The 143582-nt window shown below is 43.0% G+C and overlaps 6 protein-coding genes across 11 annotated transcripts; 4 read left to right on the plus strand and 2 right to left on the minus strand.

Annotated features, from left to right (window-relative positions):
• Positions 1-9048: 9048 nt before the first annotated feature.
• LOC120030150 (dnaJ homolog subfamily C member 3-like) lies at positions 9049-20301 on the plus strand. 2 transcript variants are annotated; one of them, XM_038975478.1, is made up of 12 exons: positions 9049-9529; positions 9860-9997; positions 10335-10459; positions 10715-10789; positions 11780-11923; positions 12188-12369; positions 12627-12746; positions 15799-15904; positions 16176-16296; positions 17288-17420; positions 17654-17802; positions 18037-20301. In XM_038975478.1, the coding sequence occupies exons 1-12, from the start codon at positions 9445-9447 to the stop codon at positions 18183-18185; spliced, it is 1527 nt and encodes a 508-aa protein (XP_038831406.1). In that variant the 5' UTR covers positions 9049-9444; the 3' UTR covers positions 18186-20301. The 2 variants fall into 2 exon arrangements, with proteins under 2 accessions (XP_038831406.1, XP_038831407.1); XM_038975479.1 differs by having other exon boundaries at positions 9050-9529; positions 9887-9997.
• Positions 20302-32431: 12130 nt separating this feature from the next.
• On the minus strand, positions 32432-35141 carry LOC120030440 (N-alpha-acetyltransferase 38, NatC auxiliary subunit-like). The gene is made up of 3 exons (XM_038975842.1): positions 35103-35141; positions 33461-33638; positions 32432-33153 (listed from the first exon to the last, which is right to left on the minus strand). Exons 1-3 carry the CDS (start codon positions 35139-35141, stop codon positions 33029-33031), a joined length of 342 nt encoding a protein of 113 aa, XP_038831770.1. The 3' UTR covers positions 32432-33028.
• A 316-nt stretch (positions 35142-35457) lies between these two features.
• LOC120030680 (cytochrome b5 domain-containing protein 1) lies at positions 35458-37700 on the plus strand. The gene is made up of 4 exons (XM_038976123.1): positions 35458-35756; positions 35824-35900; positions 36005-36223; positions 37359-37700. The coding sequence occupies exons 1-4, from the start codon at positions 35636-35638 to the stop codon at positions 37587-37589; spliced, it is 648 nt and encodes a 215-aa protein (XP_038832051.1). The 5' UTR covers positions 35458-35635; the 3' UTR covers positions 37590-37700.
• A 1159-nt stretch (positions 37701-38859) lies between these two features.
• On the plus strand, positions 38860-88698 carry LOC120030170 (chromodomain-helicase-DNA-binding protein 3-like). Of its 5 annotated transcripts, none has more exons than XM_038975503.1 (39): positions 38860-39266; positions 41307-41440; positions 41641-41820; positions 41940-42064; positions 42320-42600; positions 42904-43067; positions 47383-47515; positions 47695-47876; positions 51448-51720; positions 51892-52095; positions 52336-52553; positions 52772-52903; positions 53130-53226; positions 53408-53599; positions 53748-53948; positions 54712-54849; positions 56516-56637; positions 57169-57342; positions 57581-57722; positions 60296-60427; positions 60550-60667; positions 60854-60978; positions 63772-64003; positions 64303-64520; positions 64894-65071; positions 65422-65508; positions 66037-66125; positions 67577-67710; positions 67948-68092; positions 68443-68641; positions 71237-71400; positions 71498-71882; positions 72061-72198; positions 72909-73017; positions 73415-73547; positions 75256-75451; positions 76091-76254; positions 76390-76516; positions 87532-88698. In XM_038975503.1, exons 1-39 carry the CDS (start codon positions 39101-39103, stop codon positions 87630-87632), a joined length of 6432 nt encoding a protein of 2143 aa, XP_038831431.1. In that variant the 5' UTR covers positions 38860-39100; the 3' UTR covers positions 87633-88698. The 5 variants fall into 5 exon arrangements, with proteins under 5 accessions (XP_038831431.1, XP_038831433.1, XP_038831434.1 ...); XM_038975505.1 differs by having other exon boundaries at positions 65443-65508; XM_038975506.1 differs by having other exon boundaries at positions 64351-64520.
• A 4246-nt stretch (positions 88699-92944) lies between these two features.
• On the minus strand, positions 92945-100479 carry LOC120030612 (tumor necrosis factor ligand superfamily member 12-like). The gene is made up of 6 exons (XM_038976036.1): positions 99863-100479; positions 98100-98181; positions 94849-94905; positions 94610-94633; positions 93608-93738; positions 92945-93456 (listed from the first exon to the last, which is right to left on the minus strand). Exons 1-6 carry the CDS (start codon positions 100061-100063, stop codon positions 93190-93192), a joined length of 762 nt encoding a protein of 253 aa, XP_038831964.1. The 5' UTR covers positions 100064-100479; the 3' UTR covers positions 92945-93189.
• A 31530-nt stretch (positions 100480-132009) lies between these two features.
• Positions 132010-137727, plus strand: LOC120030418. The gene is made up of 3 exons (XM_038975816.1): positions 132010-132390; positions 134517-135282; positions 135520-137727. Exons 2-3 carry the CDS (start codon positions 134664-134666, stop codon positions 135603-135605), a joined length of 705 nt encoding a protein of 234 aa, XP_038831744.1. The 5' UTR covers positions 132010-132390; positions 134517-134663; the 3' UTR covers positions 135606-137727.
• The last annotated feature ends 5855 nt before the right edge of the window (positions 137728-143582 follow it).

Consider the following 143582-nt stretch of genomic DNA (forward strand, 5'->3'; position numbering starts at 1 on the left):
AAATCTGTGGTATTGTGTAGGCTACAGCAATGTTGCATCAGTTAGCTGGGGTTTGAGGTAGGTGTATTGAGCTGTCTTATTAGTATTTGTTCAATGCCTCAATTGATTTCATAAACTATATTGGATATATGCTGTAGGTTTGAAATCAACCCAAGATGATGAACCCTGAAGATGGGACAAAGAGCAAGACAAGGTGGCCCAGAGGAAGCCATGCTGTTTTCAACCCCTACATTTCCCCAGTCTCCCAAGAGCTCACGGAGTTTGAATCAAGACATCTAGTGAGGTAAACACATATAATCATTATTTCCTTTGTCACCTGTCATTTCACCCACAGAGTAACACCCCTGGTGCGCTCTGTTTCTCATTATATTCTTTCCTTTTCTATGCTTGTCCTAGGGGTGAGAAGAGCTGACAAATCAGAAGTAAGGAGGATTTCTATGGAGCACCATGAGGCACACCTGATGCTGTGCTGACTTCTCTCTCCTAGATGCTCATGCCCAAACTGTCCCATTGTGTTTCACTGCCTATGAACCTCCTTACCCCGAATAAAGTTGCCCCTGGTCATAGATCTAGGATTGTAACCAATCCCAATTTTAAAATCTCTCACTGTCTCGCTCTCCCCCATACAATATAAAATGGCGGATTTTGTAAATACGGGCATAAATGGTCTCTGGGTTAGATTAAGATCATGTTAATTTCGATGTTTTATTTCACATCCAATAAGTAGAGACTAAAATAACCTTAAACCTTTTTTTTCAGCTTTCAATGTTTTTTTTCTTTTTTCTAAAGCATTTAAGTGTCTGGATTTCACTGTTTTTGTCACACCCTGATCCGTTTCACCTGTCTTGTGCTTGTCTCCACCCCCTGCAGGTGTCATCCATTTCCCCCTGTGCTTTTATACCTGTGTTTTCTGTTGCCAGTTCGTCTCGTCAAGCCTACCAGCTTGTTTTTCCTGTACTCCTGTTTCTCTCTTGCCCGTTTTTTCATTTTTGACCACCGTCTGCCCTGACCCTGCCTGCCGTTCTGTACCTGTCTAACACTGCCCTGGATTACTGACCTCTGCCTCCACTTGACCGGTCATCTGACTGCCCCGTTTCATTAATAAACATCTGATTAAAACTGTCTGCATCTGGGTCTTATCCTGAGTTCTGATAGGACAAAATCAGTGCAAAACTGTCTTACACCCAGACTTTTTACATTTTGCTAAGTAGTACAAAAGTCTTGATAATTAGAACATATTTAATGGACCGGTTTAAATATATATATATATATATATATATAGTCAAATAAATGGTTAACTAAAACATATTAGAAACTAAAACATGTTCATAAGCCATTTGTAACTTTATATTTATTTATTTTACACAAAATACAGTCCTCTTATTAAGTATTGTGTCATTACCACCATGACAAGCAAATTACAACGTTATTTCAAAAGTTTGTGTCACGATCGTCTTCTGGTGAAAGAGAGGACCAAGGCGCAGCGTGATATAAATACATATTTGTATTTATTTAAGAAAGACGAAGAACACTAAAACAAACTAAACAAAAACCGTGAAGCTATATAAAACAAATAAGTGCAGACACTGGCAACTTACACATAGACAATTACCCACTACCTACCTAATGACTATGGCTGCCTAAATATGGCTCCCAATCAGAGACAACGATAGACAGCTGTCTCTAATTGAGAACCAATCTAGGCAACCATAGACTTACATAAACACCTACACTGAACACAACCCCATGAACTCTACAAAAAAAACCTAGACAATACAAACACCCTAAACGAGACAAACACACACAAACATCCCCCATGTCACACCCTGACCTAACTAAAATAATAAAGAAAACAAAGATAACTAAGGCCAGGGCGTGACAGTTTGTGTACTTGGTTATCATGGATATGAATAGTAACAGCGCAACACATGGATGTCATGGAGAGAGATTCAAATTTTGATGCCGGAAAATTATAGGGGGAAAAAAGGTAAATATGACTTGAGAAGATATATTGAAAGTCATTAGCAAATAGGCTATAATTTCATTTTTAAAATGTATTTAGGATACATTGTATGCTAGCTGTTCAACTGGAGTTAGCATGCTAGAATCCCTGCTATTTATGCCCAAATACTGTAAAATCGTCATTCCCACCACATAATGATCTGTGATGGTGAGGACAGAATGTGGTGGTAATGACAAAATGTAATAGTGCATACATTTTTACTAACCTTTAAGACCTGAAAAGACACAAATGACATATACAGTATGATCATGGTTAAGTTGAAACTGAACACTTATTTGCTAAATAAGACCATTATATGTTGTATTATGTTAGGATGATTGAGTGATTTTGATGTCTATTTATGTGACATACTTCGGACTTTAAATTACTTATTTTTCTATAAGATGCTCAGCCAACTGGTAGGCCACAAAAGCTCACAGAACAGGACCGCCGAAATTACAGCATTAAGCTGGCAACTCTAGTGCCAGTATAATGCTGTAGATTTACAAGGGAACGTTTTACAGTGCAGAACTGGGTTATTTTGACCCAGCACTCTTGGGTTATGTGAATGACCCAACACATTGGTTACTTGGTTTACCCAAAAATGTGGTATTTTGATCCAGCAGTGGGTTGCTTTTTACTCTTTTGCTGGGTTATGGTTATTCATGTATTTCGGACCCGGTAGTGGGTTCTCGTTTACTTTATTGCTGAATAATCATTATTTAGAATTTTATTTACCCAGTGAGTGATTTCTTATTTGGTTATTTTTTTCTACATTCTCTATATTACAGAATCTGTTCATTTTCTAAAGGTGCAAATACTTCTAACAATAACAATTAATGTTACAACATTACTACAGTCTAAACAGTTATTAAAATGACAAATTGTAGATATACTGTAATACAATTTTTTTAAGCAAAATATTAACAAATAAGGAACACACAAATCAACAACTTTAGAAGCACAATCTATAATTTGAAACTCTACCAAAGCTGAGGACACAAAAATTGTGAACTTTCCTATTGCTCAGAACATGCTGTACTCCTATACAGTCTATTGCTGTGTGCAGGACATTAATCTGCATTGAGTTGAGTCCAGCCACTTTGTGCATGGTTTACAGCAGGGGTGGGAAAAGTACTAAAATATCCTAGTCAAGTAGAAGTACTGTTACTTCAATGACATTTTACTCAAGTAAAGTAAAACTACTCATTTAAAAAACAACTAAAATGAAAGTAAAAAGTAGCTAATTTAAAAAGTACTCAGAGTAAAAGTAATTGAGTTACTTTTAAAATAAAATTAGCAAATGTCACTAAGGTTACCCGAACTTTACACAATTTTGGGGGAAAATATTTGTAATAATTTTGGCAAGATTATTTTGGTTAATTTTGGTTAAATTATTTAAATTTACCAGCACCCCTACTTCCCGCAGCTATGGTAATAATTACCAAAATGAAAGCTAGACAGTCAGGGAGCATGGAAAATTCCCCAAAACAATGGATAATGTTTTGCAAATTTTGACAGCGAGGAAATATAACCAATTTTCACTGGGACCCTCCGGACCTCGTTGAAGACCGAATGCAGCCCAAAATGAGTTTGACACCCCTGCTGTAGCCTATATGATCATGTCTTTGAGTTGGAATCATCTCATAATGAAGAAGTGTCAGTTAGTTATGTTGTTGTGCGCTGTGCAAACATATTGCCTGTAAAAAAAGGAGCATAAGATGGATTGCCTTATAATTGAAACATTCATTACAGTATATGTACATTTCACACATTTATTTTCATAATGATATAGGCTCATTCCATATTGACAATCAGGTAGTTTGTTTCAATGGAAAAGGAATCACTTGATGATCTGTTGACGTACAAACTTCTAGATCTAGGGGGAGGTCATAACCAGAAGATTCAAACTTTATTGATTCTCATATATTGATTTGTATTTCTGTTATAGAGATGTTTTGTATTGTTTGTGTAACAGATGTGAAATGGCTAGCTAGTTAGCGATGGTGCGCGCTAATAGCGTTTCAATCGGTTACGTCACTCGCTTTGAGACCTTGAAGTAGTGGTTCCCCTTGCTCTGCAAGGGCCGTGGCTTTTGTGGAGCGATGGGTAACGATGCTTCGTGGGTGACTGTTGTTGATGTGTGCAGAGGGTCCCTGGTTTGCGCCCGGGTCGGGGCGAGGGGACGGACTAAAGTTAAACTGTTACATTTGTAATGTTTTATAATGTCTGAGATGTGTGTGTGCAGGGGCGTAGCCAGATTTTGGGGGGGGAATAGGCCTAGAAAAAAAATTAAACAAATTGAAATTTACTTATTTAATTTATTTTGCGATGTGCACCGTATATTATTTCGTAATACAATCGTTTTATACTAGTGCATAGTACTTGGAGCAACCTCGTTACATATACAAATAATTACCCATCCCAGCATATTAAAATAAGGCAGTAATTCTAGACCAGTTGCCAACTTGCCAACAACATAAACTCATCTTTAGACACACTTTAATCTCGATGGGCAAACAAGCCTATATTTGATGTTACAATTTATACCACGGCGGGCAGTAGTACTATAAAATGGTACCTTACCTTTAGTAGACGCATCATAAGGCGTGACCTACATCACAAGGCGCAGACAGCGAGGCTTTGAGTTGAATATGGTGATGATTTCATCATAATCCAATGCATCTGTCAGTTCACGCTCAAAAGACAGCAAACTGAAGGGGTTCAGCCGGGCGCTTGTCATTGATGTGCGAAGAAGATTTTTTATCCTAGTTGTTGTTGGGAAAAGTCTCTCCACACTGCATGATGTCATTGGAAGTGTGACAATGATCCTTAACAGAAAGTTTATATTAGGGAAAATATCATCAGGGCAGCTGTCAAGTACACTCATTATGGAGGACACGTCACTCTTTCCCATGTTCATTTTGCAACTCAACTGCTGAATAAAAACAGTGAATTCAGCATCCTCAATTGATATTGCATAATGGTCGCATGTGGTCTTCAGCTGTTCTTTAAGGCCGCAGGTTTGGGATTCTTTGGAAAAGGAGGCTGCCGCTTGCACGATCCTGTATGTGTCTTCTTGAAATCTTGAGTTTAACTCAGTAATCTGTTTGTCTAGAATATTGTTCCAAAGTTGCCTCAGGTCACAATCACTCTTGATGCTGGATGTTTTCCCTAATGAAGTTGTGACTACACTGCCAATTTTACAGGCAGTTTTCGCTGCCGTGATGCACTCACATCCCAATTACTAATATCATGCTTAATCATCATCTCTTCAGTTAGCTTGAGATCTTTATCAAAGTCTCCCCCTGAGTTATCTCTGAACGTAGAAAAGCTGCTTTTGAGGATTTCAATTAAACCAATACAGTCCGTCACAGATAATGTAGAGCTTTGTAATCCCTTTGTAGCAAAATCACTAGTGTCAAACAATTTACTAAACGGGACTAACAGGAATAAAAACTTCTTGTTGTGGATTTGTTGTAAGAGGGCATCGGCTTCTAATTTGGTTTGTCCACAAGCCTCTGAAAACTCTGCAAGAACCTATAAAATGACATCTAGCAGTAACAGCACTTTACTCACAGACCCTGATTTTGAACTCCACCGTACATTCGTGGATCTTTCTAGCTCGATACGTGGTCTATCGGGATGTAACTCTTTCTGTACTTCTATGAATCGAGCATGTCTGTGGGATCCACTTCATGAATGTGTGTAGCTGGTTTACTGTGTCAAAAAAAGGAATGACAAGTCCCGACACTTTTGCCGCGGTGCACAAAACCAAATTCAGACGGTGGGAGTTGCAATGCACATATACTGCTTGCTTTAATGTTTGCTTTAGTAAGACATGTACCCCTCTGTTCCCTGACATGACTGAAGTGCCATCGAAACAAAAATTCACACAGAGTGGGATCCAACTCCAGGGGTTGCAACACTTCAAGTACTTTCCGAGAAACTCCTTGTACAGACAAGTCAGCGGTTTCCATAAACCCAACAGCTCTTTCTTTAATCATTCCAGCATAAACGCATCGGATGCACACAGCAATAAGTTCTCGTTTAGATTGATCTTTATATTAATCTGCTAGTATGGCAAAATACATGGAAGGTGCAGAATGAACTTCATCTTTTATCCTCCACAGTAACAATGATGCTGCATGCTCCAGCAACTCGTTCTGAATTTCGGGGCTCATAAGCGTGGCATTGTGAGGTAGCTCATTAAGCCTGTTTTGTATTTCTGAGTCATACTTTGAGATGAAATTGAATATTTCTTAAAACGTTACCTTTGTTGATTCCCTCTTCAGTTTCTCTATGACCTCCGAGTAGAATATCCTGCTTTGCACACATTAGAACAATATCTATGACCACTTTAACATGTGCACAGTTTCTTTCTATAAAATCCATGTTTGCATCACCATGTATTTGGTTCAACACAGTCCCACGACTTCTAGGCCCATGGGTCACCTTGTAGGATTCACATTTTGCAAGGGCACTAGCATGTCATTTGCTATTCTCGTGTTTGCAACAAGCATTTCTTGTGAGTTTCCAGTTTTTAAATCCATCTTGTATAAATATGAATTCGACATTTGCCCCAGGAAAGTGCCTACAATACGTACAATAAATTGCATCTTTTGCTTTACTGTACTCAATCCACACGAACTAGTCATACCACCTTGAAGAGAAGCAGCGTGATTTGCCATTTATCATACTTGAAGGGAACTTTGCTGGTTCATCAACGGCAGACAAATCTATCGGTGGACCTACTGCAGGTTCACCCCCGCCCGCAGCATCAAGAACGAGAGGAGACGGTGGGGTAGGCAAGCATGCCTGGCTCAACGTGGCATTGGCGGTTGTGATGGCGATTGCGGTTGTTTCTATCCTGTCGCCACCTGTTAATGTCTCATTCTGGAAGCTATCAGTAGATTGATCTAAATTATTTAATGGCACACACTCCTTTTCCTCCAGACATCTTTTTTTGAAAAACCTAGCGATCGACATTTGGTTTGTCATTGCTAGAACTACTAAATTACCTTAGCTGGTAAGTCAATTCAAGTAAGCTAGCATGGTAGAGCTTGCTAGCTTATGCGCTACAAAGTTTAGCCACGTGACGTTGCCAGATTGTTGAGGTAAACTACGGTATGATTTTTTTTTTTATGTAACTAATAGTCGGAAGCCAATTACATTATAATAAAATTACCAATAGAAAATAAATCTCACATGCGTTAATTTAAAAAATGTAATTAGATAAAACACAATTTATATTAAATCATTTCTGGGAAATGTTTTGGGTAGGCCTGAGATCAAACTGAGTAGGGCCAAGGCCTACACGTGGCTACACTGCTGGTGTGGTGGTCATATGCCATTCTGAATGTTTGTTTTAGTTTTTTATAATTCCAACCAATAAAATTCCTCTTTAAATACTAAAATTCATTTTTTTTGTATCTAATAAGGAATGAACATCGTCAAACATATGTTTATTATTACCACAGAAAATTAGACATAGGGTAGGCCTATCAATGAATTTCCTTGTGTGCTTATTTCTGGTGTTTCCACTGTATGTGCAGTGACGGCATTCTGTACCATACAAGGACATGGGAGTTTCGTGTACGAGCTAAAATAGTTCAACCAATGAGACCGCCCCACGTTTGTAGGCAACAAGGATGTGTGCTGCTAGGACTGGCCAGTGGCCACTCACCGCACATAAATTAGTAATGGTTTCGGCTCTTATTACTGACTCGGATATTTTCGACTCGTTCAGTCCAGAGAACGAATCTTTCGACTCATTTCTTTCATTTATGACCAGAGCACACAGGACCCCCTACTGCCCTACTGGCGAATAATGAACTGAAAACTCGAAAGAGTCACGATTCTACAAGCCTCTCGTTCACATCTCATTCTCCATGGGGGGTGTCTTTAAACTTACTCTTGAAAGTCTTAACAGTAGAATGTAATTTTGCTCTCTCGTTCACATCTCAAGGTGCAATTTCATAACTGGGTAGTGCATCATCAGCTCCTCTTGTCATGTTAGTCATTGCATATCTTAGAGAGCTATTTGTAACTTGTCAGAAATGTCCAGATGAACTTGCCCATTTTTATTGAGGTTTTTTAGCTTCTCATATATTACATGAATACACATTAGACATGGCACAATGTATAGAATTGCAAGAAAATTTGCTTTAAAACGGCAACATTTTATTTGCACCCCATGACAAAATGTGAAGAATTGCAGGAAATAAGCTTTAAACCAGCAAAGTTCTCTCCACCAACAAGAGGGGTGTGAACAGTTTGTGTTATGAACAGTGCTTGTGCCCATAGAAATAGACGTGGCGCGCGCAGAGGGGTGCGTGATGTTCCCGAATGCTGGAAGGGGGGCCCGAGTGAAAAAGTTTTGGAGCCCCTGCCATAAGGGGGCTTATGGAGCTGTAATTTGTGACTGAGACTTTTAAACGTGTGCTTTAAACAATGTACATTTGTTGATTTCTAGGCATACAATAAATATTATTTATTGAATGATACATTTGAAACGAGGTCTAGTTATGGTCGCAACCGAACTAGATTATGAACGACTCTTGGCGGAATGTATTGCGTGACTGCCGTGAGGGTGATAAGCACAATATCGTTCGCGAACTGCAGCCCCCCAAAATATTCGTTCTCGAGTTCGGGTTTGTTGAGCAGATGTCTCTGAGGCTGTGTAGGTTTTGGTTCTACAACGCTGTGTCCGTCATAACGTTCAATAATATATTATTTATATTATTTTTTGCACCATGAGATCAATGATCATTTCTTAACATGTATTTGTCTTCTCTATGCTCATGATCTATTTCTTTGCGCGTATATGACAGACAGTTGGTGGTTTGATCATGTCTCTGGAGCTTCTGTGCCGGAGGAGCGTGTAGCCAGCCTACGCTGTAGGACTCATCGATGCCAGCACTAGCAAGTTAAACTAACGACTAAAATGAACAAATCACTCAGAAAATGAATCATGACTCTCGAGTCGGTAAAAAGAATCGTTCAAAAAGAATGAACCGTTCGCGAACTGCACTTCACTAAAGAAATGTAGGGCAGCTTGAATCAGTGAAGGAGGTGGCCAGTAACGGGACCGGTTGAAGTTTCACTTAAGAAACCACCTATTGTTGACATTTGCCGAAGTTATTCAATGGCATGCCACGTAGAGAAAACGGGAACAATATATTAGATTCATGCTATATTTTTGCTCACTCTTCGTTGTCTAAACAACTTGTGTTGTCCTTCGCAAGAAAATTGTAGGAACCTTCCAGTGGCGTTCCACTGTGTCACTCGGAACTATTTCTTAACCGGACTATGGGAACACTTGTTATCCTCAAAGGTTCAGGAAGAAACACGATGAAGGAAATTACAGTTTAAATGATAGCGTACAATATAATTAGAGACGTGAAATATACAGCTCCGGGAGAAGTTTGAATTATTCAAGTATGGAGTCGGGTCGACGGAAAGGTCTCAACGGGTTCCTGTCTTCCTTGTCACTGCTCTGTGTCATTCTGGACATCCAGTTGAACGGTAAGACAAGACAGACAAGGTAGTTAGCTTGTGTTTTGTGCTATAAAAGTTCTGCCTGCATTGTGCATAGAAAATACCGGTAACTAAAGTATTCAGTCATTTCCTTAACTACGACCGGTTGTATAGGGTTCAGCATGATCAGGTGTGCCCCCCATTGCTTGCTACTAGCTGTAGGCTAACTAGGCTACCCAAACCCTTTGGCTGGTTTTCCACTCGTCTTTTGAAAATCCCCTTTCCCAACAAAACATACTCTGTTTCCTGCATTAAAGTCAGTTCCTATGTGGTTAGCTGAACTAGCTATATGTATTGCTTTGGGGCCTTCTTTTAGAGGCTCACGCACACAAAGTGTTGTTTCAGGTGTCTTGGGGGCAACTCATGTGGAGATTGAGCAGCACTTGGAGATGGGCCGTAAGCTGTTGGCCGCCGGTCAACTGGCGGAGGCTTTGTCCCACTACCACTATGCAGTGGGTAAGGTTACCAACCAGACACTCGTTATCATAACTCAAACATCCTTAGATCTCAGCCTGTAGCTTTTGTGTCTGTTTGTCTCTCCCTCCGTTAGTAGCCTCTCTTAAAAGTAAGTCAGGCTGCTGCATTGCATAACACAGTCCTTCCAAAGGATGAATCGTTGTATGCCAACTTTGTCATACATCCTTTCACTTAGATAAACACATTGACCATTTACACCTACACACTTTCAGTCAATGTATGGCCATGTAATCAATGTAGCCACATGACAATAGCTAGATCTAAAGTATGTGATCACCTACTAACGTAATGTATTCAACCCTATGCCTCCCCTCAGAGGGAGACTCTAAGAACTACCTCACCTACTACAAGCGGGCAGCTGTGTTTCTGGCCATGGGGAAGTCCAAATCAGCCCTTCCAGATCTGACCAGAGCCATCCAGCTCAAACCAGACTTCCTGGCTGTAAGTGGTCACAGACAGTCATCAACAATAATATCATCTCTGTTGTCATGATAAATCACAGTTATGGACACAATGTTGTGATATTGTTATTAACTCTTTCTCTATTTATCTCTGCCTGTTTACCTGTATCTTTCTCTGTCTTTGTGTCCTATGTCACCCTCTCTGGCTCCCTCCCTCATTGTTTCTCTCTCCTCCTACTTTCAACATTCATCCCTCTCTCTCTCTCTCCCCCTCCAACTTCCTCCATGTTTCCAGGCCAGACTGCAGAGAGGGAATATCCTCCTGAAGCAGGGCAACACCCAGGATGCTCGGGAGGACTTTGAGACTGTGGTAAGTCTAGATGCTTAGAAATATAACTACTAAACTCAGCAAAAAAAGAAGGTCCCTTTTTCAGGACCCTGTCAAAGATCATTTGTGAAAATACAAAACTTCACAGATCTTCATTGTAAAGGGTTTAAACACTGTTTCCCATGCTTGTCCAATGAACCATAACAATTAATGAACATGCACCTGTGGAACGGTCGTTAAGACACTAACAGCTTACAGACAGTAGGCAATTAAGGTCACATTTATGAAAACTTAGGACACTAAAGAGGCCTTTCTACTGACTCTGAAAAACACCAAAAGAAAGATGCCCAGGGTCCCTGCTCATCTGTGTGAACGTACCTTAGGCATGCTGCAAGGAGGCATGAGGACTGCAGATGTGGCCAGGGCAATAAATTGCAATGTCCGTACTGTGAGATGCCTAAGATGCTGCAGTTGACAGTGAGAGGACGTTTCTTTTTTTGCTGACTTTAGAATGCTACTACTACCATACTATTAATTATGTTTCTATATATTTCTACCTTATCCTTCTTTCAATAAAAATCTCACTGCTGTATTTTCCGAATGCTCATACCATCATCGTATCGTTTCACTGTCTCATGTTGCGCTTCAAAAAAAATCTCATTCATTATCATTTTGCTACTGCAATTATGTGATGTAGGCAAGGTAAAGGGAATCTGAAGGATTAGATTAGACGTGAAGGGTTGTGTGGTGAAAAGGTTTTTTTAGACCTGAAATGAGTGATCTCTTATTTACATTTACATTTAAGTCATTTAGCTGACGCTCTTATCCAGAGCGACTTACAAATTGGAAAGTTCATACATATTCATCCTGGTCCCCCCGTGGGGAATGAACCCACAACCCTGGCGTTGCAAGCGCCATGCTCTACCAACTGAGCCACACGGGACCAATAATAATAATAATTATAAGCTTGTAATAAATGTCAGTTTCTTCAGAAACTTGACCTTTCTATTTGATTTACTTCCTCCTCCTCAGCTGCAGCGCTCCCCTGACCAGGAGGAGGCGCGGGACCAGTTGATGAGGGCCAACGAGCTGGAGGAGCTGGGGGAGGAGGCCCACGCGGCCCACCACAGAGGAGACTACAGCACCACCATCACTGTGCTGGACCGCGTCGTAGAGGTAGGGGCTAGCTCCACCACAGGGCCAGATATTGGGCCTGGTCATGGAGGTAGGGGTTAGCTCTGCTGCAGGGCCTAGAAATTGGGCCTTGTCATGGAGGTAGGGGCTCTGTCACAGGGCCTAGTCTGAGGATGGAAAGAAATGCATTTTCACCTAAGCAATACCTTCATCATCAAACAGTGCTGTACTATACTTCAACAGTCTTGTATCAAATCATAAAAAGGGAAAATTCACACCACTGACCTTACCTCTCTTTCTCCTCAGCTCTCCCCCTGGGACCCTGAGTCTCGGGAGCTCCGGGCTGAATGCTACATCCGCCTGGGAGATCCCAGGAAGGCCATCCAGGACCTGACTCCCACCACCCAGCTGAGGAATGACAACCGAGCTGCCTTCCTCAAGCTCAGCACCCTGCATTATAACCTGGGAGAGCACCAGGAGTCACTAGGGTACGCTCACTAGGAATTTATTAGTAATGGGGAGGTGTGATTTAAGCAAACAATCAACCATGTTTATCAAGCAAATGCATGTAAATGAAGAGATTTTGGGCTTCAGAGCAACATTGGTTTGAGTTTTTGTATTTGTGGTTGATTATGGCACTTGAGGTTTGTCAGTTGGTAAAGAATACTCACTCAAAATTCATGGGGAAAAAATGAAAAAGAATCTCAATCCGCTTTACATTATATGTAAATCTCTCTCTGTGCAGTCACGTCCGAGAGTGTCTGAAGCTGGACCAGGATGACAAGGACTGTTTCTCGCACTACAAACAGGTGAAGAAGCTCAGCAAGCAGCTGGACTCTGCCGAGGAGCACATCGAGGAGGCGAGGTCAGTACCACTGTATGCAAGTTGAGCCTGCTCTGAAGGGGGGAAAAAATATATATATATATACACTGCTCAAAAAAATAAAGGGAACACTTAAACAACACAATGTAACTCCAAGTCAATCACACTTCTGTGAAATCAAACTGTCCACTTAGGAAGCAACACTGATTGACAATAAATATCACATGCTGTTGTGCAAATGGAATAGACAAAAGGTGGAAATTATAGGCAATTAGCAAGACACCCCCAATAAAGGAGTGGTTCTGCAGGTGGTGACCACAGACCACTTCTCAGTTCCTATGCTTCCTGGCTGATGTTTTGGTCACTTTTGAATGCTGGCGGTGCTTTCACTCTAGTGGTAGCATGAGACGGAGTCTACAACCCACACAAGTGGCTCAGGTAGTGCAGCTCATCCAGGATGGCACATCAATGCGAGCTGTGGCAGGAAGGTTTGCTGTGTCTGTCAGCGTAGTGTCCAGAGCATGGAGGCGCTACCAGGAGACAGGCCAGTACATCAGGAGACGTGGAGGAGGCCGTAGGAGGGCAACAACCCAGCAGCAGGACCGCTACCTCCGCCTTTGTGCAAGGAGGAGCACTGCCAGAGCCCTGCAAAATGACCTCAATAGGGTTGAGATCTGGAGACTGTGCTGGCCACGCCATTATAGACAGAATACTAGCTGACTGCTTCTTCCCTAAATAGTTCTTGCATAGTTTGGAGCTGTGCTTTGGGTCATTGTCCTGTTGTAGAAGGAAATTGGTACCAATTAAGCGCTGTCCACAGGGTATGGCATGGCATTGCAAAATGGAGTGATAGCCTTCCTTCTTCAAGATCCCTTTTACCCGTTACAAATATCCCACTTACCATCACCAAATCACCCCCAGACCATCACATTGCCTCCACCATGCTTGACAGATCTCACTAATGTTCTTCTTTGTGATCCGAACACATTAAACTTAGATTCGTCTGTCCATAACACTTTTCCGGTCTTCCTCTGTCCAGTCTCTGTGTTCTTTTGCCCATCTTAATCTTTTATTTTTATTGTCCAGTCTGAGATATGGCTTTTGCTTTGCAACTCTGCCTAGAAGGCCAGCATCCCAGAGTCGCCTCTTCACTGGTGTTTTGCGGGTACTACTTAATGAAGCTGCCAGTTGAGGACTTGTGAGGCGTCTGTTTCTCAAACTAGACACTCAAATGTACTTGTCCTCCTGCTCAGTTGTGCACAGGGGCCTCCCACTCCTCTTTCTATTCTGGTTAGAGCCAGTTTGAGCTGTTCTGTGAAGGGAGTAGTACACAGCGTTGTATGAGATCTTCAGTTTCTTGGCAATTTCTTGCATGGAATAGCCTTCATTTCTAAGAACAAGAATAGACTGATGAGTTTCAGAAGAAAGTCCTTTGTTTCTGGCCATTTTGAGCCTGTAATCAAACCCACAAATGCTGATGCTCCAGATACTCAACTAGTCTAAAGAAGTTTTATTGCTTCTTTAATCAGAACAGAGTTTTCAGCTGTGCTAACATAATTGCAAAAGGGTTTTCTAGTGATCAATTAGCCTTTTAAAATGATAAACTTGGATTAGCTAACACAACGTGCCATTGGAACACAGGAGTGATGGTTGCTGATAATGGGCCTCTGTACGCCTATGTAGATATTCCATAAAAAATCTGCCGTTTCCAGCAACACTAGTCATTTACAACATGAACAATGTCTACACTGTATTTCTGATCAATTTTATGTCATTGTAATGGAAAAAACGTTTTGCTTTCAAAAACAAGGATATTTCTAAGTTACCCCAAACTTTTGAACGGTAGTGTATATGTTTTTACTGAGGTAGAGTTCATATAAGGAAATCAGTCCATTTTAAATGAATGTATTCGTCCCTAATCTGTGGATTTCACATGACTGGGAAGGGGTGCAGCCACCAACTGGAGAGCCAGGCCCAGCCAATCAGAATGAGGTTTTTACTCTACAAAAGGGCTTTATTACAGACAGAAATACTCCTAAATTCTCTGCCAACAGCTCTGGTGGACATTCCTGCAGTCAGCATGCCAATTGTACACTTCTTCAACTTGAGACCTCTGTGGCATTGTGTTGTGTAACAACTGCATATTTTAAATTCACCTTTTATTGTCCCCAGCACAAAGTGCACCTGTGTAATGATCATGCTGTTTAATCAGCTTCTTGCCCGAAAATGTAAATAAGCTATTTACATGCAGAAGTGGCATATATTGTCTGCCTTTTGCCTACACATAGTGGAGGAATCAGAAAGATCAGTCCTGGAATTCTTTGTATTTTGTTCAGTAAAAAGAATCTGAGCAGGGTCAACTTGCCCAACTTTCATAAATTTTTGGCATTTCACTTAACTTCTTATGGCTGTGATCCCGTTAACTGGATCGATATGACAACAGCCAGTGAAAGTGCAAGGCGCCAAATTCAAACAACAGAAATCTCATAATTAAAATTCCTCAAACATACAGTATCTCATACCATTTTAAAGGTAATCTTGTTGTTAATCCCACCACAGTGTCCGATTTCAAAAAGACTTTACAGCGAAAGCACCACAAACGATTATGTTAGGTCACCGCCAAGTCACAAAAAAACACAGCCATTTTTCCAGCCAAAGACAAGAGTCACAAAAAGCAGAAATAGTGAAAATGAATTACTAACCTTTGATCTTCATCAGATGACACACTAATAATATGCATATATAGCAACTGGGACTGAGTAGCAGGCCATTTACTCTGGCCACTTGTACGACTGCTCAGCCCCAGACAATAGGTCAACCCTTAATGTCAATCCCTGCCTTTCCTATGTGGTCTTAAATGGTAGTCCCTCCATGTGGGCTTATGTTTCAGTTCCCATGCTTTGTGTTTTATCATTTCACTCCTTGTGTTCCTTTGACAGTTTTATATTTTAGGTTTCTTCTCAGCTTTCTATTACGGTTTTAGCACCAAACCTATTTGTATCCACTTTGGTTGATTTTAGTTATAACTATTGTATGGTGGTTGTATTTATGTCTTGTTGCTCTAAAATGTATATTATTAAATGTTTGTTCTCAGGTATCAGGAGGCCATAGACAAGTATGAGTCAGTGATGAGAACAGAGCCTAATGTGCCATACTACACCAACAAGGCCAATGAGAGGATCTGCTTCTGCCTGGTCAAGGTGGGTCCCATCACATACTGTAGAAAGATTTAACCTATGGAGTGGACCTTTACCATGGCCTCAGCCATAGTCATTTGATAGTAATAGCTTGGCCTGTTCTACTAAAGTCAGAAATTCAATGGTAGTGTGTTCAAATTCTCATAATTACTTTAACTACCGCTGACTTCACATAATCATTAAGTAATATACTTTAAAAAAAGTTAAGTAATTACTAATGGACTGGGAACCAATAATAATGCTTAATATACGTTGTTCCATTTTTCTCCACCAGAACAAGATGGCTGCTAAGGCAATAGACATCTGTTCTGAAGCCCACCAGAGAGACCCACGCAACATCAACATCCTCCGAGACAGAGCTGAGGCTTTCATCCTCAACCAGGACTACGAGAAAGGTACTTTCACCCAGTGGTGAAAAAGTGCCCAATGTTTCATACTTGAGTAAAAGTAAAGATACCTTAAAAAGAAAATGACTCAAGTACAAGTGAGTCACCCAGTAAAATACTACTTGAGTAAAAGTCTAAAAGTATTTGGTTTGAAATGTACTTAAGTATAAATCATTACACATTTCTTATATTAAGCAAACCAGACTACACAATTGTATTTTTTATTTACGGATAGCCAGAGGCACAGTTCAACACTCAGACATCATTTACAAACAAAGTATTTGTTTAGTGAGTCTGCAGTAGGGATGACCAGGGATGTTCTCTTGATGAGTGTGTGAATTTAGAAAATGTTCCTGTCCTGCTAAGCATTCAAAATGTACCAAGTACCTTTGTGTGTCAGGGAAAATGTAAGGAGTAAAAAGTACATCATTTTCTTTAGGAATGTAGTGGAGTAAAAGTTGTCAAAAATATAAATAGTAAATTACTTAAGTAGTACTTTAAAGTATTTTTACTTGAGTACTTTAAACTACTGCTTTCTCCATGCTATTACTGTAGCAGAGAGAATGATGGCATGGAATGATAACACTTTATTTTGCATTGTTTTTCACTCCCTCAAGTACACAAACAGTGCCTTTGTTTACTTGTGGGCTTTTTGTAGCTCAGGGGAACCCAAACTTTCCATGTAACCCGGTGTTTGTAGCCAGGAGCCAGTCTAAAGTCTGAACTAACACTTTTTCCCCTCTTACTAGCTTTGACTTTGCTGATATCTTCTTTATTGAGAAAGAATGTACTTACTGTTATTTATGGTTCTCAGCTAGCTATCTTAAGATGAGTTGCTCTGGATAAGAGTGTCTGCTAAATGACTAACATGTAAAATATGTAAATGTCCTGATTACTGAGGTCAAATCCCAGTGGGATCGTAGACCAGCTTTGTCAAGTATCCATTTTGATCTTTCTTTCTGTCTCTGCCTTCTTTCTTTACCTCTCCCTCCGGCTCTAGCGGTGGAAGACTACCAGGAAGCGAGGGAGTTTGACAAGGAGAGCAATGAGATCAGGGAAGGTCTAGAGCGAGCCCAGAAACTGCTCAAGCTCTCTCGGAAGAGAGACTATTACAAGATCCTGGGTGTCAATAGGTATGGCTGACCTAGAGAATGGAGCCCTGTTCAAATATTTCTTAAAAACATAATTCCTTCCTTCCTTGACATAATCTACTGTCTATATGATCTTTAAGCAATTGTACAAGTGAGAAGTTCATGATGTTGAACTAATTTTCACCAACCAGTGTGATAACCTCAGGGAAATTGGAATGCATTTGCTCCTTGTATTCAAACAGTTTTTTACCTTAGCTCATGTTATTTTTCTCCAGGAGTGCCAACAAACAGGAAATCATCAAGGCGTACAGGAAGCTGGCCCAACAGTGGCATCCTGATAACTTCAGAGAGGAGGCAGAGAAGAAGGAGGCGGAGAAAAGGTTCATCGACATCGCCTCGGCTAAAGAGGTGCTCACCGACCCAGGTACTGTACTTTACTGTATATGCACCTGATAGTGTTCGTCAAGCTTGTAGATAAGAGTACTATTAACCCCTCCCATATTGGAAAATGTATACCTGGTATGATTGTATTTAGGAAGCTGTAACCTATTTGCAGTATGATGACATCCTGTTTTCAGGAATCAAAATTTCTGTTGAAAACCTAGCCGGAAACAAGATTAACTTGTTGCTTATTCGCACGTCTCTCCATCCCCTGTAGAAATGCGTCAGAAATTTGACTCGGGCGAGGACCCCCTGGACCCAGAGAGCCAGCAGGGTGGTGGAGGGGGTCAGGGTGGCCAAGGATGGCCCTTCCACTTCAACCCCTACGAGTCCGGCGGCAACTACCACTTCAAGTTCAACCACTAGTTAGGACGAGAAACATGGGGGGCTGACGGAACCGGAAAGGACCTACGATTGGGGGATTTAAGGCCTATGACAACCCGCGGAGTAATTTATGGATGTACCCAGGTGTCGTCGGGTTTGGGGGATTGTGGGTAATGTAATGAGACTACGGGGACGTGAATGACTGTCAAAGGCGGTGGACTACTACTGTCCCGCGAGGGGTTGAGTTGTACGGAGTTAAACTTCCTACCACAGATTCTACATGGATGAAACTGGGTGACAATGTTGTCGGCAGTTGACTCTGAAAAGTATTTAAGTATTTTATTAGGATCCCCAATTAGCCGCTTCCAAGGCAGTGGCTACTCTTCCGGGGGTCGAAATAAAAAACAAATAATATACATAATACAATACATATAAAAATGTCTGTCTCTCCACAGTCTGCATCGTGAGGTGTTTTTTATTTTTTATCTGGTTTTAAGGCTGGCTGATAATGTTATCTGGGGTGGCAGAGTTCCATGTAGTCATGGCTCTAATTTAATACTGTGCATTTCCCAGCCTCAGTTCTGGACCTGGGGACTATGAAGAGTCCTCTGGCTGCATGTCTTGAGTGGTACTGAACTGTGTACCAACTGCTTGAATGGACAGTTCAGTACCTTTTTAGCCCATCATCACCTCACACAAAGACCAATAGTGATGCAGTCAATCAATCCTCAACTTTGAGCCAAAAGAGATTGACATGCATACCACTGATATTCACCCTCTGTGTACATCTAAGTGCAATACGTGCTGCTCTGTTCTGGAGCAATTGCAATTTTCCACTCGTGGTCGAAGATGCGAGAATGAAGACTGGTATAGGTGCGCTGTTCAGACCTCCCATCTAGGCCCAGGCTGTTGATGACATCAGTGCATCCCTCCTCCAGTATCCATGTTCTTTTTCTTTGGGATGTCTGTCTGCAGTGTTTTTCTTTGTTTGCAGTTTTTTTCCGCCTCATTCTTCCTCAAAGGGCTCGTTTTGGTAACAACGTAGCTCTTTTGGTTTTTGCTCTGCTACAATAACCTGGGTGCCGGACTCTATCCATTTATTTATAATGCTAAGACGAGCTCAAGTCTGATAAAATCAGATTCAGACTGACACCCAAGCTACTCAGACAGATTATATTCAGAAAAGTACAACATTTAGAGTTTTCAGAATGTTTTCTAAGAGATTGATGTCGTTCTCTTCACCACACAAACTGTGTCTGTTCTGTTTTTTTATATTTCTATCTGCAAAAAGCTCTGAACGTTGTTCTCCACTAAATTGGCTTTCACTCCTTCCTGGTTGCGTACCCAATCACCATAGAAAATTATAGAGGCCTCTAGTGGCCAAAAGGCAGTTTTGGCATGAGCAGTGCTATTGAGGGCTTCCACCATTTTAATGTAGTCAACTGGGAGGGACTTCCAACTTCATTGGCTGATGACCAACCAGGATCAGCCAATCGTGAAGAAAATTGACTATGTAAAAATTGAGCTTGCTATAATGGCACAGATATAAAGATGAGTCCTTTCTCAATGCCAATCACACGACACCTTCCTAGTTGTGTACCCAATCAAAAGTGTGAGCATGAAGCTTGTCTGTCTACTTCCTGAAAGAGCCTGCGTTGTTGCATTCTCTCTCCTTTTTCATTGATTTCAAAGCATGTCTGAATGAAAACTTGCACTTTTTGTATTTTGTCTATTTTCTTTTTAATAACCACTCCTGATGTTACTGAAAATGTGTCCCATGGTTCAAAGCAACTGAAGGGACTCACTGCAACCACGAACAAACTATTGAGTCATTTTAATGTGTCAAACAAATTATGGACAAAAAAATGTATGGACTGTCAATATCATCCCGTCAACTATTAACATACATTGAATTCTAAGGATACAGTATAGCTGTAACTGAAAGCTTTGAATGTCACTGACACTACAGTGCCTTCAGAAATTATTCATAGCCCTTGACTTTCTCCACATGTTGTTGTGTTAGAGCCTGAATTTAAAATGGATTACACTGAGATGTTTTTATGACAGGACTACACATGTCAAAGTGGAATTATGTTTTCATAAATTAACAAATTAATGAAATTAAAAGCTGAAATGTCTTCAGTCAATAAGTATTCAACCACTTTGTTATGGCAAGCCTAAATAAGTTCAGGAGTAAAAATGTGCTTCACAAGTTGCATGGAATATTATGTGTCCAATAGTGTTTAATATACTTTTTGAATGAGTACCTCATCTCTGTACCCCACACAGGAAATTATCTGTAAGGTCCCTCAGTCGAGCAGTGAATTTCAAACACCGATTCAACCACAAAGACCGGGGAGGTTTTCCAATGCCTCGTAGGGAAGGGCACCTATTGATTGATGGGTTGAATACATATATATTTTTTTAGAGCAGACATTGAATTGAGCATGGTGAAGTTATTAATTACACTTTGAGTGAATTGATACACCATCTAGTCACTACAAAGATACAGGCGTGCTTCCTAACTCCATTGCAGGAGAGGAAGGAAACTGCTCAGGGATTTCACCATGGGGTCAATGGTGACTTTGAAGCAGTTAGAGTTTAATGGCTGTGATAGGAAGCTGAGGATGGATCAACAACATTGTAGTTACTCCACAATACTAACCTAATTGACAGTGAAAAGGAAGCCTGTACAGAATAAAAATATTCTAGAACATGCATCCTGTTTGTAACAAGGCACTTAAGAAATGTGGCAAAGCAATTCCCTCTTTGTCCTGAATATAAAAGTCTTATGTTTGGGGAAAAATGCAATACAGTACACATTACTGAGTACCACTTGCCATATTTTCAAGCATAGTGGTGGCTGCATCATGTTATGGGTATGCTTGTAATCGTTAAGGACTGGTGAGTTTATCAGGATGAAAAATAAACAATGGAGCTAAGCACAGGCAAAATCCTAGAAGAACCTGGTTCAGTCTGCTTTCCACCGGACACTGGGAGATTAATTCAACTTTCAGCAGGACAATAATCTAGAATACAAGGCCAAATCTACACTGAAGTTGCTTACCAAGACGTTTTGACTTAAATATACTTAAATCTATGGCAAGAGCTGCAAATGGTTGTCTAGCAATGACCAACAATCAATTTAACAGAGCTTGAATAATACAATCCAGGTGTGGCAAGCTCTTAGAGACTTACCCAGAAAGACTCACAGCTGTAATCGCTGTCAATGGTGTTTCTACAAAGTATTGACTCAGACATGTGAATATGTATGTAAATGAGATATTTGTTTCATTTTCAAAAAATGTACTTTCACTTGGTGGGAGAAGTGGTGAGACTTTAATCAATTTTGAATTCCGGCTGTAACAACAAAATGTGGAATAAGTCAAGGGGTCTGAATACTTTCTGAAGGCACTGTACGTCATTTTAATGTGATAGCCTTGCGTTAAATTAAATGCCTGGGATAGGTTATTTTCTTGGGTTTGTTTCTATGGGGTTTTCTCCTGGTTTTAGTTGCTATGGATAGTTTTTACATTGCCAAACAGAATCAACTGAAATGTTCAAAAACTGTATTAAAATATGTCAACAAACCCTGTTTTTATGTGGATGGTGTGATCTTATTTTGAAGAAAGTTTAAAAATTGTTTGTACATTACTGATAACGAACCATCTCTAGCTCTTGTTTGAGTTGTCTTTTCATTGTTGTGCAAATATGAGAATCCTCTTCCAGCAATCTGTGGCAGGTGGTGGGTCTGTCTAGTTCCATGAAAATGAATGTTTGTGTACTTTAATTATTTGTTTGACACACCTACAATTTAGTTTCCTACTACCCTGTAATCACAACCAATAACTAGATGTTAACTTTACAAGTAAAGTTGTGGGGCTTGGTAAGGCTCTTTTAAAAGTAGTTTGTGGTAGTGGAAGAAGTTTAAAAAGTGTTACTTTAATGATATTATTCGAAAGTGATCATTTCAAATGCCAAACCCTAGCCAGTAGTAGTGGTCAGTAGTTGTGGTAAGTAGGTATGTGTGTAGTTCAGTAGTTGTGGTCAGTAGGTAAGTAGGTGTGTGCGTCCATAGTTGTGGTTTAGTAGTTGTGGTCAGGGGTCTGTGGTTGTGGTCAGTAGTTGATTGGTTGTGGTCAGTAGTTGTGTGGTCAGTAGTTTTGTTAAATAGGTGTGTGGTTCAGAAGTTGTGGTCAGTCGTTCTGTGGTTGTGGGCTAGCTGTGGTCATTAGTTGAGTGGGTTAGTAGTTGTGTGGTTGTGGTCAGATGTGTCATTATTTTCAGTGGTTATGGTCTGTAGTTGTGGTCAGTATTCATGTGGTTGTGGTCAGGGTCAGTAGTTTTGTTAAGCAGGTGTGTGGTTCAGTAGTTGTGGTTCAGTAGTTCTGTGGTTGTGGTCTGGAGTTGTGGTCTCATTGTGTGGTTGTGGTCAGTAGTTTTGGTGAGTAGGTGTGTGGTTGTGGTCAGTAGTTTTGTGGTAAGTTGTGTGATTGTGGCCAGTAGTTATTTTCAGTAGCTATGGTCTGTAGTTCAAATCAAGTTTATTTTATATAGCCCTTCGTACATCAGCTAATATCTCGAAGTGCTGTACAGAAACCCAGCCTAAAACCCCAAACAGCAAGCAATGCAGGTGTAGAAGCACGGTGGCTAGGAAAAACTCCCTAGAAAGGCCAAAACCTAGGAAGAAACCTAGAGAGGAACCAGGCTATGAGGGGTGGCCAGTCCTCTTCTGGCTGTGCCGGGTGGAGATTATAACAGAACATGGCCAAGATGTTCAAAATGTTCATAAGTGACAAGCATGGTCAAATAATAATCAGGAATAAATGTCAGTTGGCTTTTCATAGCCGATCATTAAGAGTTGAAAGCAGCAGGTCTGGGACAGGTAGGGGTTCCATAACCGCAGGCAGAACAGTTGAAACTGGAACAGCAGCAAGGCCAGGTGGACTGGGGACAGCAAGGAGTCATCATGCCCGGTAGTCCTGACGTATTGTTCTAGGGCTCAGGTTCTCCGAGAGAGAGAAAGAAAGAGAGAAGGAGAGAATTAGAGAGAGCATACTTAAATTCACACAGGACACTGGATAAGACAGGAGAAGTACTCCAGATATAACCAACTGACCCTAGCCCCCCGACACAAACTACTGCAGCATAAATACTGGAGGCTGAGACAGGAGGGGTCGGGAGACACTGTGGCCCCATCCGATGATAGGACAGGGCCAAACAGGAAGGATATAACCCCACCCACTTTGCCAAAGCACAGCCCCCGCACCACTAGAGGGATATCTTCAACCACCAACTTACAATCCTGAGACAAGGCCGAGTATAGCCCACAAAGATCTCCACCACAGCACAAACCAAGGGGGGGCGCCAACCCAGACAGGAAGATCTCGTCAGTAACTCAACCCACTCAAGTGACGCACCCCTCCTAGGGACGGCATGAAAGAGCACCAGTAAGCCAGTGACTCAGCCCCTGTAATAGGGTTAGAGGCAGAGAATCCCAGTGGAGAGAGGGGAACCGGCCAGGCAGAGACAGCAAGGGCGGTTCGTTGCTCCAGAGCCTTTCCGTTCACCTTCACACTCCTGGGCCAGACTACACTCAATCATATGACCTACTGAAGAGATAAGTCTTCAGTAAAGACTTAAAGGTTGAGACCGAGTCTGCGTCTCTCACATGGGTAGGCAGACCGTTCCATAAAAATGGAGATCTATAGGAGAAAGCCCTGCCTCCAGCTGTTTGCTTAGAAATTCTAGGGACAATTAGGAGGCCTGCGTCTTGTGACCGTAGCGTACGTGTAGGTATGTACGGCAGGACCAACTCGGAAAGATAGGTAGGAGCAAGCCCATGTAACGCTTTATAGGTTAACAGTAAAACCTTGAAATCAGCCCTTGCCTTAACAGGAAGCCAGTGTAGGGAAGCTAGCACTGGAGTAATATGATCAAATTTCTTGGTTCTAGTCAGGATTCTAGCAGCCGTATTTAGCACTAACTGAAGTTTATTTAGTGCTTTATCCGGGTAGCCGGAAAGTAGAGCATTGCAGTAGTCTAACCTAGAAGTAACAAATGCATGGATTAATTTTTCTGCATCATTTTTGGACAGAAAATTTCTGATTTTTGCAATGTTATGTAGATGGAAAAAAGCTGTCCTTGAAACAGTCTTGATATGTTCGTCAAAAGAGAGATCAGGGTCAAGAGTAACGCCGAGGTCCTTCACAGTTTTATTTGAGACGACTTTACAACCATCAAGATTAATTGTCAGATTTAACAGAAGATCTCTTTGTTTCTTGGGACCTAGAACAAGCATCTCTGTTTTGTCCGAGTTTAAAAGTAGAACGTTTTCAGCCATCCACTTCCTTATGTCTGAAACACAGGCTTCTAGCGAGGGCAATTTTGGGGCTTCACCATGTTTCATTGAAATGTACAGCTGTGTGTCATCCGCATAGCAGTGAAAGTTAACATTATGTTTTCGAATAACATCCCCAAGAGGTAAAATATATAGTGAAAACAATAGTGGTCCTAAAACGGAACCTTGAGGAACACCGAAATGTACAGTTGATTTGTCAGAGGACAAACCATTCACAGAGACAAACTGATATCTTTCCGACAGATAAGATCTAAACCAGGCCAGAACTTGTCCGTGTAGACCAATTTGGGTTTCCAGTCTCTCCAAAAGAATGTGGTGATCGATGGTGTCAAAGGCAGCACTAAGGTCTAGTAGCACGAGGACAGATGCAGAGCCTCGGTCTGACGCCATTAAAAGGTCATTTACCACCTTCACAAGTGCAGTCTCAGTGCTATGATGGGGTCTAAAACCAGACTGAAGCATTTCGTATACATTGTTTGTCTTCAGGAAGGCAGTGAGTTGCTGCGCAACAGCTTTTTCAAAAAATTTTGAGAGGAATGGAAGATTCGATATAGGCCGATAGTTTTTTATATTTTCCGGGTCAAGGTTTGGCTTTTTCAAGAGAGGCTTTATTACTGCCACTTTTAGTGAGTTTGGTACACATCCGGTGGATAGAGAGGCGTTTATTATGTTCAACATAGGAGGGCCAAGCACATGAAGCAGGTCTTTCAGTAGTTTAGTTGGAATAGGATCCAGTATGCAGCTTGAAGGTTTAGAGGCCATGATTATTTTCATCATTGTGTCAAGAGATATAGTACTAAAACACTTAAGTGTCTCTCCCGATCCCAGGCCCTGGCAGAGCTGTGCAGATCCAGGACAGCTAAGCCCTGGAGGAATACGCAGATTTAAAGAGGAGTCCGTAATTTGCTTTCTAATGATCATGATCTTTTCCTCAAAGAAGTTCATGAATTTATTACTGCTGAAGTGAAAGCCATCCTCTCTTGGGGAATGCTGCTTTTTAGTTAGCTTTGCAACAGTATCAAAAATAAATTTTGGATTGTTCTTATTTTCCTCAATTAAGTTGGAAAAGTAGGATGATCGAGCAGCAGTGAGGGCTCTTCGATACTGCACGGTACTGTCTTTCCAAGCTAGTCGGAAGACTTCCAGTTTGGTGTGGCGCCATTTCCGTTCCAATTTTCTGGAAGCTTGCTTCAGAGCTCGGGTATTTTCTGTATACCAGGGACCTAGTTTCTTATGACAAATGTTTTTCGTTTTTAGGGGTGCAACTGCATCTAGGGTATTGCACAAGGTTAAATTGAGTTCCTCAATTTAATTGCATGCTTGTGGTCAGTATTTGTTTTGTGATCATTAGTTGTGGCCAGTAGTTGTGTGGTCAGTAGTTGTGTGGTGTTGTGGTTAGTAATTGTGGTAGTAGTGTGGTTCAGTAGTTGTGTGGTTAGTAGTTGTAGTCTTGGTCAGAGGTTGTCAGTAGTTATGGTCTCTAGTTGTGCTGTTCAGGTCAGTAATTGGTTGTGGTCAGTAGTTATGGTCTCTAGTTGTGTTGTGGTCAGTAGATGTGTGCTTGAAGTTATGGGCAGTTGTGGTCTGTAGTTCTGGTGCTGTGGTCAGTAGTTGTGTGGTGCAATAGTGTGGTTGTGGTCAGTTGTGTGGTTAGTAATTGTTGTCAGTAGTTGTGTGGTTGTGGTCAGTAATTTTGGTAAGTAGGTATGTGGTTCAGTAGTTGTGGTCAGTAGCAGTTGTGTGGTTGTGGTCTCATTGTGTGATTTGTAATTGTGATCAGTAGTTGTGTGGTTCAGTAGTTGTGGTTGTGGTCAGTAGTTTTGTTAAGTAGGTGTGTGGTTCAGTAGTTGTATGGTTATGGTTAGTAGTTTTGTGGTCAGTAGCAGCTGTGTGGTTGTGGTCAGTAGTTGTGTGGTTGTGTGGTCAGTCGTTTTAGTAAGTAGGTGTGTGGTTCAGTAGTTGTATGGTTGTGGTCAGTTTTGTGGTCAGTAGTTGTGTGGTTGTGGTCTCATTGTGTAGTTGTGTGGTTCAGGAGTTGTGGTCAGTAGGTTTGTTAAGTAGGTGTGGTTCAGTAGTTGTATGGTTATGGTTAGTAGTTTTGTGGTTAGTTGTGGTCAGTAGCAGCTGTGTGGTTGTGGTCAGTAGCTATGGTCAGTTGTTGTCTGTAGTTCTGGTGTTGTGGTCTGTAGTTCTGGTATTGTGGTCAGTAGTTGTGTGGTTGTGGTCAGTAGCTGTGTGGTTAGTAATTGTGGTCAGTAACAGCTGTGTGGTTGTGGTCAGTAGTCATGTGGTTGTCGTCTGGAGTTGCCGTCATGAGTTGTGGTCTCATTATGTGGTTGTGGTCAGTAGTTGGTTGGTTGTGATCAGTTGTGGTAAGTCGTTTTGTGGTTGTGGTCAGAAGTTTTGTTAAGCAGGTGTGTGGCTCAGTAGTAGTGGTTGTGGTCAGGAGTTGGTTGGATGTGGTCAGTAGTCATGTGGCTGTGGTCTGGAGTTGTGGTCTCTGTGTGGTTGTGGTCAGTAGTTGTGTAGTAAGTAGATGTTTAATTGTGGTCAGTTTTGTTGTTGTGGTCAGTAATTTTGTTAAGCGGGTGTGTGGTTCAATAGTTGTGGTTGTGGTCAGTAGTCATGTGGTTGTGGTCTGGAGTTGTGATCTCATTGTGTGGTTCAGTAGATGTCTGCTTGTGGTCAGTAGTTGTGTGGTTCAGTAGTTGTGTGGTTTAGTGGTTGTGTGGTTTAGTAGTTGTGGTCTGGAGTTTTGGTCTGGAGTTGTGGTCTCATTGTGTGGCTATGTGGTAAGTAGTTGGTTGGTTGTGGTCAGTCATTTTGGTCAGTAGTTTTGTGGTTGTGGTCAGTAGTTTTTCTTAAGCAAGTGTGTGGTTCAGTAGTAGTGGTCAGTAGTTGTGGTCAGGAGTCATGTGGTTGTGGTTAGTAGTTTTGGTGAGTAGGTGCGTGGTTGTGTTCAGTAGTTTTGTGGTAAATTGTGGTTCAGTAGTTGTTTTCAGTAGTTATGGTTGGTAGTTCTGTTGTTGTGGCCAGTAGTTGTATGGTCAGTAGTTGTATGGTGTGTCAGTAGTGTTGTGCTTAGTAATTGTGTTCAGTAGTGTTGTGGTTGTGGTAGTAGTGTGGTTCAGTAGTTGTGTGGTCAGTAGTTGTGGTGTTATGGTCAGTAGTCTTGGTCAGAGGTTGTCAGTAGTTGTGTGGTTGTGGTCAGAAGTTGTGGTCAGTAGTTTTGTGGTAAGTTGTGGTTCAGTAGTTGTTTTCAGTAGTTATGGTCTGTAGTTGTGTTGTTGTGGCCAGTAGTTGTATGGTCAGTAGTTGTCTGCTTAGTAATTGTGGTCAGCGGTTGTGGTAGTAGTGTGGTTCAGTAGTTGTGTTGTCAGTAGTTGTGGTGTTATGGTCAGTAGTCTTGGTCAGAAGTTGTCAGAAGTTGTGTTGTTGCAGCCAGTAGTTGTGTGGTCAGTGGTTGTGGTCAGTAGTTTTGTTGTTCAGTAGTTGCATGGTTGTGGTCAGTAGTTGTGGTCAGTTATGATCTGTAGTTGTGTTATTGTGATCGGTAGTTGTGGTCAGTAGTTGTGTGTTGTGTCAGTAGTGTTGTGCTTCGTAATTGTGGTCAGTGGTGTTGTGGTAGTAGTGTGGTTCAGTAGTTGTGTGGTCAGTAGTCGTCAGTAGTTGTGTGGTTGTGGTCAGGAGTTATGGTCTCTAGTTGTGTTGTTCAGGTTAGTAGTTGGTTGTGGTCAGTAGTTATGGTCTTTAGTTGTGTTGTGGTCAGTCGTTTTGTGGTTGTGGTCAGTAGCTATGGTCAGTTGTTGTCTGTAGTTCTGGTGTTGTGGTCTGTAGTTCTGGTATTGTGGTCAGTAGTTGTGTGGTGCAATAGTTGTGTGGTTGTGGTCAGTAGTTGTGTGGTTAGTAATTGTGGTCAGTAGTTGTGTGGTTAGTAATTGTGGTCAGTAGTTGTGTGGTTCGGTAGTTGTGGTCAGTAGCGTGGTTGTGGTCATTAGTTGTGTGGTTGTGGTCAGTAGTTTTGGTAAGTAGGTGTGTGGTTCAGTAGTTGTATGTTTGTGGTCAGTAGTTGTGCAGTTGTGGTCAGTAGTTGTGTGGTTGTGGTCAGTAGTTTTGGTAAGTAGGTGTGTGGTTCATTAGTTGTAGTCAGTAGTTGTATGATTGGGGTCAGTAGTTTTGTTGTCAGTAGCAGCTGTGTGGTTGTGGTCAGTAGTCATAAGGTTGTGTTCTGGAATTGTGGTCTCATTGTGTGGTTGTGGTCAGTAGTTGTGTGGTAAGTAGTTGGTTGGTTGTGATCAGTAATTGTGGTCAGTAGTCTTGTGGTTATGGTCAGTAGTTTTGTTAAGCAGGTGTGTGGTTCAGTAGTAGTGGACTGTGGTTGTGGTCTGGAGTTGTGGTCAGGGTCAGTAGTTTTGTTAAGCAGGTGTGTGGTTCAGTAGTAGTGGTCAGTAGTTGTGGTTCAGTAGTTCTGTGGTTCTGGTCTGGAGTTGGTTGGTTATGGTCATTAGTCATGTGGTTGTGGTCTGGAGATGTGGTCTCTGTGTGGTTCTGGTCAATAGTTGTGTGGTCAGTAGTTGTGGTCAGTCGTGTTCAGTAGTTTTGGTGAGGAGGTGTGTGGTTGTTCAGTAGTGGTCAGTAATTTTGTGGTAAATTGAGGTTCTGTAGTTGTGGTCAGTAGATGTGTGCTTGTGGTCAGTAGATGCGTGATCAGTAGTTGTGTGCTTGTAGTTGTGGTCAGTTATGGTCTGTAGTTGTGTTAATGTGATCAGTAGTTGTGTGGTCAGTAGTTGAGTGGTGTGTCAGTAGTGTTGTGGTCAGTAGTTGTGTGGTTGTGGTAGTAGTGTGGTTCAGTAGTTGTGTGTTCAGTAGTAGTGGTGTTATGGTCAGTAATCTTGGTCAGAAGTTGTCAGTAGTTGTGGTCTCTAGTTGTGTTGTGGTCAGTAGTTTTGTGGTTGTGGTCAGTAGATATGGTCAGTTGTGGTCTGTAGTTGTGCTGCTGTGGTCGGTAGTTGTGGTCAGTAGTTGTGTGGGTGTGGTCAGTAGTTGTGTGGTAAGTAGTTGTGGTCAGTAGTTGTGTGGTTCAGTAGTTGTGGTCAGTAGTTTTCATAAGTAGGTGTATGGTTCAGTAGTCGTGGTCAGTAGTTGTATGGTTGTGGTCAGTAGTTGTGGTTTAGTAGTTGTGGTCAGTAGCAGCTGTGTGGTTGTGGTCTGGAGTTGTGGTCAAAAGTTGTGATCTCATTGTGTGGTTGTGATCAGTAGTTGTGTGGTAAGTAGTTGGTTGTGGTCAGTAGTTGTGTGGTCAGTAATTTTGTGGTTGTGGTCGGTAGTTTTGTTAAGCAGGTGTGTGGTTTAGTAGTAGTGGTCAGTAGTTGTGGTCAGTAGTTCTGTGGTTATGGTCAGGAGTTGTTTCTAGTTGTGTTCAGTAGTTGGTTGGATGTGGTCAGTAGTTGTGTGGTTGTGGTCATTAGTTGTGTGGTTAAGTAGTTGTGTGTTCAGTAGTTGTGGCGAGTAGGTGTGTGATTTTGTTCCGTAGTTGTGGTCAGTCTGTGTGCTTGTGGTCAGTAGTTATGGTCTGTAGTTATGTTGTGGTCAGTAGTTGTTTTTGGGGTCAGTAGTTTTGTGGTTCAGTAGTTGTTTTCAGTAGTTGTGGTCAGTTATGGTCTGTAGTTGTGATCAGTTGTTGTGTGGTTGTGGTCAGTAGTTATGGTCTCTAGTTGTGTTGTGGTCTGTATTTTTGTGGTTGTGGTCAGTAATTGTGGTGATGAGTGGTGTTCAGTAGTTGTGGTCAGTAGTTATAGTCTGTAGTTGTGTTGTTGTGGTCAGTAGTTGTGTGGTGCAATAGTTGTGTTGTAAATAGTTGCGTGGTTGTGGTCAGACGTTGTGTGCACTTTTAGGGAAAAAAGGTTCTGGAAAGAATCAAAAAGGGTAATCTGCTTGCTTCATATATGGCACCCCTTAATTCTATATAGCACCAATTTTGGTTCAGTGAAGAAGAACCAAATGGGTTCTGATCAAAGAACCCTACAACCATTTTTGGTTCTATCCAGAACCTTTTTTTCTAAGATTCTGGTGGTGGTCAGTCTAAACTACAGTTGTTGCGTGTGAAAACTAAACGAAGTGCGATGAGAAGTTATCAGGTGAAATATAAAGTGAGTGAACAGAGACAGCTTCGCTCTATCCAATCAGCGCAACAGGATCAACGTACAGCCCGCCCTTCTCTTTACAGACAGGCAAACTAGCCAGTTGAGTTATTTAGAGGGCGGAGCACAATCCTGGGGAGGACGAAGCTAGTGAGCATGACAAATATTCTCTATCATGCCAGGTAGTTCAGACCTGAGAATTATTCAAAATATTAGTGCTAGCTGTTTGGTCCGAAACAGATTCTGAATCATGGGAATTTATTATAAAGACATTGTCTCCTCCCGAGGCACGTGTTGCTAAAGCCAGTGTGATAAACATGCTAACAAACGTTTGTGCTTTGAAACTAAATAAATGCTGCACTCTGACCCACAATTTATTTAATAGATTCATGATAATATTAGACAAAGCAAGGAGAGTGAACGTCAAAATGTGATTTAGTTGTATTGGAATTTACTGCTGTTGGTAAGTAATGAATCTGCTAGCTTCTGACATGAATAATTGCATCTATAATGAAAGCAGTTTATGTTAATAAAACAGCTCAATCTATTAATTTGAAGAAACTATTCCTAATCCGTTTTCAGATTTTAAAAGCAGTGAAGTAGAGGAAGATTTCCTACTCTCTAACTTTTTGTCTAAATTGTTGGCAAAGTATTCAAAGTAGCAGATTTTTGTCAATAGTTGTTGCATTTAAAGTGAATGGAATGTTGAAGTGAAGATGTCACAATGGGGAGATAGTTGAAAAAAGTCCCACTCTAGTGAATGAAGATAGATAAAAAGTTGAATATTTTAAAAAGTATAAAAGATATCAAAAGTTGAATATGAGCAACTCAACCCAGACCAGTCTACACATTTGAAGTTTGAATGGCATTTGTAGCTTAAACGGTGTAAGAGGAGTTGTGCGCTAAAGAATAAGAAAAATGTTGAAGATGTAAAAGTGGGGGCATTTGCTTCGCAAACCCCACAAGGGCAAAAATTGATACGACAAATACACATTACCAGAAAATAATGGCAAACTTTTGCAATCATGCATCATCATGTAACTCTCGTACTGGGGCCTCCTGAGTAGCCTATGTGGTCTAAGGCCCTGCATCACAGTGCTAGCTGTGCCACTAGAGATCCTGGTTTGAGTTCAGGCTCTGTCGCAGCTGGCCGCGACCGGGAGACCCCTGGGGCGGCACACAATTGGCCCAGCGTCATCAGGGTTAGGGGAGGGATTGGCTGGCAGAGGTGTTCTTGTCCCATCGCACTCTAGCGACTCCTGTGGCGGGCCGGGCGCAATGCACGCTGACACGGTTGCCAGGTGTACCATCCGAAACACATTGGTGCGGCTGGCTTCCGGGTTAAGCGGGCATTGTGTCAAGAAGCAGTGTGGCTTGGCTGGATTGTGTTTCGGAGGACGCGCGGCTCTCGGCCTTCGCATCTCCTGAGTCCGTACGGGAGTTGCAGCGATGAGACAAGACTGTAACTACCAATTGGATACCACGAAAAAGGGGTAATTAAAAAATAATAATAATAATAATAATCCCTCGTACTGAACATCTTTTCCTAGTAACACGTGCACTTTAACTGATGGCCTGAACTGGTGTGACCTGGAAAGACGTGTCCCGAAACGAGTGAGATGGAGGACGTTTGTCAACGGCCTATGCTGCTAATAGGAGACAAGGGTTTAATCAAATCAAACTTTATTTTCCACATGCACCGAATACAACAAGTGTAGACTTTACTGTGAAATGCTTACAAGCCCTTAACCAACAGTGCAGTTCAAGAATAAGAAAATATTTACCAAGTAGGCTAAAATAAAAAGTAACACAATAAGAATACTGAGGCTATATACAGGGGGCACCGGTACTGAGTCAGTGTGCAGGGGTACAGGCTAGTTGAGGTGTTTAAGTCAAGTAAGTCATGAACTTTAGCTAGTCCTGCTCTGGACCATCTGTAACTGCTGCACTACCAGTATATAAGGACAGTCTGCATCATTCTTCATTAACAGATCAGACAGGTTTAGATACTGAAATGTATTGGAAAACATTTATCCATATTCCATACAATTAAACAGCGGTTCCATACAAACACATATACTGTACAGCCTGGCTCAGTCCATGCCTCTCATTGAATAAACATCTGTTGTACTCAGTATATTAACTTAACACACACACACACTGTAATGTCACTGGGAGTGCCTGGTTAGATCTCACACACACCATGGCTGCCTGCTAAACCAAATACACTGGCACCAGAGATTAGCTGCATCTGGAATTCTCCTTTGATTGAATTCTCAATTTCAAGTCTCTACTGTAACGTCTTCTAGGCTGCTGAGACATAGACCTGGCTAGCCAGGATGTTAGCTAGTCTCCTCCAGCTTTGGGCGAGCTGATCTTGTTCCTCAGTGGCTGGACCCGAAACCCTGTGTGCCGACCAGGCTGTCTGATTCCACCTCGATAGAGACCACGTGGTGGCCGGGAATCATGGCTAACCCCAGCACTCTGGGCTCACCCTGGGAGAAGGAGTCTGATGCAGATGCAAGTAAGACACACACAAAATACATTTTAAAAATGAACATGTACACAGTACACAGTCTATTAACGGCAATGTTACACTGTTACAAAGCAGAATATGGACATCGTGTTCACGCCGGTCCCAGAGAGCTATAAGGTTTTTACAGCAAATAAACTAAGCAATACATTTGCTAGCTGAATCGGGTTTGTTAGTGCTGGGTTTGGACAAAACCCTGCACCCACTGCTCTGCAGGAACAGGGGTGAGTAGCAGTGAACTTACTAGAGTATGTGGGCTGAGCCTAATAAGTACTGTAGTTACCTGAGGATTTGAGGAACTCCTGAGCGGACCCCAGGATGACGTTGCAGTCTCTGTCCGTGCACAGGAACAGTCCCACCAGTGTCCGTCCGTCTGTCATTCTGATTCTCATGTTTTTGTTTAGCAGGCTCTCCAGCTTCTGACGTGCTCTGGAGGAGTAAGATGACAGTTCGCCCCGCCCCTAGAAATAGGGAGAAATTACATGATCGGCCTATACTTGTAACGGAAGCATAATGGTGATACTGGGTGCATCTCAACCATCTAAAGTGGCTTGCTCTCTTTGTAGCCTATACTTGTTAAACTTCCCCTTGGCAAGGTTGACAAGGAGACACGACTTTTGAACACTTTATTTTCCTAGCTCTGGTCCATGTGCATACATTGGATGTGCAAGCAGATCGTAGTGACGTATGCGCTTGGACCAGAGCTAGTTTGACGGTAAACAAAATGCTCAACATGTGTTGATTTGTATTTTGAAGAGACGACAGCTTGTACATACAGAGAAAAGTTTATCGGCACTATAGCAACATCTTTACTTTGGTAACGAAAGTATATTGAAGCCAGTCACTAGACAAAATCTGAGAAATCCTCTATGAAGGAAATGGAACGATGCCAGGGTGTTGAAGCAGGCGTATTTACCTGTACATATGAATAGCGACTGTTCAGGCTAGATTAGAACTAACGTCGTTGAAAAAGCTACTTTAGACTATTGAAATAATGCTAGCTAGCTACGTTAACGTTAGCCCTTGATCATGACTCTCAGTTCCATTACATATAAGGCATCTTCTGTATGGGGGAGTTTTGTTAAGAGCCCCAACACTCCGTCTGAACATTAACACGCATAGCTTGCGGTACGGTTTTGGAAGCATAAGGACTTTATCTTTCATATCAGTAACAAAGAAATACATTGATACACACCTTTTATAGGGTTCCCACACGGCCATACATCCATGTTACAGCAGGTGTTTACGGAAGACAGAAGACCCACAAGTGTTAAAGAGCTATATAGCATGTTCTGAACACCTGTGTTTAATGAAGGCTGCCAGAAACGTATTGACACTGAAAAATACTGTTGCCTGCTACTTTGATAAAGCCGGTTAAAACAGTGTACAGCACGGGATGTTGGTGGCACTTTAATTGGGGAGGGCAGGCTCGTGGTAATGGCTGGAGCGGTATTAGTGGAATAGTATCAACTACATCAAACACAGTTTTCATGTGTTTGATGCCATTCCATTTGCTCCGTTACGGACATTATTATGAGCCGTCCTCCCCTCAGCAACCTCCTGTGGTGTACAGTAATAGTACATTTTGCGTTTGTGAAATTATTTTGATGTGATATGAAAGTAAAGGGCTTTATGTTTCTAGAACCGTATCGCAAATGAGAATCGATTTACGTTAAGATTAAGTATTTGGCTGTCAGAGCAAGTCTATCTTTGGAAAAAAAACACAAGGTCCTTAAGGAGTAATGTTAACGGTATGCTCCTTAAGAGTACATCTTGGGCTACTTTAGCTTAGCTAGCTAGTGGATCCAACTTGCCCACGAAATGTATGGATCAGCTATGCACGCTCTCCTTTCAGTTTGGCAAAGTGAATATTATGTATTAGAAGTGTGTCAAATACGACAATATTAAATATATATCACCCCTACATGAGTTGATGGACCATTTTCTTCAATCATTGTTGCCATTCCACCCTTTCTTGATCGTATTTTTCTTGAGAAATTATTTCACTGTTGTACAGCCGGAAATTCGTTAGGGGATACGGTGCATTGTGGGTATTGTAGTATGCAATGTAGGTAGGTAAAACTTTGCACCTATTTGGTTTTGGAGCATTTAATGGATCCTTCAGTTTGATCCTATTAAATTACAAAGTATTGTAATGCTTAATTCTATAATAAAATATGTCAAATGTGTGTCATGATTTATTGACTGTGCAACCACTCGTGTGAGATGCCGCAAAGCTGATTTCAGTGTCGTGCTCTCTTTACCAGACGCTTCCGTGGTTCCCACAGTAACGGAGCTCCAGCTGTTCGTGTGTACACTTGTTGATACAATAGCGAGTGAGCTTGCACATAAACAAGATACGTTACTTTTTATATCTCTTGACATATGCTCAGTTGTTACATTTTACATTACCTTTTATAGCTCTACATAATTGGGTAAATTTGCGGAAGTAATACAAATGCGGCCAACAAAGTATTTCACTCCAACAGAGGTGTCCCTTCATAACACCCTTGGCGACCTGTGGGTGTCATACCTGGGCAAGGTGTACGACTTGACACCATTGGTGAATGAATTTAAAGGTAAGTTGTCGAATACAAATAGGCTGTTAGGTTACAACAGTTTAATAAACAACACACTCTTTTTCAGGGGATGTACTTCTGAAGCCTATCATTGAGTGTGCAGGAAAGGACATCAGTCACTGGTTTGACCCAAAGACAAAAGATGTGAGTGAAAAAATAATCAGACGTCTATCAAGAATGTAACATATTTGTCTTTCTTTTTCATTATATTGATGATGAGTAGGCTAATTCCCCATTTGTATGTTCAGATTCTGACCCACATTGACCCACTATCTGGGTGTGTGAAATACTACACCCCTAGGGGGCGCTTTGTGCACGTGCCGCCTCCCTGCCCTCGTACTGACTGGACCAATGACTTTGGGCGACCCTGGTGGAGAGATACGCAATATGAGGTGGGACTACTTTCTGTCAAGACCAGGTGGATCCGCATCATCAACACCCTCACATCCCAGGAGCAGGGTCTGGAGGTAAGTTATCCTTATTCTGATCAGGGAGAATGTCATGCATAGATCATAAGAGGCTGCATGTGTACATGTGATATTATACTAATCTCACATAGCAAGACACCATCCCCTGGCAAGCGGGCTAGTGCCATAGATAAATGCTGCATGCATGTATTATACATATGCTATAGATATGCACACATCATACTGACATCATTCTGCACACATACATGTCACCTTCATGCATACATGCACAATTTATACATAACAATCATGCATACTATTGTAGCTGTTCAAGCCTTATCCTCCCACCTCCCCCTCAACCGCCTTATCAGCAAAGCATTTTCAGCATATCACAGTAGCAGTCTATTAGGAGTGTATCCATTCAGCTGGCACTGTTTCACACACACTGCGTAATATCACTGACTGGAACACAGGTGCTGTGTCTCCCTTACTCTGTGTGTCACTGGCTGAATAAAATATGGGTCACCACACTGCACTCTAGGGAGCCCTGGCCTGTATGTGACTAGCTTCCAAAGGGACCAAAGGGACACTGGGAGGGGGAGTGAGTAGCACAGTAGTGCAGTGTGTCACTGTCAAGCCCTGGGGGGTTTGTGAGCAAGTCCTGGCTTGGTTCGCTCATTCCCCCCGCAGCCTACACAAACAAACACACAACACAACACACTCGCACCCACAGCAGAGCACGCCTCTCCTCTCCACTCCAGCGCGGTGGGAGAGCAGGCTTTCCCGCCAACCTGCCCCAGCTGGCACTAGTAGTCTTCTACTGGGCCAGAAGCTTAGTGTGGGTGCTCCACGCTCCACACAGTCAGACACATGCACTGCATAAACAAATTATTTTCTTATTTTTTTTGTTGGTTCCTGGAAGCCAAGCTAGAGTGGTTTAACCGCAAGACATGCCCATAGACCACAGAATGAGTTTCAGGGGAAAAAACAATGGAAAATATATATATATTTTTACTATTAAAATACAATGGCTGATGACAATGACTGATCATACCTATAGGTTCTAGATCTGAAACAGCTGCAACAGATTTCAGCTGCAGTCAATATATCCCCTGGGAAGTCAGGAACTACTGTACATGGAAAAGTAAAAGAAGAAAAAAACTGCAACTTCTCCCTCCTCTCTCTCTTTCCCCAGGTGTGTTCCGAGGAGACCTTGAATGAGATTCTCCAGCGGTACCTCCGCTACAACTCTCACGCCGCCAGCTACACTTGGAAGCACAACTGTGTCAACCTGGACATGAGTAAAACGCTGGAGGAGAACGGCATCCCCGACGAGGACGAGGACTTCTACAACACACGCATGGACCGCGACCTCTTCTCCCAGTCCATCTGCCTATACTTCAACGACGACCTCACTGAACTTTGACCCTATATGTAAGAATGTTAGAAAATGGTGGTGAGCAATACGAGCAGACAATCTATTAAAATGTTGACTCACAAAATACATTTTCTGTATGTGTTATTTGTTAGCGTTATATTATTGTTGTAGCAATTTTATTATAGCCAATTTAACCCAAAAAGGACTTGAACTGGTAACCTGTTCCTTTACTTGTCATTCTATCCCAGTGTCATCCTTTTGTCATTCCTTCAAAGCTTCTTGCATCTTTACAGTAGGCCTACATAAATTCATGCCAACATTTGACATAAAATAGCATGGTAACCATGGTAATTGTTTATGTGATATTCAACAGTACCTTTGTGGCTCTGCTGGGTTAAGATTTCCAGTTGTACAGAATGTGCAGGAAACCAAATCTACTATAACAGTAGCAATATCAGGTTTAGTCAGTCTGATATATAATATCAAATCTAATTTTATTGGTCACATACACATGGTTAGCAGATGTTATTGCGAGTTTAGCGAAATGTTATCCATAGTTCTATTAATCAGTGACCTGTCATTGTTATCAATATCTAGGCTATTTATCATTATTCACAATTATACACACATTTTTTACTCTAAAATGTGCATACTGTATGTATGTCTGACCATAGACTCCTTTGTAAAAGCTGAGCTGTCTGAAGGGAGACCAACCATTGTTTGACTATTAGAGGTTCCCATGGCCTTACTGCCACCCATATCAAAGGGACTCTAGTGAAAGTGTGCAAGATGATTTTAAAATGTATCCTCTTTCATTGTAATGCTTTCAGAATGTTGAAAAAAATATTATTCTATTATTATTATTCTATTATTCTATATATTCTATTATTATTATCAAATAATCTCCATTTGAAAAAAATGCCAGTTTGCACATTGCATAGATTTTTCTCCCTACCACAAGTGGTTAATTTTTAAGCAATCCAATCTGCTGTAAATCTGGGCATGGCTGCGGCAGATTTTCCCAACCCCCCACTCTCAAACTCCCTCCCCGACGTATCATTTTATACCACGGTGGGGGCCTTTAAGAATATTAAGGTGGCCATATTTGATAGATTTGTATCGCGTTTTTCAGTGCAGAAAGGGAGTTTTGTTGCGTGTGATCTTAAAACAGTTAGCTGGCATGGCTGATCATTGGTGGGGGGGAGGGGGCAGTAACATTACAAGCAGTCAAACACCCCCTTTCTTGTTTCTTGTAACAATGTAAATGTTTTTTGATGAGGGAGGGGTGCGCGGAGAGAGGCAGAGAGAGAGAAAAAAGAAGAGGGGGGGGGGCGTTCTGCAATAATATAGTCAGCCATTTTTTATGCAAGGGGATTTTTCTTATTGGGGGGGTTGTTAAAAAATAAATATAAGAGCGGCCATCTTTGTTTCCCTGCCTTGTAGTGTAAAATATTCCAAAACGGCCCCCACTTTTTTCTGGTGTCGATTTGAATATTAAATAAATATCATAATTCCGGAGGGTTTCTGATTTCGAGGACGGAGCCGATGACAGGAATATAATGTCCTCTCCTCTCCGGTCCTGTGAGGAAGACCAGGGCATGTTGGTTCATTCCGAGGGAGTGGATTTTGATGAAGAAGACGAGGACGACGGAGATCTAGACGGGAACGCAAGCGACATAAACTCGCCGGCGGCGCCTCGAGAAACTGCAACACTAGCCGCGCCAGGTAGGCTATATTAACTACAGTCGAAAGAGACACTGGCGAAAGACTCGGGAGCGCGCACACAAAATAGAAACAACATACGCCACATTTTTTTAAAGTACGCCAGGACACCCTGTGCCGCTCATCTCAATAGTTATCTGTTGCTGCAATATAATTAGTTGCGCGCCCGTTGCTCCAAAGGATAGCGCAGCTTTGAAATAGAAAGAGTTGAAGATTCCAAACAATTCCACAAAGTTGATCCTCCTCAACGTTGCTTTTCATCCTGACAATGCTGCCATATTCATAGATGTAAATAATATCTCAATGTTAATAGGTCGATGTGAAGTGTACAGCTCACGACATCACTGGTAGAAAACATGGACTCCTCAGCAATAAGCTTTCTGATTGTGATCTTTAGAACAGTGCTGTGATGTCTGTTCCCGAGGCGTGAGCGTTAAAACCGGATGATAGAGTAAGTGCTGGCATGACAGTGTAAATAAACTTGCCTCCTACCCCATGACGGTCTCCACTGTCATACTGACAGGGACGGTTCATGATAGGACACTGACACTACTCCCAAGTTCTGAATATAACCGTTATGTGTAGCCTACAGGGCTATTGTTCCCACTCTCTTTTCGATGTCATAGCATACTAACACATGTAACACGTAGGCCTATAATACACCAAGCCTAGAAACTATTACTGTGAAGCCTAATTAAAGAAAGGACTTGCCTACAACAATTGCATGTGAAAAATACGATCAACAGAAATCTTATTTTACTCCAAAGAAGTTTATTTTTGAGGGATTACAGATTTGGCCTACCTGGTTCCACGCCATAGAACATGTTTACATTATTTTACAGTTCGTTTTAATTAATACAATTACATTCATTTGCATGTATTCAATAGTGACATCAGATATTGCAGATCATGATTTTGGGATATTCAACAAGGGACATTTTAGCATCACTCTGAACTACTAGCCTAAACTATGTCGCCTGTCTCGAGACAAGAGCCGCGTATCAATTAGTGCGCTTCCCGCAGCAGCTCTAACCCCCCAGCGACCTGCGTTGGCGGTTGTTGCTGTTGTGGTCGGGACCCAGGTGTTGGAATTAATTGCGGGGAAGTAGGGTAGGGAGTCGTTTCAGTTCATCCGATAGAGACAGACTGGCTTGCGGCCTCAGAATCACCGGGCCCCGCGTGATGCTAATGCCGCCCCTGGCTGCAGTCTGCAGCAGAAATATGCGGAGACCTTGTCTGGGCGCGCGCTGCGTGTTGTAGCCCTACCAACAAAGACAGACCATTAAATCGAACTAATTTCTACCAAGTGCAATGGCGGCCGCAAGGGATAGTTTTTTGGTGATGTTTTTTCCCCTTCTCTTCATCCCCCTGACAAAGCACAGGCTTCACTCTCTCTCACTCTCCAATAGGGTGCTGTCTCACTTTTTGCCAGGGGTAAAACTTGAATACAGGGATGAACGGTTCATTATCACTTACTGACCCTCAAAACGTGGGATGTCGTGTCTTCGAAATAAATCTATTACATGTTTGATTTTATTTTATTTTCCCAATTCATTATTGCGGAAAAATATATTGCCATGGACATAATGTTTTAGAAGCCCTTAAGCACTGTGTAACATGTAGCCTACATAAGGCCTTACTTTCATATGTCTCAGCCTCACATTTTCAATGCCACCATGAACAACATTATTGTGTGTTGTGAGGCGTTCATTAACAGATTAGCCAGATATGGATTTGGTTTTCACTGAACTGATACCAAGCAGCTGTCATTTCCACTTATCAGTCAAACTCACTGACTGGAGCTAATTCAGCATGTCACAATTCAGTCAATCTCGAAGGTTGTGTTAAGATACTATACTCTCCCATATTACACATTTGGTGTCAACGCACACATGACAGTGTGTTGGTGAGAGGCTTTTGTTGTGTTTAATTGTGTTCAGAAGAGATTAGATTGACAATTCAAAGCCTTCAAAGATGATTATAGTCAATATGATTTAGTCACATTTCTCTCTTCCATCCCCCTCTCCTCTCTTCAATCCCCAGTAGAGGAAGAAAGGGAAGCATCAGACAGGGCCAGTCTAGGGAGGAAGAAACGAGGGCCCAAGAAGAAGGAGACAAAGAAGAAGGAGAAAGAGAAAGAAGGAAAACCGGTTAAAGCCAAAAAACGGAAAAAGATTGTAAGCTTCTCGATCATTACGGTCCATCAACCGCCATACATTCTGATGACACGTCATTCTATTTCATTTGCTTAATTGAAGTCATAGTTTTTTTTCTATCTGTGACATTACATATTGATTTAGCATCCCCACCCTCTCTTCTGTTCTTTCTCTCTTCCTCACTTTCCCTCTCTCCCCTTCTTTTCTCCTCTCCCCCTCAGGAAAGTGATGTAGAGAGAGACTCGGAGCGAGAGAGAGATTATGGTGAGAACTCCGACAGCGCAGCGAGTGACTTCTCTGGCGAGAAAAAGAAGAAGAAGAAACACAAGGAAAAGAAGGAGAAGAAAACCAAGAAGAAGAAAAAAGATGATGGGGACAGCACGCACGAGGAGACAACAAAGGTAAGAAGAACACAACAAGAAAGTGCTATTGTTGCAGTTGTTGTTGTTTTGCTTCATTTTTTACACATTCTGATGGCTCAAGTCTTCAAGCTCTCTGACTGGTTGTTTCTCTCCTGCAGCCAATAGAACAGAAGACGTCGGCCCAGCTGGCTATGGACTGGGGTCTGGAGGATGTGGATCATACATTCACTGAAGATGATTACCGCACACTCACCAACTACAAAGCCTTCAGCCAGTCCATGAGGTACAGTTGGCCTGCTATAGTGATTGACTGTCAGCGAGATGACTCAAGGAGTTATTGTTTATTTCAGTTGTCTAGTTCACTACCAACCATGGAACAATTCCCTCCATTCATAATCCCTCAGAAACAACAATTTCTAGTTCAAATGTATTTTCAAGTTCAAGATTATTTGCCACACTGTTCAAAATCAATTGTCATTACTGTTCTGTACATCAAACACTCAGCTCTTCTTCCTCACCTTCCTCTTCGTCTTCCCAGGCCCATGATCGCCAAGAAGAACCCTAAGATCCCCATGTCTAAGATGATGACCATCCTGGGGGTTAAGTGGAGGGAGTTCAGCTCCAACAACCCCTTCAAGGGCTCCGGTGCTGCAGCCGTGGCAGCTGCAGCCGCCGCCGCCGCCATCGCCGTCGCCGAGCAGGTCTCCGCGGCAACCCCATCCCCGGAGCCGCCTCCACCCCGGAAGCAGCCCCAACCCCCACGGCCGCCCCCCCAGCCGCCACCCCCGCTCCGCAAGGCCAAGACCAAAGAGGGCAAAGGTCAGAGGATGAGAGAGAATGGTGGAGTGGTGGAGTGTGTCATGTATAGCAAGGACTGATTGAATTGAAATAGAATTGGTCCCAAATTGTAGTCTGGACCCTCAGACATGTTGTAGCCCTGATCTGGCACACCTGATGCAATTCGTCAAGGGTTTGGGTGATAGTCGACTAATTTAATCTGGTGTGCCAGTTTAGGGCTAGAACAAATATGTGAAACGTCTGAGGACCCCAAGGAGAGGTTTGGGAAATCCCACGCTAGAGCACTAGTAGAAATCTTGACTTCATTCTGTCCCTGTTTCTCAGGCCCTGGGTATAAGAAGAGTCGCAGTAAGAGTCCTCGTGTTCTGGCTGAGAGGAAGAAGGCGGTGGCAGCAGCAGTAGCGGCTTCAGTAGCTAAAGCCAAGAAGATGTCCCCCATACGCATAAAATTGGGGGCCTTAGGCAACAAGAGGAAGAAGAGCAGCTCTGTAAGTACTATAATGTGAATTTGGGTCTATAGATGTGCGGTGTAGGCCAATGTATGTGGGAGCATGCTGGTGTATGAGAGTCGACCGATCGGTGTTTCTCTCTCTCTCTCTCTCTCAATTCAATTCAATTAAATTCCTTTCAGTTCAGTTCAATTTAAAGGGTTTCATTGGCATGGGAAACATATGTTTACATTGCCAAGGCAAGTGAAATAGATAATAAACAAAAGTGAAACAAACAATAAAAAATGTACAGTAAACGTTACACTCACAAAAGTTCCAAAAGAATAAAGACATTTCATATTTCATATTATGTGCAAATAGTTAAAGTACAAAAGGGAAAATAAATAAACATAAATATGGGTTGTATTTACAATGGTGTTTGTTTTTCACTGGTTGCCATTTTCTTGTGGCAACAGGTCACAAATCTTGCTGCTGTGATGGCACACTGTGTTATTTCACCAAATAGATATGGGAGTTTATCAAAATTGGGTTTGTTTTCAAATTCTTTGTTGGTCTGTGTAATCTGAGGGACATATGTGTCTCTAATATGGTCACACATTTGGCAGGAGGTTAGGAAGTGCAGCTCAGTTTCCATCTCATTTTGTGGGCAGTGTGCACATAGCCTGTTTTCTCTTGAGAGCCAGGTCTGCCTATGGCGGCCTTTCTCAATAGCAAGGCTTTGCTCACTGAGTGTGTACATAGTCAAAGCTTTCCTTTTATTTTGGGTCAGTCACAGTGGTCAGGTATTCTGCCACTGTGTACTCTCTATTTAGGGACAAATAGCATTCTAGGTTGCTCTGTTTTTGTTGGTTAATTCTTTACAATGTGTCAAGTAATTATCCTTTTGTTTTCTCATGATTTGGTTGGGTCTAATTTTGTTGCTGTCCTGGGGATCTGCAGGGTCTGTTTTTGTTTGTGAACAGAGCCCCATGACCAGCTTGCTTAGGGGACTCTTCTCCAGGTTCATCTCTCTGTAGGAGATGGTTTTGTTATGGAAAGTTAGAGAATCGCTTCCTATTAGGTTGTTGTAGATGGCTCTTTTCTGGATTTTGATAATTAGAAGGTATGGGTCTACTTCTGCTCTGCATGCATTATTTGGTGTTTTACGTTGTACACAGAGGATATTTTTGGAGAATTCTCTCTCTCTCTCTCTCTCTCTCTCTCTCTCTCTCTCTCTCTCTCTCTCTCTCTCTCTCTCTCTCTATATATATATATATATATATATATATATATACAGTTGAAGTCGGAAGTTTACATACACTTAGGTTGGAGTCATTAAAACTCATTTTTCACCCACTCCACAAATTTCTTGTTAACAAACTATAGTTTTGGCAAGTCGGTTAGGACACCTACTGTGTGCATGATACAAGTAATTTTTCCAACACTTGTTTACAGTCAGATTATTTCAGTTATAATTCACTGTATCACAAATCCTGTGGGACAGAAGTTTACTGTGCCTTTAAACAGCTTGGAATATTCCAGAAAATTATGTAATGTCTTTTGAAGCTTCTGATAGGCTAATTCACATCATTTGAGTCAATTGGAGGTGTACCTGTGGATGTATTTCAAGGCCTACCTTCAAACTCAGTGCCTCTTTGCTTGACATCATGGGAAAATCAAAAGAAATCAGCCAAGACCTCAGAAAAAAAATTGTAGACCTCCACAAGCCTGGTTCATCCTTCGGAGCAATTTCCAAACGCCTGAAGGTACCACGTTCATCTGTACAAACAATAGTACGCAAGTATAAACACCATGGGACCACACAGCCGTCATACCGCTCAGGAAGGAGACACGTTCTGTCTCCTAGAGAGGAACGTACTTTGGTGCGAAAAGTGCAAATCAATCCCAGAACAACAGCAAAGAACCTTGTGAAGATGCTGGAGGAAACAAGTACAAAAGTATCTATATCCACAGTAAAACGAGTCCTATATCGACATAACCTGAAAGGCCGCTCAGCAAGGAACAAGCCACTGCTCCAAAACCGCCATAAAAATGCCAGACTACGGTTTGCAACTGCACATGGGGACAAAGATCGTACTTTTTGGAGAAATGTCCTCTGGTCTGATGAAACAAAAATAGAACTGTTTGGCCATAATGACCATCGTTATTTGGAGGAAAAAGGGGGATGCTTGCAAGCCGAAGAACACCATCCCAACCGTGTTGCACAGGGATGGCAGCATCATGTAGTGGGGGTGCTTTGCTGCAGGAGGGACTGGTGCACTTCACAATATAGGTGGCATCATGAGGATGGAACACTATGTGGATATATTGAAGCAACGTCTCAAGTCATCAGTCAGGAAGTTAAAGCTTGGTCACAAATGGGTCTTCCAAATGGACAATGACCCCAAGCATACTTCCAAACTTGTGGCAAAATGGCTTAAGGACAACAAAGTCAAGATATTAGAGTGGCCATCACAAAGCCCTGACCTCAATCCCATAGAAAATTTGTGGGCAGAAGTGAAAAAGCGTGTGCGAGCAAGGAGGCCTGCAAACCTGATTCAGTTACACCAGCTCTGTCAGGAGGAATGGGCCAAAATTCACCCAACTTATTGTGGGAAGCTTGTGGAAGGCTACCTGAAACGTTTGACCCAAGTTAAACAATTTAAAGGCAATGCTACCAAATACTAATTGAGTGTATGTAAAATTCTGACCCACTGGGAATGTGATGAAAGAAATAAAAGCTGAAATAAATCATTCTCTCTACTATTATTCTGACATTTCACATTCTTAAAATTAAGTGGTGATCCTAACTGACCTAAGACAGGGAATTTGTACTTGGAATAAATGTCAGGAATTGTGAAAAACTGAGTTTAAATGTATTTGGCTAAGGTGTATGTAAACATCCGACTTCAACCTTATATTATAAATAAACTCAGCAAACTTAACGTGTAAATATTTGTATGAACATAACAAGATTTAACAACTGAGACATAAACTGAACAAGTTCCACAGACATGTGACTAACAGAAATGGAATAATGTGTCCCTGAACAAAGGGGGGGTCAAAATCAAAAGTAACTGTCAGTATATGGTGTGGCCACCAGCTGCATTAAGTACTGCAGTGCTTCTCCTCCTCATGGACTGCACCAGATTTGCCAGTTTTTGCTGTGAAATGTTACCCCACTATTCCACCAAGGCAACTGCAATTTCGCAGGCATTTCTGGGGGGAATGGGCATAGCCCTCACCCTCCGATCCAACAGGTTCCAGACATGCTCAATTGGATTGAGATCCGGGCTCTTCACTGGCCACGCCAGAACACTGACATTCCTGTCTTGCAGGAAATCACGCACAGAACGAGCAGTATGGCTGGTGGCATTGTCATGCTGGAGGGTCATGTCAGGATGAGCCTGCAGGAAGGGTACCACATGAGGGAGGAGGATGTCTTCCCTGTAACGCACAGCGTTGAGATTGCCTGTAATGACGCCAAGCTCAGTGCGATGATGCTGTGACACACCGTTCCAGACCATGACGGACCCTCCACCTCCAAATCGATCCCGCTCCAGAGTACAGTCCTCGGTGTAACGCTCATTCCTTCGACGGTAAACACGAATCCGACCATCACCCCTGGCGAGACAAAACCGCAACTCGTCAGTGAAGAGCACTTTTTTCCAGTCCTGTCTTGTCCAGCGACGATGTCTGGTGAGGACCTGCCTTACAACAGGCCTACAAGCCCTCAGTCCAGCCTTTCTCAGCCTATTGCGTACAGTCTGAGTACTGATGGAGGGATTGTGCGTTCCTGGTGTAACTCGGGCAGTTGTTGTTGCCATCCTGTACCTGTCCCGCAGGTGTGATGTTCAGATGTACCGATTCTGTGCAGGTGTTGTTACTCGTGGTCTGCCACTGCGAGGACGATCAGCTGTCCGTCCTGTCTCCCTGTAGCACTGTCTTAGGCGTCTCACAGTACGGACATTGCAATTTATTGCCCTGGCCACATCTGCAGTCCTCATGCCTCCTTGCAGCATGCATAAGGCATGTTCACGCAGATGAGTAGGGACCCTGGGCATCTTTGTTTTGGTGTTTTTCAGAGTCAGTAGAAAGGCCTCTTTAGTGTCCTAAGTTTTCATAACTGTGACCTTAATTGCCTACCGTCTGTAAGCTGTTAGTGTCTTAACGACCGTTCCACAGGTGCATGTTGATTAATTGTTTATGGTTCATTGAACAAGCATGGGAAACAGTGTTTAAACCCTTTACAATGAATATCTGTGAAGTTATTTGGATTTTTACAAATTATCTTTGAAAGACAGTGTCCTGAAAAAGGGACGTTTCTTTTTTTGCTGAGTTCATGTATATATCTAACTCCATCCCTTCCTCTCAGAGTGGTGATGATGTTGATGAGGAGGACTCGCTGCAGGAGGACTCCAGTGTCCACAGCTCCTCGGTCCGCTCTGACAGCTCCTCCCGGGTCAAGAAGAACAAGAGAGGACGTCCGGCCAAGAAGAATAAGAAAAGTAAACAAAATGTACCATAAAAAAAGGTTATAAACTCTGAATCTGTCTGACTTATGCTCAGCATGTGATGTCTCTCTGTCTTTTCTCCTTCTCCCTCTCTCCCACCCCCTCTCTTATCCCCCTTCCCTTTTCCCTCCTCATTTTTCCCTCCCCAATTTCTCTCTCTCTCTCTCTCGCAGTGCTGGATGAGGGTGAGGTGGAGGGGGATGGTTATGAGACAGACCACCAGGACTACTGTGAGGTGTGCCAGCAGGGAGGGGAGATCATTCTGTGTGACACCTGTCCTAGGGCCTACCACCTGGTCTGTCTGGAGCCTGAGCTGGAGAAGGCCCCCGAGGGCAAGTGGAGTTGCCCCCACTGTGTGAGTACCATACCGTAATCCTCAAAGTTGGTGTTAATAATCCTCAAGTCTGTCTATTTGACTGATTGTTTATGTCAGCATTACAGACAGAGCTGCGTGTAATGCTACTGTTAGTGTGTACTCTATTCACAGTGAGCTTTCAGAAAGTATTCAGACCCCTTGACTTTTTACACATTTTGTTACGTTACAGCCTTATTCTAAAATGGATTAAATTGTTTTTTTCCCCCTCCTCAATCTACACACAATAGCCCATAATGACAAAGAAAAACTGTTTTTTAGACATTTTTGCTATAAAAATTATTTTAAAAACCCGTAAATATCACATTTACAGTTGAAGTCGGAAGTTTACATACACCTTAGCCAAAGACATTTAAACTCAGTTTTTCGCAATTCCTGACATTTAATCCAAGTAAAAAATCCCTGTTTTAGGTCAGTTAGGATCACCACTTTATTTTAAGAACGTGAAATTTCAGAATAATAGTAGAGAGAATGATTTATTTCAGCTTTTATTTCTTTCATCACATTCACAGTGGGTCAGAAGTTTACATACACAATTAGTATTTGGTAGCATTGCCTTTAAATTGTTTCGCTTGGGTCAAACATTTCAGGTAGCCTTCCACAAGCTTCCCACAATAAGTTGGGTGAATTTTGGCCCATTCCTCCTGACAGAGCTGGTGTAACTGAGTCAGGTTTGTAGGCCTCCTTGCTCGCACACACTTTTTCAGTTTTGCCCACAAATTTTCTATGGGATTGAGGTCAGGGCTTTGTGATGGCCACTCCAATACCTTGACTTTGTTGTCCTTAAGCCATTTTGCCACAACTTTGGAAGTATGCTTGGGGTAATTGTCCATTTGGAAGACCCATTTGCGACCAAGCTTTAACTTCCTGACTGATGTCTTGAGATGTTGCTTCAATATATCCACATATTTTTTTTGCCTCATGATGCCATCTATTTTGTGAAGTGCACCAGTCCCTCCTGCAGCAAAGCACCCCCACAACATGATGCTGCCACCCCCGTGCTTCACGGTTGGGATGGTGTTCTTTGGCTTGCAAGCCTCCCCCTTTTTCCTCCAAACATAACGATGGTCATTATGGCCAAACAGTTCTATTTTGTTTCATCAGACCAGAGGACATTTCTCCAAAAAGTATGATCTTTGTCCCCATGTGCAGTTGCAAACCATAGTCTGGCTTTTTAATGGCGGTTTTGGAGCAGTGGCTTCTTCCTTGCTGAGCAGCCTTTCAGGTTATGTCGATATAGAACTCGTTTTACTGTGGATATAGATACTTTTGTACCTGTTTCCTCCAGCATCTTCACAAGGTCCTTTGCTGTTGTTCTGGGATTGATTTGCACTTTTCACACCAAAGTACGTTAATCTCTAGGAGACAGAACGCGTCTCCTTCCGGAGCGGTATGACGGCTGTGTGGTCCCATGGTGTTTATACTTGCGTACTATTGTTTGTACAGATGAACGTGGTACCTTCAGGCGTTTGGAAATTGCTCCGAAGGATGAACCAGACTTGTGGAGGTTTCCAATTTTTTTTCTGAGGTCTTGGCTGATTTCTTTTGATTTTCCCATGATGTCAAGCAAAGAGGCACTGCGTTTGAAGGTAGGCCTTGAAATACATCCACAGGTACACCTTCAATTGACTCAAATTATGTCAATTAGCCTATCAGAAGCTTCTAAAGCTATGATATAATTGTCTGGAATTTTCCAAACTGTTTAAAGGCACAGTCAACTTATTGTATGTAAACTTCTGACCCGCTGGAATTGTGATACAGTGAATGATAAATGAAATAATCTGTCTGTAAACAATTATTGGAAAAATTACTTGTGTCATGCACAAAGTAGATGTACTAACTGACTTGCCAAAACTATAGTTTGTTAACATGAAATTTGTGGAGTGGTTGAAAAATGAGTTTTAATGACTCCAACCTAAGTGTATGTAAACTTCCGACTTCAACTGTACGTAAGTATTCAGACCCTTTACTCAGTACTTTGTTGAAGCACTTTCGGGAGCGATTACAGCCTCGAGTCTTCTTGGGTATGACGCTAAAAGCTTTGCACAGCTGTATTTGGGAAGTTTCTCCCATTCTTCTCTGCAGATTCTCTCAAGCTCTGTCAGGTTGGATGGGGAGCGTTGCTGCACAGCTATTTTCAGGTCTCTCCAGAGATGTTCGATCGGGTTTAAGTCCGGGCTCTGGGCCACTCAAGGACATTCAGAAACTTTTCCCGAAGACACTCCTGCGTTGTCTTGGCTGTGTGCTTAGGGTCGTTGTCCTGTTGGAAGGTGAACCTTCTCCCCATTCTGAGGTCCTGAGCGCTTTGGAGCAGGTTATCATCAAGGATCTCTCTGTACTTTGCTCTGTTCATCTTTCCCATGATCCTGACTCGAGTGGCTTTCAGTTTGCCACTCTACCATAAAGGCCTGATTGGTGGCGTGCTGCTGAGATGGTTGTCCTTCTGGAAGGTTATTCCATCTCCACAGAGGAACTCTGGAGCTCCGTCAGAGTGAACATCGAGTGCTTGGTCACCTCCCTGACCAAGGCCCTTCTCCCCCGATTGCTCAGTTTTGCCCGGCGGAGTCTTGGGTTCCAAACTTCTTCCTTTTAAGAATTCTGGAGGCCACTGTGTTCTTGGGGACCTTCAATGCTGCAGAAATGTCTTGGTACCCTTCCCCATATCTGTGCCTCAACACAATCCTGTGTGAGCTCTATGGACAATTTCTTCGACCTCATGGCTTGTTTTTTGCTCTGACATGCTCTGTCAACTGTGGGACCTTATATAGACAGGTGTGTGCCTTTCCAAATCATGTCCAATCAATTGAATTTACCACAGGTAGACTCCAATCAAGTTGTAGAAAAATCTCAAGGATGTTTCATGGAAACAGGATGCACCTGAGCTCAATTTCGAGTCTCATACCAAAGGGTCTGAATACCTATGTAAGTAAGGTATTTCTGATTTATAAAAACCTGTTTTTGCCTTGTCATTTTAGGGTATTGTGTGTTTATTGATGAGATAGTTTTACATTTTTTAATACATTTTAGAATAAGGCTGTAACGTAACAAAATGCGTATGGAAAAAGTCAAGGGGTCTGAGTACTTTCTGAATGCACTGTAAGGTATCATCAGACATATAAACCCTATCAAATTATTTTATTTACCTATTAATTCCTAATGGACTCTTCTCCTCTTCTCCTGTCCTTCTCCTCTCCTCTTCTCCTGTCCTCCTCCTCTCCCCTTCTCCTCTCCTGTCCTCTTCCTCTTCTCCTCTCCTGTCCTCTTCCTATTCTCCTCTCCTGTCCTCCTCCCCTCCTCTTCTCCTCTCCTGTCCTCTTTCTCTCCTCTTCTCCTCTCCTGTCCTCCTCTTCTCCTCTCCTGTCCTCCTCCTCTCCTCTTCTCCTCTCCTGTCCTCCTCTTCTCCTCTCCTGTCCTCCTCCTCTCCTCTTCTCCTCTCCTGTCCTCCTCCCCTCCTCTTCTCCTCTCCTGTCCTCTTTCTCTCCTCTTCTCCTCTCCTGTCCTCCTCCTCTCCTCTTCTCCTCTCCTGTCCTCTTCCTCTCCTCTTCTCCTGCAGGAGAAAGAGGGGATCCAGTGGGAAGCGAAGGATGAGGACTTTGAGGAGTTTGAGGAGGAGAGTGAGGACATGGTGGTACCAGAGGTACCTGGGGTTGGACTGCTGGTAGGACTGGAGGAAGAGGAGGATGACCACATTGAGTTCTGCAGGGTCTGTAAAGATGGGGGGGAACTATTATGCTGTGACACCTGCACTTCCTCCTACCACATCCACTGTCTCAACCCGCCCCTGCCTGAGATCCCCAACGGAGAGTGGCTGTGTCCACGCTGCACTGTAAGTCTTGTTTGTTTGTTATCATTATGTGCACAATGCCACTATGAGGCCAAATTCAAAATGTCCACATTGTGTGGACAATAAAGCTTTCCTATTGTATTCTATTCAGTCTACTCTACTTTACCTTACTCTAATCTATTCTGATTCTTCATTTTCGTCTTCTACCCCCAGTGTCCTGCTATCAAGGGCAGGGTGCAGAGGATCCTCCACTGGCGATGGGGCGAGCCCCCCGATCCTGTACCCGCGCCCCCTGCCCCCGATACCCCTCCTGATGCTCCCCCACCACCCCCCATGAAGGGCAGGGCTGAGAGGGAGTTCTTTGTCAAGCTGACCGGACAGTCCTACTGGCACTGTACCTGGATCACTGAACTACAGGTGAGAGGGAAAGAGAGGGAGAGGAAAGGGAGAGAGAAGTTGGCAGGGAGAGAGGGAGAGAGAGAGAGAGAGAGAGAGTGAAACAGTTGGAGGAGAGGCTGATGTAATGATATGAAAAACGACAAGACGCTTAGCATGCAGGTATCCTACACACTTCCCTTCCTTGTTTTCATTCAACACATTCTCTCTTTCCTCCATCTATTCCTCTCTTCTTTTTTCTCTTCTTTTCCATCCCTCCAGCTGGAGATCTTCCACTCGGTGATGTTCCGTAACTACCAGAGGAAGACAGATATGGATGAGCCTCCCAGTCTGGACTATGGGTCGGGGGGAGAGGAGGAGAGTGTTAAGAGTGAGAAGAGGAGGCTGAAAGACCCAGACTATGCTGCCCTGGATGACAAGTTCTATAAATACGGCATCAAGCCTGAATGGATGATGGTCCACCGCATCATCAACCACAGGTACGTGTGCATGTGGGGTGTGCTGGGGAGAGGGGGGGGGGGGGGGGGGGGGGGGGGGGGTTTGTGTTTGTGTTTGTGTATGAGATGGGGGGTGGGCGGGCAGGTTGGGGTGTGTGTGTGTATGTGTGAAGCGGGGGGGGGGTGTATGTATGTGTGTGTGTGCTAGTTTATTGATTGTGTGCAGTTCTGTCCATAATATGTGTGTGTGTGTTTCCCAGTATGGACAAGAAAGGGATATACCACTACCTGGTCAAGTGGAGAGACCTGACCTATGACCAGTGCACATGGGAGAGAGACGATCTGGAGATGCCAGAGTTTGTCATTCACAAGGCCAACTACTGGGCACACAGGTACTGGACTAGTGTACTGGCCAAATGGCATCCATGTTGGCACTTAACACTACTACAGTGAATCTGTCTTAATGTCAGTGTCAACATGCTGAACGTCACAGTTCTACATCACAAACCAAGTTTGGCAAACTTTGTATGCTGTTGTAAATAGCTCAGGGACACTGGATTGATGATTGATAGATTGATTGATGGATCGATTGATTGATTGATTGATTGATTGATTCAGGGATGAGGTGATGAAGGAGGCCCCAGACATGCCGAGGAGGATGAGGAGGATGAGGATGGAAGAGAGCGAAGACCCCCACAGATCACCTGTCAACGACGTGAGTTCTGATTGGCTCACTCACTCTGTAACAGCCACATCTATTGGTCGTCATTCCGGTAGCCGATCAAGTCTCACTACCAAGTCAAAACACTAGTGTCATTCTGTACAATGATGTCAATGATGTTTATCTCCTTTTTTCCCCCCTTACATCACCATCCATCTTTCTCTTTATCTTCCAGCCTACAATAAAGTACGAGGAGCAGCCAGACTTTGTGACGGCGACGAGGGGCACTCTGCACCTGTACCAGCTGGAGGGGCTCAACTGGCTGCGTTTCAGCTGGGCACAGGGCACTGACACCATCCTGGCAGACGAGATGGGGCTGGGCAAGACTATCCAGACCATCGTGTTCCTCTACTCACTCTTCAAAGAGGTAGGACGGCACCTTTAGGAGCCCTGTGTTCTGTGTGCTGTGCAAATTCCCTCTTGAGTATCATGTTGTCATTTTAATAGAATAATAAAGTATTCTATTCATCTTTGTAAAAAAAAAAAATCTCTCCTCCCCTCTTCCCCCCACCAAGGGCCACACTAGGGGCCCGTTTCTGGTGAGTGCCCCCCTCTCCACCATCATTAACTGGGAGAGAGAGTTTGAGATGTGGGCCCCTGACTTCTACGTGGTGACCTACACAGGTGACAAGGACAGCAGAGCCATCATCAGAGAGAACGAGCTGACCTTCGACGACACGGCCGTACGGGGAGGGAAGAAAACCTTCAAACTGAGGGTGAGGACGTTGGGGAGGGAGGGGAGGGGAGGAGGGGGCAGAGGAACGACATGAGAGAAAGCTCAGATCTGTTCATCCCATCTTCTAAAAAAGAAAAAACATCTAATATCTGCTTTTGTTTCTCTCTGTCCCTCTCTCTCTCTCCCCTCTCTCTCCTCCCTCCTCCTCCTCTCTCTCTCTCCCCTCTCTCTCCCCTCTCTCTCCCCTCTCTATCCCCTCTCCGTCTCTCCCCTCTCTCTCCTCCCTCCTCCTCTCTCTCTCTCTCCCCTCTCTCTCTCTCTCTCCCCTCTCTATCCCCTCTCCGTCTCTCCCCTCTCTCTCCTCCCTCCTCCTCTCTCTCTCTCTCTCCCCTCTCTCTCCTCCCTCCTCCTCCTCTCTCTCTCTCCCCTCTCTATCCCCTCTCCCTCTCTCCCCTCTCTCTCCCACCTCCTCCTCTCTCTCTCTCCCTCTCTCCCCTCTCTCTCTCTCTCTCTCTCTCTCTCTCTCCCCCTCTCTCTCTCTCTCCCCTCTCTATCCCCTCTCCGTCTCTCCCCTCTCTCTCCCCTCTCTCTCCCCTCTCTCTCCTCCCTCCTCCTCCTCTCTCTCTCCCCTCTCTATCCCCTCTCCCACCTCCTCCTCTCTCCCACCTCCTCTCTCTCCCACCTCCTCCTCACTCCCACCTCCTCTCTCTCCCACCTCCTCCTCTCTCTCTCTCTCTCTCCCCTCTCTATCCCCTCTCTGTCTCTCCCCTCTCTCTCCCCCCTCCTCTTTCTCTCCTCTCCAGAGAGAAGCCCCTATAAAGTTCCATGTCCTGCTGACGTCCTATGAGCTGGTGACGATAGACCAGACCTCCCTGAAGTCTATAGACTGGGCCTGTCTAGTGGTGGACGAAGCCCACCGCCTCAAGAACAACCAGAGCAAGGTAGGCTGCACCTGTTTGGTTTTGTTTTGTGTGTGTGCGTTTGTACTGTATTTAACTTTGGCCAATCAGATCACGTCTCTCTGTTCCTACTCCCCGCCTACACGCAGCAACTCAAGAAGGAGACACCAACACAGAGAATAGTGAGGCGCTGGGCAGAGGAGAGAGGCTCAATGCTGCAGGAGTTTTTTGACAATACTGATTGGAATACGGTCAAAGATTCATCCACCCAGGACTCATCCATCAACATTGAGGAATGTACATTGTCAGTCACAGGCTTCATTAGGAAATGTGTTGATGATGTTGTATCCACAATAAGAATCCAGACATACCCCGACCCAGTTTTGCACGACACCCTCCATCATCAAGTTTGCTGATGGCACCACGGTTGTAGGTCTGATAACCAACAACGACGAGTCAGCCTATAGGGAGGAGGTAAGTGAACTGGCATTGTGGTGCCAGGACAACAATCTCTCCCTCAACACCAGCAAAACAAAGGAGGTGATTGTTGACTTCAGGAAGCAGAGGAGGAAACATTCCCTGATCCACATCACCAGGACTACAGTACAGAGAGTCAAGAGTTTTAAGTTCCTCGGCGTCCACGTCACCGTGGACTTGTCATGGACCAACACCACCACCACCATTGTCAAGAGTGCGCAACAGAGTTTCTACTTCTTAAGGCGGCTGAGGAAATCCTCTCCAAATACTACCGCTGCACCATTGAGAGCGTCCTGACCGGTTGCTTCACGGCCTGGTATGGGAATTGTTCCGTCCACGACCACAAGGCCCTCCAGCAGATGATGAAGCTGGCCCAGTACATCACTGGGACCGTGCGTCCACCCATCCAGGATATCTACTTGAAACAGTCGTTTGAGGAAGGCCCACAGCATAATCAAGGACCCCATACACCCCAGCCACAAGCTGTTCTCTCCCGTACCATCGTGAAGATAGTATCGGAGCGTGAGGTCTGATACCAACAGACTCAGAGACCGTTTGTATCTACAAGCCATCAGACTGCCGAACAGTTGAACTGGACTGACCACCTGCTCTGATTCTCCACACCTTAGCACACATTGCCCCCCCAATCCCCCTTTCCCCAATACACGTGTAAATATTGGACTATAAATTGTGCCTTCCTGTATTATACTTATGCCTGTATTATACTTATGCTAAAATGTTTATTCTATTCTACTGAGTTATTTACTTTATGCTCGTAATCTTATCTTTTATTATTTCTTATTGTTGTTGCATTGTCGAGAAGGAACCTGCAAGTAAGCATTTAATTTCATTGGCCTTGTGTGCGATGTATACGAGTACAAGGCAAGCTGGTACGAGCTATCCGTTAGGGACGCAAAAAGACGATACAGACTCAAACTTGAATTGATGTTCAACAACTCAGACTCACTTTGCATGTGGCAAGGACTCCAGACTATCAAAGACTACAAAGGCACATCCAGCTGTGCGGTGACCACTGAACCCTCCCTCCCAGACGAGCTCAACACATTCTATGCTCACTTCGAGGAAGACAATACCGAGCCATCCAGGAAGACTCTCGCTAATCATAAAACTTGAAATCTTACAGAATTTCCTCTAGAAAGACAATGAACGTCAACAATCAATCAATCGTTTAATCAATCAATTAATTATTGCCTGTGTTTTCTCTCCTCAGTTCTTCAGACGTCTGAATGACTATACGATTGACCACAAGCTGCTGCTGACTGGTACTCCTCTACAGAACAACCTGGAGGAGCTGTTTCACCTGCTCAACTTCCTCACTCCCAACCGTTTCAAGTAGGGGAACACACACACACATATTCACATAATGGCTGCGTTTACACAGACAGACTAATTCTGATCTTTTGCCACTAATTGGTATTTTGACCTATCAGATCAATAATTAGGCCAAATATAAGAATTGGGCTCTCTGTATAAACACAGCCATATAAACACATACACATAACATGTACATATAGACTGACACCGACTTGGACGTATGTGGATGTATAGATGCACACACTCATAGGCTGCGTTTAGACAGGCAGCCCAATTCTGATATTTTTTCCCCATTAATTGGTCTTTTGACCAATCAGATCAGCTCTGAAAAAGAGCTGACGTGAAAAGATCTGATGTGATTGGCCGAAAGACCAATTAGTGGAATCGAGCTGCTTGTCTAAACGCAGCCATATATGCAAGCAAACCACTCACACACAACACAGTCATGCATCTCTACTTCTATTTGCATGTTTTCAACCTAAATATCCTCCATTCACCAGACATCCTTTCACTCTCTCCCTCCCCTCCATCTCCCTCCTTCCTCTGTAGTAATCTGGAGGGGTTCCTGGAGGAGTTTGCAGACATCTCCAAGGAGGACCAGATCCAGAAGCTCCATGACCTGCTGGGTCCCCACATGTTGAGGAGGCTGAAGGCTGACGTCTTCAAGAACATGCCGGCAAAGACTGAGCTCATCGTACGAGTGGAACTAAGCCCCATGCAGAAGTAAGGAGGAGCGGGGTGGAGAGAGAGTGGGGGAGGGGTGGGGGAGGATGCATGGAGGGAGAAAGGAGAGGAGAGGAACGAAAGGAAAGGAATAGTGAAAGAGTGAGGGAAGAGAGGAGGGAAAGGCGTATGGTAGATAAAGATACTGAAAAAGAGAGAGTGAGGGAGTAGTTAACAAGTTAATCATAAAAATAATCACACACTAACTGTGTCTTTCTACATTGATGTATTATAACAGGAAATACTACAAGTTGATTCTGACGAGGAACTTTGAGGCTCTGAACTCTAAAGGAGGAGGTAACCAGGTGTCTCTACTCAACATCATGATGGACCTGAAGAAGTGTGCCAACCACCCCTACCTCTTCCCCGTCGCCTCCATGGTAACTATGATCATAATGATACACTGAGTGTACAAAACATTAGGAACACCTGCTCCTTCCATGACGGACTGACCAGGTGAATCAAATCATATGAAATCAAATTTGTTGGGGCGGTATGGGAATTGGAGTGGGTCTACGGTTTCCGGGATGATAGTGTTGATGTGAGCCATGTCCAGCCTTTCAAAGCACTTCATGGCTACCAACGTGAGTGCTACGGGTCGGTAGTCATTTATGCAGGTTACCTTCACTTTCTTGGGCACAGGGACTATGGTGGTCTGCTTGAAACATGTAGGTATTACAGACTCGGTGAGGGAGAGGTTGAAAATGTCAGTGAAGACACTTGCCAGTTGGTCTGCACATGTTCTGAGTACATGTCCTGGTAATCCGTCTGGCCCCGTGGCCTTGTGAATGTTGACCTGTTTAAAGGTCTTGCTCACATCGGCTACGGAGAGCGTGATCACACAGACGTCTGAAACAGCTGGTGCTCTCATGCATGTTTCAGTGTTGCTTGCCTCGAAGCGAGCATAAAAGGTATTTAGCCCGTCTGGTAGGCTTGCGTCACTGGGCAGCTCACGGCTGAGTTTACCTTTGTGGTCCGTAACACTTTGCAAGCTCCGCCACATCCGACGAGCGTCGGAGCCGGTGGAGTAGGATTCGATCTTGGTCCTGTATTGACGCTTTGCCTGTTTGATGGTTCATCTGAGGGCATGGCAGGATTTCTTATAAATTTCCCGGATTAATGTCCCGCTCCTTGAAAGCGGCAGGTCTAGCCTTGAGCTCGGTGCAGATGTTGCCTGTAATCCATGGCTTCTGGTTGGGATATGTACGTACAGTCACTGTGGGGACAGTGTCGTCGATGCACTTATTGATGAAGCCAGTGACTGAGGTGGTATACTCCTCAATGCCATTGGATGAATGCCGGAACATATTCCAGTCTGTGCTAGAAAAACAATCCTTCAGCGTAGCATTCACGTCATCTGACCACTTCCGTATTGAGCGAGTCACTGGTACTTCCTGCTTTAGATTTTGCTTGTAAGCAGGAATCAGGAGGATAGAATTATGGTCAGATTTGCCAAATGGAGGGCGAGGGAGAGCTTTGCATGTGTCTCTGTGTGTGGAGTAAAGGTGGTCTAGAGTTTTTTTTCCTCTGGTTGCACATGTGACATGCTGGTAGAAAGGAGATAAAACTAATTTAAGTTTGCCTGTATTAAAGTCCCCGAACACTAGGAGCGCCGCTTCTGGATGAGCATTTTCTTGTTTACTTATGGCCTTATACAGCTCATTGAATGCGGCCTTAGTGCCAGTTTCGGTTTGTGGTGGTAAATAGACGGCTATGAAAAATATGGTAGATAGAGTGGTCTACAGCTTATCTTGGTAGATAGTGTGGTCTACAGCTTATTATGTTGTACTCTACCTCAGACGAGCAATACCTCGAGCCTACCTTAATATTAGACATCGCGCACCAGCTGTTATTTACAAATAGACACAAACCCCCAACCCTACCAGACATAGCTGTTCTGTCCTGCCGATGTACGGAAAACACAGCCAACTGTATATTATCCGTGTCGTCGTTCAGCCACGACTTGGTGAAACATAAGATATTACAGTTTTTAATGTCGCATTGGTAGGATAGTCTCGAACAGAGCCCATCCAGTGTTTTCTCCAGTGTTTGCACGCCAATAGAACAGATGGTAGAGGTGAGTTACCCTCTTGCCGACGAATTCTCACAAGGCACCCTGATCTGCGCCCCCTGTATTTCCTTATTTTCTTCATGTGAATGACAGGGATTTGGGCCTTGTCTGGGAGCAACATTATATCCTTCCTGTCAGACTCATTAATTAAGGTGAAAGCTATGGTCCCTTGTTGATGTCACCTGTTAAATCCACTTTAATCAGTGTAGATGAAGGGGAAGAGACAGGTTAAAGAAGGATTTTTAAGCCTTGAGACAATTGAGACATGGATTGTGTATGTGTGCCATTCAGACGGTGACTGTGCAAGACAAAATATTTAAGTGGCCTTTGAACGGGTTATGGTAGGAGGTGCCAGGCGCATCGGTTTCAGTGTGTCAAGAACTGCAATGCTGCTGGGCTTTTCACTCCTAACAGTTTCACGTGTGTATCAGTAATGGTCCACCACCCAAAGGACATCCAGCCAATTTGACACAACTGTGGGAAGCATTGGAGTCAACATGGGCCAGCATCCCTGTGGAACGCTTTCGACACCTATTACTCCATGCCCCGAAGAATTGAGCAACTCAATATTAGTGTATATTATCTTAAGTCACATTTTCAACAGTAAGGACACTGTAATTCACCTCTAAATTGCAGAACAGTGATACATTCTGGTAGGTTTGAGTAGTATAGCTACAAATGTATTCAGCCTATTATTACAGTCTAAGGGGGAAAAAAACCTAGGAATATGCAGTAATGTAAACATGACCACAAATGTTCATGGAAATGAAAGAGTATACGTTCTTTCAGTTATTCAAGTTCAATAAAGAAGTTATATCTGTATAATGTATGAGTTATATGTCATCACATGGCCATGGTGTGATGTCTTTACCGTGGTATTAGGAAGCCCGCAAGACGGCGAGCGGAGCGTACGAGGGCACGGACCTCACAAAGGCTTCTGGGAAACTGACTCTGTTGCAGAAGATGATGAGGAAACTGAAGGACCAGGGACACCGGGTGCTAGTCTTCTCACAGGTTGGTACACACACACACACACGTACACACGCACACACACACACGCAAATACAAAAATGCGCACTGTTAGCACTTCTGTAACCATTTCTCTTCTCTCTCCTGCTCTTCTTTCTCCCTGGTAGATGACTAAGATGTTGGACCTATTGGAGGACTTCTTGGACTTTGAGGGTTATAAGTACGAGAGGATCGACGGAGGAGTCACAGGAGCTCTGAGACAGGAGGCCATAGACAGGTTCAATGGTGAGGCAGACACTCAGTCTACTGCAGGTTCTAGAAACAAATACAAGCCATTTAGATGAAAGGGAACATTGCGATTTTTTTTCCCCTTCTCATTATCAGTGTCTAATGCAATTTATTTCTCTCCCCCATCTCACTTTCTCTATCTCCCTCTCTCTCTCTCTCTCTCTCTCTGTCTCACTCTCTCAGCTCCTGGTGCTCCTCAATTCTGTTTCCTGCTGTCCACCAGGGCAGGGGGTCTGGGTATTAACCTGGCTACAGCAGACACTGTTGTCATCTTCGACTCAGACTGGAACCCCCACAATGACATCCAGGTAGACTGTCACTTGAATGTTGAAATAATGTCCATTATCGAAAAAACAAGTCTTAAGGACATTCATGTAGAATTTATATCAATTTCCATGCACTTAATTTTTGATCTTTAAACATCATACAAACAGTAAATAAGTGGCTAATCTGCCTTTGCCTTCCGTCTTGCTAGCTAACGTTTAATCGCTGGAAAATAAATGGGACGAACTGAAAGCACGTATATACCTACCAACGGGACATTAAAAACTGTAATATCTTATGTTTCACTGAGTCGTGGCTGAACGACGATATTAAGAACATACAGCTGGCGGGTTATACACTCTATCGACAGGATAGAACAGGAGCCTCTGGTAAGACACGGGGCGGGGGCCTATGCATATATGTAAACAACAGCTGGTGCATGATATCTAAGGAAGTCTCTAGGTTTTGCTCGCCTGAGGTAGAGTATCTCATGATAAGCTGTAGACCACACTATCTACCTAAAGAGTTTTCATCTGTATTTTTTGTAGTTGTCTACATACCACCACAGACCAATGCTGGCACTAAAACCGCACTCAATAAGCTGTATACCGCCATAAGCAAACAGGAAAACACTCATCCAGAGGCGGCGCTCCTAGTGGCCGGGGAATTTAATGCAGGGAAACTTAAATCAGTTTTACCTAATTTCTATCAGCATGTTAAATGTGCAACCAGAGGGAAAAATAATTCTAGACCACCTTTACTCCACACCCAAAGACGTGTACAAAGCTCTCCTTCCCCATCCATTTGGCAAATCTGACCATAATTATATCCTCCTGATTCCTGCTTACAAGCAAAAATGAAAGCAGGAAGCACCAGTGACTCGGTCTATAAAAAAGTGGTGAGATGAAGCAGATGCTAAACTACAGGACTGTTTTGCTAGCACAGACTAGAATATGTTCCGGGATTCTTCCGATGGCATTGAGGAGTAACCCGGAAGCTTATAAGAAATCCCGCTATGCCCTCCGATGAACCATCAAACAGGCAAAGCGTCAATACAGGACTAAGATCAAATCGTACTACACCGGCTCCGATGCTCGTCGGATGTGGCAGGGCTTACAAACTATTACAGACTACAAAGGGAAGCACAGCCGAGAGCTGCCCAGTGACACGAGCCGACCAGACGAGCTAAATAACTTTGATGCTCGTTTCGAGGCAAGTAACACTGAAACATGCATGAGCGCATCAGCTGTTCCGGACGAGTGTGTGATCACGCTCTCCGCAGACAATGTGAGTAAGACCTTTAAACAGGTCAACATTCACAAGGCTGCAGGGCCAGACGGATTACCAGGACGTGTACTCTGAGCATGCGCTGACCAACTAGCAAGTGTCTTCACTGACATTTTCAACCTCTCCCTGTCTGAGTCTGTAATACCAACATGTTTCAAGCAGACCCCCATAGTGCCTGTGCCCAAGAACACTAAGGTAACCTGACTAAATGACTACCGACCCGTAGCACTCACGTCTGTAGCCATGAAGTGCTTTGAAAGGCTTGTCATGGCTCACATCAACACCATTATCCCAGCAACCCTAGACCCACTCCAATTTGCATACCGCACCAACAGATCCACAGATTATGCAATCTCTATTGCACTCCACACTGCCTTTTCATACGTGGACAAAAGTAACACCTATGTGAGAATGCTATTCATTGACTACAGCTCAGCGTTCAACACGATAGCGCCCTCAAAGCTCATCACTAAGCTAAGGACCCTGGGACTAAACACCTCCCTCTGCAACTGGATCCTGGACTTCCTGACGGGCCACCCTCAGGTGGTAAAGGTAGGTAACAACACATCCGCCACGCTGATCCTCAACACAATGGCCCCTCAGGGGTGCATGATCAGTCCCCTCCTGTACTCCCTGTTCACTCATGACTGCACGGCCAGGCACGACTCCAACAACATCATTAAGTTTGCAGATGACAACAGTGGTAGGCCTGATGACGGACAACGATGAGACAGCCTATAGGGAGGAGGTCAGAGACCTGACAGTGTGGTGCAAGGACAGCAATTTCTCCCCCAACGTGATCAAGACAAAGGAGATGATTGTGGACTACAGGAAAAGGAGGACCGAGCACGCCCCCATTCTCATTGATGGGGCTGTAGTGGAGCAGGTTGAGAGCTTCAAGTTCCTTGGCGTCCACATCACTAACACACTAACATGGTCGAAGCACACCAAGACAGTCGTGAAGAGGACACGACAAAACCTATTTCTCCTCAGACTGAAAAGATTTGGCATGGGTCCTCAGATCCTCAAAAGGTTTTACAGCTGCACCCTCGAGAGCTTCCTGAGTGGTTGCATCACTGCCTGTTATGGCAACTTCTCTGCCTCCGACCGCAAGGCACTATTCCCCCCTATTCTACGCTGCTGCTACTCTCTGTTATTATCTATGCATAGTCACTTTAATAACTCTACCTACATGTACATATTACCTCAGTTACCTCGACACCGGTGCCCCCACACATTGACTCTGTACCGGTACCCCATTTATATAGCCCTGCTGTTGTTATTTACTGCTGCTCTTTAATGATTTGTTATTCTTATCTCTTACTTTTTTTAGGTGTTTTCTTAAAACTGCATTGTTGGTTAAGGGCTTGTAAGTAAGCATTTCACTGTAAGGTCTACACCTGTTGTATTCGGCGCATGTGACATATACAATTTGATTTGATTTAATGGTTAATTCCTTTAATCCCTTTTCTCTCTCCCTCATTCTGTGTCCATTCCCTACCTATCTCACTCTTTCCTCCCTCCTCTTCTCCCTCCTTCTCCCTCACAAGGCATTCAGTCGCGCCCACCGCATCGGGCAGGCCAACAAGGTGATGATCTACCGTTTCGTGACCCGTGCCAGTGTGGAGGAGCGCATCACCCAGGTGGCAAAGAGGAAGATGATGCTGACCCACCTGGTGGTGAGGCCCGGCCTGGGCTCCAAGGCTGGATCCATGTCCAAACAGGAACTGGACGACATCCTCAAGTTCGGCACCGAGGAACTCTTCAAGGACGAGATCGAATGTAAGTGACATTTGTTGATTGGTTTGATTTGATTGATGATCGATTGTGGGGGATGGGAGGAGGATAGGAGAAAGGGGGAGGTGGAAGGATAGAGGAGGAGCAGGAGGAGGATGGAGGGATTTCAGAGGAAGAAATGCGAGGATAGGACATTTATTTTGGGTATATGTTTAGATGTCAGAGATTTAGGAGAATTCTGTAATATACATTGCATTTTGGGGGTTGTTACAAACATCTTTATACAGATCGATTTTAGTCACATCCTAATCTGTGTTTCACCACCGTTTTCTATTCCCCCAAAGTCCTCTCACCACCACGTATGTCCACTCTCTCTCCCCTACGCTGTCCAGCGGGGGACAACAGGGATGATGAGGGCAGTGTGATCCACTACGACAGCTCAGCCATCGAGAGACTGCTGGATCGGAGCCAGGACGCTACAGACGACACAGACATGCAGAACATGAACGAATACCTCAGCTCCTTCAAAGTGGCCCGCTACATGGTTCGAGAGGAGGATAAGGTGAGAAAGGGAAGGAGAGAGAGGGGGAAGGAGAGAGAGGGGGAAGGGAGAGGTGAGGTTTTGGGGGGGCAGTTGGGGAATACCTCAGCTCCTTCAAAGTACCTGGCTACATGGTTCGAGAGGATAAGGTGATGTACAGAGAGAGCGATGGAGAGAAGCTGTTGGAGAGAGAAGTGATAGATAACTTTACTGTTTTTGTATGCTTTAATGTATACAAAAATGTGTATGGCACTTTAGTGTACTTTTTAAAATATTTATCTATGTGTAAACTGTTAACACTGTCCATTGAGCTATTATACGGGTTTATAAGTAGATTATATCACACTGGTTATATGTAAACTGTTCTTCCATGTTCTTGCATGTGTGTATCCAGGTTGAGGAGGTGGAGCGTGAGATCATTAAGCAGGAGGAGTGTGTGGACCCAGAATACTGGGAGAAGCTGCTGAGACATCACTATGAGCAACAACAGGAGGACCTGGCTAGTAAACTGGGCAAGGGCAAGAGGAACCGCAAGCCTGTCAACTACAACGACGCAGCACAGGAGGACCAAGGTAGGTAGTTGGTAACCATCAGTCCTGGTTGTCATGGAGATGGATGGAGGTGTCGTTTATGTTATTAGCATGCATCACTATGACAACATGGGCCATTTTGTACTGTCACACCTTAGGCATTCTGAATAACTTCTTCTTCTTTTTTATAATTAAAGAAGGGTTGGACTCCTCCTACTTTGTATTGGCCCATATATTGGTTCATCCATGATTGTTTTTAATAAAAGTTGTGCTCTCTGCTAGAATTAGATCATGTAATATGGTCTCTGTGCTATACGTTAGGTATTGCTAAATGGTAGCCGCATGGGGCCAGTGGGCCTAGCCTATTGACGGTACACCATGTGCTGTTTCAGAGTGGCATGCTGGTATTTCAGATAACCAGTCCGAGTACTCTGTGGGCTCTGAGGAGGAGGATGAAGACTTCGATGAGAGGCCAGAAGGTATGCCTAAGTACACAAGGCACAAACACATTTGGAATGAAGCCTCTTCTGTTGAATGTGTTGGGATGGATCACGTGTTAAACTCCTGTCCTCGACGGCCGAAGGTCTGCTGGTTTTAGCTCCTCCCTTGTACTTGATTGATTAGTAAGGAACTCCCCTCACCAGGTAGTCTAGGGCTAATTGGACAGAAATTGAAAGGAAATAATGAAAACCAGCAGACACACAGCCCTCCAGGTATTGAGTTTGACACCCCTGTAACAGATGGATGATTAGATTTCAGATGTTATGGCTGCTTCACTCAAGTACCATAATAACTATGCTGCTTACTCTCCTGATTTCTCCTCTCTTTCTTTCTCTCTCTCTCTCTCTCTCTCTCTCTCTCTCTCTCTCTCTCTCTCTCTCTGCCTCTGTCTCTCTCTCTCTCTCTCTCTCTCTCTGCCTCTCTGTCTCTGTCTCTCTCTCTCTCTATCTCTCTCTCTCTCTCTCTCTCTCTCACCCCCCCTTCATATTCTCTCTATCTTCGTCCAGGTTCTCGCCGACAGTCCCGTCGGCAGATGAGGAACGAGAGAGACAAGCCACTTCCCCCCCTGTTGGCCAGAGTAGGAGGAAACTTGGAGGTTAGAGACAACAACTTATCTGCTATTCTTGTTGAAATAAGAATTTATACATTCTGTATAGGGGTTATGAATATTATACAGTTGAAGTCGGATGTTTACATACACCTTAGCCAAATACATTTAAACTCAGTTTTTCACAATTCCTGACATTTAATCCTAGTAAAAATTCCCTGTCTTAGGTCAGTTAGGATCACCTCTTTATTTTAAGAATGTGAAATGTCAGAATAATAGTAGAGAGAATGATTTATTTCAGCTTTTATTTATTCATCACATTCCCAGTAGGTCAGAAGTTTACATACACTCAATTAGTATTTGGTAGCATTGCCTTTAAAATGTTTAGCTTGGGTCAAACGTTTCGGGTGGCCTTCCACAAGCTTCCCACAATAAGTTGGGTGAATTTTGGCCCATTCCTCCTGACAGAGCTGGTGTAACTGAGTAAGGTTTGTAGGCCTCCTTGCTCGCACATGCTTTTTCAGTTCTGCCCACACATTTTCTATAGGTGTGAGGTCAGGGCTTTGTGATGGCCTCTCCAATACCTTGACTTTGTTATTGACAGAGTTCATCTGTCCAGTGTCTGTGTTATTTTGCACATCTTAATATTTTATTTTTATTGTCCAGTCTGAGATATGGCTTTTTCTTGCAACTCTGCCTAGAAGGCCAGCATCCCGGAGTCGCCTCTTCACTGTTGATGTTGAGTTTGGTGTTTTGCGGGTACTATTTAATGAAGATGCCAGTTGAGGACTAGTGAGGCGTCTGTTTCTTAAACTAGACACCGTAATGTACTTGTCCTCTTGCTCAGTTGTGCACCGGGGCCTCCCACTCCTCTTTCTATTCTGCTTAGAGCCAGTTTGTGCTGTTCTGTGAAGGGAGTAGTACACAGCATTGTACAAGATCTTCAGTTTCTTGGCAATTTCTCGCATGGAATAGCCTTAATTTCTCAGAACAATAATAGACTGACGAGTTTCAGAAGAAAGTTATTTGTTTCTGGTAATTTTGAACCTGTAATCGAAGCCACAAATGCTGATGCTCCAGATACTCAACTAGTCGAAAGAAGGACAGTTTTATTGCTTCTTTAATCAGAACAGTTTTCAGCTGTGCTAACATAATTGCAAAAGGGGTTTCTAATGATCAATTAGCCTTTTAAAATGATAAACTTGGATTAGCTAACACAACATGCCATTGGAACACAGGAGTGATGGTTGCTGATAATGGGCCTCTGTACGCCTATGTAGATATTCCATTAACAAATCAGTCGTTTCCAGCTACAATAGTCATTTACAACATTAACAATGTCTACACTGTCTTTCTGATCAATTTGATGTTATTTTAATGGACAAAAAATATGCTTTTCTTTCAAAAACAAGGACATTTCTAAGTGACCCCAAACTTTTGAACGGTAGGGTATGGTTATGAATGTGTAATGAAGTCCTTATGTCCTCTCTCCCCTCAAGGTATTGGGCTTCAACACGCGCCAGAGGAAAGCCTTCCTAAACGCGGTGATGCGTTGGGGCATGCCCGCACAGGACGCCTTCTCCTGCCAGTGGCTGGTCAGAGACCTGAGGGGCAAGAGTGAGAAGGAGTTCAAGTGAGTGGAGTGGGACTGATATGGCATGGCGTCCTTATTGTTTGAGTCATAGGCAGGCTAAAGTATGAGCTTACACTGAGCTCTTCATGCTACAATGTTGCTGCTGGTCTGTTCCCTCTCTGTCGTCTGTTTTTCTCTCGTCCCCCTTTTTTGCTGCCTCTCTGCCTTATTCTCTCCCTCACTTCTCTCATCTTATGTACCAATCTCTTCCCTCTCTCCTCCCTTTCTCTTTTCCAGGGCGTATGTCTCCCTGTTCATGCGTCACCTGTGTGAGCCCGTGGCCGACGGTGCCGAGACGTTTGCCGACGGCGTGCCGAGGGAGGGCCTGTGTCGGCAGCCTGTGCTCACCCGCATCGGGGTCATGTCCCTGGTCAAGAAGAAGGTCAGGGGTCAAAGTGTATCTTAGAAACCACAATGCTAAGCTAACAGGCCAGCTAGCTACATAAAACAGCAATTGTCTGTTTTTTGGCAAAGCTTTAATTGATTCAGACCTGTCAGACCAGAATCGTATGAGGTAATACAGATATTTCACAGTTATTCAACTTCTTTCGTTTCCACTAAGACATTTTCCCAGGCTGTGACTTCCTTGTAACATAATGATAAATCAATGAATAGACAGAAAATTAGGGTCAATTTCTTTCCAAGGGAAAGGGACTGTTGGCTAGAATAGAATTAGAACAGAACAGAATAAAATACTTTATTGCTTGATTTTGTCACAACCCCCTTCCTCAGATCCAGGAGTTTGAGCACATCAATGGGCGGTGGAGTCTTCCAGAACTGAAGCCAGAGATGAAGCCAGAGGCCCTGAGACCAGAGGTCAGTGTGTCTTCTTCCTCCAGAGCCTCCTCCCCTGGGGGGACCATGAAGACCGCTACGCCCACCCCTGACCCCAGCTGTACCTCAGACAACACCCCCTGCACCTCAAAACCAGGTGGGTGAACAAAGACATGCGCGCAGATGCAGGCACGCAGCTCACAGGATGCCCAGCAGAGGGCACTCAAGTCTGACTGTGATAACTGTGTGTCGAAACTACAGTAGGCTACATTCATCAATCTGACTCCATTATTATGTGGATAAATGCTACATGAAATGCGTGGTACGTTACAGAATAACACAGAGTAAATGACTATCACCAATAGGCTAAGACTTAACGTGGTTACACGTGTCTTCAGTTTAGAATAATCTCTGAGAGAAAGGGTCTGTACACATATGGGGCTCGATGAAATATCGATGAAATAAACCAAGTCTAAATATATAGCAATGTAATACTGGCACATTTTACCAGAGAAAACTCTGACCTTTTATCCAGGGAAAAAACTTAAGTCACCCCCACCCTAAATATACATGACTCAGCATTCTGCTGTTGAAAAACATAAGGCATGACATCACACCCAGATATGAGTCAAATCAACTCAATTCAATTTGAATGTGCCTGAAACCGGTCAAACCGGTGACTTTGAAAATCCCTCAACACGGAATACATACAGTTGTAGTCGGAAGTTTACATACACTTAGGTTGGAGTCATTAAAAGTCGCTTTTCAACCACTCCACAAATTTCTTGTTCACAAAATATAGTTTTGGCAAGTCGATTAGGACATCTACTTTGTGCATGACACAAGGAATTTTTCCAACAATTGTTAACAGACAGATTATTTCACTTATAAATCACTGTATCACAATTCCAGTGCGTCAGAAGTTTACATACACTAAGTTAACTGTGCCTTTAAACAGCTTGGAAAATTCCAGAAAACGATGTCATGGCTTTAGAAGCTTCTGATAGGCTAATTTACATAATTTGAGTCAATTGGAGGTGTACCTGTGGATGTATTTCAAGGCCTACTTTCAAACTCAGTGCCTCTTGGCTTGACATCATGGGAAAATCAAAAGAAATCAGTCAAGACCTCAGAAAAAAATTGTCGACCTCCACAAGTCTGGTTCATCCTTCGGAGCAATTTCCAAACGCCTGAAGGTACCACGTTCATCTGTACAAACAATAGTACGCAAGTGCTATTAGTACGCAACACCATGGGATCACACAGCCGTCATACCGCTCAGGAAGGAGACGCGTTCTGTCTCCTAGAGATGAACGTACTTTGGTGCGAAAAGTGCAAATCAATCCCAGAACAACAGCAAAGGACCCTGTGAAGATGCTGGAGGAAGCAGGTACAAAAGTATCTATATCCACAGTGAAACGAATCCTTTATCGACATAACCTGATAGGCCGCTCAACAAGGAAGAAGTCACTGCTCCAAAAACGCCATAAAAATGCCAGACTATGGTTTGCAACTGCACATGGGGACAAAGATCGTACTTTTTGGAGAAATGTCCTCTGGTCTGATGAAACAAAAATAGAACTGTTTGGCCATAATGACCATTGTTATGTTTGGAGGAAAAAGGGGGAGGCTTGCAAGCCGAAGAACACCATCCCAACCGTGAAGCACGGGGGTGGCAGCATCATATTGTGGGGGTGATTTGCTGCAGGAGGGACTGGTGCACTTCACAAAATAGATGGCATCATGATGAAGGAAAATGATCTGAAGACATCAGTCAGGAAGTTAAAGCTTGGTCGCAAATGGGTCTTCCAAATGGACAATGACCCCAAGCATATTTCCAAAATTGTGGCAAAATGGCTTAAGGACAACAAAGTCAAGGTATTGGAGTGGCCATCACAAATCTATGACCTCAATCCTATAGAACATTTGTGGGCAGACATGAAAAAGCGTGTGTGAGCAAGGAGGCCTACAAACCTGACTCAGTTACACCAGCTCTGTCAGGAGGAATGGGCCAAAATTCACCCAACTTGTTGTGGGATACGTTTGACCCAAGTTAAACAATTAAATGGCAATGCTACCAAATACTAATTGAGTGTATGTAAACTTCTGACCCACTGGGAATGATGAAAGAAGTTAAAGCTGAATCAAATCATTCACTCTACTATTATTCTGACATTTCACATTCTTAAAATAAAGTGGTGATCCTAACTGACCAAAGACAGGGAATTTTTACTTGGATTAAATGTCAGGAATTGTGAAAAACTGAGTTTAAATGTGTTTGGTTGAGGTGTATGTAAACATCCGACTTCAACTGTACATTGCAATAAGACATATCAAAAGGAATGGATATAATGCATTTCTAATCTCTTGAAACAAACCGAACACGACAATTGAAGTCGCACAAACATTCACAACATCAGGTCCGGTTTTAATCACTTTCCAGGAGACAAGTGGAATCTCCTGTAGGCCGCTGTCCTGTCGAGGGCTGGAGGTACGAGTTCAGGATGTACCATGCTCTTTGAAGTTCAAAGACGTGGCCGTCTATCCGGACAATATCATAAATATCATAAATTGTGATTGAATCATCACGCTGTGCTCCCGTGCCAGCCAGTCGCCGACGCGTCTGAATCACAGAGTCCAAGAAGGTCATCATCTTTCCTACTGTGTGTGTGTGTGCGCGTGTGTGTGTGCGAGTGCGTGTGTGCGTGCGAGTGAGTGAGAAATGACCCCCTTGCATGTGTGTTGTGTTCAGCTACCCCTGCTCCGTCGGACAAACTAGAGAAGAACGGGAAAGATGGAGAGAAGGAAGAGGAAGATGAGGAGGGTAAGGCCTCATCTGAGCCAGAGAAAGATGGCGAGAAGGAGAAGGACGAGGGGAAGGAGGAAGAGAGCAACAAGAGTGCAGACCCTGAAGAGGTGAGAGATTGAACGTTATTAATTACACAGTTGACGGTCTTAATAAATCTTGCTACCAATAACTGTCACTGAACATTATGTTTTGTCATGTCCCCAGCCTCCAATCTCTACCAAAGAAGCACTACAAGAATTATCCCCTTGCACAACAACAGACAAGGAAGAGAAGGGTACAAAAGAGGAGGAGGAGGGGAAAGAAACCAAAACGACTGACACCCCTCCGGCCCTAGTGGAGGAGAAGAAAGTTGAGGAGGAGAGTAAGGAGGAGGGGTCTTCCGGAGAAACAACTAAGCAAGGGTCGGAGGTCAAAGATGAGAAACCAGGTAGTGTAACACTCTCGCCTGGAGAGAAGGTGGAGGAGGAGAAAGAGAAGGTCAACAACAAGGAAAAAGACATGGAGAAGAGTGAGGAGGCCCCTGTCCTCACAGAAGGGCCAGACAACATGGAAAGGATGGAGCGACAGCAACCCTCTGACGTGATGAAAGGTGAGTGACCTCACCTGTCCGTCCGTCCGTCTGTACATGTCTGTTAGTTAGTTAGTTAGTTAGTTAGTTAGTTAGTGACTCACTGACTAGTCACTAGTAGATAGGTATAGACTATTAGGTATAGTTCAATGGCATCCACTTATCTGAATGAACTGGCTTGTGTTTTTACTGCTCACAGAGGAAGTAAAAGGTGAAAAGGATGCTGGGAAAGAAGTGGCGAAGGAGGAGGTTGCCAAAGATGCCTTGCCGAAACCCCCCATCACCCCCCCCGAGCGACGGCGCTTCATGTTCAACATCGCTGACGGGGGCTTCACGGGTAAATGAGCCCTATCATAAGACCCCTGTCATGTCTGCTACTGTGTATTAGAACGGAAGCAGCCCTTAGCCGTGGTATATCGGCCATATATCACAAACCCCCGAGGTGCCTTGTTGCTATTATAAACTAGTTACCAACGTAATTAGAGCAGTAAAAATACATGTTTTGTCATACCCGTGGTATACGGTCTGATATACCATGGCTGTCAGCCAATCAACATTCAGGGCTCAAACCACCCAGTTTAGAGGCAGAACTCACTGTGTCCTGGGTTGTTTCAACATGAATTCAATGTTATGCTGATAATCCCCCACAAAGAGCTCCGCACACAGTAACTTAGTATCAAATCAAATCAAATCGGGTTGGTCACAGACACGTATTTAGCAGATGTTATTGTGGGTGTAGCGAAATGCTTGTATCATGGGTTGTTTTAACGTCAATGTTTTCAGTATCACAGGTTGCTATTATAACATTGACACACAAAGTTATGTTGACGATTCCCCACAAAGAGCTCCACACACAGTGGCGGATCACACTCAGTATCAGATGTTGTTTTAACATTGACACAGCATTATGCTGCTGTCCCTGTGCTCAGCAACATACACAGTGGCATAATACACTTAGTCCGTATCACTGGTTGTTATGACATTGACACAACGTTACGTGGATGTTATAACACTGACCCAACATTATGCTGACGTTTCACACTGCAGAGCTGCATACACTGTGGCAGAACGAGGAGCGGGCGGCCATCTCCTCCGGGAAGATGAATGAGATCTGGCACCGGCGACACGACTTCTGGCTGCTGGCGGGAATCGTACTGTATCCTTGACTGTGGTTGCCGCGGAGACCGTCTTGTCGTGTTTATTTATCTGTCATGCTGCGGCAGTGGCTTCGTGAGAAGTCCACCCGCCGGTGCATTTGTGTAGCAGAGAGGTATTAGATTGTATCTGCAGAAATCTACACATGGAATAGAGATTGGAACAGTCCATTCTGTTCTATTTGTATGAATTTACTAGAATGCCAAATATCGAATCCAACCCTAGCCCTCCTACCACAAGAAACAATAAAGATCTGAAAGGATTCAATAGGAATACGCTTGATGAGGATAGCCCTATTCATAGAAGTTGTGCTAAAATACTTATTACTACTGACAGACTAGGTGTTGCTTTGGCTAATGGTGTATTGAGCTGTATGACCCTTGACCCCTGCGTATCAGTCATGGCTATGCACGGTGGCAGGACATCCAGAACGATCCCCAGTTTGCTATCGTCAACGAGCCCTTCAAGTCGCATGCCAACAAGGGCAACTTCCTTGAGATGAAGAACAAGTTCCTGGCCCGCCGCTTCAAGGTGCGACACCACATAACATGACATGTGACACAACATGACATAGTATGAGGGTGAAAAAACATGACATGGCATAACAGTGTAGCATGGTATAACCTTCATAGCATAGCATAACTAGAAGGCCTGGAAACACTCTGGAACCTACACATCAAATGACATACTATAACATTACCATAACATAACTATGACACAACAAAATCCAACCATGACACAGACAAGACCGTCAGGATTCAGGGCAAGATTTTGTACTATTCAATTAAGCAATAAGGCCCGAGGAGGTGTGGTATATGGCCAATATACCACGGCTAAGGACTGTTCTTATGCCTGACGCAACGCGGAGTTCCTGGATACAGCCCTTAGCCGTGGGATATTGGCCGTATATCACAAACCCCCGAGATGCCTTATTGCTATTATAAACTGGTCACCAACGTAATTAGAGCAGTAAAATACATGTTTTGTCATACCCGTGGTATACGGTCTGATATACTATGGCTGTCAGCCAATCAGCATTCAGGGCTTGAACCACCCAGTTTATAATATCTAATAGAAAACATCTGTTTGAAGGATGTAAGAACAAGACAGACCCTATGAGAGACAGATATTGGGTTGACAGATCGGGTTGGTATTGCTGACCGGTGCATTTGTGAAATGGCACTCATCCTGTTTTTGACGGCCTCACATGTTTCATACCCTGACCTCAACATCCGCATTCTCTCTCTCTCTCTCGCGCTCTCGCTCTCTCTTTCTCCTTTCTCTGTCCTTCTCTCTCTCTCTCGCTCTCGCTCTCTCTCTCTCTTTCTCCTATCTCTGTAATTTCTCTCTCTCTCTCTCTCTCTCTCTCTCTCTCTCTCTCTCTCTCTCTCTCTCTCTCTCTCTCTCTCTCTCTCTCTCTTTCTCTCTCTTTCTTTCTCTCTGACCCCGAATTATGGTGTTGAATAAATCACAGCTGGCTACAATAAAACTGTAAATATGAATATAATCTCTAGAATTTCTACAAACATGTCATCTATTGTTTTCCTCCTCATCCTCCTCCTCACCCCACACCCACCTATACGGTATTTCTCTCCTCTCTCTCTTTCTAACATCTTCCTCATTACAGTTCAGATCAATGAAATTCAATAGAACTGTATTGCCATGAAGTGCAGTAGATACTGTAGATATACTGTATGTCAAAAAGTAGAAGAGTTTTATGATGGTCCGGCAGGTGGTTAGAGCGTTGGGTCAGTAACCGAAAGGTTGCTGGATCGAATCCCTGAGCTGACAAGGTAAACATCTGTCGTTCTGCCCCTGAACAAGGCAGTTAACCCACTGTTCCTAGGCTGTCATTGTAAATAAGAACTTGTTCTTAACTGACTTGCCTAGTTAAATAAAAAAAATTAAAAGGAAAGAACTGACTGTAACAATGTGCGCTGGGAGTAAGTATTTTAATAAAATAAACGGAACATAATGCAAAACAAGAACCTTGAATAACGTACAGACATGAAACAGAAACAATGACACCTGGGGAATGAACCCAAGAGAGTAACATATATAGGGCAGGGAATCAAGGAAGTGATGGAGTCCAGGTGAGTCTGACGTCGCGCAGTTGCGCGTAACGATGGTAACAGGTGTGCGCTGTAACGAGCAGCCTGGTGACCTAGAGGCCGGAGAGGGAGCAGACGTGACACTGACTCTCCTTGTCTCCCCCTTCCCTCTCTCCCCCCCCCCCCAGTTATTAGAGCAGGCCCTGGTGATAGAGGAACAACTGAGACGGGCAGCCTACCTGAATATGACCCAGGACCCAGTCCACCCCGCCATGGCGTTGAACGCCCGTTATGCCGAGGTGGAGTGTCTGGCCGAGTCCCACCAACACCTCAGCAAGGAATCCCTGGCCGGGAACAAACCGGCCAACGCCGTGCTGCATAAAGGTGAGGGGGAGTGTGGAAGGGGGTGGAGGGAGGATAGTGTGTGTGTGTGTGTGTGTGTGTGTGTGTGTGTGTGTGTGTGTGTGTGTGTGTGTGTGTGTGTGTGTGTGTGTGTGTGTGTGTGTGTGTGTGTGTGTGTGTGTGTGTGTGTGTGTGTGTGTGTGTGTCTGTATGCATTTATATCAGTGATAAAGGAACACAGGCCCCCCCAGGCTATATGTTTTCAAGGTTCTTTGACCTAAATCTGTCCAGTAAGCCTCACAGAGCTGTTGCTGCCAGAGGCGAACATTTCACAATGTCATCATCAGGATAGAGTTACAATCTCAGAGGAGTTGGTATGTTTGTACTGTTCATTTGAAAGGACAACATACTTGGTACATTTTCAACTGTTAAATGATGTTGAAAAGGAATGTTCAATACTGGCGGACTGCAGAGTTTGAAGGCTTTGGTTCTAGTCCAGCACCAACACACCGGATTCTCTATGCGTCGTGACTCACGTTCGCTATGTGTCCCACTTCTAGTAGATAATGTACCCCGAACCCAGTGGAACTGAATAGTAGATGGTTGATGGTTGACTTAATAATAGTAAATGAAGAGGTGCCTGTTAACTGGAAACTGACCGTTGTGTTGGTGTAATGTCAGTGCTGAACCAGTTAGAGGAGCTGCTGAGCGACATGAAGGCTGACGTGACACGGCTCCCCGCCACGCTGTCCCGGGTCCCGCCCATCGCCGCACGCCTGCAGATGTCAGAGAGGAGCATCCTCAGCAGGCTGGCCAGCAAGGGCACTGACACACACCCGCCCCCGGTGAGCACACACGCATGCAAGCGTACACACACACACACACACACACACACACACACACACACACACACACAACCCCACACTGGTTAAGATATTCTGGCTTCTGATGACTTGATTTAAGATCTCCTCTCCCTCCAGACCATCCCTCCAGGACCCTACGCCACTCCTCAGAACTTTGGGCCCCCCTTCACCCCCACCCCCCCGGGAGTCTTACCCATGGGAGGAGCCAACTACAGCCAGATGCCTCCTGGATCCTTCGTATCAGGTCAGTGGCCCATACTGCACATATACCCATTCACTGAGAAGGGCTTTCCAAAACTACTGATGAAGGATTCACTGTTTATATCGGTTACGATTGACTTTAAGGGTGTCTACTCTGCAGCAGCTGCAATGTCCTCTGAAATCATTCATGGACTGTCTGATATAGTCAACAATTCACTAGAAAACCTTCATCAGTGGTGCTTTGGAAGAAGGCGTGTGTGCGTGCGTGCGTGCGTGTGTGTGTGTGCGTGCGTGCGTGCGTGCGTGCGTGCGTGCGTGCGTGCGTGCGTGCTCGATCCAAGTAGGTGGTCTGTACAGTCCAAATGGAGTAAACAGATAAATTTAGCTCAGTACACTGACACACATACACACACACACATACATACATACACACACACACACACACACACTTCGTCTTCCAGAGCACCACTGATGAAGGTTTTCTAGTGAATTGTTGACTATATCAGACAGTCCATGAATGATTTCAGAGGACATTGCAGCTGCTGCAGAGTAGACACCCTTAAAGTCAATCGTAACCGATATAAACCTGCCCCGCAATGGACGGCTCAAGAAGCCCTGAGGATGGAGGGATGGAGTAGTATGTCACTATATTTGTGTTGATGTAGACCTAATAAGGTACAGTTCAGAATGCATTGGCTTCTGGCTTTGGCAACTTGGACAGATGGGTCAAATCTGTTCCAGATATGCATGGGGAATGTAGCATCTTTATATGGTCATACATTTTGTAGTGAGACATAATGTAGTGAAATATTTGCAGCTGTTGCTATATATAAATCATTGTGGTGAGGCTAGTACTTCTGTGTAGTAATCAGCATTTTTTTCTCAAATGGCACTGTGAGATTACTCCATGTTTTATATCATCCTCCTAAGCACTGTTTATTGAAGAAAACAGAGTTGAGTACGTCTTACCCTCGTCTGTCATGATATAACCTGCCAATGCTGGAGACGCTTAGATCAGTGAGATCCACGTGATCCACTTCATCTTCCTCTCTGTCGTCGTTGTTGTTGACAGATGGCCACCTGAAGTAGTCAGGTTCACAGCCAATCACAATCTCTGATGTCAGAATATGTTTTGTCACTTTGGGGCAGACCCCCCCCCCCCCCCCCCCCGCCCCAGAACTGGAATGATATCATTATATTTCTATGGTGAATCCTAACTTCCACCTAAATGGAACTTTCACTTTGTCATGCGTTGATGGCAATGGGAGATTTAAGAGTTCAATGTAGGTGCAAGTTAGGATTCTCTCCTTTATCTTTTCAACTCGATCATTAAAAAACCCTACAAATGGTTTTCTATCAGATGTTATGAACAAAGCTAGTAAACATATTAAGGATTCTAGTACATTGGAACCCACCGACAATTTTGGAAGAATATTTGCAGATGTTTATTTTTTCCTCCTAAAGGTTTATTGTACTCATTAAAGTGTTTTTTAATTAAAATCTCCTAAACTCTCCACCTCAAAGGTTTGTTGGCTTATTATCCAGCTCCTTCGGACTTTCTTAGTCCTCTTCAACTGCCAATGATGGAATTTATTTTCCCTCCATTAGTTTGGCTACAGCAGATGTTGACCAGATACGTCTGCACTGGGGTGTGTTTGTGTTCCAAGACGTTTTGTAATGTAATAGAGATATGTGGTGAAACCTGATACTCCCGACTGGTATTACCTTGTAATTGGCCTGACCCAGTGTGCTGTCCAGTCCAGTCTGTCTGTAGCGTGGGCTCTGTCTGTATTCCAACGTCTTGATTTATGTAATTGCAGAGGGACCCGTCTGTCAGAGACATAGTATTTTTGGGAGCTTTTTCTGAACATCTCATTGCAGTGCAGTTTCGTACCGAGTTGCGGTGCCAAGATACAATTCAGTCTCCAGGGACTTTTGTACAAAGGTATTTTAAGAGGACACCAAACCACACAGAAGTTACTTGTGTAAACTCCTTGTTGGGACTTGTAAACTAGATCTCTCTTAGACCGAGCTGAATGTTGGGCTGAACGCTGGTGTTCAGAAATAGTCGCCAGATCGCCCGCCGTCTGTTCTCCGTGGGTGTTGAGTCTGAGTGGACCGTGCCGAGCTGAATGTTGTCTGAACGCACAGACGAACGCGCTGAACTCTTTCTCTCTCTCTCTCTCTCTCTGGAGAGAGCTATACATATTTGGTACATGGGGGCGCATTGAGTTTGTTGTCTTGTTTGTTGTTACTGACCCCTTTTTAGAGAGAAGGAAAAAAGGTAGAGGGAGATGAGGAGAGATATGAGAGGGGGATAGAGAGAGGGTGAGGGTGAACAACTGTGAATGAAAAAAAACAAGCAAACACTTATGTGACCTCATAATAACCTCCTAATAACCTCAACAGTCTGTTAACCTCATCCTAGTCCTGAGTACGCAAAGCTGCTGCTGTCTCAAAGTAAACAATGTCTGTCTGCCCTGCTTCTTTTCTCATCATGTAACTTTAAGCTACATTTGGTGAACTCCAAACAAAAACGCATGACATATTGGACTCTCATACCAGTCACTTTCTGTGCTTTTCAACAGTCCTGAATTGTGGGAACACAAACTTTCAACAACATTGAAAGTCCCCCAAAATGCATTGCCCTCTGGGAATTATAACCGTGGTTGTCGTTGTTTCCATGACACCTCGAGGAAACTGACCCTCTCAGTATTGGAGTGTTGAGGGCCAGACAGAGTGTCTCTGCTACGGTACTGCCTGACTGTCACTCGTGTTGCCGTGCCGTTGCCGTGGCCACCCCTACCTCTCCCTCCCAGTCCCACCCAGTCTCTACAGCTCTGCCGCTTGTCTGCCCCCACAGAAGCCCCAGAAGCCCCGGGTGGCGGTGGCGCCGGCTTCCTGAAGACCAAGGAGCACAACATCATTCAGCGGCAGCGTGTGGTCGACCTGTGGAAGGACGGCAAGTCGGAGGGGTCCATAGGGCAGGAGCTGAGGATGCCTAAGTCCACGGTGCACAGCATCATCGTCAAGTATCGTCTCAGTAACACTGTGGAGAACCTGCCCCGCAATGGACGGCCCAAGAAACCCTGAGGATGGAGGGATGGAGAAGTACAGAGAAACTCTGAGGATGGAGGGATGGAGAAGTACAGAGAAACCCTGAGGATGGAGGGATGGAGAAGTACAGAGAAACTCTGAGGATGGAGGGATGGAGAAGTACAGAGAAACCCTGAGGGTGGAGGGATGGAGAAGTACAGAGAAACTCTGAGGATGGAGGGATGGAGAAGTACAGAGAAACTCTGAGGATGGAGGGATGGAGAAGTACAGAGAAACCCTGAGGATGGAGGGATGGAGAAGTACAGAGAAACTCTGAGGATGGAGGGATGGAGAAGTACAGAGAAACCCTGAGGATGGAGGGATGGAGAAGTACAGAGAAACTGAGGATGGAGGGATGGAGTACAGAGAAACTCTGAGGATGGAGGGATGGAGAAGTACAGAGAAACTCTGAGGATGGAGGGATGGAGAGAGAGAAACCCTGAGGATGGAGGGATGGAGAAGTACAGAGAAACCCTGAGGATGGAGGGATGGAGAAGTACAGAGAAACCCTGAGGGTGGAGGGATGGAGAAGTACAGAAAAACTCAGAGAGAGAGAGGTGAATTGTCTGGCCCAAAAATAGAGGGAGAAAGAGGGGAGGAAAGAGGCCTGAAAGCTGACCCTGGAGGAGAAATGTTGGCAGAGAGGGGAAAAAACGAGAGTATGTTAATGTAATCAAGAGAGAATGTAGGTATGAACAGCTGAAAGAACAAAAAATGCAAAGAAAGGGGAGATTTGTCCTTTTTCATCCCTCCTTCCCTGTGTCAGACAAATCTACTGGCCCGTTCTGCTCCCGACCCCGGCCGCAACGTTTCCCTTCCGGAATCCTTCTTTATCCAATGGCGGAGTGAACGAGTCTGACCCCGCCCTCCTTTATTCTTCCTCAATCCCTCCCTCAGTCCTGCACAACTCCTCATCCCCCACTCCCTCTCTCTTTCTCTCTCACACACACACTCACACTCCCAAACACCGCAGACCTCACACACAACATGACCTAAACCTATTAAGACGACTTTCTCTTTCCGTAGCCACCCTCCTCTGTTCAATACAAGACACTGGGATGCAAAGGCAAGCCAAAGTGGACCTTCCTGGAGTTTCTCATTTCAACCAACAGAGCAGGAGAAATGAATGACTTCTAAGTATAACACACTCCTTTCCCTGAACTCTGTCAGCCCTCGGCATTCCACCCCCGACCAACCATAAAGGAGCATAGATGGATAGACAAAAACAACTTCCTGTTTTTATATTGTTGTCGTTGTAATGAACCAATCAACATGAGATGTTGAGAGGACAGCGCCCAATGGGAAGAGAGCTTGGTGTAGAGACATGTAATCTTTGTACTGTATTGACCAATCATACTTACTGTAGCACCTTTATATGAGATCACTTTATCTTGATGGATGTAAGAAGGAAACAGGGGCAATAGGGGATCTGGTATTGGGATGAGGATGTAGTGTACACTCTTAGAAAAAAGGGATCCACAAGGGTTCTTTGGCTGTCCCCAAAACAGAACCCTTTTTGGTGTCAGGTAGAACCCTTTTGGGTTCCATGTAGAACCCTCTGTGGGAATCAAATCAAACCAAATCAAATTGTATTTGTCAAATGCGCCGAATTCAACAGGTGTAGACCTTACAGGGAAATGCTTACTTACAAGCCTGTAACCAACAATGCAGTTTTAAGAAAAACAAGTGTTAAGTAAAAAATAGATGAGTAAAAAAAAAAATATATATTTTTTAAATTATAGAGCAGCAGTAAAATAACAATAGCTAGGCTATTGTGTTCTACATGGAACCCAAAATATATTTTACCTGGAACCAAAAGGGGTCTACCTGGAACCAACAAGGGTTCTTCAAGGGGTTCTCCTATGGGGACAGCCGAAGAACCCTTTTAGGTTCTAGATAGCACCTTTTGTTCGAAGAGTGTAGTGTCATGAAGTGTGTCTGTGTGAAAAAGTTCTCAGCTGGCGTTTCCTGTACCTCAAAGCACAAAGCGTGGCTCGACTTGTCGACCCAAATTCCTTAATGGAGCGACATTACAAAGAGATTAGGTTGGATCTGAAGAAGGGAAAGTGATATTGTATAGGACATCCCTGTGCACAAACACAAATTACACATACAGTGCCTTCTGAAAGTATCCAGAACCCTTGACTTTTTCTACATTTTGTTATGTCACAGACTTATTCTAAAATTGATGAAATAGTTTTTTTCCCCGCATCAATCTACACACAATACCCCATAATGACAAAGCAAAAACAGGTTATTCGAATGTTTTGAAAGTGTATTAAAAATAAAAAACGGAAAAATTACATTTACATAAGTATTCAGACCCTTTACTCGGTACTTTGTTGAAGCCCCTTTGTCAGCGATTACAGCATCGAGTCTTCTTGGGTATGACGCTACAAGCTTGGCACACCTGTATTTGGGGAGTTTCTCCCATTCTTCTCTGCAGATCCTCTCAAGCCCTGTCAGGTTGGATGGGGAGTGTTTCCTCCAGACGTGACGCTTGGCATTCAGGCCAAGGAGTTCAATCTTGGTTTCGTCAGACCAGAGAATCTTGTTTCTCATGCACTGAGAGTCCTTTAGGTGCCTTTTGGCAAACTCCAAGCGGGCTGTCATGTGCCTTTTACTGAGGAGTGGCTTCCGTCTGGCCACTCTACCATAAAGGCCTGATTGGTGGAGTGCTCCAGAGATGGCTGTCCTTCCAGAAGGTTCTCCCATCTCCACAGAGGAACTCTTGGTCACCACCCTGACCATGGCCCTTCTCCCCCGATAGCTCAGTTTGGCTGGGCGGCCAGCTCTAGGAAGAGTCTTGGGGGATCCAAAGTTCTTCCACTTAAAATGTATGGAGGCCACCGTGTTTTTGGGGACCTCCAATGCTGCAGAAATGTTCTGGTACCCATCCCCAGATCTGTTCCTTCACACAATCCTGTCTCGGAGCTCTACGGCCAATTCCTTCGGCCTCAAGGCTTGGTTTTTGCTCTGACATGCAATGTCAACTGTGGGACCTTATCTAGACAGGTGTGTGCCTTTCCAAATCATGTCCAATCAATTTAACTTACCACAGGTGGACTCCAATCAAGTTGTGGAAACATCTCAAGGATGATCAATGGAAACAGGATGCACCTGAGCTCAATTTCGAATCTCACAGCAAAGGGTCTGAATACGTATGTAAATAAGGTATTTCTGTTTTTGTTTTTTTATATACATTTTCAAACATTTCTAAAAACCTGTTTTTGCCTTGTGATTATGGGGTATTATGTGTAGATTGCTGGGAAAAAAACATTTAATACATTTTAGAATAAGGCTGTAACGAAATAAAATGTGGGAAAAGTGAAGGGGTCTGAATACTTTGAGAATGCACTCTATATGTGAACACACACACACACACACACACACACACACACACACACACACACACACACACACACACAAATCCATACATCACACATCTCTGACAGTGTAATTGTGGATATTCTTGTATGTTATCCTAAGTGTAGCTGCAAGTCTCTCTCCAAGACTGCTCTCGTCCTAAATGGACAACTATAAATCCCTGTGAACTCCAAAACCTCTGCTGCCTGCGCTCGTTTGTGTTGCCAGGTCTTCTCCCCCTCCTCTGTTCATGGTTTTCATTTCTCTCTGAGGTGAATGATAGATGCACCAGCGCAGTGTCTGTTTAGACAAGCAGGACAGAACACTCTCTCGCCTTCTCGCCTTTCTCTTCTCCCTCCCTCTCTCTTGCTCTCTCTCATTCTCTCTGATAGGCCAGAAACAGCCGCTTGAACAAAGGAAACAGGTAGAACAGAATGAACAAGGGATTAGACTACACTCCCGAGGAGGGAGAGAGAGGAAAAATAGAGAGGAGGAGGGGGAGAGATAGGGGAGTGAAGTTGTGAAAGTGCTGGATTGGTGAACAGGCTGACTTTGGAGTCAGAGAGAGAGAGAGAAAAAGAGAAAGGGGGAGGAGGGAGGGAGAAAGATATGTGTGGATCGGTTTCGAGTGAAGTATATGATATGAAAACCTTTATCTTGTAACAGCACAAGTGATCCATTACATTCCCCTCACTCACATTCTCGCTCTCTCTCTCTCTCCCTCTCTACCTCCTCCCGCTGTCTTTCTTCATCTCTCTCTTTTATTCTCTAAATTGTTACATCTTTCATCTCAATGTCTCTCCCTCTGTTTCCTTCTCTCTTTGCCCCCCCCCCCCCCCCCCCTCTTTCTCCAACTTTCCAGCTTTATTTGTATTACTCGTTATCAGATTTGAACTCACACACACAGTCACACAGCTCTAAGTTAAGTAGTCCGTCTGCCTTCCTTCCCTTGCATTGGCCTCCACTGGGCCACATGCCATACGGTGTCCCTGTACCCCCCCCCCCCCCCCCCCCCCCAGTCTCTCTCTGGCTGGACGTACAGCAGCCACAGCCACAGCAGCGGTAGTTATCATTATCATCGCACCCATTGCTCTCCTACAGTACGCTATCAGTGCTTTGATCTAGACAGCGGGTGTTATGACAGTGTATGCCTCTCCGGGGCCAGAGACCAGCCGAAGCAGACAGGCTTGGGTCTGTTTGTGATAGACCACCACCTCCAGGAGAGTTTAGCCTCCAGGAGTGAGTTTGAGGTCATGACTACCATCCGTTTAGAACTATGACAGTGAATCTAAAGGGAAATGGATGTATATCTTGTTGTAGGTTTCCTGCGCAAACTAATGACAAGCAGTGTGTGTGTGTACGAGTACATGTGTGTTTTTGTGGTGTCCCCGCAGTTAGCATGTTGGCTGGAGGTGAAGGGACAGTAGCAGCAGACTTTATATACCTCAGTTTAGCAGATGCTAGTCTGCTCCGAGACACACGTGTTGGCTTGAGGCTACAGATCTACTTGGCAAGGTGGAAGCTTAAACGCGGTCCTTCCTCTGGATTTGTGGTGTTCCACTACCTATTGGTGTAGTGTGTGTGTGTGTGTGTGTGTTTGTGTGTGTATGCCTGTGTTTTGCAACTGTATTTGTAAGTGTATGCCAGCCCCATATTCCTCAAGCAGACCCCCATTAAGCATCGACTATATAAACTGTTTTTAAGTTCGGTTTTGTTTTATAATTTGTAAGTTTACATACACTTAGGTTGGAGACATTAAAACTCGTTTTTCAACCACTCCACAAATTTCTTGTTTACAAACTATAGTTTTGGCAAGTCGGTTAGGACATCTACTTTGTGCATGACACAAGTAATTTTCCCAACAATTGTTTACAGACAGATTATTTCACTTATAATTCACTGTATCACAATTCTAGTGGGTCAGAAGTTTACATACACTAAATTGACTGTGCCTTTAAACAGCTTGGAAAATTCCAGAAAATTATGTCATGGCTTTCGAAGGTTCTGATAGGCTAATTGACATCGTTTGAGTCAATTGGAGGTATACCTGTGGATGTATTTCAAGGCCTACCTACAAACTCAGTGCCTCTTTGCTTGACATCATGGGAAAATCAAAGGAAATGAGCCAAGACCTCAGAAAATAAATTGGAAACCTCCACAAGTCTGGTTCATCCTTGGAAGCAATTTCCAAATGCCTGAAGGTACCACGTTCATCTGTACAAACAATAGTACGCAAGTATAAACACAATGGGACCACGCAGTTCTCATACCGCTCAGGAAGGAGACGCGTTCTGTCTCCTAGAGATGAACGTACTTTGGTGCAAAAAGTGCAAATCAATCCCAGAACAACAGCAAAGGACCTTGTGAAGATGCTGGAGGAAACAGGTACAAAAGTATCTATATCCACAGTAAAACGAGTCCTATATCGACATAACCTGATAGGCCGCTCAGCAAGGAGGAAGCCCCTGCTCCAACACCGCCATAAAAAAGCCAGACTACGGTTTGCAACTGCACATGGGAACAACGATCATACTTTTTGGAGAAATGTCCTCTGGTCTGATGAAACAAAAATAGACCTGTTGGGCCATAATGATCATTGTTATGTTTGGAGGAAAAAGGGTGAGGCTTGCAAGCTGAATAACACCATCCCAACCGTGAAGCATGGGGGTGGCAGCATCATATTGTGGGGGTGCTTTGCTGCAGGAGGGACTGGTGCACTTCACAAAATAGATGACATCATGAGGACGGGAAATTATGTGGATATATTGAAGCAACATCTCAAGACATCAGTCAGGAAGTTAAAGCTTGGTCGCAAATGGTTCTTCCAAATGGACAATGACCACAAGCATACTTCCAAAGTTGTGGCAAAATGGCTTAAGGACAACAAAGTCAAGGTATTGGAGTGGCCATTACAAAGCCCTGACCTCAAGCCCTGACCTCAATCCTCTGCCCACACAATCCTATAAATGTGTGGGCAGAACTGAAAAAGCATGTGCAAGCAAGGAGGCCTACAAACCTGACGCAATTACACCAGCTCTGTCAGGAGGAATGGACCAAAATTCACCCAACTTATTGTGGGAAGCTTGTGGAAGGCTACCCAAAACGTTTGACCCAAGTTAAACAATTTAAAGGCAATGCTACCAAATACTAATTGAGTGTATGTAAACTTCAGACCCACTGAGAATGTGATGAAATAAATGCTGAAATAAATCATTCTCTCTACTATTATTCTGACATTTCACATTCTTAAAATAAAGTGGTGATCCTATCTGACCTAAGACAGGGAATTTTTTACTAGGTTAATTGTCAGGAATTGTGAAAAACGGAGTTGAAATGTATTTGGCTAAGGTGTATGTAAACTTCCGACTTCAGCTGTAGTTTGTGATATTCTGAATGTATATGCCAGCTCGCTCATTAAAAAGGTTGTCATACGTGCTCGGAAGCAAATGGTGTGTATCATTCTGTTCATCAGTGTAGTACGTGCTGTCTCTCTCTCTACCTCTCTTTTTCTCCCCCTCTCTCCCTCCCCCTCTCTCTCTACCTCTCTTTTTCTCCCCCTCTCTTTTTCTCCCCCTTTCTCTCTCCCTCTTTTTCTCCCTCTCTCTCTCTCCCTCTCTTTTTCTCCCCCTCTCTCTCTCTCTCCCTCTCTCTCACTCCCTCTATCTTGATTTTCTTTTCTCTCACACGTTTCCTGATGCTGAGCGTTCAGGGTAAAGATTAAGAGAGTGATGGGGTGTGACATTGTGATCATTCTTGTGGAGGACGGGGCTTTGATTCAGCACAACATGCCTTGACCTCTGTTAATCATGGAATGGAGAAACATTTTAAGTCGGACATCAAACAAAGTGCAGGGTTTAATGTGGTCTGTCTCTGTCTGTCTGTCTGTCTGTCTCTGTCTGTCTGTGTGTGTGTGTGTGTGTGTGTGTGTGTTTGTCCAAATGTTTCTGAATATACCGTATGCATGTACGCTGAGTGTGCAAATCATTAGGAACACCTTCCTAATATTGAGTTGCACCCCTTTTGCCTTCAGAACAGCCTCAATTTGTCAGGGCATGGACTCTACAAGGCGTCAAAAGTGTTCCACAGGGATGCTGGTCCATGTTGACTCCAATGCTTCCCACAGTTGTGTCAAGTTGGCTGGTGGACCATTCTTGATACACACGGGAAGCTGTTGAGTGTGAGAAACCCAGCAGCGTTGCAGTTTGATTCAGCACAACATGCCTTAACCTCTGTTAATCATGGAATGGAGAAACATTTTAAGACGGACATCGAACAGTCAAACGGGTGCGCCTGGCACCTACTACCAGACCCCGTTCACAGATACTTAACTCTTTTGTCTTGTCCATTCACCCTCTGAATGGCACACATACACAATCCATGTCTCAATTGTCTCAAGGCTTAAAAATCCTTCATTAACCTGTCTCCTCCCCTTCATCTACACTGATTGAAGAGGATTTACCAAGTGACATCAATAAGGGATCATAGCTGTTATCTGGATTCACCTGGTCATGTCATGGAAAGAGCAGGTGTTCCTAATGTTTTGTACAGTTTATATGGTGTGTGTGTGCTCATGTGTGTGTTCTCTTCCCCCTACAGTGTTGAACGGTCCTGTGTCAGTGAAGAAGGAGAGGGAAGCAGAGCAGCTCCTGAGCAGGAGAGACCAGCGCCGTGGAGAGGTCATCTGTATCGACGACTGAACAACATCACTCACTGACCGCACACACACACGTCCACATAAACACACACACATCAACATATACACACACACACATCAACATATACACACACACACACCAACACAGAACACACGTAGTACAGTATCCACACTCCGCAGACTGACACTCCCTATGAATACACACTTGTGGTCCATGCTGTCACGTACATACTCACCTGCTCAATCGCTTGTTGTCTGCCTCAAACCAACCAATACTCCTCACAAGCAGCCTACTCATAGAATACCTCCCCTCCAGAACAGTATGGTTCTGTAATCTAGAACCTCCCTCTATCCTAGCATCGCTCACAGACCCCCCCCCCCCATACCTAGAACTAATAACTGCTACCACACCTGACCCTTGACCTTTGACCCCCCCCAGGGGTCGCTCCAGTGACATGAAACTGCATGATATAACATTGTGAAGATTTTGCTCTTGACACTATTCCTGCCATTCGTCCTGAGAAGCATGCTGTGCTAAAACTCACACAAAAAATGGCGTTATCATGCAAGCTGTGCCTACAGTATTTATTCTAGTGCTGGTTTTATCTCCGAAGCTTGCCGAAAACCATTCATCAATCGCCCCATTGGAGAATTGAATGAGTGAAGTATTACAGGACTCGGGGCTGTGGAAACTCTCAGCCCATTTCCCTTTCATGTTGACCTGATTGTACATGTAGAAAAACTGAAATGTCAGTCAGTCCAACCCAACTTAGTATTATGTTGACTGTATGAGTTATAGCTGGTATGCCAGAGGATGTTCTTACAGACCAGGGTGAACAGTTTATATCTTTGGTTTTGATTGGGATGGGAGGTCCCAGTGCTTGTTCAGGATAGGCCTCACTCATAGAACTGGTCATAACCTTTCATAGGCAAGTCATACAGTGTTGACCACCCTCAACTACAGTCCTCTCCCCTTGCTCTTTGACCCCCTACGTAGAGCTTACACAGTGCTTTCTGAAAGTATTCAGACCCCTTGACTTTTTCCACATTTTGTTAGGTTACAGCCTTATTCTAAAATTGATTAAATTGTTTTTTCCCTCATCAATCTACACACAATACCCAATAATGACAGAGCAAAAAAAAATGGGGAAATGTTTGCTAATTTATAAAAAATAAAAAATTGAAATATCACATTTACATAAGTTTTCAGACCCTTTACTCAGTACTTTGTTGAAGCACCTTTGGCAGCGATTACACCCTCGAGTCTTCTTGGGTATGACGCTACAAGCTTGGCACACATGTATTTGGGGATTTTCTCCCATTCTTCTCTGCAGATCCTTTCAAGCTCTGTCAGGTTGGATGGGGAGCGTTCAAGTCCGGGCTCTGGCTGGGCCACTCAAGGACATTCAGAGACTTGTCATGAAGCCACTCCTGCGTTGTCCTGTTGGAAGGTGAACCTTCACACCAGTTTGTGCCTCGACACAATCCTGTCTCGGGGGTCTACAGAGAATTCCTGCGACCTCATGGCTTGGTTTTTGCTCTGACATGCACTGTCAACTGTGGGACCTTATATAGACAGGTGTGAGCCTTTCCAAATCATGTCCAATCGAATGAATTTACCACAGGTGGACTCCAATCAAGTTGTAGAAACATCTCAAGGATGATCAATGGAAACACCTGAGCTCAATTTCGAGTCTCATAGCAAAGGGTCTGAATACTTATGTAAATAAAGTATTTTTGTTTTTTGTTTTGAAATAATTTGCGAAAAATTCTAAACCTGTTTTCTCATTCATGTCATTATGGGGAATTGTGTGTAGATTGCTGAGGACATTGTTTTATTTAAACCATCTTAGAATTAGACTGTAATGTAACAAAATGTGGAAAAAGTCAAGGGGTCTGAATACTTTCCGAATGCACTATATCTCCCTTTCCCTTCCTCCTCCTCCTCTCGATCAATCCTTTCTTTCTTGTTTGTTTTTTTGAGTTTCTCCTTCTTTCTACGAATTCTGTGATATTCTTTGCATATTTAAACTTGTCTCATTCGTGTTCTCTTGTGTTTTTACTCTTGTTAACTTACTTTCTACGAATTCTGTGATTATTATTGTTGTTGTCGACATTGCTGTTGTCTTTGCTGTTGCTATTGAAAAAAAGAGCTTCTACCAAATGAGAGATTGAGAAAACAATAAAATCGTACGTTTTGGTGCACAAATGTACCTCTTATATCAGACGTCTTATAGTCGGAGCATAAAGCAAAGCGAAGAGGTTGAGAACTTCGGAAATAGATATAACACAAAAAAAAACATTTCTTGCTTACATTCTAGATTCGGGGCTTGCAAATAACCTATATAATATACTACATATGTAACCCTAAATGCGTTAAGACAAAATTAAACAGTGTACTATCTTAACATCAGTTAAAGTACATCAATTCATTATTCTCTGGAAACTCAGAGGCTGTTAGTAGAATCAAGTCAACTTTATATACTGTATCCACAAACAGCCTTAAACATAACATAGCTGAAATAAGTGTAAAGAAGTTAAGTCTGAATTAAGTCTGTTAAGTCTGAATTAATCGGGAGATGTAAACTCTTTACATGCTAGTTGAAATAGACCACTTTTAGTTAGTTCCCTGGACATATTTCAAATAATTAAAGTAGAAAATGTTCATGTATTTCCTTAAAACCCTGAATACTCCACACTGGTGTTCCAAGTGAAGAGTCTAAACTACATTTCACTGATTATGTTTCGTAGAAAGTGTTTTGCAACCACTTAACTAAAATGGACACTGTCAAATCAGGCACTTCCTCTCTCTTTTCTTGTTCTTTTTTCAGATTTTGTGTTTTGTTTTTAATTCCTCGATATTTCGTGTCACTGTGTACGTTGTGGTGGTGCCGATCGATAAAACAATGAGTGGCAGTTAAACATGTCAATAATAATGCATCTCTTTTTATTTTGAGTTTTGTTTGTAATAAAATCAAATTAAATTTAACAAAATGATGTGATTCGTGGATGGATGCTTGAATAGCAACACAGGAAAACACACGCGCACATTGGGCTGCTGAATCGCCTCCTCTAGCCCTCACATGAGGTCATCCCAGTCTGTCTGCACTGTGTTGTACTGACTCCAGACCTTGAGCTACAGAAGTATGAATCACAGGTGGTGACGACCCAATACACAGTAGTATGTGAGTCATGATTAAAGAACCAGAATAGTGCAGCGTTCCACACATTCTATTTAGCAATACAGTGATGTCATTGGGGGAAGCTGGAGAATAATGGAGGGGCTAGAAGATTTTCTATTTTTTGTTTGTCATATTGTATCATAGAGCAGTAGTAGTCCCTGGCCTGAGTTGAAAGCGAACACAAGGAGATATTAAAAGGGTTTAAAAAGGTTTACCATTTTATGGAAAGTGAGTTTAGAACAACAACCAGCATTGCACACATCATTTCGCAGACACGTACACACACAATATCCCCTTGCTGGTTCTTCAACCTTGACCTACTTTTTTTGACTTCTCACAGACAGGCCTCTTTGTGCCAAATAAGGCTTTTTAAGCTGGCAATACATTTTGACATTTAAAAAAAATAGGAATTGGGGGAGTGAAGTGTTAGGAATTTGATTCCTCAAAAGCGTTCAGCTATTTGGTTCTGGTTGGATTCAGGAAGTGAGAGGTGTGTGTGTGTGTGTGTGTGTGTGTGTGTGTGTGTGTGTGTGTGTGTGTGTGTGTGTGTGTGTGTGTGTGTGTGTGTGTGTGTGTGTGTGTTGGGTTCTGAAAGGGAAATGTTAGATGCAAAACGGGGTAAATGTGAGGTGCAAAAGGGAAGCGGAGAAGGATTAGGAAATCAAACAGGAAATATGTTTACAACACAATAACACACTTTCCACTTGTGATCTAATGATGACAAACTACAGCGCTTTTGAGCTGGAAACCAGAATTATTTGACTTTTGGGAAGTGAGTTTAGAACAACAACCAGCATTGCAGACATAATTTCGCAAACACGTGCACACACAATATCCTCTCACTGGTTCTTCAACCTTGACCTATGGGTTTGACTCACAAATAGACCTCTTTTTACAAATGAGGTACTTTCCATCTAATGATGAGAAATTAGGACTGTTTTGAACTGAAAACCAGAATTATGTGACTTTTGCATTGTGGTGTATTTGTGTGTGTGTATGTGTGTGCATGTGTGTAAATTGCTGAGTAGAAGCCAATGTGGTCACCCACACACTACTTATAAACCAGAGTAGGAGTGTTAAACCATTCAACCAAACCACCTGCTAGAAACACTCTGTTTGTATTGTCTGTGTTCAAAACATATTGCTGCAAATAGCACGTAAGAGAGCTTGGAATGAGTACAAGTATTGTGATTACAATATACAAAATCATTTATATTTCCACCATGATATACTGTATCTTGACAGGCTAAGCCTTATTTACACATCTACGCAGGGATTCAATCCAATTTAGTCTCATAGCACAGCTCACTATAATGGACTTTTTAAGGTAATTTGCTCTTGAGCCAATAAGGGGCGATTACTGTGGATGCGATCTTCATGAATTTTGGGGAAAATGCCTTTAAAAGACTCATTGTCGGCTGTTTAGAGTGATGCTCTATAACGCGTCTTGGAATGAATCCCGGCCCTAGTGCTTCGATGTACAGTCTGAAACTGACAATCATGTAACATATTGCAATGTGATTCGACAGAACATATTGAATATTTGTATCTAAAATGATATATGATAGGCCTATAATGTTAAGAGATTCAGTTTAAAAGATTGAGATGCATAGTCTTAAAGAGTCTCTAGACTGAGAGAAGTTGGTAAGATCATAGGATAGTTTTTTTTTTTTATACGTTCCTGTGTGTGAAAGACATATACGACCCAACTCCTGAGATAACATGGGCAAGGATTACAATGGATGAGAGACTCATAGTTCCAACGTATCCATCCGGCTCATTACTCAGAATCCTTCTCATTCAGTAGTCCACCAGCTTAGCGCCTCAGAGAGGTGCATCATGGGTCAGTTCCCTGCTATGCTCAGGCGAAGTCTGAGAGTCAGGAGGATGAGTTTCACTCCAGACGAGCCCCATCAACTGATCCAGACAACATTCCATGAGTTTTCCTTAAAACAGCAGGGGTAGAATCACTAGGAGAGTCTAGAAGTGCAGAAGTATTCCTTTATAGTCTTCCTTACAGCTTCTGTCTTTGAAGAAGTATCATACAGAGCAGAGGAGGCTGGTGGGGGGGCTATAGGAGGACAGGCTCATTGTAATGGCTGGAAGGAAATAAATGGAACGGTATCAAACATATGGAAACCACGTTCGACTCGGTTCCATTTATTCCATTCCAGCCATTACAATGAGCCAGTCCTCATATAGCTCCTCCCACCAGCCTCCTCTGATACAAAGTGTCTGTAGCGAACATGATCCATAGTTATTCCAATGCTCCAGATCATTGGTCCAGATTTCACAATAAAACAAATGAGGAATGTCACGTTGGTGTGTCTCATTAATACACGGAGTAGGACAAAACGCTTCCTTCAACCATTTTTCCACCCCCTCCATCCTTCCAATATTTCCATCCTCTCCAGCAACTCAGTTGACCTTGAAGAGGCTGAAGTAGTGCTTCCCTGTGGTGTGGAGGCTGAAGCCGGCGCCTGTGATGGCCTGTAGCTCCGCCCCCTTCTCTAGCCGCAGCAGGCCAGACACCTGGCAGGGTTTGAGAAAGTGGAACTGGTGGGATCCGGATGCAGGCGTAGTCCCATAGCCCTCCATGCACTGCAGCTTCTGCTGCGGCTGGCCGCTCTTCACCACCGCCACTTCCAACTTCACCAGCTGAGACTGATTCTCATTGAACAACACCTGTGGGAGGGATGGAGGGAGAGAGAGAGAGAAGGAGAATTAGAAGTAGAAGAAAAAAACAGACCAATCGGGGTTTGATTGAGCCTGTGTTGTTTGACAGGGGTAGTTTTGGATGACAGGTGGCACAGGACTACAACTCTCAGAGGCTCACCTGACAGTAGAGGAAGTAGACTCCAGCTCTCTCCACTGTGAAGGTGCCTCTGTCTGTGTTGTACTTCACCGCTTTGCTCATATTCAACTGCTCCGAGTCCGTCCATCCTTTTATCAAGCCATCAGCTCCCACTGAAACACACACATGTTGTGGGGGAGGAACCATTGCACCCATTGACATAAATATAGCAGTATATTGTGTGTAGAGGGTCAATTTTGTACAGTTTGTATCATTGTCATGGGGGCAGTGATCTTACGAAACCAATTCCAGAAACCCAGAAGACCCTTTTCGATAATAATTGTCATCCTCAAAAGGTTTTGCAGCTGCACCATCGAGAGCATCCTGACGGGTTGCATCACTGCCTGGTATGGCAACTGCTCGGCCTCTGACCGCAAGGCACTACAGAGGGTAGTGCGTACGGCCCAGTACATCACCGGGGCCAAGCTTGCTGCCATCCAGCACCTCTATACCAGGCGGTGTCAGAGGAAGGCCCTAAAAATTGTTTAAAACTCCAGCCACCCTAGTCATAGACTGTTCTCTCTGCTACGGCAAGCGGTACCGGAGCGCCAAGTCTAGGTCCAAGAGGCTTCTAAACAGCTTCTACCCCCAAGTCATAAGACTCCTGAACATCTAATCAAATGGCTACCCAGACTATTTGCATTGCCCCCCCCCCCCCCCCCTTCTATGCTGCTGCTACTCTCTGTTATTATCTAAGCATAGTCAATTTAATAACTCTACCTACATGTACATATTACCTCAATTACCTCGAGTAACCGGTGCCCCCGCACATTGACTCTGTACCGGTACCCCCTGTATATAGCCCCGCTATTGTTATTTACTGCTGCTCTTTAATTATTTGTTATTCTTATCTGTTACAAAAAAGTATTTTCTTAAAACTGCATTGTTAGTTAAGGGCTTGTAAGTAAGCATTTCGCTGTAAGGTATTTGGTGCATGTGACAAATAAAATGTGATTTGATTTGATCCACGATCATAAAGCTTACCTTTCTGAACAGTGTCTTTGGTTACTAGTGGAAAGAGAGAGAGGGAAAAGGGTAATTAAGATTTTATAACTGTAATCGTATTTGGTGTCGAATCGAAACCACTTCAACAGATGCTACATTATAACACTGTGAAATGGCACCCTAAACCTTATATAGTGCACTACTTTTGACCAGGGCCCATAGGGAATAGGGTGCTATTTCGGATGCAACCTTTGATGAGGATCTGCCAAGTCACTTACTCTCAAATTGAGAAGCCACTTTCTTTCCATTTCCACTCTTCCCTTTCCCAGTTCCCCCTTGCAGAAGGAAGGAAGAAAGAATATGAGTTAATACGACAGAAGAAAACAATTCAGAGGGATGTTTTTTGTTTTTTTTCCCAAGTAGAGGAGATAATATCATTGGTCACAGCTGTGGTGTGTGTCGTGGCGACCATAATGTATTAATTTGCAGTTGTTTATCCACCACCTGAATACTCAACCGGCTCTAACAGATGGAGAAGGATTTAATTTCTCCTCTCCTGCTCTGTTCTGATATCTGTCATTTGTACTTCTTGTTCTCAGTAAGTGTAGTCTACTTTCCTCTCTGTCTGTTCTCACTACTTTCTGTGCCAGCTGGAGTAGAGTAAGACAGAAACATAGAGTAGAGTACAAGAGAACAGGGTAAGAGGGAGGAGAGGGCAAGAGATAGATGGAGGGAGAGAGAGAGAAAGAAAGAGATCAATGGAGGGAAAGAAAGAGGCACACAGAAGGGGACGATAGAAAGAGAGGCACACAGAAGGAGAGAGAACGCAAGAGAGAGAGACAGAAGACAGCTGAGGGAGAGTTAGAGAGAGAGGGAAGGGAGTGGAGAGAGAGGGTGAAAGATGGAGCAAAAGAGAGATAGAGAGAGGTCTTTGGCTGTTCTATGACCCAAATTAACTGTAACGGCCCTGTCAGGAAAAACAGGCAAGAGCAACAGCCAAGGCCACCGTTCAAATAAATACAAATCCATCTTGAAAACTGGGTGATAGATGGATAAGAGGGGGGAGAGAGGGGTAAGACAGGCCTTTTTGTTCTCCAGAGGTTTGTTTTAGCTCCAGTATCAGGCCTGCAGGGAGTGATTCCAGGCCTTAAGCCCATTTCAACTACATTAGACGATACGCAATGTGACGGTCTTATAGAGTTTTAGATCTAATTTGGTTTGATCCTAACTGTCTAGGTTTAGGACGTCTCATGTCGTCGGCTGGAGTTTCCAAGATTCAACATGTCAAATCTTTAGCTAAAGTCTTGAGAATGGAAGGATCCATTTAGCCAATCAGAGAGCAGTGCGCTAATGTTCTGTGTTCAGCGAAGCAGCTAGCTAGCTAACCAAGCAGAGAGCTAGCTAGCTATTTTGCTGCACATAGCTAGCCTAGCTTGCTGATATTTATCTGACAAGTAACAAAGTGTACCATGTTTTTGGTGCATGTATCTCATGACACTTGTTTGCTACAACACCTCGGTACAAAAAGTCTCCAATTTGTTTCATAGTTTTATCAAGTCATTGTAAAGAGGCACGGTTACTGTGGAAATGGTCTCAACTGCATGTCTTGTCTTCTTGATCTGAATGACCTGTCTTTTAATCAGCTGTGGTACAACACAAAATTCTACAACTTGCTAGATTTATCTTGTCTAGTCTCATGTCGGCTATTGTATCTGAACTGGTCTTTACACACACACACCCACACACACTCACTGATTCACTCACACAAACACACAGAAAGTATTCACTATAGGATCAGTTATGTTGGGGGGAAAAACAGAAACATTGAACACTGGGGGGCTTGGGAATTTAAGCCTTTTATCATTTGGCCCATTAGGGGATGTTATTTGAACTGCTTCTGAACTGAACATACAGTACCAGTCAAAGGTTTGGACACACATACTCATTCAAGTTTTTTTTTTACAATGTAGGAAATAGTAAAAATAAAAAATAACATTTAAAAAAATTGTATTATCCTTTTTCATAGTCTTGTCTCATTGCTGCAACTCCCATACGGACTCGGGAGAGGCGAAGGTCGAGAGCTCCAAAACACAACCCAACCAAGCAGCACTGCTTCTTGACACAATGCCCGCTTAACCCGCTTAACCCAGAAGCACCAATGTGTCAGAGGAAACACCATGCCCCTGGCAAACGTGTCAGCGTGCATTGCACCCGGCCCACCACTGGAGTCACTAGTGCGCGATGGGACAAGAACATCCCTGCCAGCCAAACCCTCCCTTAACCCAGACGACGCTGGGCCAGTTGTGCGCCGGGTCTCCCGGTCACGGCCAGCTGTGACAGAGCCTGGACTCGAACCAAGATCTCTAGTGGCACAGGTAGGACTGCGATGCAGTGCCTTAGACCACTGCGCCACTCAGAAGGCCACAAAAATAGTAAAAATAAAGAAAAACCCTTGAATGAGTAGATGTGTCCAGACTTTTGACTGATACTGTACATCAACTCTTAAAGTGTCACTCCAGTCTCCGTTTCACCGAATTCAACACCTGATTTACTTAAGAAAAGGCACATCTCAATAGTTGGTTCAGGTAAGTCATGACATAGCACAAGTGGGGGGGATTTACTCTTTTGTTCTCTATTGCTCCTCTATTGTTCCTCAAGCAAGGGGGAGGCCGATGACATCACAACTTCCCATCAGACCAACTCCTTGAATGCCCTACTACTCCTTTAATTTTCAGTTTTGTCTAAAAAACAGTAATTTTCTCAAAACATCTTTTTTTTACCCTTTAGTGTGTGTACTTTACTGTATTTACTATATTATACTGTATTTATATTCAACAGGAAAAGTTCCTAAATCACTGGAGGACGTCTTTAAGTCTTGAGTAGCACTCCTAACAAATTGACCCAAGTTTACTATTGGCCATCCTCAGCATTATTTCATGATACACACTATTTAGAGATGAAAATGTGCACTACCTAGCCTATATATGACTGCTTAATCATAAAAAAATCGCCAAATCATAGCTGTTGTCAGTCTCGTCAGGAGAAAAATCATTTTAAGTCCCTGAAGCGTGCAACGTTGTCTCCCTCCTCTTGCCAGATGGTTTCTCCAGGTTCTCGTCAGTCCAGAGCAGACCTGTAATTTCTGCATCAGTCATCCAGCTGCCTACTGTTTCCTGTGTCGACTTTTAGCAGCGGGCAGCAAGTGACCACAGGGCCTAACCAAGGTGCCATGCAGAGCCAAGATTCCCCTGGTCTGGTCGCTGTAGTTAAATGCTGCTCCAGCTCCGCAAAAACACAGAGCAGAGCACCATCGATGAGATCTATCTTATCTGTTTGGTTATTGTTGATTATGAATTGCATGTATGATGATGGGGATACAGAGAAAGAGGCATTGTCTGTAGTAGAGTGTAATTGAGGTGTAGTGCTATTTGGATCCTTTTTTTGCTTCCATGCACAAATAGTCTCACAAATACACACACACATCAGCATGCAGGCATGCCAGCGCACACGCACACACACAGGCATGTACCATCTCTTTTCACCCTTTGCCCCACCAGCAACTCTCTCTTCTCCATGATGAGTTGGACAATGGCCTTACGCTGAGTGTTCACCTGTTGCACAGAGAGAGCGAGACAGAGAGAGAGAGAGAGAGAGCGAGATCAAAAAAGAGAAAGACAGGCAGAGAGCAAGAAATCAAGAAAGTGAAAGAAAGAGAGAGAGAGAATGGAACCGTCAGAGAGACCATTGAGTATTCAAATTGGCTCCCGCTGCAAATTTACACAGACAAATGATTTCAGCAAAACCACATAAACAAATAGTCTTCCAGTATCTGGCAGTATCACGCTGTAACTCCAAGGCTTAGAATAGGTCAACCACTTCCGCCTAAACTGGTTGTGACAACTAATGCGTGTTTTTAGTGCCCGCATTCCTCACATTTCTTAACTCCCTTTCTTAACTTCCCTGCTGAGACTGAGAAGCAGGAAGAAAAAAAAATCGCTGTGCTAAAATTTGTCAAGCTAGCAAAGTGAACTCGTACTTTATGAAGTACTGGGGCCTGCCGTATATATGCCAAAGAGGAGGAAGTAGGTTTCAATATATAGCTAGTGTGTCGGCGTGCAGCCTATGGGGTGGTTTAGATGTACTCAGGTGTGCCTGGACTAGAGGTTACATTTATTGGGGACTTGAACTGTCCCAGGCCAGCTCATTGAGTGCTTGCAAAAAGTATCAACAGATGGCAGAGTCAGGTCACTGGTAGCCTACTGTCAGACACACCATGAGTGATATTGAGTGCATGTGTATTCAGTGCATAAGTAGACTATTTGAGGATGCACATGCATAATGTATTATTAATAAGGATGAGTTTTGAATGAATGAAAATATCAGCCACTTGTGTTAAAAGTCCAGTGCAGGGTGCATTGTTACAATGTAATACAGTGTGCATTACAATGATGTATAGAAATAATTGTACTATGCATTTGAAAGCAATACTTTCACCTGCAGAATTCTACCACCTGTGGTAGCCTAGCCGACCTGCAATTAGTAGGCTGTACATGTTGCACGTCGCTTAACCACAGTAAAGTCTACTCTGTTTTACGCAGTTCAACACTTCAGTTCAGTGCACAGTCAGTTGGCTATAATGCGCGCTCGAGCCAAGAAGTCAAGGGATTCCAGTAAATTGGGCTAAAATTGGAACACAACTGGCAGTAGAACGATTAAACTTGGCAGAGAAACTATAAGCAATAACTCCACGGCTTGAGCACACTTATTTGTACGCAATAAAATTGCCTCTAGAGCATTCCCCAGAATGCGCAGGTCACCAGCAGAGAAGCAGCCCGCTATTTGTGTACAATTTAACGCCACAAAGCTTGGGCGTAGAGGGGGGAATTAAAATATGGCTTTGCATTTTCCTTAGCCCCCACGAGGGTTCCCGTAACCACCGGTCAGCAGAGGCAAAGAAGTTGTGTAACAGCCACTTCAACTGCTTCAAATTGTAATTATGGAAATAATAACTTGGAGTAGGCCTACAGAGTGAGAGCGTGCGTAATTTACAATGGCAAGACCAAGACGAATTGATGCACACATGCTACGTTAGCGTTGCTACAAAATCCGAATGTGTAATATACATGTATTATACATGTTGGCCTAACAACACCCGTTACAATATATCCTCCAAACACCGGCTTCTCGGGCATTATCACTTAAATAACCGATGATAGTGTGGAAAGCATGGAATGCAAATTTACCTCGTAAAATTGTAAAAAAGTATAATAATGACATAGCATGGCTACTTACTTGCTCCAATCGGTTTTGCAGAGTTTTAACGGACTGGGACAGGTCCAGCGTCTGTCTCCAGGTCCACGCCGTAAATAGTGCGCTGCAGGCGGCGAGCGACAGAGCCACCATGGCCATGAATACCCAGACGAAGCGAAGTTTGCGCACTTTTCTCCTCTGCAGAATTCGATGCATGGTCGTTCCACATTCCCCGGCTATCATTGCAGACTATTCGAAGTGTTCATGTTAACTTCATTCCAGCGACACATGTTTCCCTTCGTGGTGAAATCAAATCCAAATGCTCACATTTTCGACAAGGCGCGCAAGTGTTATTGCCCGCAGTAACAAATGAGATCTCAACAGCCCTTTTGATAAAAGTTAAAGTCATGTGAAAGATTAAATCATTCCATGGGTTTCAAATCAACAATTAAATAGCCATTAATGTTGCTTTAATCAATGCATTTAATCAGACGAAATATCGTTGGACTGTCTGGCTTGCAGGTCGTATTCAAATGCGCTATGTTGAGTAATATGCAGCCAGGGTGCAACGAAATATGTATTTTACATCCACTAGGATTGCATCCTTCTGCCACTTGATTCGTTGAGTCAACTTCCTTGTCTTCCCCTTGCCTTTGCAGCCTTCCCGGGGGTCATTTCTGGCATAGACCACGTATGATCTTGCACACTTTCGCATGAGCTTTTCTTCTCCAGGAAAGAGATTTCAGTGCAGTGCACCCGTCGTGTGCCAGACGCTCGCACGGATGCAAAGCCTCAGCCCACAACTTGAATGAACTCTCAAAAGCCACTAAGTAACTATTAAAGCATTGGTCACACTATATTTGCTTCATTGCCCAAATCAAAATACCGAGCTGAATCAACTTGTTGCAGGGAGGGAAGAACTGAAGGCTATTAGAATATACCGATGGACTGAACTAATCCAAGTGTCCACAAGGTGGCTCTGTTGTATAGGGCAAGGTGCTACCCGCAGGCTCTGCGTGACCTGGGGTGTAGTCATTAGTCCAAACCGTTGCAAACAGTTGCGTGTTTGCAACGAACATAAGAGTTTCTATTGGACTAATTCAGGTAGGTCCCTCCCAGTTTCGTTCCGTTTGATTTATGTTTCGTTTCTAGTGGTTATACCCCTGGATCGCACTCTCACAGCCTTCAATGAGTGTTTGTGTGTATCATGGCCAAAAATAGATTGTCTATCAATGGAACTATATATTTAGGTGTAGAGTGCAAGTACCATATACCACAGGGTCTAATGTGAGCAGCCCATTATACCAGTAGATAGGTGTACATATTTGTGGCTATTCTGTCAAAATAGCCTATTCTACAGAATAACTCTATGTCATTATATATTTAATGACAAGGATTATACACTACATGACCAAAAGTAGTTGGACACCTGCTCTTTGAACATCTCATTCCAAAATCATGGGCATTGATAGGAGTTGGTCCCCCCTTTGCTGCTATAACAGCCTACACTCTTATGGGAAGGCTTTCCACTAGATTTTGGAACATTGCTGCTGGGACTTGCTTCCATTCAGCCACAAGAACATTATTGAGGTCGGGCACTGATGTTGGGCGATTAGGCCTGGCTCACAGTCTGCGTTCCAATTTATCCCAAAGGTGTTTGATGGGGTTGAGGTCTGGGTTCTGTGCAGGCCAGTCAAGTTCTTCCACACCGATCTTGACAAACCATTTCTGAATTAACCTCGCTTTGTGCATGGGGGCATTTTCATGCTGAAACAGAAAAGGGTCCTCCCCAAACTGTCATCATTTGGCTGGTCTTTTAGACAGGCGATGTCAATGTCAATGTTTGTCTATGGAGATCGCATGGCTGTGTGCTCGATTTTATACACCTGTCAGCAACAGATGTGGCTGAAATAACCTAATCCACATACTTTTGTATATATATATATATATATAGTGTATTTATCAATAGCTGGAGTTGGGCCATGGGAATATATAGAATGATAAAACCATTTTAGAATAAAGTTATTTATGTCCCCCAGTGAGGAGTGGGTCAATAATAAAAGGAAACAAATAAAAATTGATACCATATTATGAGCACACAACTGTATTGGCACACCACTTTATTCAATAGTGTGTAACATACACAACAAATAGCTTATTTAATGTAGTATGCAATGTAACACTAAGGTTCTTGCGGTGATTTCAAAGTGTAACAGGTTGACAGTTTTACTTAGTGACAAAAGAAGTGGGGATGGACGAGTGGATTTAGTTTAAAACGCCAATGTTTTATAGATCTCTTGAATGAAAATATGTTTGATCTTTATTTTTTTAAATCTAGAGATTAATGGATGATATGCAATAACACTTAGGTCAACTAAAAATAGCATTCGCTTACAGTTCTGTTAATGGCATTTTCCATCAACAATAAATTACGTTATTCACCATCAACCTAGAAATCAAGCAAAAACAATCAAGCAAAGCAATTACATTCAATTCAGTGATAAAGCTACAAGTAGATTAAAGATCAATCTTACCTATTATATGAATGTACCAAGATGATCGTCTGGATATGTAACTTAGAGAGCTGTCCAGTGTAGAGTAATGATGATGATGTTGTGGACTGGGCTCCAAGCCAGATCCCCAGAAGGCATAATAGCTCAATTTACTATAAAACACTTTGTTCATAAATCACCATTGCAAATTGCAAGCCTTGGTTTGTCGTATTTGCTTAAAGTAGCAGCCTAAGATTGCAGAAATGATAAACTAACCTGAACAGGCATTCAATACTGTTGAAGGTGAAACAAGTATCAATCACAAAAATCACATTGTGCTTCATGACAAAGACAATTGTACAGTACTTAATCATCATAATCATCTGGTTGGTGTTTTAGACAGCCTGTATAGTGTCTTTGGTTCCTGTTTACCAGATGTCTCACATAATATCAACAGCTTAGGCAGGGACAAGTGCTATGGGGTCACAGATAAACATTACTGTACACACAAGTAATATCAAAACACTAGTCGGGGCCTTGTTGGTTCATCAACAACCATTTTACATTGCATTGGCCTCGTTTCAACACTTAGGAAATGTACCCTGTCTTCCTCATTTCCTTGAAGGTAATCACTGATCTGGCGAGGACTATGCAAAGAAATCTCACATTTTCTCAGTCCTATTCAATCATATTAGATCAGTTCAGGGAAGAAGGAGGAAAGGAAAGGTACATTTTCAACTATTGGAGCGGGGCCTTTGAGTTGGTTCTTTATTCCTGCACGTGTTCCAGGTTGACCTCAGTATTGCAGAGGGTAGGTGTCCCCCTGGCCTAGCTGTTGCAGTTGTTCCCCTCAGAGCTCATGCAGTGGTACCCCATGTCTGCCGACATGTCAAAACACCCCTGGTTAAAGTAGAACTCCAGAGATGGTTAATTCCAGTCCAGCATAACAAAGTTGAGCTGGGTGCAGCTGGCGGCCAGGCCAACTACAGTACATGGGTAGGGGTGTGTGTATGTGTGTGTGTGCGTGCGAAGGAAAAGAGGAGAGAGAAAAAGGTCAAAGAAAGTCCCTTGAAGAGGAAACACTAATAAAAAAGAATAAAATAAACAGACATGTTTGCACATAAATAATCACAGAGATGTACACACTCAGCTAAATATAGCAGAGCATACAGTGCCTTGCAAAAGTATTCATCCCCCTTGGCGTTTTTCCTATTTTGTTGCATTACAACCTGTAATTTCAATGGATTTTTATTTGGATTTAATGTAATGGACATACGCAAAATAGTTTAAATTGGTGAAGTGAAATGGAAAAAATAACTTGTTTCAAAAAATTATTACATTTTTTTGTGGGAAAACTGCCGCGTGCATATGTATTCACCCCCTTTACTATGAAGCCCCTAAATAAGATCTGGTGCAACCAATTACCTTCAGAAGTCACATAATTAGTTAAATAAAGTCGACCTGTGAGCAATCTAAGTGTAACCGATGTGAAATGGCTCGCTAGTTAGCGGCGGTGCGCGCTCAATCGGTGACGTCACTCTCTCTGAGACCTGAAGTAGTTGTTCCCCTTGCTCTGCAAGGGCCGGGGCCTTACATAAGTGTCACATGATCTCAGTTTATATACACCATGAAGACCAAGGAGCTCTCCAAACAGGTCAGGGAAAAAGTACAAATCAGGGTTGGGTTATAAAAAAATATCCAAAACTTTGAACTTCCCACGGAGCACCATTTACATCCATTATTAAAATGGAAAGAATATGGCATCACAACAAACCTGCCAAGAGAGGGCCGCCCACCAAAACTCATGGACCAGGCAAGGAGGGCATTAATCAGAGAGGCAACACAGACAACAAAGATAACCCTGAAGGAGCTGCAAAGCTCCACAGCGGAGATTGGAGTATCTGTCCATAGGACCACTTTAAGCCATACACTCCACAGAGCTAGGCTTTACGGAAGAGTGGCCAGAAAAAAGCCATTGCTTAAAGAAAAAAATAAGCAAACACGTTTGGTGTTCGCCAAAAGGCATGTGTGAGACTCCCCAAACATATGGAAGAAGATACTCTGGTCAGATGAGACTCAAATTTAGCTTTTTGGCCATCAAGGAAAACGCTATTTCTGGTGCAAACCCAACACATCTCATCACCCTGAGAACATCATCCCCACAGTGAAGTATGGTGGTGGCAGCATCATGCTGTGGAGATGTTTTTCATCGGCAGGAACTGGAAAACTGGTCAGAATTGAAGGAATGATGGATGGCGCTAATGTAACCGATGTGAAATGGCTATCTAGTTAGCGGTGGTGCGCGCTAATAGCGTTTCAATCGGTGACGTCACTTGCTCTGAGACCTTGAAGTAGTGGTTCCCCTTGCAGAGGGTTCCCCGCAGCTTTTGTGGAGCGATGGGTAACGATGCTTCGTGGGTGACTGTTGTTGATGTGTGCAGAGGGTCCCTGGTTCGCGCCCGGGTCGGGGCGAGGGGACGGACTAAAGTTATACTGTTACACTAAATACAGGGAAATTCTTGAGGGGAAACCTGTTTCTGTCTTCCAGAGATTTGAGACTGGGATGGAGGTTCACCGTCCAGCAGGACAATGACCCTAAGCATACTGCTAAAGCAACACTCGAATGGTTTAAGGGAAACATTTAAATGTCTTGGAATGGCCTAGTCGAAGCCCAGACCTCAATCCAATTGAGAATCTGTGGTATGACTTAAAGATTGCTGTACACCAGCGAAACCCATCCAACTTGAAAAAGTTGGAGCAGTTTTGCCTTGAAGAATGGACAAAAATCCCAGTGGCTAGATGTGCCAAGCTTATAGAGACATATCCCAAGAGACTTCCAGCTGTAATTTCTGCAAAAGGTGGCTCTACAAAGTATTGACTTTGGGGGGGGGGTGAATAGTTATGCACGCTCAAGTTCTGTTTTTTTGCCTTATTTCCTGTTTGTTTCACAAAAAATATTTTGCATCTTCAAAGTGGTAGGCATGTTGTGTAAATCAAATTATATAAACCCCCCAAAAATCCATTTTAATTCCAGGTTGTAAGGCAACAAAATAGGAAAAATGCCAAGGGGGGGGGAATACTTTCGCAAGCCACTGTACATGGATGACAACAATAATGCACGTGTACCACGAGAAAAAATGGCTTTAGCGGTGTCAATACATCAACAGAACAGAAACATAGCCAGAGGGTTCACTTTCATGACAAATGCAACACCAGGACAGCATCAATTACCTGAGCTACTTTGCTCATGAGTGCCTTCCTGATACCTTTACCTGTGATACGAAAACAGACAGGCCAGCATCCCGGAGTCGCCTCTTCACTGTTGACGTTGAGACTGGTGTTTTGCGGGTACTATTTAATGAAGCTGCCAGTTGAGGACTTGTGAGGCGTCTGTTTCTCAAACTAGACACTAATGTTCTTGCCCTCTTGCTCAGTTGTGCACCGGGGCCTCGCACTCCTCTTTTTATTCTGGTTAGAGTCAGTTTGCGCTGTTCTGTGAAGGGAGTAGTACACAGCGTTGTACGAGATCTTCAGTTTCTTGGCAATTTCTCGCATGGAATAGCCTTCATTTCTAAGAACAAGAATAGACTGATGAGTTTCAGAAGAAAGTCCTTTTTTTTTCTGGCCAGTTTGTGCCTGTAATCAAACCCACAAATGCTGATGCTCCAGATACTCAACTAGTCTAAAGAAGGCCAGTTTTATTGCTTCTTTAATCAGGACAACAGTTTTCAGCTGTGCTAACATAATTGCAAAAGGGTTTTCTAATGATCAATTAGCCTTTTAAAATGATCAACTTGGATTAGCTAACACAACGTGCCATTGGAACACAGGAGTGATGGTTGCTGATAATGGGCCTCTGTACGCCTATGTAGATATTCCATAAAAAATCATCAGTTTCCAGCTGACAATAGTCATTTACAACATGAACAATGTCTACACTGTATTTCTGATCAATTTTATGTTTTTTTTAATGGACAAAAAAAAAGTGCTTTTCTTTAAAAAACAAGTGACCCCAAACTTTTGAACGGTAGTGTATGTATGAAAATAACCTCAAATAAAAAGGTGACATTCTGTACTGTCAGTTCATATAAAACATTTGATATCAAATCCAAAATGCTGGACTATAGAGCCAAACCAAAAGTTTTACCTTCACTGTTCAAATAAATACATAGGGGGCACACACACACACACACACACAGAGAGAGAGAGAATCCATAAAGACAGAGTAATAGATGTGAAGAGGTGGCTGTTAGGAATATTAACCAGGTGGCCAACGGCAAACAGGCGGCTTCTGCTCTGAATGTGGAAAAAGAGACGTGTCATGGAAGGAAAAGAGAGACTGGCAGTCGTTGAAATGCATAATGTTCTCATTCTGGTGGTCTCATAAAAATATGTTAGGCCTCTTACATAATGAGTGGCCAGAGAGAGAGCAGAGTCAGCACTGACGGTTGACGATTAAGTAGCAGAAAGAGAGCAAATTAACATATGGAGCCAGCCTGGTAACTATGATGGGGAGGATAGATTGAGAAGATAGTTAGTTGTTCTCTCACCCTCTGATGTTCGGGTACTTCTGCAACGATCCCGTGAAATAAGTTTTTTTTGTGAATGCATCCTGCTCCAAATCTGGAGGGGAGACAAAGACACAGGACAGGAAGGGTTAACGGTGTAAACTGTTTACAGAGCTAGAACTCAACTCATCACTAGGGGGCTTGAGTGATGGATAAAGTACTGATTTAATAGCACATCGATTCAGATAGTTTTTTTGATGGATATTGATGGATAAGGTTGAATTATTCTACCTTTCTGTGTAACTTTCATTTGGTCCAATACTTTCTCGTATTCAGCCAGTTCCCGAGGACACACGAGGACATAAAATTCACATTAGGCCTAACAAAATGTAATTAGTGTTATTGATTCCGAACATAATACCATTGATTTAGCAAATCAAGTATATTTATAAAGGCATGTTTACATCAGCAGATGTCACAAAGTGCTTATACAGAAACCCAGCCTAAAACCCAAAACAGACAGCAATGCAGATGCAGAAGCAGGGTGCCTAGGAAAAACTCCCTAGAAAGGCAGGAATCAAGGAAGAAACCTAGAGAGGAACCAGGCTCTTCTGGCTGTGACAGGTGGAGATTATAAGAGTACATGGCCAATAAGGCCAGATTGTTCTTCAAGATGTTCAAACGTTCATAGATGACCAGCAGGGTCACTGAGACAATCATAGAGCGCTTGTATACAAGAATCTCACACCAGGGGCACGTTCAGCAGGACACAAGATTTTGGAACGTTCCAATAGAAATCTGTAATATAGAACAAATATGCCTCTCTGACATGTAGCCCAAGGAATCTATTCATGGTATTTCGACAACATTTGGCAACTGAACATGGCCCAGGTTTGATTAAACATTTGTATCACTCCAACTGTACAACCATGGCTTCTGTAGCCTATCGAATAACAGGATACGCCTAGCTTTTGCGAGACAAAGAATTTATACAATGTAACAGCAGCTGCAAACAAAAGATTTCATTTCACATGACGAAGAATAGAGATCTATGTAGATACTGACATAATATTTATATGCAAATGTCATTCATTGTTCACCAAATTCCAAGCATGCCCTTCCCTTTACACACTGAGTGTATAAAACATTAAGAAATCCTTCCGAATATTAAGTTGTAGCCAGATATTTCACCTGATGTATAAATGTGAAGCATCCGGTTGACGTTTCCACTCACTACCAAATATGGAAGCCCAGTGGCTGGCAGTGGGAGAAGATGGAATGAGATGGATTTTGGCTGACATTCTGCTAATTTTGTCATTGATGAAACATTTAATCTCAATAAAAAAATTGGTTTCAAAAACTAAAATCTGTTATGAACAGAGTGGACTAAGTTTTGTAGATGTAAAAAAGATTTTGTTCTTTAGAAGGAGTGGAGGGGGGAATTGAGTTATTGCACACGTGCACTTCACAGAGTAGGCATTGCCTAATGGAAATATGCAAATACATGCTAGAACGCGCCAATAGGATCTCGCTAGCTCGTGCTTGGCTCTGCCCACTATGATTCATTTGCTCCCATTGGAAACGACAGCCTGTGGTCTATCTTGGGTTAGTTATGCAAATCTTTGCACCCCCCTTTTGCCCTCAGAACACCCTTAATTGATGAGGGCATGGACTCTACAAGGTGTCAAAAGCATTCCACAGGGATGCTGGTCCATGTTGACTCCAATGCTTCCCACTTTTGTGTCAAGTTGGCTGGATGTCCTTTGGGTGGTGGATTATTCTTGATACACACAGGTAACTGTTGAGTGTGAAAAACCCAACAGCGTTGCAGTTCTTGACATAAACCGGTGTGCCTGGCACCTACTACCATACCTCTTTCAAAGGCACTTAAATATTTTGTCCTGCCCATTCACTCTCTGAATGGCACATATACACAATCCATGTCTCAATTGTCTCAAGGCTTAAAAATCCTTCTTTAACCTCCCCTTCATCTACACTGATTGAAGTGGATTCGACAAGTGACATCAATAAGGGATCATAGCTTTCACCTGGATTCACCTGGTCAGTCTGTCATGGAAAGAGTGGGTATTCATAATGTTTTGTACACTCAGTGTATATTATGAGGTCCATGGTTAAACTCACCATGATCATCCTCGCGATGTCTTTGCAGTCTTCCAGGGTGGAAGCACGGGCAGATAGAAACTGTTTTGAGCCCCACCTGTTTAGCCAGAAATATATATACACAACCCAAACGTTTGGGGTCACTTAGAAATGTTCTTGTTTTTGAAAGAAAAGCACATTTTGTGTCCATTAAAATAACATCAAATTGATCAGCAATACAGTGTAGACATTGTTAATGTTGTAAATGACTATTGTAGCTGGAAATGGAAGATTTTTTATGAAATATCTACATAGGCGTACAGAGGCCCATCAGCAACCATCACTCCTGTGTTCCAATGGCACGTTGTGTTAGCTAATCCAAGTTTCCAAGTTGATCATTTTAAAAGGCTAATTGATCATTAGAAAACCCTTTTGCAATTATGTTAGCACAGCTGAAAACTGTTGTCCTGATTAAAGAAGCAATAAAACTGGCCTTCTTTAGACTAGTTGAGTATCTGGAGCATCAGCATTTGTGGGTTCGATTACAGGCTCAAAATGGCCAGAAAAAAAGGATTTTCTTCTGAAACTTGTCAGTCTATTCTTGTTCTGAGAAATGAAGGCTATTCCATGCGAGAAATTGCCAAGAAACTGAAAATCTCGTACAACGCTGTGTACTACTCCCTTCACAGAACAGCGCAAACTGACTCTAACCAGAATAGAAAGAGGAGTGGGAGGCTGAGCAAGAGGAAAAGAACATTAGAGTGTCTAGTTTGAGAAATAGACGCCTCACAAGTCCTCACCTGGCAGCTTCATTAAAGAGTACCCGCAAAACACCAGTCTCAACGTCAACAGTGAAGAGGCGACTCTGGGATACTGGCCTTCTAGGCAGAGTTCCTCTGTCCAGTGTCTGTGTTCTTTTGCCCATCTTAATATTTTATTTTTATTGGCCAGTCTGAGATATGGCTTTTTCTTTGCAACTCTGCCTAGAAGGCCAGCATCCCGGAGTCGAGTGTGCAAAGCTGTCATCAAGGCAAAGGGTGGCTACTTTGAAGAATCTCAAAGATAAAATATATTTTGATTTGTTTAACACTTTTTTTGGTTACTACATGATTCCATATGTGTTATTTCATGGTTTTGATGTCTTCACTATTATTCTACAACATAGAAAATTGTAAGAATAAAGAAAAACCCTTGAATGAGTAGGTGTGTCCAAACTTTTGACTGGTACTGTATATATGTTTTTAAAAAACGAGCTCCAACTGGGAAAATACTTTTTGGACGGTCAGTCAACTCGGAATTCCAAGTTGGGAACTCGGGCCTCTTTCTAATACTCCGACCTGAAGATCACTGACGTCATGATTTGACCTTGTTTTTTTCCCGAGTTCCCAGGTGTCTTGAAAGCACCATACATCCAGAGAATGCCAGACTTTGATGACAAAATTTGCCCACAAGAAGAACCGCAGCGTCACCTTCCTGTTCAAGTGAGCACGGCACAACAAGGTGAGTCCAAAAATGTTGTGTATACAGTTGCATAAATTATGTAATATGCCAGGGAGATATGTATACTGTAGCTAAGAAAGTAATACTAAGTGTATGTTGTGTAGTAAGCTGTTAGTAGTCCATGTGCCTCACCCTAACAATTTGGTCCCTTTCCCCCTCATAATTTAGCCTACTGTTCTGACTTGGTGGTGCACATGTAGCCTATAGGCTGTTTTTAGATAAATGTAATCATCTAATATTGTAAGAGCTTTCATTGTCTGCTTATATGCCCCCTTTATTTATCCTACGGTTCTGACTTGGTGTACAGGGAGAATACTGTAAGAACGGCCCATGTTCTGAATTCTGTTGCTGTACATTTAAAAAGTGCTGAACAAATAGTTATATTGACTATGTCCGTCCTAGCTCGCTCATTAATGTCTTCATTACGGATTGCCTCTTATCCACTCGTCGTCCCCTTATGCCATAGTTTGTACATCTCAATAGTCAGTAGAAACAACATTTTTGCAAGTCAACCAAATCAGCTGTTTTTTAAAAAGGCAGTAAATGAGGCTGAATGAACCGTTTCGCTGCCAGACAAGGCTCTGCTGAAAGCCAGGTGTAGCGGTGGTAAGGATTCACTCCATGGTGCTGTAATGAAAGCTCTGCTGTTGGGACAGCTTTATGTAGGCTGTAAAAGTTGTGGGCACCGTTTGTCATGTTATCTTGCAATTAATATATTGTTTAGTTTTGTGTTGTGTTGTGTATTGGATTTGCTGGCATGCATCTAAAAAACATTTTTTGAGTTTGCCCCACCAAGATTTACATGCTAACATCGCCACTGGGTACAGTAAACCGGAAAAGAACAGAAAGGAGATAACGGTTGTGATTTAAAACCGAGTTTAAGTCTAGGCTGTTAATATCTTAATAGTGCCTTCCAAGCGGAGGTGGTTACCATTGGAACTCGCATGGAAGCACAGTCCCCCAGTAACACCAAAGGACCCGTAAATTAGGTGCAAATAAAGAATGAAAATCTAGCCTACAGTTAATTCATTTAAAAATGTGTGAATTGGATTAATGGACAGACTCACTGCCTACTGTGAGAAACAGCATTCCAGCTTTCATTTCAGGCCCAAATACAGTTCAGGGGTAGGGGTGTGTGTGTGTGCTCCTTGACATGCTATTATGTCTATGATATTATGGCAATTAATAAGCCTAGCATTTTACAGAACCGTTTCTCTTTTAGATTTTCTTCAAACAGTTTGAAATGACGCACAAAACAGCCATGTGACTTCCTTCAGTGCCAGAAATAGGCTAACCCATAACATGATCTCATCAATCTCTAACGGACTCCAACTAGCATGGGAAATTTCTCTCCACGTCTGGTGAGACATCCATTAACTTTTGCAACACAAGTGCAATGCCATTAGTTTTCGTATTCACAAGAAGTGTATCAAATATGAAGTATATAAAAGAAAAAAAGAAAAAAAAGAAAACAGCAGTCTAAGGCACTGCATCTCAGTGCTAGAGGCGTCACTATAGACCCTGGTTCGATTCCAGGCTGTATTACAACCGGCAGTGATTGGGAGTCCTATAGAGCAGCGCACAATTGGCCCAGCGTCGTCCGGGTTAGGGTTTGGCCTGGTAGGCCATCATTGTAAATAAGAATTTGTTCTTAACTGACTTGCCTAGTTAAATAAAGGTTAAATAAAAAATAAGGAGTACGGGGAGGAAACGCGTAAGAGGGGGTGGCAGGCTTCGAAGTCGTCATTACAAGATTCTACCCTGACTTGTGTCTAAAAAGGATACATACATACACATACATTCAAGACAGAGAGGCGGTTTGGCACACAAGACGTACTAGACGGCTCTTTCTACACTCGACGTAAGCAAAAGCAGCGCTTGCCACTTTTCATCAGTATCTCTGGTCCCTGCTCTGATGACGCGCGCTCGACACCCTTGGCGGTTTTTATCGACGTACTTTAGAGAAGTCAGGCAGTTAGAAATGGAAACATTGTAAAGAATACTGGTGTGAACAGTGAATAAGAAGACAGAGAGAGAGAAAGGAAAAAGGGGAGTTTTCCGTGGGATACAGAGTAAGTCATAATGAAGGATCAGGTCAGGATCGGATTGCAGAAAAATGAAAAGTAGCCTAAAAGAAAAAGTATGGAGAATATTGTTCAGTATAAAACAATACGCTAAATTACAAGATGTAGATTTATCAATAATGGCTGTTGATGCCGAAAAAGGTTTCGATCCATCCTTAATGGCTTTTTCTATTCAAAACTTTGGAAGCCTTCAACTTTCCAGCTGAAAAAAAAATCATACAAATATTATATAAATATCCTAAAGCAAAAATAGACTTTCGTTATTCTCGGTAATACTAATTACCCCACCGAATAAATTATTTAAAAAAAGTATAAAATACATTATATGGGCAATAATACTCCGAATAAAAAGTAAAGTTTTACATCTCCCTAAGTGTGAGGGTGGTTTTGACCTTTCAATTGTATCAACTTGCCACCCAGGGCTTTTACTTCAGACATATTGTTAAATACACTATCGAGGAACAATGGGTTGGCTCAAGATGGAGGGAGTGTTGGAACATAACTAACGAAATTACAGTTAACGAATATGTTGTTAACGAATATATTCTCACAAGAAGAATAGACAATCACTCACTCGCACACTACTTAAATATGGCCTTGGTTTGATACTCACTTGTAGGAATAAGTAGCCTCATCACCAAGATAAATTGGCCATGCTGTTTGATGTCTTACTGTTTGCACTGCAATCAATTTTATATTCCTACTTCCACTACTACACTATTTAAAAAAAAGTTTTATTTATTTATGGTCCACTGCATGAAAATCAGTCAGATTATTAAGTCACCTTATTCATAATCCAACATATTATCCACATGTACAATCCAACATGTACTATATCCACATGATATATATAACCAGTCAAAAGTTTGATATATATAACCAGTTGCACAGGGCGGGGTTGAGACCCAGGGTCTCGAGCTTAATGACGAGTTTGGAGGGTACTATGGTGTTAAATGCTGAGCTGTAGTCGATGAACAGCATTCTTACATAGGTATTCCTCTTGTCCAGATGGGTTAGGGCAGTGTGCAGTGTGATTGTGATTGTGTCGTCTGTGGACCTATTGGGGCGGTAAGCAAATTGGAGTGGGTCTAGGGTGTCATGTAGGGTGGAGGTGATATGGTCCTTGACTAGTCTCTCAAAGCACTTCATGATGACGGAAGTGAGTGCAACGGGGCGATAGTCATTTAACTCAGTTACCTTAGCTTTCTTGAGAACAGGAACAACGGTGGCCCTCTTGAAGCATGTGGGCACAGCAGACTGGGATAAGGATTGATTGAATATGTCCGTAAACACACCAGCCAGCTGGTCTGCGCATACTCTGAGGACGCAGTTAGGGATGCCGTCTGGGCCGGCAGCCTTGCGAGGTTTAACACGTTTAAATGTTTTACTCACATTGGCTGCAGTGAAGGAGACCCCGCAGGTTTTGGTACCGGGCCGTGTCGGTGGCACTGTATTGTCCTCAAAGCGAGCAAAGAAGTTGTTTAGTTTGTCTGTTAGCGAGACATCGTGGTCCGCGACAGGGCTGGTTTTCTTTTTGTAATCCATTGACTGTAGACCCTGACACATACCTCTCGTGTTTGAGCTATTCAATTGAGACTCTACTTTGTCTCTATACTGACGCTTAGCTTGTTTGATTGCCTTGCAGAGGGAATAGCTACACTGTTTGTATTCGGTCAGGTTTCCGGTCGCCTTGCCCTGATTAAAAGCAGTGGTTCGCGCTTTCAGTTTTGCGCGAATGCTGCCATCAATCAACGGTTTCTGGTGGGGAAGGTTTTAATAGACGCTATTGGTACAACATCACCGATGCACTTGCTAATAAACTCGCACACCGAATCAGCGTATTCATTAATGTTATTGTCCGACGCTATGCGGAACATATCCCAGTCCACGTGATCGAAGCTATCTTGAAGCGTGGAATCCGTTTGGTCAGACCAGCATTGAACAGACCTGAGCACGGGCATTTCCTGTTTTAGTTTGTCTATAGGCTGGGAGAAACAAAATGGAGTCGTGGTCAGATTTTCTGAAAGGAGGGCCTGGGAGGGCTTTGTATGCGTTGCGGAAGTTAGAATAACAATGATCCAGGGTTTTGCCAGCCCGGGTCGCGCATTCGATATGCTGATAAAATTTAGGGAGCCTTGTTTTCAGATTAGCCTTTTTAAAATCCCCAGCTACAATAAATGCAGCCTCAGGATGTGGTTTCCAGTTTACATAAAGTCCAATGAAGTTCTTTCAGGGCCGTCGATGTGTCTGCTTGGGGGGGATATACAGGACTGTGATTATGATCGAAGAGAATTCTCTTGGTAGATAATGCGGTCGGCATTTGATTGTAAGGAATTCTAGGTCAGGTTAACAAAAGGACTTGAGTTCCTGTATGATGTTATGATCACACCACGTCTCGTTAATCATAAGGCATACACTCCCGCCCTTCTTCTTACCAGAGAGATGTTTATTTCTGTCGGCGCGATGTGTGAAGAAACCAGGTGGCTGTACCGACTCTGATAACATATCCCGAGTGAGCCATGTTTCCGTGAAACAAAGAACGTTACAATCTCTGATGTCTCTCTGGAAGGCAACCCTTGCTCGAATTTGGTCTACCTTGTTGTCAAGAGACTGGATATTGGCGAGTATTATACTCGGGAGCGGTGCGCGATGTGCCTGTCTACGGAGCCTGACCAGAAGACCGCTCCGTCTGCCCCTTCTGCGCCGCTGTTGTTTTGGGATCCAATCCATTGTCCTGGGTGGTGGATCAAACAGAGGATCCGCTTCGGGAAAGTCGAATTCCTGGTCGTAATGTTGGTGAGTTGACTTCGCTCTTATATCCAATAGTTCCTCCCGGCTGTATGTAATAAAACTTAAGATTTCCTGGGGTAACAATGTAAGAAATAACACATGAAAAAACAAAATACTGCATAGTTTCCTAGGAACGCGAAGCGAGGCAGCCATCTCTGTCGGCGCCAATGGGTTGGACCATAGGCCTACTTTTCTCGTCACTCATTTTGGGGAAAAATGTACTTAAAAACTGGAAATAAAATGATCCTCCATCATTAAGACGGTGGATGAATCAAATGCATTTATATATTGAAAAAAATGTGTGCTACAGAGAAATAGAATAGTGCAATTTCAGGCATATGGCATAGAGACAGAGAAATAGAATAGTGCGATTTCAGGCATATGGCATAGAGACAGATAAATAGAATAGTGCGAATTCATCCATATGGCATAGAGGCAGATAAATAGAGTAGCACAATTTGAGCCATATGGCATAGAGACAGATAAATAGAATAGTGCGATTTCAGCCATATGGCATAGAGACATAAATAGAATAGTGCGATTTCAGCCAAATGGCATAGAAACAGACATATAGAATAGTGCGATTTCAGCCAAATGGCATAGAGACAGATAAATAGAATAGTGCGATTTCAGCCAAATGGCATAGAGACATAAATAGAATAGTGCGATTTCAGCCAAATGGCATAGAGACATAAATAGAATAGTGCGATTTCAGCCAAATGGCATAGAGACATAAATAGAATAGTGCGATTTCAGCCAAATGGCATAGAAACAGACAAATAGAATAGTGCGATTTCAGCCAAATGGCATAGACAGACAAATAGAATAGTGCGATTTCAGCCAAATGGCATAGAGACATAAATAGAATAGTGCGATTTCAGCCAAATGGCATAGAAACAGACAAATAGAATAGTGCGATTTCAGCCAAATGGCATAGAGACATAAATAGAATAGTGCGATTTCAGCCAAATGGCATAGAAACAGATAAATAGAATAGCGTGATTTCAGCCGTATGGCATAGAGACAGATAAATAGAATAGCGTGATTTCAGCCATATGGCATAGAGGCAGATAAATAGAATAGCACAATTTGAGCCATATGGCATAGAATGTTACAAGCACTGGAAACGGCCAAGGTATGAAGAATGAAAGAAAATGTTGGAGTGAGACAAACGGAATGCGGTGGGAATATGTGGGTTTGAGCACGTGATGTCACTGATGTTTGTTGGAATTGGTGTGCGTCTGTTTATTATATTCTGTCTATGTACAGTACCAGTCAAAAGTTTAAACACACACTCATTCAAGGGTTTTTCTTTATTTTTACTATTATCTACATTGTAGAATAATAGTGAAGACATCAAAACTATGAAATAACACATATAAGCTGTCATCAAGGCAACGGATTGCTACTTTGAAGAATCTAAAATCTAAAATATATTTTGATTTGTTTAACACTTTTTTGGTTACTACATGATTCCGTATGTGTTAGTTCATAGTTGTGATGTCTTCACTATTATTCTACAATGTAGAAAATAGTACAAATAAAGAAAAAACATTGAATGAGTAGGTGTGTCCAAACTTTTGACTGGTACTGTTTTTCGCTGTAGGCCTACCATTAATTCAAATGTAATGAAGATATAGTAAATATATAATACATATTGTCTAATACAGGTGTAATACAATATTGAGAGTTATTATATCCCAGAAGTTTGTGATGCTTTTTGTAGATATTTTAAAAACCCAAATAATGAATTCCTCTGAGATTTGTAAAGATGACATCATCCTCAGTGTTTCATAAGCGAAACTTATACTGTGCCAAATGCCAACTACCCACCAACACTTCTAATAAAGTGTTATGGAAACATTGGGGCTTCCTGAATGTCAAACTGTTGAATGTCAATGTGGGAAAACGATTTTAGGTATAAAAAAAATTAAAGGTTTTATTCTTAGCTTTGCCAAATCCACTAAATGTGTGCACTCACTCACTGCACCCATAATCAAGGTACACATTACACATACTGTGCCTGATAGAAGTCACTTATTTTGGGCACTGTTCAAAACAGGACATTTGGTGGTTGGGGGCACTAATGTAGCCTACACAGAGCTGAAACGGCTTTCCAAGTCCTTGGGCCAAGTAGGCGTGCTGATCTAGGATCAGTTTAGCCTTTTAAAGCACAATGATCCTAATAGCACCCCTGCTCTGAGACTCTTTGTGAATATGGGCACAGAACCCTTCATTTAGATAGGGAACAAAACCTATTTAACTAATTACATTCATAGTCATTCTTGATTTCACTGAGCAGAAATAACGTATGATGTTTAGTCTTGTAATGGGCAACTTGACTTCTAAGAGATTTTTCTTATTCTATTTGAATGGTCTGGTGTTGTGACTTGATGCGCTCACAAATAATTTGGGAGCCCTTCTAGGCCAACACAGGAAGCTGCCTCCTTTTCCTGTTTAGTCTACCGTGATTGGGCTGTGAGGAGTATTTTCATGACATTTCAGTCATCACCACCATCACTAAACCTCGTCATAACATATATCTAACAATGGCCAAAGAGAGGGCAGCAATAAGTTAGTCCAAATGAAAGGTTGATAGATACATCATTTTGACCCTTGCCCCTGTGTATTCCTTCCATCCAATTGTGGTCATATAACTCTGGATAACAGCATTCCCTAGAAAGCAGTGGCAATTGTTATAGAGTGGATCCTGGTTAAATTACCCATAGCACTTTATAATACCTCATAACGAATTAAATACAACTATACAGTAGGTAGTCCAAGGGCCACCCACCATAAAATGCTTCAGAAAAGGTGTTTTTCGTTGTCCAGGAAGCGGAACTGCAAAATAAGGTGTTTTTCCTGACCATGTGCCCCTCACCAGGAACAACTCTGGACCCTTGTTCTTTGCCTAGACTGTTTCCTTCCTGGTCTGGTTATGTGGTCCACAAAAGAAACTCCTGGCCCTAAATATAGACTGGCCTACTGTGCCATAAGTATATTTCTGGATAGATAGCATGGTCTGGAGCAACATAGCCCACTGTGGGAACATAGGAGCATTGTGATAAGGGAACTATTCTAGAGGCTAGACGCCTTCTGGTGTGTGTATCTGTGTAGGCTGGCGGTTCTTCTCATACAATTGAATGGCCACAATGGAACCCATTAAAGGACCATTATGATTTATTCTGCTCAAGGCTGTTACATAACAAGAGTCTCTCTCTCTCTCTCTCTCAATAAAATTGCTCCTACCAGAGTTAGGCTACCATAGGCCGATGGGAAATGTAATAGTTTATTATTTGGAATGTTATTTAATAGATGATGACTTGTTCAGGGCAGGACAGCACAGCAGAGTAGGCCATGAAGTAACGGAGTGTATAAAAACTAAAAAACAAGGTATTTCTACTGCAGGCCTATTACAAAAAAAATTGATTTCATGTGAAGGAATTCCCCTTAAACCCCTCCTCAAATTACAGTCTAAACTAGTCTAGCCTATTCTATTCAAATGTTGTAACTCCCCCTCTTAAAAACAGTCACCACTTTGTCTGGTAGTCTGGGTGGAAAAATAGGAAATTAGATCATCATGCGCCTGATGTAACCCTGTCTCAAGACGAAGAGAACATAGGCTAAATGGGGAAGAAAAAAAGCTGACATAATCTCACACACTAGTTACTCATTCTCCTCCACAGACTTTAAACTCTCATCTGTAAACCATATTAGGAAATGTGTAGTCATCGTGTCACTCCAGTAGCCTACTATAGGGTGCGAGGCATCGAACAATGTTTATTTAGCCTGCCTTCGCGGCTCAAGAAGGTCAGGTCACTTCCTGTCTGACACACTGGACTTTCAGAGAGAAAATTAAACAATAACCCAGTGAGTCCTGTTTGGTAAATCTGATCATGTATCCAGGGCCATTTCCACAAAGTATTTGTTGCAAAAATGTTGCCATTGAACAGGCCAAGGTTCTAATGAATTGGCTGTATAGAAATGAAGACTAGGCCTTCCAATAATGATTTGATAAAAGTCTGTGTCCCCCCTACTGCCTTAACTTAGGCCTAGCCTATATATAGTCTGGGGCCACCTCCACATAAGGCACGAGGTGAAGAATATCTCAAAGAAGGCAAAATGTCTTTACAGATAACATGGACATGCATCTGAATTTGTTGCCATTGAAAACAAAAGGCACAACTGTAAATTGTTGTCAGCATGTATATATAAATATATTAATGAATGTGTATACAGTATATGACTTGATGAAAAGTATTTTTCAAGAATATAGGAACTAAGACAGGCCTACAGTTTTACAATGTGAAGTTACCAGTTTTGCCAATAGCTGCAACATTTTCAATAAATGTTTACAACACCTCCACTTTGCTGATCCTCAACACAGGGGCCCCACAAGGGTGCTTGTTCAGCCCCCTCCTGTACTCCCTGTTCACGCATGACTGCATGGCCACACACACCTCCAACTCAATCATCAAGTTTGCAGACGACACAACAGTAGTGGGCCTGATTACCAGCAATGAGACAGCCTACAGGGAGGAGGTGAGGGCCCTGACGGAGTGGTGCCAGGAATATAAACTCTCCCTCAATGTCAACAAAATGAAGGAGCTGACCGTGGACTTCAGGAAACAGCAGAGGGAGTAGGCCCCTATCAACATCGATGGGACCACGGTGCAAAAGGTGGAAAGCTTCAAGTTCCTCGGCGTACAAATCACTGACAATCTGAAATGGTCCACCCACACAGACAGTGTGGTGAAGAAGGTGCAACAGCGCCTCTTCAACCTCAGGAGGCTGTAGAAATTCGGCTTGCCCCCGAAGACCCTCACAAACTTTTATAGATGCACAATCGAGAGCATCCTGTCGGGCTGTATCACCGCCTGGTACGGCAACTGCACCGCCCGCAACCGCAGGGCTCTCCAGAGGGTGGTGCGGTCTGCCCAACGCATTACCGGGGGCACACTGCCTTCCCTCCAGGACACCTACAGCACCCGATGTCACAGGAAGGCCAAAAAGATAATCAAGAACATCAACCACCCGAGCCACTGCCTGTTCACCCCTCTATCATCCCGAAGGCGAGGTCAGTACAGGTGCATCAAAGCTGGGACCGAGAGACTGACAAAAAGCTTCTATCTCAAGGCCATCAGACTGTTAAATCGCCATCACTAGCCGGCTACCACCTGGTTACTCAACCCTGCACCTTAGAGGCTGCCGCCCCATAAACATAGACATGGAATCACTGGTCACTTTAATAAGGTTTGCATACTGCTTTACTCCTTTCATATGTATATACTGTATTCTGTTCTATTGTATTTAGTCAATGCCTCGCCGACATTGCTCATCCTAATATTTATATATTTCTTAATTCCATTCTTGTACTTTTAGATTTGTGTGTATTGTTGTGATTTGTTAGATACTACTGCACTGTTGGAGCTAGGAACACAAGCATTTCGCTACACCCACAATAACATCTGCTAAAAATGTGTATGTGACCAATACAATTTGATTTGATTTGATTTACTCAGAGGCTGGTGGGAGGAGCTATAGGAGGAGGGACTCATTATAATGGTGGAATGGAATAAATAGAACTGAGTCAAATGTGGTTTCTATATGTATTTATTTATTCCATTCCAGCCATTACAATGAGCCCATCCTCCTATAGCTCCTCCCACTAGCCTCACAGTGGCCCATATGATTGTGTTAGTAATGCAGCGTTTGTTTCCAAGAGGGAGGTGGGAATTTACCAGTTGTGAAGCATTCACATACTTTGAACTAATTGAGAAATGCTCATTGGCTAAACTAAAAACCATAAACTAAAAGTACAGCTATCATGCTTGTAAACAAATTATAGAGTTCAAAAAACAAATTAATAGATGGCTTTTTATAAATAATGTTTTGTTGCATTTAACTGCCGAAAATGCTTTCCTTAGTAGGTAACGTCAGAGATCATTATGTGGAGAAGTGGGAGCTCAGGATGAAAGATGAGTTACCACTAGTAATTAACAATTGGAGGGCCGTTCAAGTTGATTTTTCCCAGTCGTATGTTGTAACTTCCCACTTCGTAGTTGGTTTGCGAACGCAGCATTAAACAAAACAACAGAGGCCCCTTGCTATTCCCAGAAGTAAACATTTCAATGAGCCTGCCTGTGATATATGCACGTACAGTAATACAATAGTAGGTTACAACACACAGAACACAGCCAGGGTGCAAATAGCATAGCGACATCCTGAGGAAGTAGTTTTCCATAACAGAGCTTACAGTAAATACCCTTCAAAGGTGGCCATCTTGGATGCAGGCCAGAGACGGGTGTGCAACTAAGTGGGGTTTGAGTGTGTACGAACGATATCGGGAACCATAACAAAGATAACACCCTCTGACTGTTAAATATGAGATAACACCATCTTCTGAGGTTGCGTGTTGAGTGTTTTTGGGGTCCTTTTGAATGTTTTGACCAATAGGCCTAACGTAAAAAACATGACAATAAGTGTTGTGAAACAATGGTTTAAATATCTGCTTTTACGCTCATTCCTCAGGATGCAAAATAACATTTCCTTTTGGGAAGGGATAAGGAAGTTTTGGTATTCTGCTGAATGGAGTGTTCGGTGGGGCGAGCGGGAACCTTTTGTTTTCTTTAAGAAAGACATCTCAAATACCATCCCTTGGACTGGGACTGGGCGTTGTTATCACTGAAGTCAATGTAGAAACTGACTGAGATATATATATATATATATATACTGAACAATAATATAAATGCAACATGTAAAGTGTTTGGTCCCATGTTTTATGAGCTGAAATAAAAGATCCCAGAAAATGTTCCATACGCACAAAAAGCTTTTTTTCTGTTTACATCCCTGTTAGAGACCATTTCTCCTATGCCAAGATAATCCATCAACCTGACAGGTGTGGCAAATCAAGAAGCTGATTAAACAGCATGATCAATACACCTTGTGCTGGGGACAGTGCACCTTGTGCTGGGGACAGTAAAAGGCCACTCGGAAATGTTCAGTTTTGTCACACAACAAAATGCCACAGATGTCTCAAGTTTTGAGGGAGCGTGTAATTGGCATGCTGAACACATGAATGTCCACCAGAGCTGTTGCCAGAAATTGAATGTTAATTTCTCTATCATAAGCCGCCTCCAACTTCGTTTTAGAGAATTTAGCAGTACGTCCAACCAGCCTCACAACCGCAGACCACGTGTAAACAAGCCAGCCCAGGACCTCCACATCTTCACCTGCGGGATCATCTGAGGCCAGCCACCCTGACAACTGATGAAACTGAGGAGTATTTCTGTCTGTAATAAAGCCCTTTTGTGGGGAAAAACTAATTCTTGTTCAAACTCATGCTTCCCACCGTGAAGCATGGAGGAGGAGGTGTGATGGTGTGGGGGTGCTTTGCTGGTGACACTGTCTGTGATTTATTTAGAATTCAGGGCACACTTAACCAGGATGGCTACCACAGCATTCTGCAGCGATACGCCATCCCATCTGGTATGCACTTAGTGGGACTATCATTTGTTTTTCAACAGGACAATGACTCAAAACACACCTCCAGGATGTGTAAGGGCTATTTGACCAAGAAGGAGAGTAATGGAGTGCTGCATCAGATGACCTGGCCTCCACAATCACCCTACCTCAACCCAAAATATAAACGCAACATGCGACAATTTGAACGATTTTACTGAGTTGAGGTTCGTATAAGGAAATCAGTCAATTGAAATCCATTAATTAGGCCCTAATCCCTGGATTTCACATGACTGGGCAGGGCCGCCGCCATGGGTGGGCCTGGGAGGGTAAGTTTTATTGCTTCTTTAATCAGAACAACAGCTTTCAGCTGTGCTAACATAATTGCAAAATGGTTTTCTAATGATCAATTGGCCTTTAAAAATTATAAACTTGGATTAGCTAACACAACGTGCCATTGGAACACAGGAGTGATGGTTGGGGATAATGGGCCACCGTACGCTAAGTAGATATTCCATAAAGAATCAGCCGTTTCTAGCTACAATAGTAATTTACAACATTAACAATGTCTACGCTGTATTTCTGATCAATTTGATGTTATTTTAATGGACAAAAAAGGTGCTTTTCTTTCAAAAACAAGGAAACTTTTGAAGGGTAGTGTAAATATGAACTCAGCAAAAAAAGAAACGTCCTCTCACTGTCAACTGTGTTTATTTTCAGCAAACTTAACATGTGTAAATATTTGTATGAACATAACAAGATTCAACAACTGAGACATAAACTGAACAAATTCCACAGACATGTGACTAACAGAAATGGAATAATGTGTCCCTGAACAAAGGAGGGGTCAAAATCAAAAGTAACAGTCAGTATCTGGAGTGGCCACCAGCTGCATTATGTCCTGCAGTGCATCTCCTCCTCATGGACTGCACCAGATTTGCCAGTTCTTGCTGTGAGATGTTACCCCACTCTTCCACCAAGGCATCTGCAAGTTCCCAGACATTTCTGGGGGGAATGGCCCTAGCCCTCACCCTCCGATCCAACTGGTCACAGACGTGCTCAATGGGATTGAGATCCAGGCTCTTCGCTGGCCATGGCAGAACACTGACATTCCTGTCTTGCAGGAAATCACACACAGAACGAGCAGTATGGCTGGTGGCATTGTCATGCTGGAGGGTCATGTCAGGATGAGCCTGCTGGAAAGGTACCAAATGAGGGAGGAGGATGTCTTCCCTGTAACACACAGCGTTGAGATTGCCTGCAATGACAACAAGCTCAGTCCGATGATGCTGTGACTCACTGCCCCAGACCATGATGGACCCTCCACCTCCAAATCGATCCCGCTCCAGAGGACAGGCCTCGGCGTAACGCTCATTCCTTCGACGATAAACGCGAATCCGACCATCACCCCTGGTGAGACAAAACCGCGACTCGTCAGTGAAGAGCACTTTTTGCCAGTCCTGTCTGGTCCAGCAACAGTGGGTTTATGCCCATAGGCGATGTTGTTGCCGGTGATGTCTGGTGAGGACCTGCCTTACAACAGGCCTACAAGCCCTCAGTCCAGCCTCTCTCAACCTATTGCGGACAGTCTAAGTACTGATGGAGGGATTGTGCGTTCCTGGTGTAACTCGGGCAGTTGTTGTTACCATCCTGTACCTGTCCCGCAGGTGTGATGTTCGGATGTACCGATCCTGTGCAGATGTTGTTACACGTGGTCTGCCACTGCGAGGACGATCAGCTGTCCATCCTGTCTCCCTGTAGCGCTGTCTTAGGCATCTCACAGTACAGACATTGCAATTTATTGCCCTGACCACATCTGCAGTCCTCATGCCTCCTTGCAGCATGCCTAAAGGCACATTTACGCAGATGAGCAGGGACCCTGGGCATCTTTCTTTTGGTGTTTTTCCAGAGTCAGTAGAAAGGCCTCTTTAGTGTCCTAAGTTTTCATAACTGTGACCTCAATTGCCTACCATCTGTTGATTAATTGTTTATGGTTCATTGAACAAGCATGGGAAACAGTGTTTTAACCCTTTACAATGAAGATCTGTGAAGTTATTTGGATTTTTACGAATTATCTTTGAAAGACAGGGTCCTGAAAAAGGGACGCTTCTTCTTTTGCTGAGTTTATATATATATATATATATATATACAGTGGGGAGAACAAGTATTTGATACACTGCCGATTTTGCAGGTTTTCCTACTTACAAAGCATGTAGAGGTCCGTAATGTTTATTATAGGTACACTTCAACTGTGAGAGACGGAATCTAAAACAAAAATCCAGAAAATCACATTGTATGATTTTTAAGTAATTAATTTGCATTTTATTGCATGACATAAGTATTTGATCACCTACCAACCAATAAGAATTCCGGCTCTCACAGACCTGTTAGTTTTTCTTTAAGAAGCCCTCCTGTTCTTCACTCATTACCTGTATTAACTGCACCTGTTTGAACTCGTTACCTGTATAAAAGACACCTGTCCACACACTCAATCAAACAGACTCCAACCTCTCCACAATGGCCAAGACCAGAGAGCTGTGTAAGGACATCAAGGATACAATTGTAGACCTGCACAAGGCTGGGATGGGCTACAGGACAATAGGCAAGCAGCTTGGTGAGAAGGCAACAACTGTTTGCGCAATTATTAGAAAATGGAAGAAGTTCAAGATGACGGTCAATCACCCTCGGTCTGGGGCTCCATGCAAGATCTCATCTCGTGGGGCATCAATGATCATGAGGAAGGTGAGGGATCAGCCCAGAACTACACGGCAGGACCTGGTCAATGACCTGAAGAGAGCTGGGACCACAGTCTCAAAGAAAACCATTAGTAACACACTACGCCGTCATGGATTAAAATCCTGCAGTGCACGCAAGGTCCCCCTGCTCAAGCCAGCGCATGTCCAGGCCCGTCTGAAGTTTGCCAATGACCATCTGGATGATCCAGAGGAGGAATGGGAGAAGGTCATGTGGTCTGATGAGACAAAAATAGAGCTTTTTGGTCTAAACTCCACTCGCCGTGTTTGGAGGAAGAAGAAGGATGAGTACAACCCCAAGAACACCATCCCAACCGTGAAGCATGGAGGTGGAAACATCATTCTTTGGGGATGCTTTTCTGCAAAGGGGACAGGACGACTGCACCGTATTGAGGGGAGGATGGATGGGGCCATGTATCGTGAGATCTTGGCCAACAACCTCCTTCCCTCAGTAAGAGCATTGAAGATGGGTCGTGGCTGGGTCTTCCAGCATGACAACGACCCGAAACACACAGCCAGGGCAACTAAGGAGTGGCTCCGTAAGAAGCATCTCAAGGTCCTGGAGTGGCCTAGCCAGTCTCCAGACCTGAACCCAATAGAAAATCTTTGGAGGGAGCTGAAAGTCCGTATTGCCCAGCGACAGCCCCGAAACCTGAAGGATCTGGAGAAGGTCTGTATGGAGGAGTGGGACAAAATCCCTGCTGCAGTGTGTGCAAACCTGGTCAAGAACTACAGGAAACGTATGATCACTGTAATTGCAAACAAAGGTTTCTGTACCAAATATTAAGTTCTGCTTTTCTGATGTATCAAATACTTATGTCATGCAATAAAATGCAAATTAATTACTTAAAAATCATACAATGTGATTTTCTGGATTTTTATTTTAGATTCCGTCTCTCACAGTTGAAGTGTACCTATGATAAAAAATTACAGACCTCTACATGCTTTGTAAGTAGGAAAACCTGCAAAATCGGCAGTGTATCAAATACTTGTTCTCCCCACTGTATATATACACACATACACATGTGGCCCATGATAATTTTCCTCCAGTCTTTCAATGCATAGTATCTCAAACACATCATGAACATAGTATCAAGGCGCAAGGCGAGGCCCAGATGCAGACACAGGAGGCAGATGGTTGGAGTCTTACAATGTTTATTAATCCAAAGGGGTAGGCAAGAGAATGGTCGTGGACAGGCAAAAAGGTCAAAACCAGATCAGAGTCCAGGAGGTACAGAGTGGCAGACAGGCTCGTGGTCAAGGCAGGCAGAATGGTCAGGCAGGCAGGTACAAAGTCCAGAAACAGGCAAGGGTCAACACCGGGAGGACTAGAAAAAGGAGAAATGCAAAAAGCAGGAGAATGGGAAAAATGCTGGTTGACTTGGAAACATACAAGACGAACTGGCACAGAGAGACAGGAAACACAGGGATAAATACACTGGGGGAAATCATTGACACCTGGAGGGGGTGGAGACAAGGACAGGTAAAACAGATCAGGGCGTGACACATTGTGTATTCTGTTTAGGGCAGAGCAGAGTAATGCAACATTACAACAACCTATAGTTTGGATTATAGGCTTTGGTGTCTGACTCACTGACACAGATAGTTTTACACGCACGCACCACAGGAGGTTGGTGGCGCATTAATTGTGGAGAATGACTCGAGCGGAATGGTAACAAATACATCAAACACATGGTCTCCAGGTGTTTGATGCCATTCCATTTGCTCCGTTACGGCCATTATTATGAGTCGTCCTCCCCTCAGCAGCCTCCTGTGACACACACCCACCCACCTAGTACAGAACATTTTCTACCAACAGACACTTTGGGATAAGTAAACACATAGTCACTGTATGGCGTGTTGTGAGTTACAAATCATAGTGGCTATTGCCGTTTCCATCTTTGAGCCTTATCAAACTTCCCCTTTTCAGTAACTCATTTGTAAGAAAACATACATGAGTTGGGAACATGGTGTTGTGTTGACTGAACCATAATCTGATCCTAGACTGCTATTGGTTGACATGATGCCTTTGCTGAAAAGTACTGTTTGTTTGTCATAAAAGGCTATTGATGGGTAGGGAAGTACAATGATTAAACTGAGATCATTGATTATCTTAACAGGGTGTGTCAATTCATACATTAATCAATCTTTATCTCAAGTCATTCTTAATCAACTGAAATGTAATTACCACATCAACTAAACTACTGCCATTATGCCCAGGTCAAATGTATATTCCATTTTGTTTGCAATATTATTTCCTGTTCTTTCACAAAAGCCAACATCTGAGATCAAACTTCCACTTGATAACTGGAAGTTGAGTGAATAAAAGGGTGGAGGATGCTCTGGTTGTCCCAAAAATGTGGATTTGGGATAAAACAATTCACAATGGTTTTTTTAGGGCTAGATTTATTAGCCTCGCAAACCTGCCTGATCCTTCGAGCTTGCATGAATGTTGCTACATGCAGCAGTAATCCGTCTGGCATTTACGAGGCTGTAGTTTTGTTCCCTTCTGTCAACAATCTTGACATGTTCTACATGCACTGATGTCCAACAATGTATCGATAGGGGCATGAGATAGCAGCCTCCTGGATTGTTGGGTTCACTGCTGCTACCGTAGGCATCGAAGTGACTCGTTTTTATCTACACAGTGTCTTGTTAACATACTGTTCCACTAGAATGAGATACAATGTGGTGCTAAAAAAGAAAGTCTGAGATTTCTTGTTATACCGCCATCTTCCATCTTGTGTTCTTCTTCAGAGATGCAGGAAGAAGCGGCTGATAAGAGATGGAAACAAAAACAGAGGTTACTCACCTTAATTTGACTACAGTATAGACAGGGTCTCAGGATGGATTTAGCCACCCATCGCAACCAGCCTCAACCAGCAAATACTCTGGTGTGAGTTTCCTGAAAGCTTCGTACCACTAAGATCATCTTTCACCCATTACGTTCACCCCTATTTTTCGGATTGTCAATTCACAGCCTAGCTAGTTCTGCTCTATTTCCCTGATAGAGCTTACATCCTGTTAGTTTGGTTGGGTGGGTATGAGAGCCAAATAGGCAAATAGGCAAACGATGGTAGTTGGCACATAGAGACATCAGTGCCCAATAATAGTTCCACTTTGCTATTATGATAGGCAAATAGGCATAAGATGGTAGTTGCACATAGCGTCATCGGTGCCCAATAATAGTTCCACTGTGTTCTATAAGGTACTTTGATTGGTATGACGTCCAAACCTCAACAGTTCCTGCTGGGCCCAACCCAAATTAGGGCTAAACCCAAATTAGACAGGGGCACACTATTCCCCTCTGAAACACACACACACACAAACACACATGGAACCGTTTAGTGTTTTCCTTCATGCCCCCAACATAAACAGATGAAGAAATAGAACAGAGAAACTAGGGTTAACGACCCTCATTAGCATGAGGCTATGAGCAGGGTTGTAGTGCTAACCGAGGGCGAGGGAGCGGCGCAATTTGAGAATACACAGAGCTGGTAAAACTATTTCTGGGAAAAAAAATTGAAATCTTAATCAGTGTCCCGTAAGATCACATAATGATGAGTATTTTACAAAACAAACAATTCTCATTCACGATTGACAGTGACAAATGAGAGTGCTAGAGACAATATGTGTGGGCATAGGCAGACTATGCAATTGGAGGATGCATTTTATGCATATTCTATAATAATATTCAATAGGCTACATCTGTCGGTACAAACTTCGATTGAGAAATGATGGCATAATGTACTTTTTTGCCTCTCCCGCACCTAAAAATTATAGCAATCCACCACCAGCTATGAGTGACACAATGTACTGATGAGCAGTAGTGGTTTTCAGATGTATTTATGGCTATAGGCCTAGGCTACTGCAGTTGCTTACAGTGCCTTCAGAAAGTATTTATACCCCTTGACTTATTCCACATTTTATTATGTTACAGCTTGAATTAAAAATGTATAATATAGATTGTTTTTCTCACCCATCTACACACAGTAACCCATAATGACAAACCAAAAACATGTTTTTAGAAATGTTTGCTAATTTATGCAAAAATGAAATACAGCAATATCTCATTTACATAAGTATTCACACCCCCTTTACTGGTACACTCCAAATTGAGTTCAGGTGCATCCAATTTCCTTTGTTCACCCTTGATTGGAGTCAAACTGTGGCCAATTCAATTGTTTGGACATGATTTAGAAAGAAACACACCTGTCTATAAAAGGTCCCACAGTTGACAGTGCATGCCAGTGCAGGAACTATAACATGAGGTCCAAGGAACTGTCTATAGATCTCTGAAATAGAATTGTGATGAGGCCAGGGCCGGCCTGCTCATTATGCAGGATTAGGCTGCTGCCTATGGTGACATTTTCTGAGCTAAACTGGCCAAGACAACACATAAAACCTCACATAATTCTGCCCCAAAACAATTACAATTTCTCTCAACCAGTGACATATGGGCTTTTTAGGTGAGCACTCACAGGGACGCAGGGATTTTGCAGGGACGCAAAATATTTCTTGTCCATTCCCAGCACGCCTTTCAGGGTGCTGTTGGAGAGGACGCAACTCTGCAGCGCTCCACCAACATTCCATCAAAAATATTTATCTAACATAAATCATGTAGCAGATATAGTATATGGTAGAAAGAGTATGTGGCCACTTCTGTAGCCTACAGGCTGGAGATAAAATGTGTGACAATGTAATGAGACAAACTTTTTTATTTATTATGCAGGTTTCTCCGATCAAATAGCCTAACCTAAATGAACCAAAGTGTAAAAGTCCTTGAGTGGCCCAATCAAAGCCCAGATTTGAATCCAATTGAAAATCTGTGGAAAGACCTGAAGATTGCTGTTCACCGCTACTACCCATCTTACTTAACAGAGCTTGAGAAAGTCTGCAAGGTAGAATGGGAGGAAATCATACCCAAGATGACTCAAAGTTGTAATCACCGCCAAAGGTGCTTCTACAAAGTATTGACTCAGGGGTGTGAATACTTATGAAAATAGATATTTCATTTTCAAGAAATGTGCCCAGAAATATTTTACTATGTTTTCACTCTGTCATTATGGTGTATTGCATCACCAGTCATTGAAATTCAGCGGATGAGTATTGCAGACACCAACGAGAAGAGAGCATGAGTGTTTAATTCCGAACATTCATGGGTGAGAAACATTTTTTATCAATTTTGAATTCAGGCTGTAACACAATAAAATGTGGAATAAATCAAGGGGTATGAATACTTTCATAAGGCACTGTATCCGTGTCACTGAATGGTAGAGCTCCGATATTTATTATAACAAAGGGAGTAGGCAAAGTCAGGTCGGGGACAGAGTCCAAACAGAGTCCAAACAGTACCAGACGATAGGCAGCCTCGAGGCCAGGCAGGGGTCAGAAACCAGATCCGAGACCAAAAACATTACAACGGGATAGGCAGGCTGGTAGTCAGAACAGGCAGAGTGGTCAGGCAGGCGGGTTCGGAGTCAGTACAGGTAAGAGTCGAAACCAGGAGGACTAGAAACAAACAGAGACTGGGAAAAATAGGAGCAAGGAAAACTGCTGGTTGACTTGGCTAACAAGACGAACTGGCACAGAGAGACAGGAAACAGGGATATACACACAGGGGAATAATAAGCAACACCTGGAGGGGGTGGAGACAATCACAAGGACAGGTGAACCAGATCAGGGTGTGACATTATTTATACTTTTACTTTTGATACTTAAGTATATTTTTTAAATTCCATTTACTTTTGATACTTAAGTATATTTAAAATCAAATACTTTTACTCAAGTAGTATTTTACTGGGTGACTTTCACTTTTACTTGAGTCATTTTCTATTAAGGTATCTTTATGTATGGCAGTTGGGTACTTTTCCAACAAATGGCTAATGGCCTAATTAGGTCAAGTTACCATGAATGTGTCTATACTTGTGTTAGCAGAGATTAACTTTCTATTTGTTTATAACACACAGTGACAAAGGTGTTATCCTTCCTTATCCCTCTTATCAAGTCAATGCATCCCCCCTATATTAACCCCTAATGTTGCCTCCAGGCACAAATTTTTTCTGGCCTTGTATTTTCTCCTTCTCTCCTGGGCACCTTCACTAAGTCACATACACACACACTTTATCTTCTTCTGTCCTCATGGTGACCTACAATTAAATTCCATTCAAAATCCTATTTTCCATAACCCCTAACTTAACCCATAACCCTACTAACCCATTAGAAATGTCCCCTCAAGGGAGAATTGTCATTGTTTTACTGTCATTGTGGGGATTTTAGGTATACACAACGATAGAAGAACCAACCCTCCTCCCACACAAATACACCACAACGCAAAAGTCTCCCTCCTGGCCAACTTTGACTCACTCACACTCACTCACACACACCCCACAAACTCAAATGCTCGTTCATTTGCATCGTAGCCCGGAGGCGCGCACACGCTGTTCAGGTTCATAAGCGCAGTACGAGGAGGCGTCACCAGTCATTCAAATTCAGCGAATGAGTATTGCTCACCCCAACGAGAAGAGAGTATGAGTGTTTAGTTCCGAACATTCATAGTAGCCTAAATTGTGCCACGTTCTTTGCTAGTTTTAGTCCATTAACAGTATTATTGGAATTTAGCTTCAATCTTGAGCAGGCAATGTTGAACGAAGCTTCGGGTCAGAAGTACTTTGATGTTTCAAACGGTACTATTGGAATTTATAATGTAATATCGTCAGTGATGCTGGCTGCTGAGAGAAATTGAGGGTTTTGGTTGATCCTATTAATGTTATTCCAATAGCTAGAATAATTGAGAAACACCTGTTCATTTGCATCCGGTCCGTTATGAAGACGGGTACTCTTAGAAGCGCCAGGACATCATTTGCATGAAACTGCAGCAAGGTAAGATGCGCTACATTTTTCACTCTACTGACAAACCAGTTTCATGTGACTGTTACTATGATTTTTTTTCTCTCAAAATAAATTACAATTATTTGATAATTCGACACTGTTAATCTATTATAGTGGCATTTCCAAAGTACATACATTTATCATGCGTCAAAGGGTAAGCCAATTCGGTTGCAAAACGTTTCTTAAATGGAAGATAAGGGAACGAAACGGGGGCTTACCCTTTGACGCATGGCATGTTGAATGTGATGCCGAGACTGCTTTTCCACTTTTAAAATGTATATCAAACAAAAACCAATGATTGTAAAGTTTAACGAACCATAAAACTCTATGCACAAGGACTACTTTGAACAATTTCCACAAAGATTTGTGCCGTTATCTGTTACCACATTTTGCATCTGCACTGTTCTAGAAGTAAATGTGTTTTTGTAAAATTCTGTGGGAATTGTAAAAAGTAGTCCTTGTACTTAGTTTGATTAACTTTGCAACAATTGTTTTTTGTTCGACATTTTTAGGTTAAAAAAAAAAAGATTCTGAATCTCAACATCAGTCTTATCTTGCAATTGCCCAGCTGACTTCCATAACTCATCCTAGGTGCTATCTTTTTCTTTTTTAAACGCTCCACTGAAAGGAAAACCTTATGTCCTCAATTCCCACCCCTCCAAATTCCCGTCTGCACTGGCACACAGACACAGACCTGACTGTCTGCCGCTAGGACAGTACATTAGTACCCTACTTCAGATAACATAATCAGGGAGTTTACACATTACTCTATTTACTCATGGACATCTTTGATCCTATTAAAATGCACTCTGACCACATTTTGAACAAAGTGTTATGATGGGAGTTACTGCATGTGTTCCACTATGGTTTATCTACCTGCTTGTAAACATGCCAAGAGAACTGGACATATTTACTGTGGAAGATTACTTCACCTTTAGCCTGGGGGATGTTTTTCTGTCTGTTACAACACTTAATATGTGTGTATTTCTGATCTGTCCCTAGGTCAGTTGATCTCAGACTTATGTGACGCACACACGAAAACATGCCATTGTTTTTAGGAGGAGAAATATTTTGTCTGGTGTGGGGGGGTAGAAAGCAAAGGTGTTTCCTGAGAAGTGGGCTCTCCTAACAATGGCCTATCGTCTCGGAACAGTTGGTGGTTCTCGGGCCAAAGCAACATCTGAGGGGGGTGGTAGGATGTTGAGAGATTAGCCGAGAAAAGAGAAAGGGATTACATAATGGCTTGAGACATAGAGGAGAGTGGTGTTTTTGGGACTTTCTTAAAATACAGTTATGTCCAGCTGGAGGTGTTGTCTAACGGGGGTTAAGCAGTCATTTGTTTAGGTCACATTTGCCCATGTAGTTTCAGCACTCTAAGTCTCAGACAATTCGATTCAATAACATATATTCAGTCCACTTCACTTCTTACCACACATGAACTTGCAATACATTTCAAGTCACTTTTTAGAGTTGTAATGTAAAAAATATTGGTTTAAATGAAAGACCACAGTGTCAAATACTTTGTTCACCTCATGGTTGTCATGTCGTCTACTAAGCCTAAAGATTATACACTAGAGGCAAGGGTTACGCCTATGATAACTAGGTAATGACAGGTGTTAAGATGGACAATGACACCTCACGGGACTGAGACTTGTTTAACAGCTGCGGTTGTAGAGTGTCTGTTAATATGGGTATGAGAGTGAGTGGGAAGGGTTTATTCCCCTTCAAGACAAGGCACAGTAACTGTTAAATATTTGATGGCTCTGTACTGAATCTAGTGACTGTCGGTAAATGAATATTGCCTCAGACTGCGTCATTGCAGCACCTGATCCTGCCCCCTCCTTCCCCCAGTACATTGTGTCTAACTGTCCTGTTTAACTATAACACATGTCCAAGTGCCGGTCTCCACTCTGCATAATGTGTTGAAGGAGATAGTTTGCCTCAATCAAAAATGTTTTAAGTAAAATGTCTGAAAAATATGAGCTGTGTCCATTTTCCACATTATAATGTATCTTGTGGTGCTAACATTTGCAATCCATGTCTGCTGATTTTATGTGGTAATGTATTTAACTATAACCCACTTTAACACCATATGTTCCTCTTTTTCTGTATTGCAGATCAAGACGGTGAGTCCAACTGTACCCGATTCAAAGAGAAACTGGGAAACAAGCCTGGGGAAAAGGACTGAGGACCACGACACCTGTGCCCAGTCTACCCCCAAGCCTAACACCCCCCCCCCCAAAAAAAGAAACCTTAAATCCACCATGTCTCTCAACACCTTCCACCTGATGGAGACCCTCAAGAACTCCCCGTCCGTTTTACGCCGCCGCTTCCGCCGTGACCGCACCGAGTCCCTCTCCCACGGCGACCCGCTCTTCAAGGTCCACTACCTGGGCACTGAGAAAATCTTCTCCCTGGATCTACAGCAGGCCCAGGATGCCATAGCCCGGCTGCTCGAAGGGGCCTCCAACGGAAAGAAACTGAGCAAAGACCACGCGTTGGTGGTTCGTCCACGCTATGTGGAAGTCAAAGAGCTCAGCACAGGACGCCAGCTCACTAAGACGTACCTCCAGGACATAGCCTACTGCGCGGCCGACGCCACCAGACCCAATGTGTTTCTGTACATCTGTAAGCATCACGGGCAACAGCTGCACTGCCGGGTGTTTTGGTGTAGCCGGGCAGAGCGGGCACGGGACATGACGGCCTGCCTGGCACACTCCTTCCAGAGGGCACTGAGTGACTGGCAGGGGGACGGGGACGTTGGGTTAGGGGGAAGTACCGGCACTCTGACCCCAGAAAAGGACAGGGTAAAGGAGGGAGAGGATATGCCCAGCACCACTACGAACCCCAAAAGCTCCATACAACCAGACAGCTGTGGAAGAGGTGAGAACACAGGCCTGACACGCTGAAATATTAATAGAAACCAAATTGTTCAGGGGGTTGCCTAGCAATAGGGGAAACTGTCAAAGGGATGAATTGATAGTCTTTCGTTCACACATGAATGTGTCTGTACCTGTATTTCCACATTGCACCTGTCTGCTCTTGAGAGTTGTTTGCTATAAAACCAAGCCCAGCCAGCCTGTCTAACTCCCTCCCCCTCTCTCCTCTGTTTGTTTGCAGTCCGTTGGAAGAAGAGGAGCTCCCTGTCTCGTAGTCCACTGAGAGCCATGACCAGGAAGGGCTCCGCCTCTGACATCTGGCACTGAGACCCCGATCCCCAGCATGGGACACGGAACTGACGACATCCCCAGTGGCTAGCTACAGCACGGAGGGAGGGATTGAAGGAACCCACCACTACTGGACACAACAGGATTGAAAGAAGAAAATAAAAAAAGGATTGAGGGAGATCACTGCTGGACTTTCTTTCAAATGAGACATTGCCTTGCTTACATGGTGAGTCTACAGTATGATCGGGCATGAACGGTAGCCTACAAACTGTGGAAGTTAATGACTAGCTACCTTGGCTTTTGCCTCTGGATTACTAGAGAACAAGGTGTTTAGTGTACGCTGTTGGCAGCAACCAGTATTCACCTCAGTGGCCTTGACTCACTTTCACTGTTGGAACACTTCAAGGCTGAACTGCTCAGTTCCAATGCTACTCCAAGTTACTTGTTTTCCACCGGGTGGCCTTGATACTATGAACTGTCAGTTATGCTTAGAAGACAGGAGCTCAAGGTTGTGTGTGCCTTTTTTAGCTAGACAAGGATATGACTACGGAGTTCACCAAACCTCAATTTCCTCTCTATACAATGCTGAACACAGCCTGGACTGGTTGAAACTGGTCAAAGTCATAGCAATGACTGTTGTTTTTTTTAACATTTGTATGTATTTATTTTAATGAGTAGTCTTGTTTGTAACACCCGGCTCTTCCACCTCTTCTCTTCCTGAAACACTAGATTGTTGTTGTTTTTTAAAGAGAGGAGGAGCTTAAGTTTGAGCCGAACGTGAGCACAGTGTTCGTCTTGGTAGAGGGGTTAAAAACGAAGGTGTGTGAGAGGATTCGCGGGGCATAAAGGGTTAATTTGAGCAGACCATAGAAGAACATGGGCTATGTTGTCATAGCTAATGTGCGTTCATAGGCAGGGTTTTAATACATTTTAGTATCAATTCATTCGGGTTCAGACTTCACTACATACATCATTTAGTCCAGTGGTTCCCAAACTTTTTCGGTCACTGTAGCACCAACTGAATTGTTCTCTGCCTGGAGTACCCCCTCATGTGCATTTTATGAGTGGTCATGAGTGGTCTCATGAGTCTTATCAAGTATCCCCTGTGGCTAGACCAAGTACCCCCAGGGGTCCTAGTACTCTTGTTGGGAACCACTAGTCTTGTCAATGCACACTGACTGTTCGCATGATTTATTTTTTGTCGTAACATATTACTATTCATCAAGTGAAATGTAATCCTTAATTAAGTTCCATATGCTTAATTTGTTCCTATAAGGTGTTAGTGTTTGCTAGAAGTGTGTTTTTTTTGGGAGGGGGGGGGTTCTACATACTGTATGTCACAGGAGGTTGGTGTCACCTTAATTGGGGAGCAGAGACTCGTAGTAGCTGGTGTGGAATGGTATCCAATACATTAAACACATGGTTTCCATGCTTTTGCCATTCCATTTGCTCCGTTCCAGCCATTATTATGAGCCGTCCTCCCCTCAGCAGCCTCCACTGATGTATGTATATATTATTTGCATTTATGTGGAAAAATCACTCACCCATGATCCTCCTTGTTCCTCATTATTACCGTGTGGGTGAAGTATAACCTTGGGTGAGTGATTTTTGGGGCAGGAACGTTGGTTTGCAGTGTTAGGAATGCAGGTGCACTGCCGAAGTTCCGATCGGGACATTAACGTTCTCATATCCTCCTTGGCCCCGCCCACTCCCTCCCCTCAGTCTGGCTTAACCTAACCTCATGACTCTGCATGTTTCATAACATTAGTGTGTTGGCGTCCTGGCCCCAAGCTCAAATACCTGTGTCTACACACAAACACTCTCTCCTCACACACTTTCTCATGCCACATCCGCTCATTCCATAAAATATACTTCTGATTACTCTGACCACGTCAGGGTTGTATTCATTGGGCACCTCATATCTGCATGGTTTACAGTAAAAGATGCCTCAGTTATTTGACTTGACAAGTTGTCAATGATATCAATAGTTTTTAACCATTTCTTTTAAATGACTATGTATTGTGATGCATCTCAAACTACAAATGGCACAACCCCATCTTGGGAGGGCAAGTGTCAGGTTTTATGTTGTACTTGTTTTGTACATCCTTGTTTACATATTTTTAAATGCATGTAAGCTATGGATTAAACTTTCATACAATGATACTTTGTATGTTTTCGGAAATGTCTTTCTACCTCAACCGAAGATGCAGCGCTTCAAAACGGCCAACCTCAAGCTAAAAACAAACATCCCGTACCACACTACAGCCTGTACTGTCTGTTTTAGTACTGGTGCCAAGCATTTGATGGAGACTAAACAAGCAGAGGCATATCTATTTAAAATATTATGGGTGGGTCTAACTCTGACTGAAAGAAAACAACATTCCGTTGTGGTGCTGGAGATGGTAGTCAGAAGTTCATGGGATAGGGGGTCATGGGATAAATTGAGGCTTATTTCTCAAGAGACTTTATTCTGACATTTTCCTATAGTTGTTTACACTGGCATTTACCTCAAGCTTCACTCTGATGGAGGTCAAGTTACAGTACACCATGAGATTAAGTACCATACATACAAATGTGCCCTTATGGTACTAGAGCCCCCTGGGACCTGGACTTATCCGATAAGAAACTGTGGTTTTTGGTTGCAAAGAGTTTTGCTACAGTGTGCACTAATGTATATGACCCTGGTCACTCTTCCTCTGAGGACTCTCCTGAAGCAGGAGTGGCTGGCCTGGTGCTGCTGCCCTGTCGTCTCTGGACCTCAAAGTCTGGATATGGAGATGCCTCAGACTTCACCACTTCTATGAAGGGAGAGAGCGAATGAAAGTGAGGACAGAGTGCTCAATTTACAGAGGAAGGCCATTGTCACATACAGTCCAACAGCGCCACCTGGCAGCTATCGACTAGAGCAACATTCATGTGTTCATGAATATTATTGGTTTGATAATGCCATTTATAAACACTTGGCATTGCAGGTCAACAAATTCATATTTGGATGTTTTGGTTCTGTATCCACTCACTTTTTGCCATTTCACCCCCAAAAAATCACTAAACCCCAGCACCATAGGTCTGTCTATTCTAGTCTGTCTTAACAATTTGGCTCTGGGTACAGAGATTAGGTGTATTTCAAAAATTGTAAATACATTTCAAGGAAGTTGTATGTCATGACCTTTTGTTGTAGTACAACACATCCCAGTTGCCATAGACAGCATAGGTTTCAAGGAAGTTGAGCAGGGCTCCAGAGACCAGGAAGTGCTCTGGGAAGGGAAGGCTTTTCAGGTTAGTGCATATCCAGTGTGAAGGGGTTAGAGGGAGATGGAATGGTGCACAGGCACAGCAGCTCACGCTACATCTCATAGCCATATTCCTATGAGGAGAGGCAACGGGGGAAAATGTATAGCTGATCAGATAAGTATTGGATTCTGTGTTTCGCTGGACTATTGCTTTGGCGGGATGCAAACAAAAAACAATAAAAAGTTAATTCTGGAGATTTTATACACAACCATTCATGAATTTCAATCCATAGTTTACTAGAATGGCGGCATGAATTGTTTTAATGCTTTATAGATTCTGAATCAGAGGAACAAAAAACAAGGCATATTGTCAAAATGTAATCTTTTGTGCAAGAAATCATTAACAGGGTAGATGGAAGAACATTTTTAAAATGAGTTTCTTTAACTTTTGGAATAACTAGACAAGGTAAAAGGTAGTCGCTTTTGACCATAGCATGGGTTGGTCACTTCCATTTCAATATATTGAATTATAATCACCAAAAATTACTTAATTAACTGACAATCGTATCCACTTATTGTTGCATTTTTTATCCAAAAGATTCAAGTCATTAATTTGTAAAATGGAAAAGAGATAACAACCTCATAATATAACAAAGTGGTCTTAATAAATCCAAGTAAAGGAAGTGGAATTGCTTTGGAAACCTTCAAATATTCTCTGAGTAATATTAACCTGAAATTTACCAATGAACTCATCAAACGGCAAAAACTCCCCAGTGTTGTCTACCAAATCACATACAAAATGAATACCCATGTCAAACCAAAGGCCTTATATGGATTTTCTATTAATTTTAATAACTCTATTCCAAATCAATGTTTTGTGGGGGGAAAAAATTGTGCTTGAATATCATTTTCCAGAAAAATAACATTTGCTGGTGAAACTTAGACAATTTCACAGGTAATTTTGGAGGGTCAAAATCACATTTCATTAGGAATTCAAGTCCACCAAGTTTATTAAACAGACTGTTAGGGATATGATACCACAGAGGTAGGATTAGACAGACATAATTTCAACCGTTTAATTCTAAAAGCACCCACTAACGACTCAAACTCAATAGCCTGTAAACAAACCTCCATGATCATAGTCTTTCACTAATTGTGATTTCTGAATATAATGCGTTTTATTCCTCCAAACAAATCTAAATATAACAGAATCGACTTTTTTTGTGTTATTAGAAGAAAGAAAAAGGGACTGACTTGGGTAAAATATTCTAGATAAACCATCTGTCTTGGACAAAAGAACATGACCCAAAATTGAGATATCACGTTGCAGCCACTGACTTAATGAAACTCTCATGGAATTAATCATATAATTGATGTTTAAAGATTTTTATCTGAAACGTTTTTAGTGATAACAATTCTTAAATATTAAACTTCCTTTTTAACAGGTATGGAGGCCATGTTGACGGAGTCACAGCAATGAATTGGCATGAAATCACATTTGTTTGAGTCAACCCAGAGGCCATAGAAAATGTCTTGATTGTCAATAGCCAAGGGAATAGCCGCTCTATCCTTTAGGAAAAGGGCTGTATCATCTGCAAATTGACTGATATTTATATCTTTACTAAAAATACAGATCGCTTTTAAATTCTCAGATTTGTTAAGAAATACGGCTAGTAAATCAGTGGCTAAAATAAATAAAAGTGGGGAGATTGGACAACCCTGTCTAATTCCTCTAGCAATAGAGAAACGAGGGGATGTGCCATTACTCATAGCCACCGAACTGCTAATATCATTATACATAATCCTTATCAGAAATTCTCCCCAAACCCAAAAGTAAAGAGAGTTCTAAATAAAAAGTTGTGTTCTAAAGTGTCAAAAGCCTTAAAAAAATCTAAAAACAATATAAAGCCCTCATCTTCTATGAACTGTAATCTAAAATATCTAAAATCAATTGTCTATGGTTATGGATACTCCTTCCTTTAATGAAGGCTGATTGAGTTTCACTATATCATCAAGGCCTTGTTTCAGCCGATTGGCATAGACATGGGCTAGTAACTTATAGTCAGTTGCCAACAACGTGATTGGTCTCCAATTGTCCAGGTAAAGAGAGTCCTTCTTTGGTTTGGGTATAAGAACTATTAGTCCCTGTTCTCAAAGAAGGAGGTAAGATAGCATTAGCAATACCCTCTTTGTAGACCGAAAGCAATAACTCTCTATCAGGCCAAAAATGTCGATAGAATTCAGGAGTCAGGCCATCCGGTCCAAGAGATTTACCTATAGACATTTGTTTAATGGCTTGGTCCAACTCATTAATATCTATATCAGAATCACAGAGTTTCTTAAACCTTTCTTCTATAGGCTTAACAGAGATATTAACTGAATCAAAAAAGGAACCCAAGTCACCTTCTGAAAGATGAGATTGATATAGTGAACTGTAGAAAAAAAGTGTATTTTCTTATTAATCACTTCAAGATCATCAGATATAGTTTCATTTACACAAATGGATGAAATACTATTCCTAGTCTGCCTACTCTTCTCCAAGTTAAAGAAATAAGATGTTTTTTTTTCAATCCATTTGGCCTTTGAACGGATGAAGGCACCCTATGCCTTATCGTTGTATATGTCGTCCAGATCACATTGGCATTTAGCAAGCTCTGCCTTTTCATCTTCATTTAAATCATGTTTATTGCTCAGCCTGTTAATATCAATAATAATATCCATCTGCTTGGGGAATCATTTCTGAGAGAGCATTTTACCAGTAGAGATGGCAAGACATCGAATTCTGAATTGAATCATTTTCCATTTGTTAGTAGAAGAGGAGAATCGAGACAGGTCTCTCTGATAAGAGCTTTAGACTGTAAACAAAATGACTCATTCTTCAAAAGAAAGGAGGTACATTTCCAGTATGCTTTAGAACATCTTGTCATTATCAAACAAAAGGAAAGAATAATGGAACAATGGTCTGTCAGAGGAGCTGAGGAAATACTACATTCACTTACTTCCTGAAGAGAAGACAGTCAGAATGAAATATGACTGTTTGATTCCTTATTGAAACTGAGTGGAATACAATGATGACTACTCACAGGAACTGCTATCTCCCTCTCACTGGGGGAGGCTGGTAGGAGATGGACCTCACTGCTGCTCCTGTGGAAAATGATAGTTCAATTATTGTGTGTGTGCATGAGTTCGTGTTTGTGTTTCAAATATGCACGTGTGTATTTGTGTGTGTAGGTTTTTACTCATCTAGCCCCTTACTTGTGGGTATGGTGGTTGGGCCCCTGGGATGAGTGCTGCTGCTGCTGCCTTGGCATGCGTTGTGGCCTCTGAGGGCCCTGATGAGGCCTCTGGTGGTCCCCGGGCAGTGGGGAGATGGTGTCACTAGCCAGGCTGTCGGTGCTACTGAAGGAGGAGGCTGCCGACACCATAAACACAGGGGAATGCCAACCCTGAAGGGGTCATGTTCAGTATGGCACACAATATCAAAAGGTTTGCAACAGAAAATTCAAATCTGTGTTCTAGTTGGACAAGTTAAGGTACTTAAGGTAGAATTTCCCTGTTCTAAAATGTTTTCTCATTACTGTCCTGGAATAAAAGAAGAATCATAATATAGACTTAATATAGGCTCATTGTCAATTTCTGGATGTTTGAGTAAACAGGATAAACACAGAGTTATTAGTTATACTCTTCATTGACTACATTGACTGAGGGGGAAGCCAAGGTTGAAGGTACCGGAAACCATATATGAAGAGACAAGATAGGAGTGTCCTGATGATAATTCAAGGGAGATTATTCAAGATTGATGTGGAAATTGGACATCTATTCATGTCCTGAGGATGTTGGGAAATGCCTTCAAAACAGCCGCTAGGGGCAACAGTGAGTGCTATTACCATCAAATAGGCTTGGGTTTTGTGGACAGGGGAGGTGGATGGGTGTAATTCCATGATTCTAGATTTGAAGGTTGTGTGTTCAATTCCAGTCATGGACACTGTTTATTATTTGTTTTTCACCCTATCCTTAACCTTTCAGAATGAGTGCCTAAACTTAACCCTTAACTTTGAAATCTGAAGTTTGGAGAAATGGAACGATACAGCGCTGCAGGAGAAACAAAAACACTTTGAAACTGTATGTTTGGAGAAACTTTTACTTTTGAAATTTGGGAACATGGATGAACATCTAATTCTGCAGTGAGACTGAGAGCTTCTTGCATAATTCATGTTTTCTGGATCTTTAAGTCATTTATACATTGATTGGATGGAGATTTATCTGGTTCTAGAACTATAAGAACTAACCTGCAATGATCCCAATAAGGCCAGGTCTGTCAGAAAGTGCTGCAGTTTCTTCCTCTGCTCCCTTTCTTGCTTGTGCCACACACACACACACACACACACACACACACACACACACACACACACACACACACACACACACACACACACACACACACACTTTGTTTTTTTCTCAAAATCTTATATATTCATCTTATTTTGTGAGTTTCATATTTTGGCAAATGTTGTTCATCTGAAAGGAAGGACCTCAGCAGGGTGCATGGAAAATAAAATACCCCCTCATCTCCTAGCAACGCCTTAGCATCAGCATCCTTGACAAGTAGCCTAATATATGGTGCACAATTAAATACATCTACTGACATTTAGATGCATGGTGATGAATGCAAAGGAAATATAAATAAAAAGGTTATCACGAGCTGTGTTTGAATCATTCGATAACATTTCAACTGTGGGTGATTGAATAGGCCTACATAGGCTACAGGACACGTTTCATTGTAATC

Source organism: Salvelinus namaycush, chromosome 36, assembly GCF_016432855.1.
Source record: "Salvelinus namaycush isolate Seneca chromosome 36, SaNama_1.0, whole genome shotgun sequence".
In the NCBI taxonomy this organism is placed as follows: Eukaryota; Metazoa; Chordata; class Actinopteri; order Salmoniformes; family Salmonidae; genus Salvelinus; species Salvelinus namaycush.

Coding starts and splice junctions, on each gene's coding strand:
- LOC120030150 (XM_038975478.1), top strand. CDS start 9,445: ATGGAGTCGGGTCGACGGAAAGGTCTCAACGGGTTCCTGTCTTCCTTG. Junction 9,530..9,859: donor TCTGGACATCCAGTTGAACG/GTAAGACAAGAC, acceptor CTTCTTTTAGAG/GCTCACGCACACAAAGTGTT. Junction 12,370..12,626: donor GAGCACCAGGAGTCACTAGG/GTACGCTCACTA, acceptor CTCTCTGTGCAG/TCACGTCCGAGAGTGTCTGA.
- LOC120030440 (XM_038975842.1), bottom strand. CDS start 35,141: ATGGCAACAATGATTGAAGAAAATGGTCCATCAACTCAT. Junction 33,639..35,102: donor AAAATGGTCCATCAACTCAT/GTAGGGGTGATA, acceptor CCCTATTTCTAG/GGGCGGGGCGAACTGTCATC. Junction 33,154..33,460: donor GGAGTTCCTCAAATCCTCAG/GTAACTACAGTA, acceptor CATCTGCATCAG/ACTCCTTCTCCCAGGGTGAG.
- LOC120030680 (XM_038976123.1), top strand. CDS start 35,636: ATGCGGCCAACAAAGTATTTCACTCCAACAGAGGTGTCCCTTCATAAC. Junction 35,757..35,823: donor ATTGGTGAATGAATTTAAAG/GTAAGTTGTCGA, acceptor ACTCTTTTTCAG/GGGATGTACTTCTGAAGCCT. Junction 35,901..36,004: donor TTGACCCAAAGACAAAAGAT/GTGAGTGAAAAA, acceptor TTGTATGTTCAG/ATTCTGACCCACATTGACCC.
- LOC120030170 (XM_038975503.1), top strand. CDS start 39,101: ATGTCCTCTCCTCTCCGGTCCTGTGAGGAAGACCAGGGCATGTTGGTT. Junction 53,227..53,407: donor ACAGATCACCTGTCAACGAC/GTGAGTTCTGAT, acceptor TTTATCTTCCAG/CCTACAATAAAGTACGAGGA. Junction 64,521..64,893: donor TGGTTCGAGAGGAGGATAAG/GTGAGAAAGGGA, acceptor GTGTGTATCCAG/GTTGAGGAGGTGGAGCGTGA.
- LOC120030612 (XM_038976036.1), bottom strand. CDS start 100,063: ATGATAGCCGGGGAATGTGGAACGACCATGCATCGAATTCTGCAGAGG. Junction 94,906..98,099: donor GCAAAGGGTGAAAAGAGATG/GTACATGCCTGT, acceptor TCCTTCTGCAAG/GGGGAACTGGGAAAGGGAAG. Junction 94,634..94,848: donor AGTGGCTTCTCAATTTGAGA/GTAAGTGACTTG, acceptor TCTTTCCACTAG/TAACCAAAGACACTGTTCAG.
- LOC120030418 (XM_038975816.1), top strand. CDS start 134,664: ATGTCTCTCAACACCTTCCACCTGATGGAGACCCTCAAGAACTCCCCG. Junction 135,283..135,519: donor ACCAGACAGCTGTGGAAGAG/GTGAGAACACAG, acceptor GTTTGTTTGCAG/TCCGTTGGAAGAAGAGGAGC.